Here is a 106,729-nt window from a genome sequence, read left to right as displayed (position 1 = left end):
CAAAACGGGTCGGGTTTACATTAAGAATACAAGTATAAAATAACCCGAAATTGACAAAAGTCACAATAAACTTAAAACCCGAATCATGTTTAAAATTATAACTTTCATATTTTTGACATTTTAAAGTCAACACGTTGAACTCGTAACAAATTTAACGATAAATCTATTTTGCATTCTTAAACTTTTAAAAATACTCAAAATTTTCATTTTTGACCCGTAACAAATTTTGACCCAAATGTAGTTAACTTGTACCAAACAATGTATTTACCAACTTTTGACCTATAAAATCAAATTTAACTTTCACAAAAAACCCGAAACAATTTTCATTTTAAAAACATGATTTGTTGTTGATTTTTGGAATTCACCAAGTATTTTGAAATATATAATAAAATAATATGTTAATATTTATATTTATAAAAATATATAGATACTATATAAATATAGTGTAAAAGAAAAGTGAATAATTATTGATTTATTACATATATTAGGGTATATTAGTTTTGAAGGGAAAAAATTTGTGAGAATTAACCAAAATATGACAAGTGTCCCAATTTATTTTACTTTATTAGAATAGATAGATTTTTTCTGGTTTTAGTACCGGTTTTTGAATATTGCAAATACCCTGTAAAATCTACCATATGCTATTTTTGAATATTGCATATGGTATGTAGAGATAAAGAAGAAGAAAAGGGTCAAATGGCAGACAGATTATGATTTTTGACCAAAGAGGCAAAGACCTTAAGTCCGTGTTCAGAATATACTTAAACCTTTATTTTTTCCTTTTGTAATGATTGTTTACAAATTTCTTCAAAGGTATTGGCAGGTGAGAAATTGAAGTTTGGGAAGAATAAAAGACGTGTCAATTTTGGTACATGTCTTTTGTTTTTTTGTTTTTGAACGGCCAACGAAAAGCATTTTATTAAACAACAAAACAGAGTCTAGTAAGATACTAGACAACAACACAAACTGCAACAAACCCGACCCATAAAAGTCCCAAACATACCTTAGTTGACAATAAATCTAACCCAATCCTCCCACACTAAACTTAGCCCACTCGATCTATTTTTTACCCAAAAAAAACTAAGTGTTTTAACATCTTCCATCATACTTCTAACCGAAATCATCAACCCACCAAACACCATGTCGTTCCTCGCCTTCCATAAACACTATATGGTAACTAAACATACCACGTGAAATGCCTTTGCCTTTCTGTTCGGAAAATTAGTAAATTTATATAATTCAAGGAGATCTCGGACACTAAATGCAAACATTTGAGGTACGTTACACCAAACGGAAATAGATTGCCAAACCGATTGTGCCAAACCACATGAAACGAAAATATGTTTGGTCGTCTCATCCAATTCACCACAAGCCGGACAATCCAACGATCCCACCCCAACATTCCGTCTAGCTAATAAAGTTAACACCGGAATCTTATCCAACTCCGCTCTCCATGAATGCAAACCCACCTTACAAGGAACCCAATTATTCCACCTCATGTTATAAAAGGGAGAACTAAGACTTACTACTTCTATCTTTTCTTTCAAGCTCGCGACTGAAAAATCACCAGATTCATCCAACACCCACTTGACCGAGTCATCACCATCAACTAAAACCACATCCTGACATAACCTTAGCAACCCTCTAAGCTCCTCTACCTCCCTAACAGATCTTGGATCCCTAACCCAATTCCAAGTGCTACAAATGACATCATCCATCATCACTAATCGACTAGCCACTGTACAACCTTTATTCCTTTCCAAAGCAAAGAGTAATGGAATTTTTTACATAAAATATCCTCACCAATCCAATAGTCTAGCCAAAATAAGGATCTGTTACCACGTTTAACCACTTGCCTCAGCAACAACTCCAATCTAATACCCATCAAATTCAGATCCGACGTGTTACGCCGAACTTGTTTCCATGGACCTGGAACCGATACCTTAGCCGGAATGCTTTGCCAATCTCTTGACGTGTGATGTATTGCCCATATTACCCTTCTCCATAGTCTATCCCTTTCCCCTTTAAAACGCCACCACCATTTTGCCAAAAGCGCACAATTTTTATCCCACAACGAACTCAAACCAAGTCCACCATACTTTTTGGGGGCAATCACACGTTGCCAAGCCACCCAATTTATTTTTGTCTTGTGACGTGCTAAAAGTAATTTAATATTATTAACTAAAATTACGCTAATCTAGACACTAAGTAATACTCTAGACTCTCTAAAACTCGACTAAACTACTAACCGGCAAGTGAACCGATCGACTTTAGTAAAGCTAAAGTCCGGATATCGAACCCACGAGACTCTTTTAATTACGTAAACTAGCTAAATTAGACTCAACTACGACACGACTATTTATTTGTTATTTGTTAAACCGGGGGGGGGGGGGGTTACTAATAAACTAATTAAAACTAATTAAGAAAACTAAAGACGACTTAAACTTAGAACTTGGACTTAATTCAAATAATGATGAGATAACTACCTATGCTAGAATCCCCTAAATTTCAGTTATTAATTAATCGGGAAAATATTTAGTTATGGACTGGGATCGTAAAATAGACACCTAAGAGAAAACCCGAACAGGACCCCTGACCCTTCTCAAGAGACACCTATGGGTTTCTAATAAGTTTTAACGCACACCAGTATTAAAAATCAAGTTTCCTTACGGTCACCTAATTATTTATGACTTAGTTCCTTTATACGAAATCCTACCTTACAGCGCGGAAATCAAAGGCAGTTTAATATATTTAATTGATTCAATAGACAATAATTAAATAATCAAACCTAGACGGACTCCTTATGAAGAACTAAATCTAGCAAGATCAAATAATAAAGATCTATCAATAACCTAGAACTTTACAGATTTAGGTTAGCAGTACACTTAGGTTTATTTAATTGATTATTATTCCTATGATCTAATCGCGAATCAATCATAAAATAGTCAAAAACACAAAGTAGATGACCTAATAGCAACCTATCATAATGACAAACAATAATCAAGGCAACTATGGAATAATAACAATTAATCAAACAATCCTAAATATCCATACGCATCAATTTAATATAATTAAACCTTTTACTAAACCATAAAACCATAACGATAAATAAATCCCAAATCAAAACACAACGTCAAAATAGGTTCATCATAAACCTAGGCAGTCTATAATGTTTAGTCTAACATCTTAGGTTTAAACAAAATAATCAAATAAGAATTCGTGGCGGATATAAAAGAAAACAGAAGATAAAACCCGTGTTCTTCGTCTTCAACCAATACGCGCACCACCGGATGATTCTTCAACTCCAAAGCCTTCAAAAGTTGCAATCCTAAGCCTTGGAACTCCCAAAATTTGTATGGCTCTTCAGGTTATTCAGGTTATGTTTATAGGTGTTTATATAGACTTTCAAGGCCCATAAACTTAAAATTAGAAAATATTCTGGAAATCTAAACCCATAAAATTAATATTTCTAGAAGATTCTAGAAAACTGAGGCCATAGACTTAATATTTGTAGAAGATTCTATAAAATTGAGCCCAAAGTGCCGCGCGACGGGCCTTCTCCCATTTTGCTTGTTTTCGCCCTCTTTTCGACATGATTGAAACCCGGAATCTAAAATATTCAAATAAATTAGTAATACACAAATTCTAATAAAAACCGAACAAAAACTAATAAAATATTATATTAAATATAAAAGAGATTTATATATATTTAGCATTATATTATCTTGGTACATGTCTTGTTACTTTATAAATGTGAAAGATAGGTATTTGAAATGTTTATGATAAGGAAATTCAAGCAACAATTCTTTTACTCCTTTCAATTCATTCATTTAAAGCTTCTATTTTGTTCTACATTAGAGTCAGCACAAGCAGCCGCCACCTAGGATTCCGAAATAGAACCCGAAAATAATAATGAAACACTTAACATATGGCCTCTTCGATTTTGGCAAGTGCATACCCCTACCGCCACCACCATGCCAACGCGGCCAATAATTCCCAAATAAAAAAAACCCCACAAAGATAAATGCATCCATCAAACCACATCACTGTCACCTAGGGTTCCGAACTGGAACCTAGCAACAGTAAAGCAGTAGACAAGCGACTAGCATATGATCTCTCAGAGAAAGGAGAGAGAAAGGGAGACGGTCAAGATATGGGAGAGAAAGGCGAAAGGGTGTCTGATTAATTACTGACACCCGACGTATAATAGGCCGAGGCCATGTAAATCACTAAGCAGTGTAAACCTTTAGGGTATATGTTATTGTTTTAGTTAATATGTTAATCTGGTTAAACCCTGATCTAAGGTATAGTTAAACCTAAACCGAAACAATACGGTTTTTTATGAGGTTTTGACAAACATTTACTTTTCTTCATCATGAAGAAATGTCTTTTTCAGAAAAAGACAAAGTTTTCTGATAATGTTTCTTAAAGTTTGAAGACACGTTTTTATAAAACAAAAGCAAAAATTTCATAAAATAGTTTCAAACAATAAAGCAAATTAATATTTTATCAAAGGTTTGAAACTATATAACCATGCCAAGGAGGGTATGCAGCTAGATTAAAAGAATATCTAGATATCTATGCGTACTTATTAACGATAGGTGATTGTCAAGTATAAATCATGTATTTTTATGTATTATTTTAGTAGTTTTGATTAGTTTTTAGTGTAAACAATGGTACTTTACACATGTTTATGTGTTTCAGGCTAGTTAAAGATGCATATTTGAAGTATTTAAAAGCATGCTTTTGAGTTTAGGGAAGGATACGTAGTGTTTTGGATTAAAATAATGAAAAGTGTGAGGTAAAAGCTAAAAATGATACGAGTGAACATGAAATTATTTATATGGAATCTTCAAAATGAATAAAGATGATTCAAGTAAATTGAAATTTAGTGGGGATTAGGCGACTAGCTCACTTGATAGAGACGCTTACCTCTTAGATGGGGTGTCTCAAGTTTAAACTTGAACAAAGGCGTAGTTTAGTATTTTTTTATTTTTTTTTTGGAACGACCAACTAAGTAACGCCAGATACTCCTTACGCGGCCCCCATTGGCTAAAGGTAGCCCGAGCCGGCCACTAGTCCGGACGGACGGAGTCCTAGTGGTCCACCTATTGAGGGATTCCCCGGATAAAACCCGACCCCCACGCCCGCTAAACGGCATGACTACGGGGAGCCAGTAAAACCGGGTGAGATCAAGACTCAAACCCTGGCAAGCCAGGGTCATCCTATCTCCCATATAAATTGGTGATAGTGAGGTTTGAACCCCCTATCTCTTACTAGTAAAATGAGTACTCTACCGTTGAGCCACATCCAATTTATACCGGTGTAGTTTAGTATAGTTGATTAAAATAGAGTTGATAGAAAGATTTGTTGTGAAAAAAAAAAGGTAAATTGAAGTTTTTAATATGTTGTTGTAATGTGAGTAGCCTAGAAAAATGAGCAAAAGGGTAAACAGATAAATCTGACATGTACTTCTTATTGGTTGGTGGGCTTAAGCTAAACAATGAATGCAATCAATGCATTGAAATAATGGGAAACCCCAACTCGAACTGGGCTACAACAATTGATAAAACATGGACCCATTAGAATGATTAGATAGTTCATGTGAGCCTTGCAAGTTGCAACTACTGCTCACGTGGCGTAGAAAACAAAAGGGCATAATAGTGGGCCCGTAGGGGTGGTAAATGGGATGTGTAGGGTTGAAAAAGGTCATTGGATGGAAAGGGTCAATTAAGAAATGGATGTTTTGGTTTGGGTTGGAACGGGACCGAGTCATAATAGGTTTCGATTTTTTTTTTCTTTTTAAACGAGGACAACAAAGGATACATTTTAGTTTTATTTACTTTTTTTTGTTTTATATTTATATTTTGAGTTATGATTTTTTTTATTATTTTTATGAAGGGTTTTTTTATTAAGATAAAAAAACTCCTAAAAAATAAAAAAAATAAAAAAATCATAACTCAAAATATAAATAAAAAACAAAAAAAAAAACTAAAATGTTTCCTCTATTGTCCTCGTGTAAAAGAAATCGAGAAATGAATCGAAATCGAAAAAATCGACGAAAACGAAACCAAAACAAAACAAAATACCGAAAACGAATCTAAAATCGACCAAAAAGAAATAAAAGAAACCGAACCCAACCTATCCCGTGCGAAAACTTGTGTTGGCTCGATGCCTAATCCAAGACAAAACTTGAACCAAACCCATTCGAATCTAAAACCCATTTTGTGCCTAAACTTGTCTCGTATGGAAATTTGTGCCACTCCAAACCCCATTCCGACCCGGACCTGCCACATTTTCTTAGGACACTAACCCACATAGATCCATTTCTTTAAAATTGTCGACCCATTTGACCTGAAAATAACAGTTTCAAGTGACTCATTTTAACTTATTTGGTTAAAATATTTAACCCAAACTAACCCATATAATTTTTCAAAACAACCCAAACTGACCCGTTTGAAATGTTTTGGGTCAAGATTGTCACCTCTAGCGGGACAACAATAGGGAGTTACAGACAGAACATGAAGGGGAGCGCAAACCAACAGCAATCGCAGCTGCTGGCACCGGTTGAACCGGAGAAGAAAGCCGCTTTGCTACTGGATATTTTTATAGTCGACTAAGTTCCTTCAGAATTATTACTAGTTGTAGGACTTTAGATCTAGGGTTTAATTTATGTATGTTTAGGTTGAACAATTTTTACTAAGCTTTTTATTCATGTTGTATACATACAGTTATTAGTATTGTTTTGAACACATAACAATCAAGATTTTCTTGCATCATTGACATTGTGAGATGTTAACTGCTATTAGGATTGGTGTGGGCTAGGGTTTGTTAATTTTTCTTAGTTTATGAAGCATACAAATGTCCTTGATTCATAGAGTGAAGGTTTTTTTTTGCACTAGTTACATATGATAGACAATTGTTGATGCATGTGATTAGGAATTCTCGTTAGCAAACCTAGAATATCAATTGTGATTTATTAAAACCAAACCATTCATGTAGGTTAATTCTCATAAATCTGAAACCCGGATGTGATTTGATTCCTATTAATTGTTAAACTCGTTAAAGTAATTGCTTCCAAACAAAACCTACTGGTATGATCAGTACTCGAAAAAACGTCATACTTGTTTCTTTATAATAGTTTTGAAAATAGTTTAAATAAACGAACAAGAGTATGACATTGGCATTGACCACATGCTTCTCTGGATTCGAAACCTGACTTACCCTGTCTACAGTTTAATTAGGTTTTTGCATGATCGGTACGACACAATGGTTATCAAGTTGATTGAAACACATCTGAAAGGTGAATGCGTAAAACCCTGTAACTCTATGTTAAAATAGATTTATACTCAAAACAAAAAGAAATGATTTTTCTTAAAAATTCATAAAAGGCTTACACGGAATAATGAAGTCCCTACAACATTATAACACAAAATAGGGAATAAGCAGATCAGATGTCCTGTTAAGCTATATGGAAAAACTATATTTGTGTTTTAGCAAAAGTTTTATATACTTTTTGAGTCGGCCAACGGTTCACCAACATATAGCTAATGTTTTCTCAAGTATTTTCATGTGACCAGGTATAGAAAGATAAGCAAGGATAAAAGTCATGGAGATTGAGGATAGAATGCACTCGTACTTTGATCGCTTATATATTGATAAATTTATAACATATACCTTTGTATCAAATAAATGTTTTGTAACATAAAATTGGGTATTTAAAACCCATGATTTTATAAATACATATTTGAAATACTTCCGCTAAAGAACGCAATTCTGATATATTTATAAAACCGATACCAAATCTTGGCACATAGCTAAGCCCTCAAGGTTGAGTGTGACATGATGTAACACTGAGATAATATAAAATGATGAAACATAAATGAGAGACATAATACCTTAATTAACACTCAACTCATTGGAAATTTTCCTATAAATAACCAAACACAATTTATGATTTATATTCCATATGAATAGTTTCCCATCATCTCATGGTTAACATATAGTTTAACATGATTATGTTCATAAACTAACTATATAACACACTAAATTACAAATCAAACATATGAAATATAACAAGAAGAAGATGGGACTATACTAAGACAATAATAAAGTTGGGTTAAGTACAGCACTTTTTAGATACATATTTCATAAAAGTAACACTAATCACTAAATATAAAGCTACTACAAATAAAAAGTAATATATCTGAATTATCAAATGTTTTAAAAGTTATTTGAGTCCATGATAACAATAAGATTATCAATGGTCAAGACATATTGATGTATGTTGCGTGATGTAGGTAATTATGTTGATTGGTTTTCACACAAGATCGTGTTTTAAATTTATAAAAATGATTTCTAATAGGACTAAACCACACACAAATAGGCAAGTGTACCTATCGTATATGTAGAATAGTATTGGTAAAAACTAAGAATCGATCCATGGACACGAATAGTTTCTAATAGTGAATCTTTGTTTTAAATTAACCCGAGATAATAATCATTTAAAGATGGTTTTAAACTATTTCTTTTTAAATTAGAGTATATAAAATAGGTGAACAAGGAGATAAGTTTTTAGACGAGAAAATCAATAATTAAAGGTTACCATCTAAATCAAGAATCCACTCTATTCTTTCTAGATGATTATAATGATGAATATGTGATTAACTTGCTTTAATAATATTGATAGAATAAACCCTTATTCCTGAATGACTTACCATATGACAAAGAAGAAAGTAGAATGCATATTTTCATGTCTATCACAAAAAAGTCAATTTAAGTAAGCAAGTAGTTTTAGTGAAGTATAAAGACTATTTCGATTTCTCAAATACCAATTTTAACAACTTCGGGTGGTTATAGTTTATTCACACAACATCCCCTTGGTTGATTTATGTAGATTATCATTACACATTCCTTTAACATATGACTTTTTTAACTAGCATGATAACCTAATCAATCGTGTTAACAATTTTATTTCAAAATTACCAAAACTAGAGAAATCGACCATAGCTTGTATCTCATCATTTCTAAGTGCAACACAAGGATATATGTTTTGGATAAAATATTAAGATATTCTTTTTATCATTTCTAGTTTCCAATAATATTAGTGAATCATGAATGAGTGTAAATCATCAATCTTGAATTAATGAATTATAATGACAAAACATATCTCATCAAAGGATAATTGCAAGATAATCATGCACTTCACAAAAACTAACTCACATATTTAATATAATCATCAATTAGAACAAAGCTTCTTCATAGATTTTAGATGGTAAATGAAGGTTTAGCTCATAATGAGCATAATAATGAACATCAACGGAGATGAAGATAACAAACACATGATTAAACTAAAACAATCTAACCAATATGGATGAATCTTCCTTCTTCAATGGTGATTGATGATGATGATGATGGATGATGATGGATGATGATGATAGCCTTCAAACCTTCTAACTCTCTAATGGATCTTCAACTCTAGTGAAAAGTGAGTATTTTTTAAGTGAGAACCGTCCTAAACCTCTCCAAGCACACTTGAAACAATGCAACAAGTGAGAGTCAGGCATGCCCCCGTGCTTGGTGAGGCACGCCCCCGTGCCCAACTACCCAGGTGCATTAAATGGTCTGGCAGATCGTACATGCTGACTAGGGGTGTTCTTCGGGTTATTTATTCGGGTCTTGGGTTGTTCGGGTTTGAGCTCAAAACAAATTGACCCAAGAACATACCCAAATAAGTTCGGTTTGTTAGGGTTTCGGGTTGAACGGGTCGGGTTAATTCGGGTTGGGTTTCGGGTTTAACAAATTATAAAAATATATCCACCTTTGACAATATCATAAATTAAAAAACTGCATTCCAAGCCATTATAAAACCATAATATACAGCCATATTCAACAATAGCATATATTATTTAGAAAAACATGAAATTTATCATACAAGCATGTATTAGATCGGATGAAGGAGTGTCGTAGCCTGCAGATCAATACTTGTGTAGATTGAAGAAACGTGTTCAATACATATTGGTTTAAATACTATACTATTTAAGTTTTGAACTGAATATACATTCTCAACATGCTTTATCGTAATTAATGCATTGGGATGTGATAAATCCAATATTAATCGGAGTCTTGAGAACAATCGAACAAGAATACATAAAGTTACTGTGTTACTTCACCGCTAAACTACCCTATAAAAATTAGGGATACATGCATCGATGTATTATACTTCGGGTTATTCGGGTCAACCCGAATTTGGGTATTTCAACCCAAATACCGACCCGAATATTTTATCTCGGATTCGGGTTAGGAGCTTAATCGGTTCGGGTGAATTCGGTTTGGGTTATTCGGGTCTCGGGTCGCTTCGATTCGGGTACGGTTAAAAAAAACATCCCTAATGCTGACTCACCACGGGGGCGTGCTTGGTGAAGCACGGCCCCATGTTTTGGGTGCCAGATATATATTTTCTTTGTCTTTTATGTAAGGTGACCACGGGGTGTGCTTCCTGTGGCACAGCCCCGTGTCCGGCTGGTATCAGATTTTTGTCTTTTCTTGCATAGAGAAATATGGGGGTGTATTGCTTGTAACATGGGGGTGTGTTTAGCTGTTTTCTTTGATATTCTTTGTTTTTCTTCGTGTTTCTGATCGATGTCGGAAGGTCAATAAAAAACATTTATAAAATACATTTACTAGAAAGGGCAAGTAAGGTGTCGAATCCACAGGGAATCAGTGGAAAGTGCTAATCAAGTTCAATACTTAGTAATAATTATGTTAAGTGGACAGACGATGTCAAGCAAGTTGAAAATTAATTTGGTTGTAAAACAATTTAAGAAAAAAGTGACTACACTTCAGGTTCAGGTAATGCAATGAACTGATTGATGATAATTTATACCAATTGGGAAATCACATGGACATGATTCGTTTATTAGAATAGATAAATGATTACTAAACACAATAGTTTGGTTATGATGATTCACAGAAATTAATCCGAAGAACTGACACAACTGAACACGGTCTATCTAATTACCAGTTCATTAATACAAAACTAAGCATTTATCAATGATTAATGGTAAACGGTTCAATGACGATAAGAACTTAATCCTAAATGTTTATGAACACAAACCAGATAATTGATGATAAACGAAAGTCCCAAAAACACAAATGTTTAATCAGTTCCAATAAACATATAGATTCAATCAACCAAAAGATTAATCAAACTAAATCCCAATACATGTAATGCTCATAAAAATAATTAGTTCATATGCAAACCCTACACCTGAAGTGGTCACGAGTGGTTTAGCCTTGCCTCTTCATCATGATTAGCTCGATTATGGATTGGAAGGATGAAAACATGGATGATTATGGTGATTGGGAGGTGTTAGAATGGTGAAGAATGGCCCCAAAATCGCGCAAATATGTTAGGGTATGAAGCATAGCCGTCCTAGCGTTGAACCGGGCTTAAATATGGAAGAAAATACCAAAAAAATCATGTTTTTCCGCCCAGGCCACCGTAGCCTACGGTCATCAGTCGCTGCTTTACGGTAATAGCCCCTCTGCACTGTTTTGCCCATAACTTCTTTGTTATAGCTCCGTTTTACGCACCGTTTTCAGCCACGTCTTCGTCTTCAAATTCTCTATCATTCCATGAAATAAAATCTTAATTTAAACTCCATCTCATCTGCTCCAATTTAGCTCCTTTAAGCTCCGCACACCTGTAATCGCAAACGCACCCAAAGTAATCGTGTTTCTGGCATATAAACTCATAAAACATATGATATGACCCATTTATTACACGATATTTCACCAACACATCAGTTTCTCACTGGTTTCTTCGTTTGAGGCTGGAATATACTTGAAAATAGAAATTAACCAAATAAGTAGTTATTTGAACTAAATAATATAGTAAAAGATTCAGTTTTGTGAGATTATTTGGTGCTTAAAAGATGTATATTTTTATATACATCACATTAAAATCAGCTAAATCAAACATATGAAACATAACAACAACTTATATTTTGAAGATTTATTTGGAATAGGACTATCTCGGTTTTTTTTCAGCTTCTTAATTTAACAAACCCAAGTACATAAAAGAGGGCATTGATTCTTTTTTTTTCATATGTAATGTGGTCCATAAAGGTTTGTGTATTACGACTAGTTGTTTACATGTATATTGACTGCTAAACTTTGTGGTCTGAACATGCTAGCGATCTTCCACTTGTTTATTCTGAAAACACCTAACCACGAAAAGAAATTCTGAAATTCAACTTTCTAACCTAATAAAATTGCACAAATCATTCAATTTCATCAAAATCGATAATTGAAACTAAACAATGTGTTTAATTTCACACAATAAGCACATATAGGGTTTGAAATTAGGGTAAACTGAAGAAACGTGGATCTACTCACTGGTAGCAGATCTACTTCCCTCGGGTGTGATTATACTATTTCACCGATGGTTCTTCTGGATCCGTGTTCTTCCACATACAAAATGAACAGCGCCGTTACTTACCCCTCAGAAAGGGACAGAGGGGTCCTCTTTGGGGTAACCCTCCGGCGTGAGAATCAGTATATGGTGGAGAAGATAATAATGTGTGAGTAAGTGAATCTCAAGAGTATTGCTTAATAGCTGAATACCCTCTGATTGTGAGACTGTGTGTTTGTATGTAACTGACTGTGAGTGAATGTAATTCAATATGATTGAATGTGATATCACTGCCTGTAACTGTCAATGATTGAGTATGAATCTGTCATCAAAGTGGAGTTGATGCTGTATTTATAATGCTAGGGTTTCCACTGATTGGGCTCAACCTCGTTGGCCTCCTCCAATCGCACTGCGCCACGTGTCCTCTGGGACACCTGGCGCTTTCTCGTTGGTTGTAATCACGTGGTAACACATGTGTCATGCTGAGTTGTCGACCTTTCATTTGGCAGCTGTCAACATCAGCATATTCTTACTCCTTAAAAAGATGCCTTCTGGAAGGTTGTCTGACGTGCACAATCAAGGTTGCCCTAATCCTGATTTGGATAAGGACGAGGTTGATTATGTGCACGTGTGATATGCGCCCATCCTGAGGATGCGCGAGGTCTTCTCTTTATTCTCACGCGCAGATATTTCATGCGCAGATGTGATATGCACGAGCATGTGATATGCGCCGCGCGCTGATGCGCTGCGCGCATATGTGATGCGCGAGCATATGTGTGCCTGGGCAGATGTGATATGCACGAGCATGTGATATGCGCCGCGCGCTGATGCGCCGCGCGCATATGTGATGCGCGAGCATATGTGTGCCTGGGCATATGATGCCTGAGCATGTTTTGTATGCGCCATGCGCATAGGTTTTGGCTTTGTGCCTTCATAATGTCTTTATCTTGTGGGTTGACCCGCCTTGCTCGGTGTTGAGGCGGGTACATACCTCTTCAAGCCCCCCCAGTCTAATGTGTGTCTTATCTCGCGCGAGCGCGGTAAGATAGATATTAGACTTACTGATTTTGGTCTTTTAATGGGGTTTTGTCGTTTTCCTGGTTTTTTCCATGGTTGCGCGAAGTTCTATCCATTTGGTTGAAACGAAGGGTCCAAACACGTGGTTGGTTGGTGGTGACGTGCGCCGTAAACGTGTCAGACGTTTCGTGTGCTCGAGGTGCTACAGTTGCCTTTCATGTCCCCTCGCACAGCTGTCTGGAACACGTGTCTCGCTCGCATTGGTTTGCACCTGCGAGTGGGGGCGCGTTTCTGCTCCGTGGCAGGTCGGTTACATTTTTATGTCCCCTCAACAGTGTTAGGGACACGTGCCGCGCCCTCGTTGGCTTGCACCTGCGAGTGGGGGCGCGTGAAATCCGATCAGTTGCCACATTTCTCTCTCCTGGGCCTATAAAAGCAGGCCCTTAGGAAATTTTTTATCTTCATCTTCATTGTTGCTAATTTTCGAGTTTCTGCCTTTCATATTCTGAATTGAGTGTTTTCATCGTTTCAAAACTTCTATTATTTGCTGCTGCAGTTGTATGTCTGATAGTTCAGACTCGTCTAGCCCCTCAATCACCTCTATTGCCTCTCGAAGACGCCGTGTGAAATCTGTGGTGATGTCGACATTGAAGCAAAAGGGGAAGGGGAAGAGGGTTGTTGAGACCACATCGGAGGAAGTAGGGAGGACCAAGGCCACCAAAAGGTGGAATGAAATCCCCTGCAAATTGAGGCAGGCCGATCTCGACAGCCTCATCGCCTCTCAGGGTTTTCCCACCCTGTTTGGCTGCATGTTGCCTGGGGCCGGGCAAACGGCGGCGGACCCGCCTGCCGGCTATATTTCATTGTAGACCCATTTTTTCACCCACTGCAACCTTCGTCTTCCGATGACAAGGTTTGTAGGCGCAGTGTTACGTTTTTTCGGGATTCATATATCCCAAGTCCATCCGTTTGGACTTGTGCGCATGACTCATTTCGAGTTCATGTGCAAATCACAGCGCGAGGAGCCCACCCCTCGGCGCTTTCAATTTTTTTACAAGCCCAAGATCCAAGATTCTTGGATCTCCTTTATTCCTCGCAGTCAGAAGGTTAAGTGCAGCACCGTGTCATTCAAGAGCCTTCATGACTGGTCTGAGAGGTTCTTCAACATCAGGGCTGGTGTAATCCCCATCCGCATGACGATGCGCGCGATCGATTCTGTGCCCGCGGATACGGATGTTATTAAGAACCCAACCGGCGCCTGGGTTAAGAAACTGACCGCCGAACCATCCCCCGCGAAGAAAATTCGCGAGGAGGCGCTGGTGGGGGTCGGCATGAGTAAGCTATGGGCCGACAGCGCGCTTGAGCCCGTTATCCAAGTCGACGGGTTGTGTAAGTTTATTTCATTGCTTTATTTCTTTTTCTGCGCGAACATAATTCTTTTGCTGATATCACTTGACTTGTTTTTGCGCAGTCACCAAGGATTATATCCACGCCGCTTATGATGATCAAGTGGAGGGTGGCTCCGTCGCGCTTGGCGCTGGGGAGGTTGGTTTCCCAGATCGCTTCGATGACATGTTCATCCCAGTGGATCTGGAATTTGACTTTGATAGTGACGCGCCTGGTAAGCCTTCGCACTTATGCTTATTCCTTTAGAATACCAAAGTTTATTAACAGTTGTGTAGCTTGTATTTGCAGATGCGCTCGAAAACTACGAGCTGGAGCTCGCGGAGGAGGAGGAGGAGGAGGAGGAGGAAGAGGAGGCGCCCCTACTAAAACGCAAAGCTAAGGGGAAATCTGGCGCAGGGGCCAGTAAGAAACAGAAGAAAGATGACACCCCTGTCGCTCATCCCCATGTTCAAACGAAGGGACCTAAGGAAACCCAGGTGTTTACCACCAAGGTTTCTTTAGCTTCCCTGCCTGTGAGAGTGGGCAGACCTCCTGTCCACTTGAGGTATGGTGGCGTCACCTCCTCCGTTCGCGCGGCTGAAGAGAGAAGCAGTGTCGCGCCTGCAACAGGTATACTTTGCTTATCTTCATCTGATTGAATTGTTATTAAACCTTTGCTCCTTTGAATGTTTGCAGGACCGGCGACAGTCGCAGATCAGCCGCAGGCGCCACAAGGTGCTGAGGCTGCGCCGGGGGCTGCTTCGGAGTCCCCTGTTCTACCCTCTGAAAAGGGTAGAATGAACTTCATGGCGATGTTCGCCGCGCGAACAGAATTGCGCCAAGGTATGTTTTGCACATTTGTCTTCTGAATTTTTCTTTTGGATTCAGTCATAAACCATTTTTCCTTGTTGATTTGTTCATAGGAGTTGTAGCTGGCGCACAAGTTGCTGGTGACACTCCTGGCGCCGTTGTCGGCGCCGCTGGTTCTGCTCCTGCTTCTGCTAGTGCTGAGTCTCCCCTTATTGGGATTACCAAGGAGCAGGAAACCGTATTGCGCGCCGAATTGGCGGCGTCGAGACCTCCCTCGCCTCCTCCTACACGCAGCCCTCCCCGCGAGACTGGTTTGGAGCCCTCCAGGTCGCAGGAGAAGAGGCCTATTGAAGAAGATGAGGAGGATGAGGGGGCTCAAGCTGAAGACTCCTTGGGAGACCGCGCCAGCCCTGCGATGCCACAAGAGTTCGCAGCGCAGACTTCTGGTGGGGCTGGCGCTGACTTTTCTGCTTCATCCCCGCAGGTATGTTTTAATTTGTTGCTCCGCTGCGCGTACCTCCATATAAGTATGTTTTATGACTTAGAACATTTCTTGTGTTTTGCAGGAAGGTGACCACGTTTACCGCCCGAGATGGAATATTAATGAAGACAGTTCCTTCCAATCCATGGGCGTATGCGAGGACTTCTGGGCTCATGCCGTGCCTCCTACTGAAAGGAGGTATCAGGAGGAGCGCACCCGCGCGGACTTGCTGAATAACCATATTTTCGCTGGGTCGGCTTTCTTTGCTGCCTCCCAGGAGCTTCGTCGTGATTATATTAAAGTACGCGATGCTCTTGTGGAAGCCCAGCGAGAGGCTAAGGTGGCCGCCTGGAACCTTTCTGATGCTCGCGCGCGAGCTGAGAAACTCCAGGCAGAGCTCAGCGAAAACCGAGCAAGTGCCAACACCGCCTTTATTAAGCGCGGGCATGAGCTCCAAGCTGCGCGGGAGAAGCAGCAGGCGGCGGAAGCCGAAGTTGCCAAGTACGCGCGGAGAGTGCGTGTCTTGGAACAGCAGGCTGAGGCGCGTGACCAAGCTATCGTCCAGAGTATCACTGAGAAATCATCACTGGAGAGCGAGGTTGCGCGCCTGAAGAAGGAGTTGGCGGCCGCGCAGGCCGATAGAGATGAGGCCTTGGCGACGGCAGCGTCCAGCCAGGAAGCACTTGATGCTGCGCAGGCGGAGAAAGAAAAAATTTTGGCGGCAGCAGCGTCTGATAAAGAGGAGCTAAAAAAGACCAAGGAAACTGTTGAGTTATTAAACTCCCAGGTTCCTGCCCTCGAGACGTCTGTTGCTGGCCTCGCGCAGGATCGCCAATGGCTGGTGTCACAGGGCATGACTCGTTGCGCTTTGGCGATGAAATATTCCGCCGAGTTTCAGGCCCTTGTGATGGACTGCAATGCTGCCGCGCGCTTGGTGGGTCGAGCTGAAGGGTTTACGGATGGGTATGAATACGGCATGTTGAAGAAGAACCCATCCGAGTACCCTTACAAGAGCGACGCGGCCTGCGCGGACATGGCCGCGGTGGGGGAGAAGTATATGAATACTCCCATCCCCATCCTTATGCAGGTACCTTGACCTTAATGAGTTTTACTTGACTAATTTTCCAAGTGTTTTGTACTCAATATTTTCCTAATGATTTGCAGATAGCTGCGCTTGCTGACCAGCCCGACCTCGGCGCGCTAAAGAAGTTGCTCGATGAATGCGAGAGGGCTGGTAGCGATGATGGTGGCGCGGGGGATGTTGCCCCTGCCAGCGGCTCTGGCGCTGCGAAAGAATCTGCTCCTGACACCGTCGTGATAGAAGACTCCAATGAGGAGGAAGAACTTGACTATGGTCAGTTCGGATATGAGGAGCAGGCCGCGCCAGATGCTGAGGGAGATGATGAGGGTGATGAAGCGGCTGACGTCGACGTGGAGACTTGAGAAGCCCTTCATCAAATTTTATATTTTTTTATTTATACTTGTAATTTGTAACTCATCATACTTGTAAATTTCAATGCTATGGAATGAAACTTGTTTTCCCTTTTTTCACATCTTGCGCATTTCCATTCATCTCTTCATGTTTGCTTGTATAGATATAAGATATGCTTGCACGTTAAAATAAGAACAAGGTTGTAAGGAAATTATTCACTTAACCTTTGTTCTATTTTGTAAGTGGTTTCGCAGTATCTTGTTTATGCTGACATGCGCGATAACTTTTCACAATTCCTTTTTCGCGCGTCGTTGTCGCGCGGTTTTTACATGGAAGTATGAGTTTTAGCCATTACATGTCAGCAAGTGTTACTCAGATATCGACTATGATTCCGCGCGCGACCTCGACCTGAGACCTTAACAACTATGATCTGGCATGTACTTTGCCCTAGTTGTGTTTAAGGATTTTTATGGTCAGGCTGCGCGGGATGTAAGATGGATGTTTGTGAGTGTTTTGAGCTAAGGCTCTTTGTTTTGGGCTAAGGCCCTGACGTTTTTAGAGTTAAGACTCATTAACGTGTTTGAGCTAAGGCTCGTAGGTTTGGGCTAAGGCCCTGACGTTTTAGAGTTAAGACTCGTTAACGCGTTTGAGCTAAGGCTCGCGCATGTATGTTTTACTTCGTTTTATTTTGTTTTGAAGTCAATATAGTGTTGTCATATTGCTCCAAATTAATAAGGGAAGTGTGAAACATGTATGCAAAGGTAATAGAACAAATATTGAAAGATAGCGCGAATCATCATTCATGATGGCTTAAAAGCCTTGATTACATATTTGAACTTTTACATGAAGCATTTTCTAAGCTGTGCCGCGTTCCACGCGCGCGGTATCTTTTTTTCATTCAAATCTTTTAAAGTGTACGCGCCTTTACCCAAATCTTCTGAAATTTGATAATGTCCCTCCCAATTGGGGGACATTTTTCCTGGGGCTATCGCGCGGCTAGCTTCATTGTTTCGAAGGACAAAATCATTTTTCTTGAAGTGGCATTTTTTAACGCGATGATTATAATATTTTTCCAGCTTTTTCTTGTATTTGGCTTCATTGATGATAGCCGCTTCTCTGCGTCCTTCAAGCAAGTTGAGGTCCAATCTTCTTTCGCGCTCGTTATCAGTCTTGCTCATCATGAGTACCCTATGGGATGGGCATCCAATTTCTGCTGGGATCATAGCCTCTGTCCCATAGGTTAGGCTGAACGGGGATTCGCCATTGCTAGTTTTGCTTAATGTCCTGTGCGCCCACAGGACATTAGGTAACTCCTCGACCCAAGAATTGGATTCTCCCTCCAACCTTTTCTTCAGCCCATTTAACAAACTTTGATTCGCGCGCTCCACTTGGCCATTCCCTTGAGGGTGGTAGACCGAAGTGAAGATTTGGTTGATGTGCAATTCTTTGAGCCAGCTGGATATCTTCCTGTCAGTGAATTGTTTACCATTGTCGCTCACAATTTCCATAGGAAGGCCAAAACGGCAAATGATGTGGCTCCAGATAAATTGCTTCATCGCCTCAGCTGTGATTTTTGCTAGTGGCTTGGCCTCAACCCATTTTGTGAAATAGTCTATCGCCACTACCAAAAATTTCACTCGCCCTTGCGCTTGTGGCAGGGGCCCCACAATATCAATGGCCCATTTGTGGAAAGGCCATGCGGAGGTCACTGGAATCAAGTTGTTCTTTGGCCGCATGGTGTTTGGCGCGTGGCTCTGACATGCCTTGCATTTTTGGATTTCTTTTAGCGCATCCAAGTACATGCCTGGCCAATAGTAGCCTGCGCTCATTGCCTTGGCAACCACCATGCGTGGGCCAGCGTGTATTCCGCAGATTCCTTCGTGAATCTCCCTAATCACATAGCTTGCTTCTTCAGCATCCAGGCATTTCATGAGCGGTCCAAGATAAGAGCGTCGATATAATGTACCCTTAAGTAGTTCATAGTTCTGCGCCTTGTGTCTTATCTTCCTCGCCTGCGCGCGATCGTCCGGTAACTTCCCCTCCTTCAGGAATTCCATTATTGGAGTTATCCAGGATGAAGGGGTTGTATGAATTACAAGGACCGATTGCGTTTGCACTGACGGGCTGCTCATTACTTCCACCCTGACATCTTTGCCAAAGTGATCAAAATTAGTTGATGCCATCTTACTCAACGCGTCAGCGGACTTGTTTTCGCTGCGCGAGATGTGTATGATTTTGAAGAAGTCAAACTGCTCAACGAGCTTTTTTGCCTGCTCTAGATATAGAGGCATTGTGTTCTCCTTGGCGTCGTAAAGGCCGTTGACTTGAGCAGCTACCAAGTAAGAATCAACATGGGCCTCTAGCCTTTTAACTCCAAACTTGCGCGCAATGCGCAGACCAGCCAGCAGGGCTTCATACTCAGCCTCATTGTTGGTACTCTTGAAGTCCAACCTAATAGCATAAGTATATTCATGATTATCAGGGTCCACCAGTTTGAGGCCTGCGCCGGACCCTTCGCTGTTGGAGGCTCCATCAGTGAATAGCCTCCAAACATCTTCTTCATCATTTGCTCGCGGAGGGTCTACCTCGCGCTGAGCTTCTTCGATCTTTCCCTCTGGGATTTCCGTGATGAAATCCGCTAAAACTTGACCCTTTATTGCTGGACGGGGCTTATAGGTGATCGTGTGTTCACCTAATTCCAGCGCCCACTTTGTCAGCCTTCCGGAGAGCGCGGGTCGTCGCAAGACTTGCTGGATGTTGTAACCAGTCAGAACTTCAATAGGATGACCATTGAAGTATCTATTGAGCTTGCGCGACGCGTGTGTTAGTGACAAAACTAACTTTTCCATGATGGAATAGCGCGTCTCAGGGTCTGTCAGCACCCGACTCACATAGTATATTGGCATTTGGATCCCCTTGCGATCCACCAATAATACTGCGCCGATGGCGCGGTATCCAGCTGACAGGTACAATGTAAGGGTTTCGCCAGGAAGTGGAGCTGTTAGCGCGGGCAGCTTTATGAGACATTCTTTTATCTCACTGAAAGCTTGCTCAGCCTCAGGCGTCCACTTGAATTGGCTCTTCTTCAAGCAGTTCCTTAAAGTGTTAACGAATGGAGTAGATTTGCTGGCGTGGTTCGCTAGGAACCTGTTGATTGACACCAATCTACCATTCAGCTTCTGCACCTCTTTCATGGTGGATGGTGAAGGCATGTCAAGGATGGCTTCCACCTTTTCAGGGTTCACCTTGAAACCATCCTTAGTGACCATTACACCAAGAAATTTCCCCTCTTCCGCGCCGAAAGTACATTTGCTCGGGTTGAGCTTCATGTTAACTTCCGTTAGGCGCTGAAGAGTTTCCTCGATGTCTGTGAGCATTTGTCTCTCCTCCCTGCTCTTGATCACCAAATCATCAACGTAGACTTCTAGATTTCTTCCGATTTGTTCACTGAAAACCGAATCCATAAGTCTCTGATAGGTGGCGCCCGCATTCTTTAAACCAAAGGGCATTTTTGTGTAACAAAAAACACCCTTGTCGGTTCTGAAGGCAGTCTTGTCTTCGTCCTGTGGTGCCATTTGAATCTGGTGATAGCCTTTGTAGGCATCCAGGAAACATTTGAGCTTGAATGGCGCCACGGAGTCCACCTTTGCGTCGATGTTTGGGAGGGGGTAACAGTCTTTCGGACATGCTTTGTTGAGGTCCTTGAAGTCAATACACATCCTCCATGACCCGTTGCTTTTCTTTACCATCACAGGATTGGCTACCCACGTCTGGTATCGGATCGGGCGGATGATGTTTGCGCGCAACAGGTCCTCCACTTGCTCATTCATGGCCTTCGCCTTTTCATCCCCCATGATTCTCTTTTTCTGAGCAATTGGCTCCACCGACTTGAACGTGTTAAGAGAATGTTGCGCCAAGTCTCGCGGGACCCCCGTCATATCGGAGTGTTGCCACGCGAAAACCGACGTGTATTTTGTGAGCAACCTTTTCATTCTCAATCTCGTTTCGTCTGAAATGGTAGCGCCAATTGTGACCGTTTGCTCTGGGAATTTTGGATTTAAAATCCACTTCTCTGGCGCATTGTCCGCCATTGGAAGTTTCATTCTCCCTTCCCGCGGCGTACTTGTCACTGCGCACAAATGATCGCGGTAAACAAATGTTACGCCTGTTGGTGTAGGGAACCCCAATGCGCCGTGCGCTGGCGACGGTACAGCATTAAATTGGGCAATCGTTCCCCTACCCAGGATCATATTGTGGCATGACGTGGTGGGCAAGACCAAGAAGTTGACAACTTCGGCTCGCTTGTGCTCATCATCCCCCATAGTTAGTTCAAACTGAATCTGGCCTAGGGGATGGATGATTTCATTTGAAACACCACAGATTGGTGCGTTCACAATTTCGAGCCGCGCTTGGTCTGCCGGGTCTAACTTTCTGAAACATTGCTCATACATAATGTCAGATTCGCTTCCAGTGTCCACCAGGACCTTTGACACTTCGTAATGAGCAATGTGTGTGGTGATGACGAGAGGACTGCTTATTGAAGGGCCTCCCCTGATTCTTGGGAAGATGACTTGCTGCTCGCGCCAATCTCCGTGGATTTGCGCGCTTCTCTTTTTTAACGTCTGCCCTTGTCGTCCCCCCTCAGCCACACAGATTCTTTTGTATTTCTTGCTGGCAGAGGCTCCTTCCGGTTGCTCATCTTCTATTCTTTGGTTTTTCACCAAGTGAGCCAGCCTGCCTGATTTTACATCCTTCTCGATCGCATCCTTTAAATGATGGCATGCGTCGGTGTTGTGGCCCGGGGACCTGTGAAATTCACAATATTTGCCACTGTTTTGCGGTCCCTTGTAGTGTAGTTGCTTGGGGGGCTTGAATTGAACATTCTCAGTACTTAACACCTGTGAAGGTGTTTTAGTGAGGGGAGTCCATATTCTTGGCAGAGGTCTGCTGGGACCTCTGCCGCCCTCCCTCTTGTCACCCTCCCCGCGATTACGAACATCTTTTTGGGGCTGGGGTGAGCTTGGTTGCGCTTGCTTTTCTGCGCAAGAAAAACTTGTTGGCTGCAACCTGGACCATACAGAGTTCTGTTTGGCCCTCTTCTCTTTGCTGCGCGGTGATTCAGCCTGATGCGCTCTTTCTCTTGCCCTATCTTGGGCAATCTGTTTTTCATTTCTCGCGAAAACTCGCGATGCCTCCATTAACTTGGCCCACGTGGTGGGCATGCCATCTTTGCTTACGAGAGCTCGTCGCAATTGATCACTGCGCGCGCCTTGTATAAAGGCCACGCGCAGGAGTTGCTCGGTTATACCTCCGATTGCCAGAGACTCCTGATTGAACCGAGTGATGTAATCTTCAATCGTCTCATCATTCCTGCGTACGCAGTGCATGATGTCATCAGGATCGCGCGTGTGCCTGCGCTGCTGTACGAAGTGGGCTTGGAACTTTTCTAATAGTTCCTCGAACCCATCAATTTGCCCAGTCGGCAAGCTCTCGAACCATACTCGCGCCGCGCCCGTTAGGCAGCGAGCAAACATATGACACCATGTTGGCATCGTCCAGCTCTCCAGGTTTCCCGTGTTGTAAAAACCTTGCAAGAAATCGTCTGGATCTGTCGTGCCATCATACTTACCCAAACCACTTGGCATCTTGGTCTTGTGCTGGATGGGAGCCTGCGCGATGCGCGCAGTGAACTTTGAGTGTTTTACCAAGATGGCTGGTCTGTAGGGTGTGGTTACGTCCACTTGCCCTCTGACTGGTGGGCTGTACGGCATGTGCAGATCCAGATCGGCTCTGGCTCCAGGCGGCATGTTCACAGGCGCGCGGAGCTGTGAGCCTCCTGCATGAGTATCCCGCGTCTTCCTCATGCTATGCACTTCTTCATCACTGAACTCAGTGTGTGCAGTGTGAATAGAATGTCCTTCTTCCGGCGCGCGCGGCCGTTTTGTAGTCTGCTTATCAAACGCTTGCCTTTGTGTTTGGTCGGCTAGCTTCTTCTGTTTGACCATTTCATTGTACTTTTCCATCAGACGCCGCTGCTCGTTTATGAGCCATTCATTCGGATCATTTGTTTCTTCTTCTGGACCCATTGGTCCTTTCAGTTTCGCGCCGGCCATATTTTGTAACATGAGATCGTCTGGAGGAGTTTCAGTCTGGCCGTGAGGGGTTGTGACGAAGGGACGGTTGCTGGTGGTACGCGTAGAATCACGCGGAACCCTCAGAACCTGCTGTCCGTCGTTAACACCCTCACGTTCAATATCCTCCAGAGCTTGATCAACGTTACGAACGCCAGAAACCAATGAAGAAACGTGGATCTACTCACTGGTAGCAGATCTACTTTCCTCGGGTGTGATTATACTATTTCACCGATGGTTCTTCTGGATCCGTGTTCTTCCACCTACAAAATGAACAGCGCCGTTACTTACCCCTCAGAAAGGGACAGAGGGGTCCTCTTTGGGGTAACCCTCCGGCGTGAGAATCAGTATATGGTGGAGAAGATAATAATGTGTGAGTAAGTGAATCTCAAGAGTATTGCTTAATAGCTGAATACCCTCTGATTGTGAGACTGTGTGTTTGTATGTAACTGACTGTGAGTGAATGTAATTCAATATGATTGAATGTGATATCACTGCCTGTAACTGTCAATGATTGAGTATGAATCTGTCATCAAAGTGGAGTTGATGCTGTGTTTATAATGCTAGGGTTTCCACTGATTGGGCTCAACCTCGTTGGCCTCCTCCAATCGCACTGCGCCACGTGTCCTCTGGGACACCTGGCGCTTTCTCGTTGGTTGTAATCACGTGGTAACACATGTGTCATGCTGAGTTGTCGACCTTTCATTTGGCAGCTGTCAACATCAGCATATTCTTACTCCTTAAAAAGATGCCTTCTGGAAGGTTGTCTGACGTGCACAATCAAGGTTGCCCTAATCCTGATTTGGATAAGGACGAGGTTGATTATGTGCACGTGTGATATGCGCCCATCCTGAGGATGCGCGAGGTCTTCTCTTTATTCTCACGCGCAGATATTTCATGCGCAGATGTGATATGCACGAGCATGTGATATGCGCCGCGCGCTAATGCGCTGCGCGCATATGTGATGCGCGAGCATATGTGTGCCTGGGCAGATGTGATATGCACGAGCATGTGATATGCGCCGCGCGCTGATGCGCCGCGCGCATATGTGATGCGCGAGCATATGTGTGCCTGGGCATATGATGCCTGAGCATGTTTTGTATGCGCCATGCGCATAGGTTTTGGCTTTGTGCCTTCATAATGTCTTTATCTTGTGGGTTGACCCGCCTTGCTCGGTGTTGAGGCGGGTACATACCTCTTCATAAACGAAACGTTACTTTGAATGAAGGCCTTTCGATTTTCAACCTTCCAACATGCATTTGAATTTTTATGTTGAATATGAGCCTACCGAAACAGAGGCATACCATTTCGCCAAACCCTATGACATTCATAAACCTGATCAGTATCATAGCAACAAACACATATTAGAGTGTTGGAAATTGGCTTACTAATTCAAACAACAATGTTTGAGATACAATTCAAATCAACTGTTATAGTACAAGTTTGTCTAATTAACAATCAATCAAACATGTTAAACTGATAAAAGAATATTGGTCATGGGTTCTAATGCTTCCTCAAAAACAAACAAAACATTTAAACTTACAAATGGATTAATGTTGTCCTTTTTTCATTCAGTCAACCAATAGCAGCTCGAATGGACTTATGTTCTTCAGCCGATTAACGGTTACCTTTGTTAAACGCAGACAGTGGGGGGTTTGTTTATAGAAGTGAAATCCCATCAGCAACCATACATACATAACTGAAAAACCTCAAAATCAAAACCCTAGAGACCATATAGGAAGACAAAGTGAACTATCGTTACAAATGAAGAGATCAATTAGTTGCGTTAAGAAGAAAAATGAAAGTGAAGACGAGTCTATGACGAACAATCTACTGCATACACTGGAGCTCCTTCGTCCCTAGCCGTATTGTATCAATCGATCACTACGAACGTGACTCAAGAAGACGGAAGGCGAGTGAAGCTGTATGTGACGCTGAACAAAAAAGACACTTGACAAAAGAAGTAGGTGGAGTGTGGTTGATAGTCATGGGTTGATGAATGATTAATAATAATATGTGTGGCTATTATCAGAAGCTGATGAATAATAATTTTGCCTCAGAGCAAATTGTTAGTTTTTAATATTGGGATTTTACATATAAGAAATATTAATTAGATGAATATTCTTGTTAAAATTATAATTATTAGTTATATTTATGTCTTAATTACTACCATATTTAACATTTCTATTGTCCCTCCTAAATCTTTCATCCATTGATGATTACTAAATAAAATTTTTCTAATTCCCTCTAAAATTACTATTTCATCTCTTCTTCCCACCATTTTTTATAAGTATTCACTATTAAACAACACTTTTATTACTTTTTTATAAGATCAGATAATATAAAACATTACTATTATTCTGTAAATGGATGGACCTGTTCTTTTGGATTTGAATGAGCTTCCTGTTAAAGAAGATGTTATTGAAGAACAAAGTGAAAACAAGAAAAAAAGTTTTAAGGAACCATTCGTCAGTCAATGTTTTCTAAGTGAAGAAGAGGCTATTGGTTTTTTTTTTTATCAAAATTCTACAAGAATGAATGGATTTTCCATTCAAAAGGGAGATTTGTGAACAAGAAAGTAGATAGGAAAAGACATGATATTTTTGTCATCGTGAAGAAAAACTGGAGTCCAAAAAAGACTACACAAAAAAAAGCATGAAACAGAGGCTATGCAAGATGTGAATGCAAAGCCCACATGCGAATGAAAAGTGGAAAGGAATTAGTGAGACAAGTAAAACATTGCAGACTTTGTAGATCTTCGAGTCACAATTTCAGCACATGTCCAGAGCGGCATGCTTATGATGATGCTAATAATGCTTAACAATTGGCCAAAAAAAAACTTGATATGCACGATGAATTAGATTGCAACCCCATATTTAATTATAAATGTGGAAAATGCATTTTCTTTTATTATCGTATAATAGTGGAATTATTTATTCTTTTGGTTTTTAGACTTTTATATTTTAATATTAAAAAAGTCAATGTTAACTTGAATGTAAAAAAGTCACTTTCATATTTAAATATTCGTTACATATAAATGAATTAAAAAATGATGGGAGATGAAAAAGTAATTTTAGAGCACCTTCATCGGATGGTTTTTGTTGGTTCAAACCAACTTAACCATTGGAGGATGTGTTTTATACCAAAAACCAAGAAGCCAAGTTTGAATTTCCAAACCAACAAAAACCAATCAATTGGGGGCCCCAACATCTCTTTCACCCTATATATATATATATATATTTACATTTATAAAATATATTAAAATATTATACATATATACATATTTTTTATATTTATTTCAAAAATTATGTATTTTTTTTGTTTGTCTATTTTTTACGTTACGACAAGTTTAACGATTAAATTTTTTAACGGCTAGTTTTTTAATGACTAGTTTTTTAACGATTTTATTATCTATTTTACGAATTCGAATAAAAAAATATTACAAGAAGTCCTAGAAAAAAAAAACGTTACAAAAGTCCTAGAAAAAGGTTACAAGAAGTCATAGGCATTACAAATATTCCTAGAAGAAAAAAAACGTTACAAGAAGTCCTAAAAAAAGTTACAAGAAGTCCTAGGCATTACAAAGATTCCTAGAAAAAAAAAACGTTACAAGAAGTCTTAAAAAAAAGTTACAAGAAGTCCTAGGCATTACAAAGATTCCTAGATAAAAAAAACGTTACAAGAAGTCCTAGAAAAAAACTTCAAATTATCTCTCTTTCATTTCGTTAGCGTAATTGTCATTTTAAATTATGTCATTTTTTTTGTTTATTTATTTGTTATATTTTTGTTAATCTATTTTTTACTAAATTTTTATTATATTGCTATTTATTTAAATAAAAATTAAATATTTTATAGTATTGTGAAATTCTTATTTAAAATAATTGTAAAAGTAAGTGATGATGTGGAAATGTAAAGATGGTTTGAGAAGATGTATTGTTGGAGTAAAAATGTGGTTTTTAAGAAAGCTGATGTGACAGTGATGTGGCTGGTTTGAACAAAAAACTGTTGGAGATGATCTTAGAGGAAATTAGAAAAATTTTATGTAGTAGTCCTCAATGTATGGAAGATTTTAAAGGAAACAATATAATGTTAAATAAGGTAGTTATTAAGAAATGAATGTAATTAATATAAAATTATAGTTTCAAGAAAAATATTCACCTACTTAATATTTCTCATATGTGTCTTTAGGGCACAGTTAGAAAATCACTTTAATATTATTTAATGATGCATACCTAAAATAAGTAGAAACCTAACCTAAAATAATGAAGATGTATTTACCAAAATATCCTTTTGAATTTTGAATTCAAATTTTAAATCTTTTGATTAAATAAAACATAGATAAATATGTTAATGATTATGATATAATCATAAGAGTATATATTTATTATTTAAATTTAACATTGTATTTAATTGGGACTAAAATAGTTTCATTATAAATATGAAAATAAAGTTTCTTTTAAACATACAATTTGTTAGCGAACAATTTAACCCTAAACACATACTTACACCATATGGCCATCGACCTCAACCCTATTGTAGCGTCATTGAGAAAATAAACCGATTGAAGCCGATTTTGCGCTTCGATTATCGAATATGATCAAGGGAAACGCATGAGGCTCGTGTTTGTCTTACAAGGTATTTTTAGTGTACCAAATCTAACGATCAAGTTTTCGTTTCGTCGTATTTCGATTTGGTGTAGCTTCTGCAACATAAATAAAAGATAAATATATCAATCTTAATTATGGTTGTGTTCTATGTTCACTATATTTGAATATGTACCTATGGAGGACAATTTTGTTTGATCAAGAATGGTTTCGTATACAAAGTCCTTCACTGCTTAATTTTTAAACATGTGTATGAAACTCAACACATCGGAAGTTGCAACATCACCACCACGAAATACAAAGATTTTTTTCAATAAGGAAAGATGTTAGCAACGCATTAGTCAACGTTTTTCCAAAACTAAACCATCAAGAAGATGGGTTTTCAAGAAGATGGTTTTTCTAAATGACTTATTATAAAATAAAAATAGACACAAACTAATAAAACAACTAATTAACATTTTTTCTAACACCATATAAACACTTTTTTCATCAACGAACTTTTACCATATACTAAATCATTCCAAAACAAATTATTAAGGGTCCTGTTAGGGACACCCAAACACCCCCTCAATACGTCCCTTATAGGGCTTTATACGTCCCGTATAGGACTATACGGGGCTTATAAAGAACCCTATACGCACCGGTATAGCCCTATATGAGGCGGGTTGATGGGTTTTTTAGGAAAATTGGGTGGTGTCTCTAGAATTCCCCATTATTAATTCTCACCATGAGTGAGCATAAATAAGGAAAAATCCGAATTCATGAGACCTGAACCGACCAGACCTGATTATATTACAAGAGGGTCAGTTTTTGGTTTCTATGAATACCATTAATCAGGTCCAGATCAGATATGACAGGTAAGACCCGTAAACACGCAACACTAGAACCGATTATTATTACAATATGGTCGGTTACCAAGTCTTGAAAATACCATTAATTGGGTAAGACCCGTTTAGTGACCGTAATTCCCCGTTCCCACCAACCAAAATTTATTTAACTTATTCCAAATCAATTTATTGCTTTTTTTTCTTTTTCCAATTAAACTTATTATTATTATTATTATTATTATTATTATTATTTTACTAGTAGTATCTGAGTATTTCTCTGCAAAACAAAAACTGTACGAATTCTCAGCATTTTGATCCTTTTATTCTTTGCCCTATTATTATTATTATTATTATTATTATTATTATTATTATTATTCCACAAACATGAAATCAAATCACATTAACTCAATTCCGTATTCTCATCTCTGATTTTTTCACAGTTTCAGTCGACGGTGACTTCTCATTTCACTCGCCACAGCTGAAAACAACTGCAGGTTTCTACGATCGATCCATATGCTTTGTATTTATCAATTCAGTTTCTTGATTAGATACATATTCGTCATTTTTGGTGCGTATTTGAATAATTTAGGTCATTTTTGGTGGTTTTATAGTGGAATTCGGTGTGCTAGGGTTTTAATTAGGCATGTAATGTTGATGCTCATCGTGTGTTTGGACCTAGGGTTTGAAATTTAAACCTAGATGTTGTGACAGAACCCGGAAAACCAAAGATTTGTTTTATTATTGAAATAATAATAAGATAGTTGGCCCGATTCGAGAGGGGCTAATCTACGATTTAACCAATTTGAGATGGTAAGTATTCGGTTACAAGATAAACTTGATCATGTTGTGATGTATGATAGAATCTGCATTTTGTTTATGTTTTGTTAATACGCATCTCGTGTAAGCTACTTCAGGATTTAAACCTGCATTTTCATTTGAGATTCGCCCTTCTCAAATAGGGCCAACTATCTTATTATTTCAATAAAAGAAATCTTTCGTTTTCTGGGTTCGGGTTCTATCATTGTCTCATTGAAATAATGCATGCCACTTTAGGGTTTAAATTATGAGACTACATTTTGTTTATGCTTGTTAACACACATCTCATGTAAGTCACTTTAGGGTTTGAACCTGCATTTTCATTTTCTAACCGTTAATCTTTTCATTAGCATGTCTCTTTTTTTTTGTTTTCTTTTTGCTGAATTTTATAAGATTATGGTTGATATTAGTTCATTTTGGTTAATATATTGATAAATTTGTTTATGTTTAATATTAGTTGCGGTATCTGCTGTTTCCTTAATGATGGCAAAGAAGAAAGATGCATCCACAGGATCAGCTGATGCATCTGTTTTAAGAAGATCAGGTAGAGAAACATCATCTAGGAAGGCTGAAAGATTAGAAAAACACGCATCACCAAATCCTTTACCTGTTAAAAACACACCTGAGAAAGTTGAGAAACCGATGGGGGCCGGTCCATTAAGGAGGTCGGATAGAGGGAAGAAAGTGGTCGAGACTATCGAGTTACCAAATACCAAGTCAACAACAAAAGAGAAAACTTCAAATAATGTAAAAAAGAGTTCAGAAGAAGTTAATGAAGATACTGAAACTGAAAAGCAGGATGCGGATGCAGATGTTGGTAGTAGGAAAAGAAAGAAATGGGATGCAATTAGTTATAAGGCTATGTTCAAATCTCAAAAAACAAAAGTTGAAACAGGTGCTTATGCTTATTTTGCTTTTACTAATTTCCATTATGCTAGTTTATATTTATAGGATAATCTGTTTTATAATAAATGGTGTTACAGTATGGATCGCAATGTTTGACTCAAGGTGGATTTGCGTGCTAGTTTTTATTGATAGCAATTTGTTAAATAGGCAATCTTTTCTATTATGTACTTGTTAAAGTAAGTAATTGATTGCCAAATTTACCTCTTCTGGCGACAGTTGGCAAACAGACTAGGATCATTTGAATGTTATATTTGTTTTGCATTTCATGTGTTTTTGCTCTGTGTAAACTGATATGTGCACACACACACACACACACACACATATATATAGATATATAGGGGTGGGATATGGTACAAATAAAATTAACATACAAATAACTAGAGTAATTACAGTTTTGAACTAGAGTAATTATGCTATAAAAATAATATAGTGTAATAATAATTACTCTTGTTTTAACATAATTACTCTAGTTATTTGTACACTTGTCACGATAAAATTCATTCGTATTTGATTCAAAACCCTATATATATGTGTATATATATATATATTATCATTATAAAATCAAAGTTCTTATTCTCTTTTGGCTTGTTAGATGTAGATAAGGAGCCGAAAAGCCAAAGTAGCATAAGAGTTCAAGGAACTCCTGATAAAGCGTTGTTTGGGGGAAGAGTGATTGATTTAGACGAAATAGAACATGACGATCGTCCTCAAACAAAATCACTAGATGGCAAATCTATTGAAAGTGGTGACGTGGAGAAAAACAATGGTGTCTATGTTTCACCATCTAACGGAAATATTGCAAATAGCGATAACCACATGTGCCAAACATCACCACACAGGTGAGTTTTTTGTTTTTATAATAATCACTCTGTTTTTGGTACATAACTACATTTTACTTCAGGTAACTTGTGAGTGTTTTAGTCTTGCTTTTGGGATTTCATAGAGCTATTCTGTATACCATTGGTTATCACTATGAATTGAATTTATTCTTTTTTATGATTAAAAAGAGGGGATACACAATAACCTTTGACCTTGTAAATGAAAGAAGCAACAATAGTATTTCCACAATGAAAATAGGCATTGATGATATTTTCATAACTAAAATAGGTAACGATGTTATTTTTACATTGACAAATAGTGACTGGGATAAGTCAAGTATTATGCATTTAGGCTTGATTTGATTATTGATCTTAGGTTAAGTTAAGCATCATTGTACAGAACCTACGTCTTAATAGTAGGTGATTTTGTACCTAGTTTGTATATCATTATTTTCACTAAAAAATTATTAAGTTCCTTATTTTTTAGGTTTGTTTTGTCGATGGATGCCATTAGAGTATAAACCATGCTTTAAGCCTCCATATTAGGCATGAATCTTATTGTATTTGAGTTTGCTAAATTTCTTTCATCATTCCTTTATGTATATAAAGAAATTCCTTTCATATAATCGGAGTTTCTTTTCATAGCAGAAACTAAACAAGATAACAGCCTTAATTTATCATTCTGTTATACATAGTTGCTCTTGTCCTGCAGGATTGCACACGATTTAGAGAATCAACAGGAACTTGACACGTGTCGCAAGGAGAATGCAGAGAACAATGATGTCTCAAGAAGCACACATAATTCCAAATTTGTAGAATTTTGGGTTCCCGTTCATATTTCAAACGTGCAGCTTGAACAGTATTGTGCTACTCTACTTACTAATGATACTCTTCGTTCAATCTCAAAAAATGATAAACTTGGGGCTCTCGATATAGCTTTAAAAACCAACCGAGCGGTTTGTTCCAGCATTATTTGTTTTCATCAATTTAATATTATCTCATTATTAGATTTATTTATTTATTTTCTATCTGAAGATCTGTAACCACCCCTACACCGTGAATCGCAATCTTGAAGATTCACTTGCTAAGGACAAAAGTATGATAGTAAAAGTTGGCAAAGAAATAAGTGGCAAATTTTGGTTACTTGACCACATATTACCCGAAATACAAAAGCACCAACTAAGAGTGCTTATCCTTTTTCAGGTAAGTTGTAATTTAACTAATTTTAATCTGCAATAAGGTATTAAGGTTGTCTAACTCATTTCTTGAGTTTTGTTTCAATATAGCCTCCAATTGCTGGGTTAGATGTTCCACTCGGGCACATATTAGTTGAATTCATCCATCAAAGATTCGGTGATGATTCTTATGTACATGTGGATGGCGTTCCAAATACACCATCGAAAAAGCAAGCTGCTAACAATCTCAATAAAGATAAGACTCGATTTATTTTCTTAATAGACTCGCGCTCGTGTCATCATAGTATTAAGTTATCGTCAGTGGATGCTATTATCATATTCGACAGCGAGTTAAATCCATCAGTTGATTTAAAGTCATTGCAGAAGCTAACCATTGACACACCGTTGGATCAAATCATGATATTCAGATTATACTGTTCATCCACTTTAGAAGAGAAAATTCTTAAACTCGCAGAGAACAATGTGGCAGTCGATTTCAGATCACCTAGTTTAAGGAGTAATTATGATCCTTTACTCATGTGGGGTGCCTCTGACCTGTTTGACCGGTTGACCAAGTTTCATAGGCAAACTGGTTTAAACATTTCATCTGAAGATGCTTTTCTAAAGGATGTTGTCAATGAGTTTTTATATATACTTTCTCACAAATGTAAAAGCAATGATACATCATTGAAATTGATCAGCACACGAATTCTAAACTGTGGAATTTATGGTAAAAGTGCCTCGTTACACAGTGAGGTAAAAACACATTTACACGATGGAGACCCACCTTATGTATTTTGGAAAAAGTTATTGGACGGACGGTCGCCGGTTTGGAAGTTTGTATCGGAATCGAACCCACGTCAAAGAAAACGCCCGAGACTTATTTTGGATTCACCACCTGTTGCTGATGTTGGTGGTGTGAAGACACGAAGAAAGACTCTAAATATTAATCCTACGGTTGAACCAGCTCAATTGAAAACCGGAGGAGTGAATGACGGTAAAAGGGCAATATTGTCTTTTTTATAAATATATTTGTTTGTGACTACTGACTAGTAGTTTAAGATATAGATATGTGGGTTTTCAGGGATTGCTACAGAAAATGACGAATCTCAGTCATCATCCGCTGATACATATTGGTCCAAGGTCAGTGATGAAACAAATGTACTTGATCAATTGAAGCTTACTGCGTCCGAGCTCTGCAACACACTCAAGTTTTCGGTATGTTATTGGATATTTTCAATGCTTGATTACAAATATATTTTTACAATATATTCTAGTTTTAGAATAATAACGATTTGGAAGGCTATATAGTGACTTTCAACTTGTTTTACCTGTTTTGTCCATTTTAACATTTTCTGATTTTACCCGTTGAGATAAAGCACAATCCAATATATTCTAAACATGTTATATCTTTTTATCCTAAAGATAAAATATTTAATTTGAATTGGTCAACTCTATATGCAGGAAGACGTGAAGAGCACAGTGGTAAATTTTCTGGAATTTGTTTATTATAATTTTCGACTCAGCAAGGAACATACAACTAATACAAGTTTATTACATGGTTTCATGTTGTCACTGGTATCATCTTTTAACAAACTGCATATTCTTTTTTGACAATATTTAATGTATCTATTTACATAATTCTATTCATATTATAGTGTTGGATCTGCTCATCAATTGGCGAAAGTAAAACTGATAGGAGTGAATCCTTAGCTCTTGCAAAGAAACACTTAAATTTCATCTGTGAAGAAGCAGAAGCAGAAAAGGTGTACGAAAAACTGAAGCTACCAAAGCAAAGATTCTTAGAACGCACAAAATCTCTTCCTGGTTTAAAAGATCCAGTTCCTGCACCTGAAGGGGTCAAAGTTGGGACTGAAAATAGTCAACACGTCACAAATGTTGACCCAGCTAATGAAATTGTAGAAGCGTTTGAGAGGACTAATAGAGAATGGGATGAAAAGAGGGCGAGTATAGAGACTGATTACAAAGTGGACAAAAGTATAATCATTGCGCTTTACAACAGCAATCTCTTGATGAGATCTGGAAAACTTATAATAAAAGAGAGAGAATTTGCCAACAAGCTGGAAGAACATGAAAGAATGAAGGAGATTCGACATAAAGAACTAAATGATATTTCTTTGCAGCGTTCCCATGATGAGACTGGAAACACTGAGGTGCCCCCCACAGTTGAAGTGGAAAGTGATGGTGAGCCGGTGTGTGAAGGTGTTAATTTTACAGAATCTACTGGTTCTCATGCAGCAATATCAAGTGAGCAGATTGGTGAGGTTCAAGCCCAGCAGGTTGGTGATGAGATGGAGATTGATGTGGTGCAGAAAGTTGACTTCGGTCTTGGAAGTTCTAAAGGGGGTTTTAGCAGTCCTGATGCGTCATCTGCTGGTGAAGATTATAGTGAGACTGGTGCGAATGATGTGGCGCCACGTGCCAACTGTGGTGACCTGGAAACGTCGGTTGGAAATTATAATAAAGAAAGTGATGTAGATGGCACTGCAGGCCTTGATGAAAATGGTCGTAATGAGACTGATAAGAATGATATGGCGCCACATGTTGACACTGGTGTTGTGGAAATGCCAGCTGGTAATTATAACAAAGAAAATGACGAAGATGATCATATTGAGACTGGTGTGAATGACATGGCGCCACATGTCAGCTCTGGCGGCATGGAAATGCCAGCTGGTAACTATAACAAAGAAACTGATGAAGATGATCATAAAGAGACTGGCGCGAATGACATGGCACCACATGTCAGCTCTGGTGATGTGGAAATGCCAGCCGGAAATGACCATAAAGAAAATGATAAAGGCCATGATGAAAATGACCCCAATGAGACTGGTGAGAATGACATGGTGCCACATGTTTCTGGTGACGTTGAATTGCCGGTTGGAACTTTTAACAAGGAAAATGATGAAGATGACACTGTAGGCATTGATGCATTTCATGCTGCCAAAGACCGTCATGAAACTGTTGATGATGTGCCACCAGAAGTTGAATCTGCTGAAATGGAAACGCCAGCTGTTCATGATGTGGCACCAGAAGTTGAATATTCTGAGATGGAAACACCAGCTGGCGCATGTGACAATGAGGACGCTGAAGAGGGTGAGATTTTACCTGACACACCAGATGTTGGTGACAACATTAATGAAAGCAGCCCACGCGATGTGCTACCGTGCGTTAAACCTGCTGAGATGGCAACACCAGCTGACAATGAAGACTATAGTGCTTCTTGTGGTTCGAGTAGTAATAATCATGTTTTTTCTCCAGCTTCAGAACATGTAGGTTATCAGAACCTTTTGTTTTATTCATTATTTGCATCATAACTATATTTAATAGGTTTTTGTTGGTCTTTTCAGGAAATCCAAAATGACCCCCTTCAAGTTGAACAAATTCCGGACACTGGAGTTCAAGATGAAGAAATTAATATAGCTAATCAACATGATCAGATCATTCCGGAAGTTGAACCTGATATGCTTTCTCCAATCAGTGTGGTTCAAGATAAAGAAGTTAACACCATTAATCTGCAACCGTCAAGTGCCGATAAAGTTGATCAGATCATTCTAGATAATGAACTGGATGTAACGGTTGCTGAGAACCCGTCTGACACGGTTCAACATGATCAGATCATTTCAGATGTTGAACCTGATATGCAACTGTCAGGTGCTGGTCAAGTTGATCAGACGATTATGGATGATGAACCGGATCTAACGGTTGCTGAAAATCCGTCTGATACGGCTCAACACACGGGGCCTTTACTTGAACCTGTTTGTGAAGAGCCAAACCTAACCGTGACACAATCTGGTGAAAATATGGAAGAAAATCTTGTTTCTGTTTCGGCTACTGAGACAGAACAGCAGCCTAGTTTGGTGGCTACATCTGTGGCACCCACACTGTTGGCTAACACATTCAACATGTTTGATAACCTAGCTAACCGACTTAACCCACAAATAACAAATCAAACCGACCCACTTCAAGCTGAAGTAGATCGGTTATACTTCATCAGAGAGACTATATCCAAGTCATATCAGGAAGTGGTCAGTCATTATTTATCTCATAAGTTGAGTCAGTTCATATTGATTAACTTTCGATTCTTTATCGTGCAGGAACAAAAGCTGAATTCTGAGTGTGAGAAGGAAATAGCAGAAGTTGTGGCTCAAATACGCCTAAAGTATGAAGCTAAACAACAACGCACAGATTCAGATTACAAGTTAAAAAACATGGAGCTTGAAACAAATATTAAACGGGTAAACATGAATAAGATCCTGGCCGAGGCTTTCAAGTCCAAGTGTCAAGATCTTACTCCTGGCCATCCAGGAATACAAGGTATTTTTATTATATTAAATAATATAAGTTAAATTGATTTTAACGGAATTTGATTTTTATTATTTGCAGCTTCTCAGGCTGAAACATTACTGCGCCGGTTTTCTGGTACATCTTCTATGATGCATTACCAGGGTGCTTCTTCGTCTTCAGCTGGCCAATCTTTAGGAAATCACCAGTCGCCGTCGCCGCCGCTGCCACTACAGCAATCACAACCGCTACCACAGCAAGCACAACCGCTACTACAGCAACCACAACCGCTACCAGAGCAACCACAACCACAACCACCACTACAGCAGTTACAATCCCGATCACAACTGCCACTACAGATAGTCCAACAGCCGTCAGCTCTCTTCTATAGCACGGTGAGCAGGCCTGCCTCCACTACACCAAGTAGACCACCGTCACCGGTGGTCAACCAGTTGACCTCTTCAAGACTACAACCTATAAGACTACCATCTATAGTTAGCCAGGCTACCAATTCAACCACAACCACCACTACCAGAATGCCCACCCCTACCAGACCGCCACCTGGCTTGAACATGAATGGTCCTTCATCCTTCCATAACAGACCACTTGGTTCCACTGTAATGGACATGTCGGCTGCCAATTTAAGAATAAACACAGAAACTCGTGGCCAATCGCCACATGTCCGGTTTCTTGTTAGCAATGAGACCCGTGCACCGACCGTAACTCCACATACACGACCTCTGGTTTTAGAAACTCGTGCACCGGGCCTACATATACGGCCTCCGGTTATTAGCAAATTCCGTGCGCCGGCTCCACATCTGCGACCTGTGGAAGCCCGTGCTCCGGCTCCACATCTTAGATCTCGGGCCAGCACAGAAATCCGTGCACGGGCTCCACATATGCAGCCATTCAGACCTACACACTCCGTATCGCCTGATGCTGAAAGTCACAGGAGGGTGTCGCCAACTCAGAATGTCACAGGTGGCCCGCCACCGCCACCACCACAACCATCATTGTTGCCATCTGAAAATGGCGCGGTGCAGATAGCTGATTTAATTGGAGAGGGTATTACTGCACACACTTTATCTGCTGCTCCTGATCTTGTTTGTTTGTCTGATGATGACTAAGTAGTTAGCTGATTAGCATATGTTAATATATATTTTGAAGGAATTTACATGGCAGTGTTAAGCTAGAATGTTGTAAGTTGTAAGTGGACCCTTGTCTACTTATTTTTGTAGAGATGCAAGCATAGGTATTTGTATTTGTCCAGCTTCAGTCAGTTTGTTATACTTGTCAGAACTGTTACCCTCCTGTTAGTGTTATTCCAATGATTTTTGGAAAAATTTTAATATTCATTAACGTTGCTATAGTTTCAGTGCTACATATATGTTCCTTACTAGGCTACAAATATATATCTTAGAGAGATAAATATATGTATTGTAGATAGACTGACACATAAATAACTGATCTAAAAAAAGATGGAAAAAAAGTAATACTTTACTTTTAATTGGGTACATATAACTAAGATACGTTTAACCACATATTTTTGGAATACGTATATGTATCCTACGGTGTTCATTATCATCCTCTTTCATCTACTTTATTGCATGCTAGGTTATATATCCGTTTGATACACGGGTTAAATAAATAATATTTAATTTTGATTAATTAATATAAAAATGTATCATAAAGTCAAAAAACTATAATTATATAAAATGAAAAAAAATATGAAGTTATCATAAATCTACAATATTTTCTTTATATACAACATTTAAAGTATTTTTGAAACAAATAAAAATAATTGTAATTAATCCAACTTTTTTTAATCATATTAATAAATTTGTAAAAATAAAAATAGTAACATGTTTACCAGATAATTAATTTATGTGTGGATGAAGAACACCACTAAAGAAACATGGCCTCATTCGATCGATCACAAAGGTGTATCATCATCATATGATAGTAAAATCACATTATTTTATGTGTGGCTTATGTTAAAAATATATATTTATTTTGATATTGTAAAGTTATATTATTAACTTAAAATAAGTCAAATCTTTACAAGTAAAACATTGATAAAAAGCATGACTTATTGTATAATGATGAAGGTAGTATGTTAATGGGTAAAGTTAAAATACAAAGGATAATAAAAATGAGAAGGATGAGAAGAAATCTAATCCATTTATTTTAAATTTTAATGGTGGAGATTAATTTAAGAAAATAAAATGATGAGAAGGGCGTAAAGGTAATAACTCACTTTTGTTGACTCTATCTTTCCACATGCAAGGCACTTGTAAATTCCCTTATCATTTTAAAACGTCCATAACTTTTTCATGCAACATTATTTTTTTTTAAAAAATTCACCATAATAACAAGCGTTTTTTTTTATCTTTAATATGAGTATCATATTGTTATATAAAAATAAAAAAAATTAGTGGGTTTTTTATATTGTGTTATTGGTTGTTCATTATAAATTTTAATTGAGTTTTTCTATGCATTGTGTTATAGATTTTGGTCATTGTGTTATCAATTGATACTCATATTAAAGATAACAATTAAAGCAAAGATTACGTCATTGTGTCTTTATACTCATCATTTGTCTTTCTACTTATCATTGTGTTTTAGTCATTGTGTATTACGTTCATGTCATTGCGTAATATGTAGTTTCCATTGTGTTTTACATTTCAGGTCATTGTGTTATATGTATTCACCATTATGTTTTACGTTTCAGGTCATTGTGTTATATGCATTTATCATTGTGTTTTACGTTTCATGTAATTGTGTAATATGTATTCATCATTGTGTTTTATGTATTTTTAATAATTTATTGTTATTTTATCATTATATTTACGTATTATTATTACACAACCGTATTATTAGCATTTAAAGAACACAATGATGATTTGAAAAACAATTAAAAAAAAAACACAATGACAAACAGAAAGACACAATGACGAAAAGACACAAAGACACAATGACGTAAATTTTTTTTTAATTTTTATATAACAAAGTCATACTCATATTAAAGATAAAAAACGCTTGTTATTATGGTGAAATTTTTTAAAAAAATAATGTTGCATGAAAAAGTTATAGACGTTTTAAAATAATGGGGGAATTGACATGTGACTTGTATACGGAGAGAGAAAATATGTACTATTACTTTTTTACCCTTTTACCTTTGGTCCTCACTTGACACATGTTAATCAACTATAACTTCTCACACTTCTCATTTTTGTTGGCCTTATAGAATAACTCAACCCACCCTCATAAGAGAATATAGTTATTAGGAAAAGTTAAAATGCAAAACAAGACAAAAATAAGAAGTGTGAGATTGATTTGTGACCACGCAAAAACCCTCAAAAAAATAAATAATAAAAAAAAATCATAACTCAAAATATAAATAAAAAATTTATAAAATTTTAAAAACTAAAATGTTCCCCCCGTCTTTTGAGTTAAGAAAAGCCCCGAAAAAGACACAATGTCGAGACTAAAAGACACAATGACGAAAACAAACAAAAAAAAACAATGATGGATAAAGGACACAATAGATCGCAAATTACAACACACCGCTAAGTAATATAACACAATATTAAGTAAAAAAAGACGCAATGTCATAAAAAGACACAATCAATGACGAAAATAACAAAAAACACAATGATAAATAAAAAGACACGATGATCTTTTTTTCCTTAATATTGTGTCTTTTTTTTAGAATGTGGAGGACGGGGAAAACATTCTTGTTTTTTATACTTTTTTTTGTATTTTTGAGTTATGATTTTTTATTATTTTTAGGGGGGGTTTTGGTACTACAAATCCTTATCATCCTTTACATTTTTATTCCCCATTGTAAAATAACCGGACCATATATTTATTATTTACATATAACTTTATATTTAATCCGGACTAAAAAAGTTGACTATAAATATGGGAATAGGGTTTCTCTTAAACACACAAGTTGTTAGAGAACAATTTAACCCTAAACACATACTTACACCAGACAGCCGCCGACCTCTACCCTACTATCGTGCCATCGTTGAGGTTTGAGTTACTAAATCTAACGATCAAGTTTTCATTTCGTGGTGTTTCGATTTGGTGTAGTTTCTGCAACATAAAAGGTAAATATATCAATCTTAATTATGGTTGTGTTATTTTTTTTCGTTGTATTTGGACATTTTTGCTTGATCAAGAATGGTTTTATATACAAAGTCTTCTGCTGCTTAGTTTATAAACATGTGTATGAAACTCAACACGTCGAAAGTTGCAACATCACCACCACGAAATGTAGAGTTTTTTGCCAATCAGGGAAGATGATAGCAACACATCAATCAACGGTTTTCCAAAACTAAACCATCAAGAAGATGGTTTTTCTAAGTGACTTATCATAAAAAACACAAACACAAACTAATAAAAAAATGGTTTATTGGATTTTTATAATCCGTATTGAATGGTATTGGCCGATAATATTTCCGTCCCAAATTTAAAAAAGTTGGCCCCCAATGACCCCCGTTAAAAAGGACTTAACGATATTATACTTTTTTCCGAATATAAAACTAATGTTTTATGGCTTTTGATCGAGAGGAGGATATGAGTTGATTGATGTAAGATTTCGTTCGAAACGGTGCTCCAAAATTATGAAACGATGATTTAATTTGGGTGTTTGAACTTACAATTAACACAAATAAAGCCATTTAGATTACCGTTTCGAGCTAAGTTTTACATTAATTGACTCGTATATTTCTTCCAATCAAAAGTCCTAAAATATTAGTTTTGTAATTCGGAAAAAAGTATAATGCCGTTAATTCCCTTTTAACGTGTGACCATTGAGGGCAACTTTTCTTTATTTGGGACCGCCTGTGACGATAAAATGAATAGGGATTATAATCGGCCGATAACATTCAATAGATATTATTAAAATCCAATAAACCAAAAACAAACACCAATTTAATTAATCGTTTTCTAACACCATTTTCATAAACATATTTTTTCCAAAACAAATCATTAATTCTCACTATGAGTAAGCATAAATCAGAAAAAAAATCGTGAGACCTGAATCGTTCAGGTCTTAATTACATTACAACTAGCTGGGTGCCTACGCGATGCGGCAAGGTATGTACGCAAACATGACATTGAATGTGTAACCGGTGTTATCGTTTCAGTATGTGTGTGAATTTACAACAGTGCGTGCGCAATCCGACGATAGTATGCTCGTAATGTGGCATTTGAAGCTTAACTGGTATTAGTAAGCATGTCACACAATGACTGTAGGCGCGCAATAGTTGTCGGTGTGCACGTAAAGCTAAATTGATCGCGTCTTGACCCGCATCCCGTTCCGCCTGACGCTGTTTTAACCCGAAATCTGTTCTGACTTGACCCTTTCGAGCCGAACCCGTCCTAACCCGACCCAAACCAAATTAACCTTTTTTGTATCGATCCATTCCAACCTTTACCTTTTCGACCCATAACCCAAACGTTCGAATTCGCCCAACCGTTTTGACGGCCCCTAATGGTAATCACGTAACACATTAAGTTTCTAAAATGAGAAAAGTATAGCAATACCATACTCAAACTAAACAGAATAAAATACACTTTTTTTTATGATATAATGTTTTTTAAAAAATATTAACGTGTGAAAAAGTTATAAACGCTTAAACTTCATGGGGGTAGTTGGTTTAAAATAAGGGGTATATATGTAACTATTCAATAAATTAACAAAATATGATTAAAATTAAATGACCAAACTTGTAATTATTTTTTAATAACTTAAATTCGGTGTACATGATCTTGCTAAAAGGCAAACTTGTTAAAAGACAATATTGCCCCTAAAATGTCTTAATTTTATGCATTATTGTTTGTACTCAAAGCAATAAGTTTGGTACCTCTTAAAATTTAAGAGTTCACTTACATGCTTTATATATACTTATATAGTATTGATAGGGTAAGAGCATGTTGGACTTAATTGGATCGAGCAACACGAACAACACCGATATTTTGTGAGAACTCCTCACGACTCTTTTAATATTATTAAGAACGAAAACCACATAAATACAATAACCCTAAGCCATTTATTTATACTAAAACCTTAACTTGATCACTAAGAAACCTAATTAGACTCAAACTAGGAAACCAAATAAATAAATAAAAATAACCAATCTTATTCCTAATTAATAAACTAAACCGACTCAAACAAAAACTCTTTAAACTTTAAACCTTTATCAAGATTAATCCTTCATTCACCTCCTTAATCTTGATATGGACTTGTTACTTTTCAAAATAATGTTGGATCTAAATCTTCACAAACCAAATTAGTAGCTTCTTTTTTCAATTTTGGTCCGGGACACTCATATGCAAAATGACCATATTCAAGACAATTATAGCATCTGATGTGAGCTTTACCTCGACCCATACCTTTCTCCTTATGATTTTCATTAGGTTGGAACCGACCACCTCTTCCTCGCTCAACACCAGTCCTCTACCTCGGCCACGTCCATGGTCACTTTTCCCTCGTCCACCATTCACAAACATCCTCTTATCTTTTCGAACGTTCCTATCCATCAATTTTAGTAAGCAACAACTTACTTTGTCCGCTATCACCCGCCTCATCTTGCTCTCTGATTCGTTCCTCATAGGCCTTCAACCTGCCTATTGCTTCTTCGAATGGCATGGTGCCCAGATCTGGATATTGCTCAATAGAAGCAGCAATCTGAAGATACTTCTTTGGCACCGAATCTAACAGCTTTCGCACTAACACTTCATCTTCGAGAGTTGAACCAAGACTATTAAATCTTGAAACACATCCGCCTAACTTTCCAGCAAACTCTTCAATCGTATTTGTCTCCTTCATTCGTAGTTGCTCAAATTCTCTTCTTAAACTTGCTAAACGTGCCCTTTGAACCCTGTTGGCACCAAGAAACCTTACATGTAAAGCTTCCCATATGTCTTTCGCACTTCGGTTCCTAGCAACTTGAAGGAGTATATCCTCTGGTAAAGCTTGATAGATAATCGCCCTTGCAATCTTGTTCTTCTTTTCATCAATGGCTCCATCGATTACTAGCTTAATTGTCTGCCACAACCCTTGTGCATCCAAAACTGACTCCATTAGAATTGTCCAAGTGTTGTAGTTCGTTGTTGTCAACCTTGGTACTTGAAACGAGGTGGTGCTGTTTTCTTGAACCGGGCCATTCCCTGCATTGTTTGGATTATTAGCCATTCTTTCTTCGAATCTTCTTAACGTCACACAGATCGTCCTCTTTGATCGCTCACACAGATACAATCACAGCGAATCACACAGATTAACACTGCTTCTTCTTTCAACGAATCACACATATTAACGTTGTCTCTTCTTTCAACGAATCACACAGATTAGCGTTGATTCTTCTTCTCGATCGTTCACACAGATACGACCGTCTTCGTCTTCTCCTTGATCGTTCACACAGATACGATCGTCTTCTTCACTGTTTGATTGCTACACTATTGCAATCCATCTTCTCAGGTGGGTTCGATCTTCTTCTTTTGCTCTCGTCTTCGATTCAGTTGCTTAACTCTTCTCCTTGATCGATCACTTGTTATTTTTCTTCTTTACGATTAACCGTGAATTACTCTTCAACTCCTTCAATTCACACATCAAAATATAGAAAATAAACCTCCTGTTATGCTTCGTGCGTGCTTGCTCTCTTTTTTCTTTTTCTTTTTTGAGAATTGAGCTATGCAGTAGCTTGCTTCAAAACTTTAATTACTTGCTTGTGGTTTAGAATTAATTTCACCGTCTTGTAAATTATTAGAGGTGCAATTCTGCCTCTTAATTTTCTTTGACAAATCAGTCTTGACTTCTTTCACTCTTTATTTTTAGTCTTCTTTTCTTTAGATGAACTAGACCTCCCAAATATTAATTCGATCCACCTTCAAATTGCATTGATACGAGCCTACGCTCTGATACCAATTGTTGGACTTAATTGGATCGAACAACACCGACATTTTGTGAGAATTCCTCACGACTCTTTTAATATTATTAAGAACGAAAACCACACAAAATAGAATAACCCTAAACCATCTATTTATACTAAAACCTTAACTTGTTCACCAAGAAACCTAATTAGACTCAAACTAGGAAACCAAATAAATAAATAAAAATAACCAATCTTATTCCTAATTAATAAACTAAACCGACTCAAACTAAAACTCTTTAAACTTTAAACCTTTATCAAGATTAATCCTTCAGAGCATTCTCATCCAACCTTCTGTCACTAAACAAAAAATTACACTAAAACTCACTATATTTTCTCTCTCCATTTTAATTAAATAATACATTTTTATACCTTTATCATTAGCTTTTCTCTTTCTCTCACTCACAATCATTTTCAAAAAATATTAAAAAATTATAGGGGGTGAACAGTAATTTTTCAAATATACAGAAAAATCACTGTATTTTCTAAAATATAAAAACTCTTCACTCACAACATCTAGAATGCTCTAGACCCGAACCCGATTATTTACGACATGTTTGGGTACTAGAATACCATTAATTCGCTGTTCCCACCCGCCCGCCAAATATATATTTAACTTGAACTTGTTTCTAATCAATTTATTATTATCGTTCTCTCTCTCAAACTAACTCTACGAATTCTCAATTATTATTCACTCCACAAACATGAAATCTCATGTATGCTCATTTCCAATTAAACATGTTAATATCGTTACACCTAAAAGCAACTGCAAATTTGTACGATCGATCCATATGCTTTGTATTTATCAGTTTACTTTCTTAATTAGATACATATTAGGTCATTTTTGGTGGTTTTGAAGTTGAATTCGGTGTGCTTAGGGCTGTTCACGAGCTGAGCCCGAGTCGAGCCAGAGTGTTTTCGAGCTCGGGCTCGAAATTAAACGAGGTAACTTAGTTAGACGAGCTTAAGCTCGAGCCAATGAGCCGAGCCAGAGTCGATTTTGGCTTGGTTACAAAAATGATCAAAATCAGCTCAGGATGTTTCAAATCAACTTTTTATAGCTAGTTTTAATCGAGCTTTTTTCGAGCGAGCCACGAGCCCAAGCCTCGAGCTTTTTGAACAGCCCTAGGTGTGCTAGGGTTTTAGTCATCGATTAAATGCTTGTAATATTGATGTTTGCCAGATGCTGTGATGTATAAACCTACATTTGTTAACAAACATATCATGTAACTCACTTCAGGGCTTGATTGAACCTGCATTGTTCATTTTTTTAACTGTTTGTTCTATTCTTTTGGTCTGCAAAGGCACTAATCTTTTCATTAGCTTGTTTCTGTGTTTTTTTTTATTTTTTTCTATTAGTTCATTCTGGTTAATGTATTGATCATTTGTTTATGCTTGATATTAGTTACGGTATCTGCAGTTTCCTAAATGATGGCGAAGAAGAAAGATGCAACTACAGGATCAGCTGATGCATCTGTTTTTAGAACACCAGGTAGAGAAACATCATCACCAAATCCTTTACCTGTTAAAAACGCACCTGAGAAAGTTGAGAAACCGATGGGGGCTGGTCCATTAAGGAGGTCCGATAGAGGGAAGAAAGTGGTCGAGACTATCGAGTTACCAAATACCAAGTCAACAACAAAAGAGAAAACTTCAAATAGCATAACAAAGAGTTCAGAAGAAGTTAATGAAGATACTGAAACTGAAAAGCAGGATGCGGATGTTGGTAGTAGGAAAGGGAAAAAATGGAGTGCAATTAAGTTTAAGGCTATGTTCATACCTCGAAAAACAAGAGTTAAAACAGGTGCTTATGTTTATTTTGGTTTACTAATTTCCATCATGCTAGTTTATATTTATAGGATAATCTGTTTTACAATAAATGGTATTACAGTATGGACCACAATGTTTGACGCATGGTGGGTTTAAGTGTTTAGTTTTTATTGATAGCTGACAGCAATTTGTTAAGTTGTTAAATAGGTATCTTTTCTATTGTGTACTTGTTAAAAGTAAATACTTGATTGCCAATTTTTCCTCTGCTGGCGACGATTGGCAAACATACTAGGATCATTTGACTGTTATATTTGTTTTGCATTTCATGTATTTTTGTTCTGTGTATACTGGTTATATATATATAGGGTTTGGATCAATCAAATACAAATTAAATTAATGTACTAATTGTGAGAATCAAGTAGTGTAATTACAGCATAGTATAATTTCACTATGATGTAATTACATAATTACATTACTTAATTCTCACAGTTAGCACGTTAATTTTATTTGTATGTTAACTTTCCCATATATATATATATATATATATATATATTATAATTACAAAGTCAAAGTTCTATTTATTCTCTTTTGGCTTGTTAGATGTAGGTAAGGAGCCGAAAAGCCAAAGTAGCATAAGAGTTCAAGGAACTCTTGATAAAGCGTTGTTGGGGGGAAGAGTGATTGATTTAGACGAAATAGAACATGACGATTGTCCTCAAACAAAATCACTAGATGGCAAATCTATTGAAAGTGGTGACGTTGAGAAAAACAATGGTGTCTATGTTTCACCATCTAACAGAAATATTGCAAGTAGTGATAACCACATGTTCCAAACATCACCACACAGGTGAGTTTTTTGTTTTTATAATAATCACTCTGTTTTTGGTACATAACTACATTTTACTTCAGAAAACGCCTGAGACTTATTTTGGATCACCACCTGTTGCGGATGTTGGTGGTGTAAAGATACGAAGAAAAACTGTAAGTATTAATAGTACGGTTGAACACGCTCAGTTGAAAACTGGAGGAGTGAATACAGGTAAAAGGGCAATATTGTTCTTTTTATAAATATATTTGTATGTTTTTTGTTTGTGAGTGACTAGTAGTTTAAGATAGATATGTTGGTTTCAGAGTTTGTATCAGCAAATGACGAATATCAGCCATCATCTGGTGTACTTGATCACATGAAGCATACTGTGTCTAAGCTCTGCAACATTCTCAAGTTTTCGGTGCGTGCTTGGGTATTATCAATGCTTGATTACAAATATTTTTACAATATATTCTAGTTTTAGAATAATAACGATTTGGAAGGCTATATAGTGACTTTCAACTTGTTTTACCTGTTTTGTCCATTTTAACATTTTCTGATTTTACCCGTTGAGATAAAGCACAATCCAATATATTCTAAACATGTTATATCTTTTTATCCTAAAGATAAAATATTTAATTTGAATTGGTCAACTGTATATGCAGGAAGACGTGAAGAGCACAGTGGCAAATTTTCTGGAATTTGTTTATTATAATTTTTGACTCAGCAAGGAACATACAACTAATACAAGTTTATTACATGGTTTCATGTTGTCACTGGTATCATCTTTTAACAAGCTGCATGTTCTTTTTGACAATATTTAATGTATCTATTTACATAATTCTATTCATATTATAGTGTTGGATCTGCTCATCAATTGGTGAAAGTAAAACTGATAGGAGTGAATCCTTAGCTCTTGCAAAGAAACACTTGAATTTCATATGTGAAGAAGCAGAAGCAGAAGCAGAAGCAGAAGCAGAAAAGGTGTACGAAAAGCTGAAGCTACCAAAGCAAAAATTCTTAGAACGCACAAAATCTCTTTCTGGTTTAAAAGATCCAGTTCCTGCACCTGAAGGGGTCGAAGTTGGGATTAAAAATAGTCAACACGTCACAAATGTTGACCCAGCTAATGAAATTGTACAAGCGTTTGAGAAGACTAATAGAGAATGGGATGAAAAGAGGGTGAGTATAGAGACTGATTACAAAGTGGACAAAAGTATAATCATGGCACTTTACGACAGCAATCTCTCAATGAGATCTGGAAAACTTAAAATAAAAGAGAGAGAATTTGCCAACAATCTGGAAGAACATGAAAGAATGAAGGAGATTCGACATAAAGAACTAAATGATATTTCTTTGCAGCGTTCCCATGATGAGACTGGAAACACTGAAGTGCCCCACACAGTTGAAGTGGAAAGTGATGGTGAGCTGGTGTGTGAAGGTGTTAATTTTACAGAATCTACTGGTTCTCATGCAGCAATATCAAGTGAGCAGATTGGTGAGGGTCAAGCTCTGCAGGTTGGTGATGAGATGGAGATTGAGATGGAAACACCAGCTGGCGCATGTGACAATGAGGACGGTGAAGAGGGTGAGATTTTACCTGACTCACCAGATGTTGGTGACGATCATAATGAAAGCAGCCCAAGCGATGCGTTACCATGTCTTGAGCCTGCTGAGATGGATACATCAGCTGGCGCATGTGACAATGAGGACGCTGAAGAGGGTGAGATTTTACCTGACACACCAGATGTTGGTGATGACAATAATGAAAGCAGCCCACGTGATGTGCTACCGTGTATTGAGCCTGCTGAGATGACAACACCAGCTGACAATGAAGACCATAGTGTTTCTTGTGGTTCCAGTAGTAATAATCTTGTTTTTTCTCCAGCTTCAGATCATGTAGGTTATCAGAACCTTTTGGTTTTTTCATTATTTGCATCATAACTATAATAATTAAAAGGTTTTTGTTGGTCTTTTCAGGAAATCCAAAATGACCCCCTTCAAGTTGAACAAATTCCGGACACTGGAGTTCAAGATGAAGAAATTAATATAGCTAATCAACATGATCATTTCATTCCAGAAGTTGAACCTGATATGCTTTCACCAATCAGTGTGGTTCAAGATAAAGAAGTTAACACCATTAATCTGCAACCGTCAAGTGCCGATAAAGTTGATCAGATCATTCTAGATAATGAACTGGGTGTAACGGTTGCTGAAAACCCGTCTGATATGGTTCAACATGATCAGATCATTTCAGATGTTGTGGAACCTGATATGCAACCGCCGGGTTCTGGTCAAGTTGATCAGACGATTACAGATGATGAACCGGATCTAACGATTGCTGAAAATCCATCTGATATGGCTCAACAAAGGGGGCCTTTACTTGAACCTGTTTGTGAAGAGCCAAACCTAACCATGACCCAGCCTGGTGAAAATATGGAAGGAAATCTTGTTTCTGTTCCGGCTACTGAGACAGAACAGCAGCCTAGTTTGGTGGCTACATCTGTGGCACCCACACCGTGGCTAACGCATTCAACATGTTTGATAACCTAGCTAACCGAGTTAACCCACAAATAACAAATCAAACCGACCCACTTCAAGCTGAAGTAGATCGGTTATACTTCATCAGAGAGACTGTATCCAAGTCATATCAAGACGAGGTCAGTCATTTATTATCTAGTTGAGTCAGTTCATATTGATTGACTTTTAATTCTTTTTCGTGCAGAAACAAAAGCTGAATTCTGAGTGTGAGAAGGAAATAGCAGAAGTTGTGGCTCAAATACGCCTCAAGTATGAAGCTAAACAACAACGCACAGATTCAGATTACAAGTTAAAAAACATGGAACTTGAAACAAGTATTAAATGGACGAAAAGGTTTAAGATACTGGCTGAGGCTCTCAGGTCCATGTGTGAAGAAGATCTTACTCTTGGCCATCCAGGAGTACAAGGTATTTTTAGTATATTAAATAATATAAGTTAAATTGATTTTAACAGAATTTATTTATTTTTTATTATTTGCAGCCTCTCCGGCTGAAATAATACTGCGCCAGTTTTCTGGTACGTCTTCTATGATGCATTACCATGGTGCTTCTTCATCTTCGGCTGGCCAATCTTTGGAAAATCACCAGTCGTCACCGTTGCCACCGCCACTACAGCAATCACAAACCCGACCACAACCACCACTACAGATAGGCTACCAGCCATCAGCTCTCTTCTCGAGCACGGTGAGCAGGCCCGCCTCCACTACACCAAGCAGACCACCGTCACCTTCACCGGTGGTTAACCAGTTGACCTCTTCAAGACTACCAGCTCTAGTCAATCAGGTTACCTCTGCAACCACAACCACCACTACCAGACCGCCACCTGGCTTGAACATGAATGGTCCTTCATCCTTCCATAACAGACCACTTGGTTCCACTGTGATGGACATGTCGGCTGCCAATTTAAGAATAAGCACAGAAACTCGTGGCCAATCGCCACATGTTCGGCTTCTTGCTAGCAGTGAGACCCGTGCACCGACCGTAATCCCACATGCACGACCTCTGGTTTTAGAAACCCATGCATCGGGCCTACATAGACGGCCTCCGGTTATTAGCGAATTCCGTGCACCGGCTCCACATCTGCGACCTGTGGAAGCCCGTGCTTCCGCTCCACATCTTAGATCTCGGACCAGCACCGAAATCCGTGCACGGGCTCCACATATGCAGCCTTTCAGGCCTACACACTCTGTATCTCCTGATGTTGAAACTCACCGGAGGGTGTTGCCAACTCAGAATGTCACATGTGGCCCACCACCGCCACCACCACCGTCTTCTGAATCTTAAACAGTGCCGCCATAACCATCATTGATGCCACCTGAAAATGGCGCGGTGCAGGTGATGGATTTAACTGGAGAGGGTACTACTCTACTGCACACCCCTCATCTGCTCCTGATCTTGTTTGTTAATTTTCGTAGAGATTCAAGCATAGACATTTGTCCAGCTTTAGTTGTTTGTTTATTATACTCATACTTGTTATTCAAATGATTTTTGGAAAATAATTCCAAAAATTATTGCTTGCATTATCATACATACATGAGATACATCAGTTAATGCCTGAAAATAAAATCATTTTTAAGGGTTGGGTTGCACTTACTGATGTACATGGGATAACCGTTATCAGTGTGTGAAGCATTTCTTTGCTAATCTGTTGTTTATGTTATACTTCTAAGAGATGCTCTTCATGTTCCAAACATCTCATAGGTATACTTACTATGTATGTTAGTAGATTCTTGAACACGATATTTCAGACACACATAATGTCAGATTTTGGTGTGTATGGAGTTTAGGAGGGTCATGGCACACGCAGTTGATGGCTTGTGCGTTGGTCTATGTTATCGTTCAATACAATTAGCTTGCCTTCTTAGGGGTTTGGGCATTGTCACCATTATGTTCTTGGTGTTAGCGTTCACGTATCCTCATCAGATGCTATGTGAAGAAGTGAAGAACGTTTACACGTCGTTCAGAACTCTATAAGCCGCATTGGTGACCAGTTTTAACAATAAATACACCGTGGCAGCCTATATATTTGATTGTACTACATGTTTTCCTTATAAGTGTTTAAAAAGATAGAAAACAATCACTTCACTAAAAATGTGTACCTTGTAACGATAGCCTGGTAAAATGCGTATTTATTTCTCGGAAAAATATGCAATTCGTAACCAGTCACTATTATGATGTCAAAGTTGCATTATGTTCTTAAAAGTAGTCACTAACTTATTAAAGTTCATGTCAAAGTCACTTATTAATTTTTAACATAACGTATAAATAAACTATTTACATATATGTAAATACTAGGATAATAACCCGTGTTACACACGGGTGGAAAACATATCAAGAAACAATACAAAATATGTAAAACATATTCAATTAACACAAATATTTGACATAAGTTTTTTACCATAAAATATTACAAAATATGTTAAACTATGTATATAACATAAAAAGAAAATACTTTATAAATAAATAATTCAATAAATAAGGTTGATGACATGGAAGCCTGTGTGGACATCCTAGGTGAAGAACATGTGAACAAAATTGTGTTGCTTTAATATATTAGTTGGATGTTGTTCTTTACAAAAATCGATTAAACACTAAAATATAAATCATACCTAACAATTGCAAATGATGAACATATTTGATGTTGTTTGGATTATGAAACCGACAAATCATGAAGAATCGGTTATAGATGAGGCGAAGAATCTGGTTACAAACGATGGGGAGCGTTATGATTTTTGAACGAAGCATGCGTCTTTTAAAAAAGAAACAATGAACAATTTAAACCTAGTAAATTTAATAAGTTTTTTAATTCTAACAATAATTAGAATAATTAATATCATAATTACATTAATAAGTTACAAAAATATAAAAGTCAATATCATTTATTAAAATTTTATTATGAATATGTGGAAAATAGGTTTATGAAAGGTTGATGACATGGAAGCCTATATAGACAACCTAGGTGAAGAACATGTGGACAAAATTGTGTTGCTTTAATATATTAGTTAGATACATAATCTTAAATGTTCTATCATTGGACCAAAATTTAATATTGTTCCGATCAATGAAGATGACTTTTACGATCAATAAAAACTCCTTTCTTGAATCAAAATAACACATTTCAATCAATAAAATAAAGTGTGGCTCATTGCTGATAATACCCATGTATCATTTATTTAATCTCCATTATTTTTTATTTATTTACAAAAATGCCATTATGTTTTTTGAGTTGTTCAAATCATCAAAATATCTAATAGTTAAGATGTGTTCTCAAAGTTTTCACAAAATAAGGCTAAAGTCTGAAGGCCAATGTGTGTATAAAAGAAACGACAAAAGCGTATCAAAGAGAGGCAGTTAGAGGTCATTATCATAATAGGGTCCACTATCATACCGAAGAAAATATCTCAGACTGGGAAAGGAAATGGTTCTCCCAGGGGACCACCTTTGATATAATGTACTGGCAGATGCAATTTGTGTAAATATAAATATGTAAAGTATGATCATACAAAGTTAATGCAAGAGATCATTTACACCATTACTGTGTGTTTTTACTCTCTTATCATACACTCATAATAAATGTATATTCTCGATAAGCCATGTATCATCCTAGATATATAATGGTTGATATTTTCTTCAACATGTTTTATTTAGAAAACATTTGGGGTGGGGGGGTGCGGGGGCGGAAAGGTTATTACAATAATGGACTTTTGTTCGATGAAACGCTTTAATATAAACGTCGTTATATTAAACACCGAATATAAGCTTTCCTAGCAACAATTCACACTTCTCATCATAACCATCTCCTTATCCACAACCAAAGCTCGCATCATCTGCAATGTCGTCGCCAATGCAATCTCTACGGCTCCAATTCTCTCCGTACAAGAAGGTAGTTTATTTATTTAAACAATTCTATTGTATTCGATCGCGCAAAGACAATCGGAGACTCGTGCACCGCGGCCCTGCCGGCGGACAACATCATCCTCGTCGTCAGATGTTGCATTTTATTACATCACCAGCAACTTCATTCCATACTCCAGCGGTTGGTTCGCCGTCTGATTTTATGTCGTCACCCGAGCCCTCTCCCCCCACACCCGCTTAACCCCACCTACTCTCGACCACGCTCTGCGATCATACTTGAATTGCCCGGTCTGCTCCTAGTTATGGGTTTATCCTATATATCAGGTTTGTTTTTAAAATTTAAATGCAGTGTGTAATTTGAATGATTATTATTATTATTCGAAATCTGTTTGGTTTGATCATAGTTATTGTTTAATGCAGTGCAGGTATGGGCATTCGGTTTGCCACACATGTTGTGGCTGGGCTAACAACCATTGTCCGTGGTGTGACATGCCGATTGGGGTGGGCATAAAGGCCTACCGAAACACGCATTTAGAGAATATGCTGGACTCTGTTAACAAACATCTTGGCCGTCGCCGCCTTTAGAAGACATGAATCATTGATGGGTTGAGTGTTTTTTTTGTGTGTCGTGGACATTCTATACGTATTAATTTATTGTCCTTAGTATATTATTTTAATGTCGTTTGTATGTTCATCTCACGGTGGCGATGGACTCTCGGGAGGAGACGTCGGTTTCCATGGCATAAGGATAACTCTAGCACTCTGAGAACGCGACTCATCAACATCCATCAATGATAGCAACGGCGAGTGAACGGCGTGTCGCCGGAGGCTGATAGGTGGCAATGATGGCGGCGTACGGAGACTCGGCAGCCATGACGAGAGCGTTGCACGAAATGACGCCAGTGTCCAAGAACGCCTTCTGTCGTCAACACGCCGGCGGAGACTCCGTAGCCACGACGGGGTACGAAGAACCCTATTACTCTGACTCCTTCGGTCACGTTGGAGCAGCATTGCACGAAAGGGCGGCGATGTCCAAGAACGTCTTCTTTCGTCTACATACCACGGTGGTGGCGGTGGCGTGTTTATGGCGTGTCGCCGGAGCACAACAGGTGGCGGCGGCGTACGGAAGCTCGACAGCCATGACGGAAGCGTTGAACCAAACGACGATAGTGTCCAAGAATGCCTTCTCTCGTCAACATACTGCCGTGATGGCGGTGGCGTACGGAAACTCGGCTTCTGGATGAGGTGCAGGTATTTTGGACCAATAGTTTGTTTTTGTCTTAGCTTCGCAACCGACATTGAGCTTTCTCATGATCCAGTTGATTCCATCGTATCAAGTCAAATTACCAAATCAACAAATGACTTGAAACTGGATTATCATGTAATCATCTTTTATTGCCAAAATTGAAATATAATTGAGATTGAAAGGGCTGCTTAACCATTGTAACTATTTTTAGTTATAGGAAATCAAAACTATTAATTATTGAATGGAACCGTTACTAATGGTTTACTTTAGGTGCATAAGAGTTTTGTAATTATTAATGAAAAGATGCACAAGTCGGTTCCTGATGTTAATTTATATTCTTTTTAAGATTTAAAAGTGTTTATCTTGTATGGTTGAACAATAAAAATTTTAAATTTGCATGCAATAATGAAAAGTATTTTGGCGAGCACTTCGAATTTAGCTAAACCTGTCAAATTTTTGCTTATACGGTTGTTTCAATTAGTGAGGTAAATTACTTACAACTTTATTTTGTTTAGATGTAGTTATTTACTTACAAAATAACTCTTTAATTAGATCCCTAAATATAACTAAAACTTAGAATTCTCATTCTATAGTTTACTACCGCAAGCATTGAATGGCCACAAAATGTATTTCTAACGTAAAAGCACTAAGGAGTTGAAAACCTTTTGCACATGCTCGAGACATATGTTACGTGCTTGTAGACATTCATGTAGTTTAACTTATGCAGGTTTTTATTTTTATCTTTTTTGTAATTATTGGACCTTTGACTTTGTGAATCATTATGTTGTATCTTATATTTTGTGAAGGCCTTGCTGGATTTCAATTTTTCAATTTTTTTTTGTTATCAATCTTGGGGTATGGAAATAAGTCAATAACTACTCAGGCATGAGCTTAGTTACAAAGATATATAAAATCGGCTTTTTGTATAACCCAAAGCATGATGGATTGTTACTCACTAGGTTCTTGGTTGTTTTGGATCTTAGCGGGTATTCTTTTTATATAATTTTGAGATTTAAAAAAGTTATACGGGACAAACCCCATTTTACTTTCATAAGGGCCTTATTCAAATTGTTCAGAGTAGTTTCATTGTTTTTTTGGCTCTTTGGGAAAATGTCCTAATATCTTAGAATGCATTTGTTTTGTAAGTTTCTTCATTAATTACTGAATTATCGTCACATTCCAGCGTTAATGTTTCCAGCCACCGAACGGATAAAGCACTGGTTACAGGACAGTAATAATAATAATAATAATAATAATAATATGATTGTCGGTCGGTTTAGTTTAGTAAAATCAAGAATAAGAGCGCAAGTAAATCAAGAAGTAATGTTATGAGAATAAGAATATATGTGAATGATTTTCGATAGGCTACCAAATTTAGTTTAGCAAGTAAAATCAAGAATATATCATCTATATATATGAATGATTTTCGATGTGGGATGGAACCAACTTTGAAAAAGAAGCATGTAATTTATATGGAGGGAAGAAGCTGGTTAAACTATCTTCTAGCTAATACGAGATAAACAAATAACGTAAATCATAGAGACAAAATTTTAAATGGCAGGTTGTTTATCCATCAAGATTCAAGACTTCTACCAAACACAAAAACAATATTCTCTTCTTAAGTAGACATAATTACATAAATGGTTCTTTTTGTTTGTATCAAGTTTTACTTATTGTTCTTTATATTTAAAGCTGATTTGTTTTATCTTATACATTTACAGATCCAATACAGTTTGTCCTTTGATGATACCCTAGTTAGTTTTTTTCGTTAAATTAGGCATGTGCCTTGCATATAAGAGCAAATTGGTCATTTTACTTATTCAAATAAAAAACCCTAATTCCCAAATCAAAACACAAAACACAAGATCTAAATTCTATTCTAACCACAAAACTTCATCTTTGTACGTATTGTTATTAGCTCATCAAAACTAACCATCAAACTTCAACTCTATATTATTGTAGGAATATAAGGCATTTAGGAGTGGATTTTCGATCAAGAAGTATATTCAAAACAAGGGTGTGTGTCGAGAGTTAAGGACTCAGGTTGGTCATGGTTTTGTTCAACTATAACATGTGAAGGAAATTTAATGTTTAAAAAATTGTTAAAAGGGAATTTTATAAGACACACCGACACATAAAATACGTTAGTTCTTTTATGTGTAATAAAATGTTGAAGGACTTTTACGAGAAAAATAAAAATATATTTTTTTTTGGAACGGCCAACTAAGTAACGCTGGGTACTCCGTACGCGGCCCCATTGGCAAAAGGTAGACCGAGCCGGCCACGAGTCCGGACGGACGGAGCCCCTAGCGATCCACCAATTGAAGGATTCCTCGGATAAAACCCGACCCCCACGCCCGCCAAACAGCACGACAGCGAGGAGCCGGTAAAACCAGATGAGATCAGGACTTGAACCCTGACAAGCCACGGTCATCCCTCGTATCTCTTATATAAATTGGTGATATTGAGATTTAAACCCCCTATCTCTCACTAGTAAAGCTCACGAGTAAAGTGAGGGCTCCCCCATTGTGTATTGAGTGGTCATCCAATTTATAAAATTAAAAATATATTATTAGCTCATCAAAACCTAGGTACCAATCAACAACCATAACTACAAAGGACCACCGTGTAAGCAATACCAATTCCACCCAACAGCTCACCTACAAAAACTAAACCGATTGAACCAAAGGAGTTGTTTGATCACACCGACGGGAAGAAATTGACCGGGCTTCGGTTGAGAAAGTGGGGGAAATGGGGGTCCGAGATCCGTGACCCGTTTATCAGGAAAAGAATATATCAATTCGTCACGGGCGGTGGGGTCTTTAAACCAAATGAGATGAAGGTAAACAACAATGGCGGCAGCATCTCGAGGAAAACTAAATAAGTAATAATTATTCTTTTTTAATGCTTTTTTTAAATAAATACGTAAAAGGACTAATTTACCCTCCTCATATGTAAAACTTAACGGGAAAAACTAAGGACAAACGCTATTGTATTCGTAAACAGGATAAACATATTAACTTTGAAGATTTGAGTAACATAATGGATAATCTCGGTAAAGTATCTTTAACTTTAGAGTAAAATTACCTTCTTGCCTAGTGCCCACACGAATTTACTCATAAGGTAAATTTATAAGGTGTAAAAATGATAAAAGCAAAAGTACATGGGTGAAGTTGTTAACTCAAAAGTCAACCACAAAATAAATATAAATAGTCAAATTGTATAAATCTTAAAATCCGGTATGAGTATCTTTGGCGACATATTATTTTTCCGGAGATCGCTTTAATATTTGATCGGTTCGCTGTTACAACTGACTGGAAGAGTAACGGAATCTAGCAAAAATGTTTAAATTATGGTAATACTTAGTTTGTACTTGTACTTATTATTATTATTATTATTATTATTATTATAGTCAGTAATTTTCTTAAATTTATATGATAAAATTATTATTAAAAAATATCAAAAACCTTTAATGAACAAACAAAATGGACACATTATTGAATGCTCATGAATACAATTGCCTGAAGATGTGCCTCTGCTCGTGTTTGTTCATTTAGCTAATCTAATGAAATAATTTCGTGTTCATGTTTGCTCATTTGTAAAACGAACGGAAATAAATGAACTTCCCGATGAATAGTTTGCCAAACGTTTAGTTCGTTTACAGGCCTAGGTGGGATCGTACTTGAAGAAACACTAATCGACCCCGGGCAGATTACGGATAATCTGGGGGTTAAATAGATGTTTCCCACGAGGGTTAGGTCCTGCAAAGATGGTTGTTCTTCTGATGACCTGCAAAACAGACACCGTGAGCTCGTCACTGAGAAGGGGGGGTACCTCCTTGTGACCACCCTCCGGCGTGAGAATCAGACTAGATTGCTCTTGAATATAAGTGTATATTAAGAGAAGTGACTAGAGCAGATATCAGATAATATATGAAGATATAAGATGATGATACCGTTCCAAGGTGTTGGAGTATTTATAGCCGAAGGTAGGTTTCCAAGCAGGTACAGCCGGCTGAATAGTATTCCTGTTCTACCAACTGTGGGCTACGCACGTGCCATGCTGATGGTTGGTGGGTAGGCAACGGCTGATAGTGACCAGGCCGGCTGTGTACTATTCCTTTTCCACCAACTGCAGGCTATGGACGTGCCCCGACAGGGGTTGGTGAGTAGGCAGCGGCTGATAGTGACTTTAAGTACTAGAGCGTGCTGCCCGTCGTACTGTTGTCAGTGAGCTGTCGCAGCTTTGGTCAGATCTTTTGTCCATACCTTGGCAGGTACAGTACAAAAGATCCTCCAGTATCGTACGGACCGGCTCATTTGGGCGGGAGTGTTCCCGGCTTTGGGCGGGAGTGTTCCCGGCTTGCTCATTCCTTCTTCAGGTGACATTACTGAATTATTTTGAGAGTTAGTGCCTTGTGCGTGTAGCCTTGCTGTGCGGGTAGCCTTCCCTGATGGCTAGTATCCGTAGCTGCGGGAACAGGCGGAGTACGTCGACCATTGGGAGGCGTTTCCTGCGGGAGCAGCTTGCGTACTGCGCGTAAGGACGTCGCGTCTCTGAGCATGGTGGGTCCTGCAGATCCAGTTGGTCTTTGCGCAGACGTCCCTCTAAGGTGAGTCTTGCGGGTCCAACCGCGCAGACGTCCCTCTGAGGTGAGTCTTGCGGGTCCGACTGCGCAGACGTCTCTGAGGTGAGTCTTGCGGGTCCAACTGGGCTCTGCTGGGACCTACCTATTCAAGTCCCCCCAGTCCAATGTTCTTCTCATGAATTGTTAATAAGTGAGGTGAACTTTTGGACTTAAGCAAAGGGGTTTTGAAAAGGGTTTAGTTTTAAGGTTCTCCGCGGGGATTCTTCCCGCGGGTTTCCTAATGTCACGTACAGAATTTCCCACTGTTCTGCTTGATCTTTGGGTATGATGCGGGTAGGTGTGTAACCTACTCGCAAGTCGGGAGCGTTGAGTTTCACTTGTGTGGATTCTCCACGGGGTTTTGGTAGTTTTAAACATAGTGATCAATTATGTTAAACAACCAATTCCATCTTGGAGCTTCCAACAATCTGGTTCTCAACGTTCCCGCTATGCGGGGATGTTATATCCCTTTCCAGTGGGGATGTTATATCGCAAGTCGGGAGCGTTGAGTTTCACTTGTGTGGATTCTCCACGAGTTTTCGGGCGCGTGGCCGCGAAGTTTACGGTTCGCGTCCTGTCGACAGTTGTTGCCAGCTTGCTTTTTCCACGTGTCATAGTTTCATTGCACCTGCGTTTTCCTCTCTCTTCCGCATTAAATTCATCGCATTCATTGCGATGAGTATATAAAGGGAGGAGAGGATGCATCTCAACTCACAGTTTCACTTCTCTCTTCTTCTGCTAAACGATTTCCGGCGAATACTCTAACTTTTTTGTCGAGCATTCTCCTGAAATCGTTCTTCTTTACATCCAAAACATGTCTTCTACTCATGATCCTGAGGTTACTGTCGAGGAGTCCGATGTATACCTCGAGAATCCTTCGTCCACGTCGGACAAGGATGACAAGAGTACTGCTGGTGAGTGCCAGTGTGCTCTTTCCGTCGACGCTTATCAGTACATGGTCAGGAAGTTCATGCTCGAGCCTTTCGAGCCTGAGTTTCCTGGGCCTCATCAGACGGTGTACGATGCCCCCAAAGGCAAGATAGGGGTATATGCTGCGTTCTTCGTCAATGGGAATCTCAGGTTCCCATTGACGAAGTTTGTATACCGTGTTTTGGAAAGACACTGTGTGCACCTGACGGAGGTACATCCAATGGCGATCGCCAAGATCCGTCATTTTGAATGGGTGTGCCTCATTCTTGGTGTGGAGCCCCACGTCGACCGCCTGATGACCTTCTACTCCTGGAGGTGCATCCAAGGCTGGTACACCTTGGTCACCCGGATTAAGGGTTTGAAGATCCGTGCTACCGAGCGCAGTCTTCGGTCTTGGAAGCGGGAGTTCTTCTACATCTCTGCCCATGTCGTCCCTATTGCGATGACATTCAAGAACGGGAGAGCACTCCCCAGCCTTCACGCCTCCAACTACCAGGAGGCGGAATGGTTTGCCAAGATCTCCCGGATCCAGACTCCGGTTTACCGCTTCGCGGAGTCTGGGATAGTGATGCTCGGTATGAGCCGGGTGTGGAAAGATGCTGGGGCGGAGGCGCCACAGATTCCCATCGTCCTCGAATACGGTTTGAACTCTATCCCTTACGGTATGCTCCGTCTTCTTTGCTGATTTAGGGTTTTTCTTCTAACTGTTTTTTTTTTTTATTTCAGAGGGGAATGACTTACAATCGCTCCTGCATCCGCGGGAGGCTGGTGGTCCCGCTCGGCTGGGTACTCGTGCTCTTGATGAGAACGAGTTGCCCATCCTTGAGCAGACGGCAGATCGGTTTGTGGAGGCCTACCCGCCAGGCCACGAGATACTGAGCGCCACGCGGCCAGGTAAAAGATTATTTAACCCTTGCCCTCTCAATGCTCAAACCTCTGCTGGAATTCCTCTAATTTTGTCATCTTCTGATGAGGAATCCACAGATGGTCCTTTCTTCGTGAGGAAGAAGAAGGCGGCTGGCGCGAAGGGGAAGGCAAAGGTTGCCTCCGCCGATCAGGGGAACCGGTCTGACTCAGAGACCGAGAGCGAGGAGGCGGCGGGGAACCCTGGTGGTGGTGAGACCACTGTTCCGGAGGTTGAGACAGCTGTCACCTCCGGGCAGCCCAGTACGACGGTGACCGGCTCGAAGAGGCCGGCTCCATCGGGTTCGTCCCCGCCTGTTCGCACATTCAAGCTCAAGAGGACTCGTAAGTATAAACTTCATTTGATTTAACTGTATATCTTTCCGCCATTATACTTATATATCTTGTCTTCATGCAGGCGTGGATGCTACCGCATTCCAGAGTAGAGCGGGAGGGAGCGTCTCTGGACCCATGACGGTAGGTTTGGTCGACCTACCCGAGACGATGACCCAGGCGGCTGCGCCTGTGTGCAGCATTGGTTCAGTTGCTCATCCCGTTGAGGCAACTGTTCCAATTGTAACATCATCTCCGCCGGCTGTCAGTTCCATTTTCACGGAATCCTTTACTGAGCCGGCGGTGGTGTTTTCTGCGGATTCTCCCGCAGCGGCGGCCACGGTTGTGAGTTCACCTCTAGTGAGTTCACCACCGATGGTCTCTACCGCGGCGGCTTCAACCGTGCCTCCGGCACCGGCGACTACCTCGTCCCCGGCCGGTTCAGTAGGTATGTTTGGGGTTGGGGCGTCTAGCCAATCTCTGCCTCCTTCCCATCTGCCTGACCTCTTGGATGGATATCCGTTAAGTTCAGGTGATGGGTTTGGTGGCTATCGGCCTGTTGTCGACCCTACAGGTGCGTAGGGTTATTTTGGCCTCTTTTTTTTTTTTTTTTATATCATCTTTTCCTAACTGTTTTTTTTTTTTACAGTGTCGGATTCCAATGAAGTGTATGTTCCACGTTGGAATATCCGCCGAGGAACAACCCTTCGGACGGCTGTGGACTGCGTCGAGTGGGCACGCCACGCCGCCCCAAGTGGGGCGCTGGGGGAAGCTATGTCAAGCTACCAGGAGGGTAGGCTGACAAACGAGCTCCGGATTCTCCTTGCCCGGATGCAGCCGCGCGTCGAGTTGCTTTGTCGTGAAAACGACAAGTTAAAGGCGGCTCGTATCCAAGAAGTAGCTCAAGCGCGGGCTATCCGGGAGGAGAACAGGAGACTCTCCGCCGTTGCTGCGGAGAAGAAGAAGGCCTTCAAGGCCCTCGAGGTTGAAGTTCAGGCCCGTCTCGAAGCCCGTTCCAAGACTACCCAAGCTGTTAATGAACAGCTTCGGTTGGCTAAGGAAACTGCACGGAACGCAACTGAGAGGGCCACCAAGGCTGAAGCTGTTGCTGAGCCTCTACGCACTGAGAATGAGGAGCTCAAAGCCAAATTAGAGAGGCTTCAGCAGGCTCATGATGCTTTGGCTATGGAAGAGTACAAGAAGCTCCAAGAGATCTTGGATCAGAGGGGTATGCTTGACCATACTGAGCGTAAGCTGAAGGGCGTTGAAGAGGCTGCTGCTAAGGAGGTGTTGCTTGCCAACCTTAACAAAAATGAAGCCGAACGCGCCCGTAACCAAGCTCAAGCTGCCCTCCAAGAAGCTCTGATTACCAAGGAGTGGCTTCTACGAGAAGCGTTGTCGCAGGTATGTGTAGCTTCATAATGTCTTTACGCTTTTCTTTATACTTAGAAAAGGTTTTGATACTTGTATTTTTGTTTTGTAGGTTGTGCATCGGGTCTTCACGGACACATCATATGACGATGCTATGAGCGCAGCCCTCAACGCTTCTCATGAGGATGGGGAAAAGGCTGGCTTCCTGCTTGGTCTAGGGTTTGTTGAACAAGGCATCCCGCCTTCCAACTTCCCTCTTTACGATGTAGATACTGAAGCTGCTTATGACCAAGCAGTGAACCAGTATGCTGCCTTCCCGCATCCAGTGGTGGAGAAGGTGAACGAAGTTGCTGCCGCTGATGATGGGCTAACTATCCTCAAGACTTTCCTTGAACCGCCACAGCCAACTGATGGTGCGGGTACAAGTGGGTTTGGAGGGAGTGGTCCTGAAGTTTGAACCTTGAGATCCCTTCCCACTGTTAGGATAGATTTATATTTCTGTAGGCGGGTAGATACCCGGCCATTCTTGTAATGTTTGAATTTTTTATGAAATATAAATGTTTGTGCGGGTAGTACCGCCACTTTCACTGGATGACTTGCTTCATAACCGTTATATGACTTGCTTATGCATATTATAGGTTAATTTGGCACTTGTTTTGCCGCATAAACAATATATGATTCGCTCGTGCATACTTTAGTTTAACGTAGCAATTTTCCAAGTGTTTTGAATAAGTTAACCGTTCGACGCGCGGTAGTCAATAGGTTAGTGTTCAGTTTCCTCTATTATGATTGTGCGGGTAGGACCGTCACTTTCATTTAGTGGGATGACCAATCTTCACCTATGACTTACCTGCGTGAAGGTTTGCCGTTTTTTTGTGTTTATGGGGGTTTTGCCGCCGTCCACACGCAACGACGTCTCCACTTATTTATGCGGTGAATACCGGCATCAGTGTTGAATAAGTTAACCGTTCGACGCGCGGTTGTCAATAGGTTAGTGTTCAGTTTCCTCTATCATGATTGTGCGGATAGGACCGGCACTTTCGTTTAGTGGGATGACCAAACTTTACCTATAACTGACCTGCGTGAAGGTTGTCCTCATCTGTTAGAAATTTTTGCCGTTTTTTGTGTTTATGCGGGTTTTGCCGCCGTCCACACGCAACGACTTACTTCCCCACTTATTTATGCGGTGAATACCGGCACATCAGTGTGAAAAGTTTATAAGTATAAATGTTAGATCATCAGCGTCAATGTGATAAGGAGAATCATTTCCATTAGAAGTGGCTCTGGGCCTTTTCTTTACAAGTTTGGAATTGATCTACATGCAGCCTGTGTAATTGAGCTCCCTTCCATGTTCTTGAGATGGGAGTGTCATCGAGCCTTTTGAGCCGATATGCACTTGGTTCGGAATCTCGTTGTTTACGCAGTATGTAGTCTCCAACATTGAAGCTGCAGTTTCATTCGTGTTTTTCCCAACTGGGGTTCAACACGCATTAGCCTGCTCAGCGTTCATTACGCCACGAGGTGCGTGAGCGTCTCATCTCTGACAAATGCTTCGACGATGTCCTTCAAGTCTAAGCATTCCTCGGTGGTGTGGCCTCTTGTCCTGTGGAAGTCACAGAATTTGCTTTGATCAGCGTTTGGACGCTGTCGGATAATTGGAGCCTCTGGCCATGGGAGCCTCTCAGTGGCGAATATCTCGATGACGCTTTTGGTGAGTGGCGTCCATCTGGAGTTCCGGTTCGAAGACTGCATGTTGTCCTTTCCGCCTAACCGAGGGTGCGAGCCGGATGAGGTGTCGAAGTTTACCCTTGACTGCCAAATACCTAGCTTCCTCTTTTTGTTTAGTCGGGTGGTAAGGACGTTGTTTTCTCTTGTTTTCTGGGTGTAGAGGTTTGTGCTTTGGGGAAGATCTCTACCCAGTTGCTTTTCCGTTTCCGCGAAGCGTTTAGCTGCTGTCATGATGGCATCCCATGTGGATGGCATGCCGTCTTTACCCGTTAAGGTGCGGATGAGCTCTGGATCTTTCGCGCCCTGGATGAAAGCAGCGCGAACAAGATCTTCGCTAATAGCGCCCAGACTCAGCTTCTTTGAGTTGAAGCGAGTGATGAAGTCTAGCAAAGATTCATCTTCCTCTAGGATGCAGTTGAGGATCGTCCATTGCTCTTCAGTGTACTTTCTTTGTTGACTGAAGTGTTGGCTGAACTTCTGTTGGAAGTCTGCCCAATCGTAGATGTGGTGGACAGGTAGACGGTCAAACCACGCTCTGGCTGCTCCAACCAGCGTCATCTGGAACATATAACACCACGTGGGTTCCGTCCAGTTGCTGACGGTTGCCCCCACTATGAATCTGTTCAAATGATCGTCTGGGTCAGATATACCATCATAAGTGCCGATGTTGGACATCTGTTTGGCACTTCTCGGGGCGATTGTTTCCGCAATGTCCCTTGCAAACTTGGATGTTCCCGCATTTGCAGCAGTTGGTCTAAAGGTTTTGGAGAAGTCGCGTGGGTTTCCCCCCGCGTTCCTTGGTTTGAAGGTGTCTCCGAAATTCCTTCTCGGTTGGAAGTCCGTTTCCTTACGCTTCCCTTTTGCCCTATGGCGAGGGTTTGCGTCGGTGTCGGATTCCTCCCGATCATCGTCCGAGTACTCGCACTCATTACTCATGTTGAGCTGTTGAGTGCTTCCGAATTCGTCAGCCTGTTGGAGTGAACGCAAGCGTTCATCCAACTCAGCTAGGAATTCCTTCTGACGTGCTTCGGCCCACGCTTTAACTTGATCGAGTGTTTGGCGGGGGAGCCTCGTCTGTTGTCTCTTCAACTGGGCATTGGTGAATCCCAGTGAAGGATTGTTTACTGCACTTGCCCCGGCTTGGGTAACCGGGGTAGTGTTCGTAAAATTTACTGCACTTGCTCCGGCTTGAGTAACCGGGGTAGTGTTCGTAAAATTTTTGTTCTCGCCGGTGTTCCTCCCAGTAGCTGGGGTTGTGATTACCTGGATTTCTTGGTCACTCGCTGGCTTTGGCAACGGAGTAACCTTAACCATCTTTCCAGAAGTTTGAAAAAACTGAAAATTAGTTCTAGCTTTTATGCACGGATGGCGCCAATGAAGAAACACTAATCGACCCCGGGCAGATTACGGATAATCTGGGGGTTAAATAGATGTTTCCCACGAGGGTTAGGTCCGGCAAAGATGGTTGTTCTTCTGATGACCTGCAAAACAGACACCGTGAGCTCGTCACTGAGAAGGGGGGGTACCTCCTTGTGACCACCCTCCGGCGTGAGAATCAGACTAGATTGCTCTTGAATATAAGTGTATATTAAGAGAAGTGACTAGAGCAGATATCAGATAATATATGAAGATATAAGATGATGATACTGTTCCAAGGTGTTGGAGTATTTATAGCCGAAGGTAGGTTTCCAAGCAGGTACAGCCGGCTGAATAGTATTCCTGTTCTACCAACTGTGGGCTACGCACGTGCCTTGCTGATGGTTGGTGGGTAGGCAGCGGCTGATAGTGACCAGGCCGGCTGTGTACTATTCCTTTTCCACCAACTGCAGGCTATGGACGTGCCCCGACAGGGGTTGGTGAGTAGGCAGCGGCTGATAGTGACTTTAAGTACTAGAGCGTGCTGCCCGTCGTACTGTTGTCAGTGAGCTGTCGCAGCTTTGGTCAGATCTTTTGTCCATACCTTGGCAGGTACAGTACAAAAGATCCTCCAGTATCGTACGGACCGGCTCATTTGGGCGGGAGTGTTCCCGGCTTTGGGCGGGAGTGTTCCCGACTTGCTCATTCCTTCTTCAGGTGACATTACTGAATTATTTTGAGAGTTAGTGCCTTGTGCGTGTAGCCTTGCTGTGCGGGTAGCCTTCCCTGATGGCTAGTATCCGTAGCTGCGGGAACAGGCGGAGTACGTCGACCATTGGGAGGCGTTTCCTGCGGGAGCAGCTTGCGTACTGCGCGTAAGGACGTCGCGTCTCTGAGCATGGTGGGTCCTGCGGATCCAATTGGTCTTTGCGCAGACGTCCCTCTAAGGTGAGTCTTGCGGGTCCAACCGCGCAGACGTCCCTCTGAGGTGAGTCTTGCGGGTCCGACTGCGCAGACGTCTCTGAGGTGAGTCTTGCGGGTCTAACTGGGCTCTGCTGGGAGCTACCTCTTCGTTACTCATGTTTACCTGTAAGGTTTACCAGTAGCTTTTGATTGATTGGTTAACATCAATTAGAAATTTGGAGATTTGTAGCTGAACATCGATTATTTTGATAGACTCCTGCTTAGGTTAGATAATATTTGCTTTTGTGTTGATAGTTGCTTCCTAAGTTGAATCTGAATGATAATAACTGTTTTTAACTTTTATTAACTTAATTGTACTTTCATTCATGAAGCGTTAAGAGTATAATCACTGCTAATTTTCAGGGGTTCACAAGATCAAGGTGATCAAAGGCCACAAGAAATTACTACAAACTCGTGGTATCCTCCGTCTGTCAGCTCACCGAGGTCATCCCACCCTGCTACTCTTAATAGCGTCAACTCTTCCCACAAAGGGTTGGAGATCGACCTCATGTTTCTCCTGCAGAGGCTGCTGGCATTATTGTATATCTACAAGATAAAAGGTACACTTTCTTTTATTCATGTTATAAACTTATAATCATCATTGATTAGCTGTTAAACTGTTATTTATTAGATTATATCTTGAATTAGGTTAGGTGTTAAATTGACTTGTTACTCTTTAATTGTATAGTTTGTCAACATTTTCTTGTTGAATTATTAATATTTAAATCAGTTGCTTCCTGTCATTTATTTATTATTTCACAAAATATGATAAAATCTTCGCAACATCCATGGATTAGGCACATTGTTACCAAAGAAACATATTAGTCAGCATCTGTTGGATTTTTTATTTCAAATATTGTTTATTATATAGATCCTAACTCTGTATATGATGAATCTATTTTTTCAAATTTTGTTATTTATTGTTAATTTGTTGTTGATTGGTTTATTATTATTTATCGTGTCTTGCATTATTTAATTGATGTAGTGTTGATGAGTTACGGAAGCTTTTATCAGACCCAGAAGCCTATCAACGGTTCTTGCTTTCGATTGATCCCGTGAGAACTCAGAACAATGTAAGCATTTATTCAGACATCATTTTAGCTTTTTTACAGTCTTCAACATTTTGCTTTTACATTTTAGTTGTTTTCTTAGTATTTTGTTCTCTTTGTAAACCAGGTAAGAGATGAGCTCTGAAAAGAAACTGTGCAGCTTGCAAGTAAGTTTTTAGTTGATGTGTAAGTTTTGTTTATAGTTATACCCCTTCTCATTTACTTGTGAATGGGTCGATTTGGGTTGTGTCTTACCTCAAAAGGGTCAAATATAAAAATTAGTTAAATGGGTACAGTTCAAAGTTGAAAGTCCCCAAAGTCTATTTTTATTGTATAGTATTAGAATAAATCATCCTTCTCTTTTCATTAACAATTCCCATGGGTATAAATAATACAAAGTATCCCGTATAAATGGCAATAATAATCAACTAATAATTACAAGAATAATCAACTATATATAAATATTCTATTACACCCCCGCAGTCGAAGCGGGAGGCGACCGGATGCTGAGACTGGATCTGAAGTCTTCAAACAGAATGCGCGGTAACCCTTTTGTGAAAATGTCAGCAACTTGATAACGAGACGGAACGTGGAGAATTCGAACTTGACCACGCTGGACTTGTTCACGGACAAAGTGGATGTCAAGTTCAATGTGTTTAGTGCGCTGGTGTTGAACCGGGTTACCGGAGAGATAGATTGCACTCACATTGTCACAGTAAACGATGGTGGCTTTAGAGAGTGGACGATGAAGTTCCAGAAGTAGATTGCGAAGCCAACAGATTTCAGCAACTACGTTTGCAACCCCTCTATATTCAGCCTCGGCACTAGAACGAGAGATGGTAGGCTGCCTCTTGGAAGACCAGGAAATGATGTTGTCGCCTAAGTACACACAGTAACCACTTGTGGATCGACGAGTGTCTGGACAACCAGCCCAGTCGGCATCGGTGTAAGCAAGAAGTGTGGGATCACGGTGAGAAGTTAGGGTGAGGCCGTATGAGACTGTGCCTTGGACATATCGAATAATGCGCTTTAGAGCATTCCAGTGATCAGTTTTGGGCGCGTGCATATGCATGCAGACTTGCTGTACAGCATAACAAAGTCGGGCCGTGTGAAGGTGAGATATTGTAGCGCCCCAGCCAAGCTCCGGTAGAGTGTTGGGTTGTCAAAGGAGGTACCCGAGGTTGCACTGAGTTTGGAGTTCGTGTCGACCGGAGTGACAGCTGGCTTACAAGACGACATGCCGGCACGTTCAATAATTTCAGTCGCATAGGTTTGTTGAGATAGAAACATGGTGTCTTGGCGTCGGGTGACCGAAATCCCGAGAAAAAAAATTTAAGTCACCGAGATCCTTCATGGCGAATTCAGTGGAGAGATACTGCATAAGATGCTGGCGGAGAGAGGTAGAAGAAGTAACCAAGAGAATATCATCAACATAAAGGAGAAGATATGCAGTGTCACCATTTTGATGCAGGATGAACAAGGACGCATCGCAGCCACTTTGAGTGAATCCCAAGGTAAGAACATAGTCTGTGAACCGTTGATACCAGGCTCGAGGTGCTTGTTTTAAACCATATAAAGACTTTTTCAATCGACAAACATGATCCGGGAACTGCTTATCCCGAAAACCCATGGGCTGGTGCATGTACACAGTTTCATGGAGATGGCCGTGAAGGAAGGCATTGGTGACGTCGAGTTGATGAACCGGCCAAGATTTTGATAGAGCAATGGTTAGGACGGTGCGAATAGTAGCAGGTTTAACCACCGGACTAAAGGTTTCGCCACAATCAATACCCACCTGTTGAGATCGACCGTCACAAACTAATCGGGCTTTATACCGTTCAAGGGTACCATCAGACCTGAATTTGTGTTTAAGTAACCACATGCTTCTAATAATGTTCATATGTGGTTCACGTGGCACCAAGTCCCAAGTATCATTATTAATAAGGGCGTGAAACTCATTGGTCATGGCAGTGTGCCATTCCGGTATGGACAAGGCTAGAGATGGGTTTTTGGGTACAGGGATGATGTTTGTGGAGTGAAAGGTGAACGGTTGTTTGGGTTTAATGATGCCATCCATAGCCCGTGTACACATTGTGCGTGTGGTGGTTGGCTGCATAGGTGGGGGGGAAGATGGGGTAGTGTGGTATGCAGGTTGAGTGGCGGGTGCCGGGGGTGGGGCCAGGCGGCGCCTGGAGTAGGTGAGTATAGGTCGGGTGGAGGGTGGGGAATGGGAGGTAGTGGGTTGGGCCGACGGTGAGGGCGGGGAAGGAGATCGAGCTGGTGTATGAGGGGGTGAAGAGGGTGAGGAGGTGGGGTTATGAGGAAAGGAATATGAGTCCCATAGGAACGAGGAAGGAGGATCAGTGAGAAACTGGTATGATTTTTGTGGAGAGGTTTGAATAAGGTTGGCAAAGGGAAAAGTGGATTCGTCAAAGAGGACATGGCGGGAAATAGTAATGTGATGGGTTTGTAGGTTGTAACATTTATAACCGCGGTGGGAAGGAGGATAGCCAAGAAAAACGCATGGGTAGGACCGCGGTTCGAGCTTGTTAATGGTGGTGGAGGGTTTAAGTGGGTAGCAAAGGCAACCGAATACGCGTAAGTGGTCGTATGTTGGTATTTGGGAGTAAAGCAGTTGGGTAGGTGTGCGGAAGTGATGGGTTTTAGAGGGGGTTATGTTGATGAGGTGGGTGGAAGTTTCAAGGGCATGATGCCAGAAGTTTGTGGGTAAGGAAGATTGGGCAAGTAAGGTGCGGAGGATGTTATTAATGGAGCGGATTTTGCGTTCCGCCTTGCCATTTTGTGGCGAAGTATATGGGCATGATAGACGGTAGAGGATACCATGTTTATCAAATAAGTGTTTGAATGACGTGTTAACATATTCTTTACCGTTATCACATTGAAAAGTTTTAATGGTGCGGTTGAATTGGGTGCGAACAAGGTTGGTGAAAATTTCAAATACGGTAAAAACGTGTGATTTGTTTGAGATTGGATATGTCCACAAGTAATTTGTATAATCATCTAAAAATAACACATAATAGCGGTGCCCGGCGGAGCTTATGACCGGTGAGGTCCAAACATCACTATGCACAATATCAAATGGTTGCAATGTATTATTATTAGACAAATGAAAGGGGAGTCTAGTACTCTTGCCAAACACACAAGGTTCACAAACAGCTTTATTGAAATTTGAAAAGACAATGGAATTAGAATTCTTCAAAGACTGTAGAAGAGCCGGGCCAGGGTGACCAAGGCGTTGATGCCATAGACTGGAGGACTGAGCAGCAGTGGTGGAGGTGGAGAAACAGTGGGCATCCTTGGAGAAGGTGTAGAGATCACCGCTGCTGTCGCACCGGATTATAGGTTTCCGGGTCTTGAAGTCCTTCACAAGAAAACCAAAGGGATCAAATTCCACATAAACAGAATTATCTCTAGTGAATTGACGAACAGAGATGAGTTTTCTAATAAGGTTGGGTGCATAGAGGACACGGTTTAAGACAAATGGTGGGTAGGGTTTTGGGAAGGTTTGTGGTCCATGTCCATATACCGGAATGGAGGTGCCATTACCAACAATAATATTTTCATTCACACGATTATTAAGAATGGTACGAAAGTTACCTGAGTTAGGGTCCATGCTGATGGTTGCACCGGTGTCCATGACGCCATGCTGATAGTCCGGTGGGTTGAGAGACATGGTGTAAAGTGCCTGTTGAATGTCAGTGGGAGTATAGGTTGCTTGGTGGCCTTGGTGAGGTCGTGGGCCGAGGATCCCTTGGCTGTGGGAGGTGTTCTGTGGTGGGGGGACAGTGGGGTACGGGCATGGGGGTGGTGGAGGAGACCAAGGGAGCCAAGGTGGTGGGGAGGAGGAGGTGGGGTGGGGGGTCGGCATGGTCCAAGTGTAGGTTGTGGGTGAGGTCCAATGACCGTATGGTTGTCCACGCCCAAGGTTGGGATTGCCCCGCGACCAGGAGTATCTACCGCGACCACGGCCCCGGGTGCGTCCGCGACCGCGGGCTGAAGGTGGATTCGGGTCAGGTTGGGCGGCCGAGGGGGGGGGTGTGTTGGTTTGTGATTTTAGAGGTGGTAGTGTGTAAGGCCTGACCGGCTATGGTGGCTGCATACTGGGCTTTCTCGGCTTTTTGACTTTCGATCATACAAAGTTGGGAGCGGGCTTCATGAAAGGATGGGATGGGGTCTTTGTGTTGTAGGATGGTTGAGATGCCTTCATATGCATCGGTGAGGCCAGCAAGTAGGTGTAAGACTAGGAGTTTATTATCAAGGGGAGCACCTACGTTGGCAAGTTGATCGGCGATGGATTTGATGGCTTGACAATAAGCAGACATGTTGGGAAAACCATCAAGCCGAGTGGTTGCAAATTTCTGAAGAAGGTATGTAGCTCGAGTGTTCTTGTTGTCTTGGAAAAGGCCTTCAAGAGCCGACCAAGCATCATAGGCCGACATCTTGGGTTTGACAATAGTATTAAGAAGATCATTAGAGATAGTCCCATAGATCCATTGTTTGACAATGGCATCTAGACGAGACCATTGATCATCCAGGGACTGCTGAGTTGTATCTTTTGCAGCATCCGATGAGGAGGATGTTGCGGTTGTGATACGAGGAGAAAGGTGATCACTTACCTGATAAGCATGGCAGTGATTTTGGAAGAGCTCTGCCCACAGTCCATATTGACTGGATTCGGATTCAAGGAGGACTGGAATGGCGTGTCGGATGTTGTTGACTCGGATTCAAGGAGGACTGGAATGGCGTGTCGGATGTTGTTGACAGTAATGGCAGGGTGGAGTTTCTCGGCCATGGTGGTTTCGGCAGATGAGACTGCGGCAGAAGGAGGGGGCGGCAGGGAAGGGGTGGGGAGATTAGGGTTAGACTCTTGATACCATATTAGAATAAATCATCCTCCTCTTTTCATTAACAATTCCCATGGGTATAAATAATACAAAGTATCCCGTATAAATGGCAATAATAATCAACTAATAATTACAAGAATAATCAACTATATATAAATATTCTATTATATAGTTGCACACAACCTCCTAAATCGATCTCTTAAAAGTTTTAGATTAATATTGTTTTTGCATTCATAGCTAACACTTTTATTGTCCTTAGAAATGGACAAAAAGTTTCTTTGGTCTACCTAATTGGACCTCACCTGACCTGTTTAACCTAACTCTGTTTTGTAGGCTTGTATACTAACCAAACGAACACGAACAGAGCATGTTCATGTTCGCTCATTTAACTTTAACTGAACAAATGATCGAGCACGAACAATTAAATGAACGGGGTTTTCTTGTTCATGTTCAGTTATTAAGTTAAAAAAAAAGGAACATGTTCGTGTTCTTTTATGCTCGTTAGTTAACAGTATAGGCGAATGGTTCACAAAAGTAAACGAACGAACACAACTGAACATAGATGGACAAGCATAACCGAACTAAAACCAGTTAAAAGTAATGTAAACAATAAAAATGAACGAACATGAAAGAACAAACGTAAACTAGCTAGCATAAATGAACGAGCATCAACAAACATTCATGAACGTAAATGACCAAATTTTTATGTTCATGTTCGTTCGTATGAACGTAAGAGAACTTGCCGCCGAATGGTTCATGAACTTCACTGAATTTTCGGGTCATTTGCAAGCCTATTGCCTTGTCATGTTATATGATCCACCAACTTGCCACCTCTAGTAATAATGTACTCCGTCGTAAACATTTGATCAAACATGCATATAAGTATTTTTCAGTAATGACAAAATAGAAGAATATTATTGACCCAAATTAATAATATCATCTGTATGACAAAGAGTGGTCAAATTTGTATTTGGTTAAATTACCCAAAAACGATAGGTTGCAGTTTTAAACGAGACTACGACTTTAGAGATTCAGTTGTTTATTAGAAAAGGACTACAAATGCCCACGACATAGTCAAGAACATATATTATTCTATTACACCTATTCGCTAAAAATTTCTGATTTTTTGTTATATTTTCATTGTGAAGGAGCAAACTTGGAAAAAGAACCCCAGATAACCGAATTGAGGAACCAGGTGAGTTTTTTCATGACTCGTCAATATGTAGAAAAATATTTGATTTAAAAACATTTTTAAAAAGGTGGTTATGATTAAATGGTGATTGCTATAAGAAAAGCTAAATGTTTTCTTGTGGTGCAGTGCATGATCATAAGAACAAGTGAGTTAGCATCTGCTCAAGAAAAACTAAATGTTCTCACTAAGCGAAAGGCCGAAATTCTTAAATCTTACTTGCCTGGTTCCTTGCTACACAAACGACAAGGTAAATAAGCTCTTTCTTTGTGGTCCCACAATTTCACATTCTAGAAATATGCTTTTGCCATATGCTCGTTAAGATCGCACCGTTAAGGTGGCAAAACAAGCTGGTTGGTTGATAGGTCTGAACAGATAACTTATAGAACTAACAGTGTGTCAGGTTGGGCTCGACCTTGAAAACACTTTTTTGTCTTTTCTTGATTTTTTTAAACTTAATGTTTTAGACTGGACTTGTAAACGAACCGGTCAAACACGAACAAGTCGTGTTCATGTTTGTTCGTTTAACTTTAACATAACAAATGAACGGGGTTTTCTTTTTTCGTGTTTGTTTGTAAAGAAAATTTATGTGTTCGTGTCTGTTTATGTTCATTCTTAATAGTGCATATAAACGGTGCACAAAGGAACATAATTGATCGAACACCAATTATAAGTAAACATGAACGTTGATCTAATGAGCATAAAAAATTAACAAAATCAGACTAAATTGTAATGGGTGATATCTTAATTGTATAAAACTAGAATGAATTGTAATGGTCCTTACAAAACTAAATGAATATATAAACAGTCGAACTTAAATTTGAATGAGAATAAACTAAGATACATAAATGAACGCCCATGAACATGAACGGGACATGGGTTTATATTCATTCATTTATACTAAATGAACGAAAAGTTTTCTCCATGTTCGTCCATCTGATAAATAAACAAACAAACATAAGTGAACTTCCCGCCTAAAGGTTTGTTGAACATTTGGTTCGTGTGCATGCATATTTTAGATCACATTAAAGAAATGACATTATTGACATTTGTCAGTTTACCACACAATTTGAAATACAACGATTTAGGAGGTTGTATGCATACTGCTTCTAGTTTTTTCGAACATATTCATTTGACATTTTGACGCCAAGTAGAACTTAAATGAGTTAGTCATTTTTTTGGTGAAACTAAGGTTTTGCATGATATTTTTATTGGTTTCAGAGTCGATGAATAAAATAGAAGAGGAATCTGAAATGTTTCACCAACAACTTCTCGAGAAAGAGGTCGATCTTGCAACGTTTATTCAGCAGTACAAGAAGCTACGTGTCAGTTACCATAAACGAGCCCTCAGTCATCTTGCGGCAAACACATCTTTGGTTGGTTGACTTTTTATCAGTCAAGTTTCTGAATTGGACTTTGTGAATGGATTTATCTACATTGTACACTCAACATATAATTGTAACATGAAAACTTGAAATTAAAGTAATGTTTTTGTTCATTCTCTTCCTATAATTGTAACATATAATGTTCATGCTTCAATTTGTGATTGCAAGGTTTTGTAATCTGTTCTTTGGTTCATCACTTTATTAACAATTCAAGTCTACCTGCGACATTGTGGAGGCGTCGAGACAACATCAACGATCTTCAAACATGTTGCAATGTGGCATGCATCGGAACCATTGCAACATGTTTGAAGATCGTTGATGTTGCCTCCAAGCTTAAAAATCATCATCGGCATGATTTTAGCCTAAAAGTTTAAAAATTACATAGCACTGACAACTTAATCCATGCTTTTATCATCTATCCATCGGCTTGTGTAGATTAAAATATTTTCTAATGTTATTATTTTCTTATGCTCTAAGTCATAGAATTTATCAACTTTTCTTACTGAAACTCTCAATATAGTTTTTCTCTTCACATGAGATTTAACAACCCCCAATTTTAATTATTATTATTGATATTTATTTATATATTTATTTCCGAAAATATAGAGCTTGGGGTGGGACTGAATAGTTGCGTTGCATTTGTGTGTGTAAGAGAGAGAGAGAGAGAGAGAGAGAGAGAGAGAGAGAGAGGAGTGAAGCTTATACTCGGTAATAGTTTCACTCGTTTTGGTATTCAATATTTTTTGGCACGATAAATTGAAGCTAAAAGTACTACCTTCTTGTGTGTAGAGAATTAGAGCCTCAGAGATTAAAATATTAAGAATATACGATTATTATGAGTGAAAGATGAGTGTAAGATCTAGGATGATACAGGCCTTATCAAGAATATACAATTCTTATGAGTGTAGGATAAGAGAGTAAACATACACAATAATGGTGTAAGTTATTTCTTGCATTAGCTTTGTTATGATCGTACTTTACATATTTATATTTACACAGATTGTATCTGCCAATACATTATATCAGAGGCGGTCCCCGAATGGAAGCGTTTCCTTTCCCAGTCTGGGAGATTTTCTTTGGTACGATAGCGGACCCAGTTATGATAATGATCTCTAACTGCCTCTCTATGATATGCATTTGTCTTTTCTTCCATAGACGCGCTTGCATTCAGACTCGGATTGTTATGGGGTGATTTACCCCTACAAGACCATGGTATAAAATATTCATTTATAGAGTGTAATTTCAAAAATTACAAAAATATATTTCCAGCGGTTATATTAAAATCTTTTTATCAAAATATATTTTTTAAAATCTCGCCTAGTTAGCCGGTGAGATTCTTTAATACGATAATTATATAAAAAATTGTCACGAGTTTGGCAATGCATTTAAGACAATGAGTTTCCTGATACCATATGAAAGTTGTCAAACACGTGCGAAAGAACCGCACCAGTTAGGTTCCTTCATAATCAACAACAATTATTTTCTTGTCCGAGTACAGACTACAAAAAAATGACTTTTAATCGTAATTATTTAGTCTGATAGTTTTTTAACTATAAATATAGTTTGGTTCATTACAAACATATATATGAGTCAAAATAACAAGAAATGATTTATTTCTGCATTTTATATACAAATTGCATTTCTTCTAAAAAAACCCTCTATTACTTCTAAATCGTAAGGATAAACTTTAGAAGAAATGTAATTTGTATATAAAATAGCGATGAGTAAAAATCGGTATGGTACCGATTGGTACCGGTATCAGTACCGATTCGGTATCGTCGGTACCGAATCGGTACCAAGGTTTTGAGTTTTCGGGAACAGTACGGTACCGGTATTTCCCGAATTTTACCTTAAATACCGGTACCGAACCGAACATTTCGATACCGGTACCAAAAATTTGCAATTTTCAGAATCAGTATTTTCGGTATCGGTCGGTACCGATACGGTATCAAGATCATCCCTAATATAAAATGTAGAAATAAATCATTTTTTGTTGTTTTGACTCATATATATGTGTTTGTAATGAACCAAACTTTAATATTTATAGTTAAAAAGCTATCAGACTTAAATAATTCCTATTAAAGTCAATTTCTTTTGTAGTGCATACTTGGACAAGAAAAGAATTGCTGCTGATTATGAAGGAACCTAACTGACGCGCACGCGTTTGAAAACTTTCATATGATATTAGGAAACTAGTTGTCTTAAATGCCTTGCCAAACTCACCACAATTTTTTTATATTCTTTTCGTATTAAAGACTTGAATCTCAGTGACTAACTAGGCGAGATTTTTAAAAATATTTTGATATAAAGATTTTAATTAAACATTAGTGTGCTGAAAAATTAATTTTGAAATTAGTGAAATTACACTCTTTAATATGAATTCTTTTTATACTATGGTTTTGTAGGGGTATTATCACCCCATAATAAACTAAGGCTAAAGTCTGAAAGCCAATGTGTCTAGAGAGAAAACACAAAAACTTATCAGAGATAGGCGGTTAGAGGTCATTATTATAATAGGGTCCACTATTGTACCGAAGAAAATATCTTAGATTGGGAAAGGAAACGGTTCCCCTAGGGGACCACCTCTGAAATAATGTACTGGCAGATGCGATTTGTGTAAATATAAATATATAACGTATGATCATACAAAGCTAATTCAAGAAATCATTTACACAATTACTATGTGTTTTTACTCTCTTATCTTACACTCATAATAACTGTATATTCTCAATAAGCCATTTATCATCCTAGACATATAATGGTTGATATTTTCTTCAACATGTTTTATTTAGAAAACATTTGGGGTGGGGGGGTGCGGGGGCGGAAAGGTTATTACAATAATGGACTTTTGTTCGATGAAACGCTTTAATATAAACGTCGTTATATTAAACACCGAATATAAGCTTTCCTAGCAACAATTCACACTTCTCATCATAACCATCTCCTTATCCACAACCAAAGCTCGCATCATCTGCAATGTCGTCGCCAATGCAATCTCTACGGCTCCAATTCTCTCCGTACAAGAAGGTAGTTTATTTATTTAAACAATTCTATTGTATTCGATCGCGCAAAGACAATCGGAGACTCGTGCACCGCGGCCCTGCCAACGGACAACATAATCCTCGTCGTCAGATGCTACATTTTATTACATCACTGGCAACTTCATTCCATACTTCAGCGGTTGGTTCGCCGTCTGATTTTCTGTCGTCACCCCGGACCCTCTCCCCCCACACTCGCTTAACCCCACCTACTCTTGTTGATACATGGTTCGAGTGTCTCGGTCTTTATATTATTATTATATTAGTTTAACATGTAAAGGGCATTTTGGTAATTATGCTAAAGCCCATTCGCCTTAATTGTAAGGCTCATTCGTTACCTTGTAACGAATGAGTCACATTCGCTTAATGTAAGTGTCATTCGTTATCCTAGTATAACGAATGAGACAGCGAATGAAGGCACATTCGCATAATGTATGTTTAGCGAATGACTCTAGGTCATTCGTCTAGTTTAATGTAACGAATGACTCGTTCATTAAGGTATGTCTTAACGAATGAGGTCCTCGTCTATAAATACTTGTAAAGTATTCTAATGAAAGAACAGTTTTTGGCTTAATCGTATTCATCCCGTTATTCTGTCAAAATCAGTCCAGAACACACACACTACACACAACAAAGTAATCCTAATCGTAATCCTAAACGTAATCTAATCGTAATGATGAATCCGAACAACACGTTGTCATCATAAGATCTAGATCCAGGCTCATACGTTCTCTTAACTCTCGACCACACTCTGTGATCATACTTGAAGACGGTTGGTTGAATTGCCCGGCCTGCTCCTAGTTATGGGTTTATCCTGTATATCAGGTTTGTTTTTAAAATTTAAATGCTGTATGTAATTTGAATGATTATTATTATTATTATTATTATTATTATTATTATTAATATTCAAAATCTGTTTGGTTTGATCATAGTTATCGTTTAATGCAGTGCCTGTATGGGCATTCGGTTTGCCACACCTGTTGTGGCTGGGCTAACAACCATTGTCTGTGGTGTGGCATGCCAATTGGGAGGCCTACCAAAACACGCATTTAGAGAATATGCTGGACACTGTTGACAAAGATCATGGCCGTCGCCGCCTTTAGAAGACATGGATCATCGATGGATTGAGTTTTTTTTTGTTTTTGTCGTGCACATTCTATACGTATTCATTTAGTGTCCTTAGTATATTGTTTTAATGTCGTTTGTATGTTCATTTTTTACTAGTTGATATTGTAGTACTTTGGACTTGGTGAGTATTTTGCATTTTTTTGTCTTTCTATAAAGTGTAAGTGTCAAGGTAGTAGGTATAACTCTTATAGTCATAGGTAAAAGTCAGCATAGTCTATGACACGCGATAAAAAAAAGTCAATGCAATGGATTTAGCCTTTATCAGTATTATTTTTTTATTTGGGGTTAAAAGATAGTTTTGGTATCAAGCTCGAAAGATACGCACCTACAGAAATAGCCAGCACTAGTTATTTGAAGGCCTCTAAAAACATAATCTCAAACATGATCCAATTATCCCCGAAGATGGTAATCACATCATGACCAAAACCAATACAACACTGGATCTGTGATCTATTCCCGGGCTTATAAACTAAAAAAGCTTCAATTTTTTTGAAATGCCAAAGTTGTTCTTTAGAAAAAACTCTTGTTTTGGTTCTCATGGTTTATTGATTTCATAAACTAAAAAATCATGAAATTTCATATATTTTATTAAGGCAGATTAGATTATAATGATCCAAACCAAATGCTATTGGCTGATAATAATTTCAATCGAGTTTATTTCCATTGTCATCGGTGGTCCAAAATTTACTAAAATTGGCTCTCAGCGGTCCCTGTTATAAAAAATTTAACGGCGTCAAGCTTTTTTCCAAATTTCAAAATGAATTTTTACGGCTTCTGATCGGAAGGATGACACGAGCCGATTAATATAAAACTTAGCTCAAAACAATGCTCCAAACAACTTAGTTTTTTGTTAAATGGAAGTTCAAATACCCGATTTGAAGTGCAAGTTAAGCTGTTTGAAACATCATTTCAAGCTAAGTTTTACATCAATCAACTCGTATTCTCTCACCGACCAAAATCCTTAAAAAAATCAGTTTGAAATTCGATAAAAACTTAACGGCATTAGGTTTTTTTTAACGGGGGACCACTAAGAGCCATTTTTTTAAATTTGGAACCACCAGTAGAAACAAACTCGGTTGAGATTATTATCGGCCAATAACATTTAGTTGGGATTATTAAGATCCAATTTACCTTTTACTAATCATCTTTTATCTTCCACCATTCTATTTTACCAGTGAAAGTTAACGTACAAATGAAATTAGAGTGCTAAACATGAGAATCAAGTAGAGTAATTATATATACAAGTAGAGTAATTATATAATTACATCATAGAGTAATTGATGTAATTACATAATTACTCTACTTGATTCTTACGTTTAGCACGTTAATTTCATTTGTATTTAATCCAAACCCCTAATTTACCAATGTATGCTATCTAATAAACAATTACTAGCTCAAGAACAACGTAAAAGAGGAAGAGAAAAACTCATAATTTGGAATTTTTTTCTAGCTACAATTCGTTTCGTTTTTTTTTATTTACACATCGTTCTCTATTTAGGTTGGCGTGTCAAGCTAAAACCATGTCAATTCATCATTTAAGATTTATTTTTTCTTTTTTTTCCTTTTTCTTTTTGCTCAAAACCATATCAATTTCTCTTTTTAGGTTGACGTGCCATGCCAAAACTATGTCAAATTATCGTTTGGGATTTTCCTCATGAGATTGGCATGCCAATCTCTTTCTAGGTTGGTGTATAATGCTAAAACTATGACGATGATCATATTAAAGCTCGCATGTCATTCGCTTTTTAGGTTGGTTTGTCGTATGCTAAAATTGTGACAATGGGACTATCCAAGGCTAAAACCGCACGAATGACAATATATATATATATATATATATATATATATCAAACTTTAGTTATACTTTCATGCGTCATTCCCATTTTGGTGGGGGTGGCAAGGTGGTTTGAGTTTGAATTTGATAGTCAAGTGTTTAATCCTCATAGTGTACAATAATATTTAGCTGTTTTGAAAAAAGTGGTAAGGGTTAAAAAAAAATAAAAAGTTTCCTAAGAATAGTAAGGACATAAAATTTGAAGTTAGGGAACTGTATGAGACTATTTAGAAAATTATGTAACATAAATTTTAGATCAGAAACTATTTGATATTTTGAAAACTACTAATCTTAACCACTAGATCATATGACATATATCTAAGTGTCGAGATCTATTTTTACTCTTTTAGAAAGATGCCTCTTTTTAACCCATCAAAAAGTGGTAAATCACAACTGGGACAAATGGCTTTCATTGAATGGACTAGAATTCGGGTTCTTTTTTTAACCAAACTTTGATAGAGTTATCATACGTCTCTTAGAGTTTAACAATTTCTTTTTAGACAATATATGTTGCTGGTTTTCACCCAAGTTCAAACCCTAGCCCTGTTTTTTTATTATTTTTTTAATTTCTTTTTGTGATTTTTTTCCCATATTTTACAATGGGTTTAGAGGTATAAATGAGTCAAGCCAATCCGGACCCGAACTTGACTAGGCTCGAGCTCAGATTGTTTGACTTAGGAGAGCTCGAGTCCTCGATTCAAACTCTTTTTTCCTAAAGCTTGAGCTGGACCCATGAACCGATTCTTCAAGTCCAGGCTTAGCTCATTTATTATTTATTAATTGATTATATACGTGTTAATTATTTTTATGTATTTTGAGAAAAACCCTTACACCAGCCTTAGCTCGACTCGAGCTCTGTTGTACAGTGTAAAACCAATAAATAAAAGTCCAAAAATGAAAAGAGTAAAAATAAAAAATGCACATCTCGGCGAGCCTAAAATATCATCTCTTACGAGCTTGAGTTTGATAACTAAACAAGTTTATTTGAGACCCCTGTAGCTTTATCGAATCGAGCTCAAGTACAAGTTTAATACGTCATATAGGCAGACCATTTTATTTTAGGTTTCCCACCGGTCTTGTCTTCTGTGTCCACCGGCGTCAATAATAATAGTTGAGCCGCCGTGCGACAGCCGGAGAGATAATATTATTAATTATTAATCCTTCACCATAACATAACATTCTTCCGACAATACAAACAATCGAGGTTGGTTAATTATTAATTGGATTACATACATACAGGACAGGACCCACCATGATCTCGAGTAACATAAATCAAGAGAATTTATTTATAAACCCTAGATCCCTTTATTCTATGCACAGGTCCCTCATTTTCCCCAAATTCCAATAAACCCTGCATTCATCTATTCTTTCTAATTACCGTTTGTTTAATTGAAGACTGAGATTCATTCTGTTGATGGACAATGGGCTGTTTACTCAGATTTGCTCTGCTGCTGATACTGTTGGCTGCAGGTATGTATGTATTTTGTTGTTAATTTGTAATTACTTCTGTTGTTACATGATAAAATGTAGTTTTTTAGCGAATTCAAATTTGGGCAAAAGTACAAACTATAAGTTGAATGTTGAAGGTGCAACTCTAAATAGACTCTTAAATTATGTTAATCAATGATTTATGCCTTTTTCGGAGTTGGTAATTGGAACCCTAATTGATGGCATTTGGCCCTCTCCTGACATGTTTGATCTTTCCCATTGTCCGAAATCTAAATAGCCAAATTTTAATCCAGTTTGAAAAAATAATGTATAAAGAACTACAGTTGTTTCGTAGCGCTCATAGCGAGCACTATTGCGAACACCGTAGCGAAGCGATGCCCAGCACTATCTCATGTATAGTGCCTCAATAGCAACAATTTGGGCTTTTTTTAATATTAAAAATCGAATATTTAGGCATTTTAATCATCTAAACATCACTAGTCTTCCAGTTGAATCGTAAAAATTTAAACTCATGAATGAAAACCTCAACCTTAAAAAAAATAAAATTCTAATACGTTATTGCTAAACATCAAATAGCGCCTGGTATTTTGCCGCTATCGCTACGTAGCGTATGCCGTATAGGTAGGTTGTTGCTATTGACTGCTATTCGCTATCAACAACTATGCAAAGAACACTTCCCACCCTGTGGTTATTATAATGTTAATCATAACTACTTCATTGATCCTCTGATCTCCGGTCTCCCCACAGTTTATCCATCTTCTGGTGCGCTTGACTTCGAGCACTGCAAAAACTCTATCAAACAATGGTCTTCATCTTCACTTCACTCAAACACCAATAACGGACACATTCTCAAAGACTTATTATTCTTCCTTCATATCCCAAGAACCGGAGGTCGAACATATTTTCATTGTTTTCTGAAGAAACTGTATTCTGGTGAACTAGAATGCCCGCGGTCGTATGATAAATTACGATTTGATCCTCGGTATGGTTTACAATTCTAGAAAGTTAATATCTTTATTGATTATTTGGTTCATATATTCTTGATAGTTTGTTTTGTTATGCAGGAAACCTGATTGCAGGCTTTTGGCAACTCATGATGATTACAGCATGATGTCAAAGCTTCCAGCTGATCAAACATCAGTGGTCACAATTCTTCGTGATCCAGTTGAACGCGTGTTTAGTACTTACGAGTTTTCAATAGAGGTAGCGGCTCGGTTTTTGGTGCACTCTAATTTGACTTCGGTTATGAAAATGTCAAAACGTGTGCGGTCAAAGAGTGGTGGTGTGAGCACACTTGAGATTTGGCCTTGGAAGTATTTGGTTCCATGGATGCAGAAGGATTTGTTCTCTCGGGTATGATTTATTTTTTTGAATGCATATCTGGAATTAATATATATGTAAATACTTTAGATTTTTGAATATGTTTACTTTGATTTGATGAATAGAGAGATGCGCGAAAGAGACGAGGTCGGCCTTATTTTTATGGGAATGATTCGTATGATATGCAAGAAGTTGTTATGCCGTTACATGATTACATTAATCATCCTGTCGCTCGTGATATTATTCACAATGGTGCCACTTTTCAGGTATAATTGTTGTACGTAAATGAATATGTTGACAAGAAAAATATCTGATTGAAAATAGGCCTGTAATTGAAGCGAACTTTCAGTGAATCGTTTGATGGAAAGTTTGTTTATGTTCGTTTGTTTAATAAACAAACAAACATGAACACGTCTCGTCTGTTCATTTATGTTCTTGAGCTTTCGTTTATGTTGGTTCATTGTAATTTATTTATGTTTGTTTGTTTAAGTTTATTTAGGTTTGTTACTTTACGTTTGTTTTAAATTTGTTTGTTAATATATTCATTAAAATTTTATAGGCACATTACAATTTTGTCTAGTTTTAATAACTTTTTAGACCTCACACGTTCATGTTTAGTTTCAGTTGGTTTTAGCTCAGTTTATGCTAGATATGTTCGTTTGTTTACGTTTGTGAACCATTTGTTTATACTTTTAACAAGCGAACATAAACGAAGCCGAAAACAAACAAGAAAACCTCACCCGTTTAGTACTTTAGTTGTCTATGTTCGATCGTTTGTTCATTTAGAGTTAAACGAACGTACTTTACATATTTATTGCATTAGCTTTGTTATGATCGTACTTTACATATTTATATTTACACAGATTGTATCTGCCAATACATTATATCAGAGGCGGTCCCCGAATGGAAGCGTTTCCTTTCCCAGTCTGAGAGATTTTCTTTGGTACGATACCGGACCCAGTTATGATAATGATCTCTAACTGCCTCTCTATGATATGCATTTGTCTTTTCTTCCATAGACGCGCTTGCATTCAGACTCGGATTGTTATGGGGTGATTTACCCCTACAAGACCATGGTATAAAATATTCATTTATAGAGTGTAATTTCAAAAATTACAAAAATATATTTCCAGCGGTTATATTAAAATCTTTTTATCAAAATATATTTTTTAAAATCTCGCCTAGTTAGCCGGTGAGATTCTTTAATACGATAATTATATAAAAAATTGTCACGAGTTTGGCAATGCATTTAAGACAATGAGTTTCCTGATACCATATGAAAGTTGTCAAACACGTGCGAAAGAACCGCACCAGTTAGGTTCCTTCATAATCAACAACAATTATTTTCTTGTCCGAGTACAGACTACAAAAAAATGACTTTTAATCGTAATTATTTAGTCAGATAGTTTTTTTAACTATAAATATAGTTTGGTTCATTACTAACATATATATGAGTCAAAATAACAAGAAATGATTTATTTCTGCATTTTATATACAAATTGCATTTCTTCTAAAAAAACCCTCTATTACTTCTAAATCGTAAGGATAAACTTTAGAAGAAATGTAATTTGTATATAAAATAGCGATGAGTAAAAATCGGTATGGTACCGATTGGTACCGGTATCAGTACCGATTTGGTATCGTCGGTACCGAATCGGTACCAAGGTTTTGAGTTTTCGGGACCAGTACGGTACCGGTATTTCCCGAATTTTACCTTAAATACCGGTACCGAACCGAACATTTCGATACCGGTACCAAAAATTTGCAATTTTCAGAATCAGTATTTTCGGTATCGGTCGGTACCGATACGGTATCAAGATCATCCCTAATATAAAATGTAGAAATAAATCATTTTTTGTTGTTTTGACTCATATATATGTGTTTGTAATGAACCAAACTTTAATATTTATAGTTAAAAAGCTATCAGACTTAAATAATTCCGATTAAAGTCAATTTGTTTTGTAGTGCATACTTGGACAAGAAAAGAATTGCTGCTGATTATGAAGGAACCTAACTGACGCGCACGCGTTTGAAAACTTTCATATGATATTAGGAAACTAGTTGTCTTAAATGCCTTGCCAAACTCACCACAATTTTTTTATATTCTTTTCGTATTAAAGACTTGAATCTCACTGACTAACTAGGCGAGATTTTTAAAAATATTTTGATATAAAAGATTTTAATTAAACATTAGTGTGCTGAAAAGTTAATTTTGAAATTAGTGAAATTACACTCTTTAATATGAATTCTTTTTATACTATGGTTTTGTAGGGGTATTATCACCCCATAATAAACTAAGGCTAAAGTCTGAAAGCCAATGTGTCTAGAGAGAAAACACAAAAACTTATCAGAGATAGGCGGTTAGAGGTCATTATTATAATAGGGTCCACTATTGTACCGAAGAAAATATCTTAGATTGGGAAAGGAAACGGTTCCCCTAGGGGACCACCTCTGAAATAATGTACTGGCAGATGCGATTTGTGTAAATATAAATATATAACGTATGATCATACAAAGCTAATGCAAGAAATCATTTATACAATTACTATGTGTTTTTACTCTCTTATCTTACACTCATAATAACTGTATATTCTCAATAAGCCATTTATCATCCTAGACATATAATGGTTGATATTTTCTTCAACATGTTTTATTTAGAAAACATTTGGGGTGGGGGGGGGGGTGCGGGGGCGGAAAGGTTATTACAATAATGGACTTTTGTTCGATGAAACGCTTTAATATAAACGTCGTTATATTAAACACCGAATATAAGCTTTCCTAGCAACAATTCACACTTCTCATCATAACCATCTCCTTATCCACAACCAAAGCTCGCATCATCTGCAATGTCGTCGCCAATGCAATCTCTACGGCTTTAATTCTCTCCGTACAAGAAGGTAGTTTATTTATTTAAACAATTCTATTGTATTCGATCGCGCAAAGAGACTCGTGCACCGCGGCCCTGCCAACGGACAACATAATCCTCGTCGTCAGATGCTACATTTTATTACATCACTGGCAACTTCATTCCATACTTCAGCGGTTGGTTCGCCGTCTGATTTTCTGTCGTCACCCGGACCCTCTCCCCCCACACTCGCTTAACCCCACCTACTCTTGTTGATACATGGTTCGAGTGTCTCGGTCTTTATATTATTATTATATTAGTTTAACATGTAAAGGGCATTTTGGTAATTATGCTAAAGCCCATTCGCCTTAATTGTAAGGCTCATTCGTTACCTTGTAACGAATGAGTCACATTCGCTTAATGTAAGTGTCATTCGTTATCCTAGTATAACGAATGAGACAGCGAATGAAGGCACATTCGCATAATGTATGTTTAGCGAATGACTCTAGGTCATTCGTCTAGTTTAATGTAACGAATGACTCGTTCATTAAGGTATGTCTTAACGAATGAGGTCCTCGTCTATATATACTTGTAAAGTATTCTAATGTAAGAACAGTTTTTGGCTTAATCGTATTCATCCCGTTATTCTGTCAAAATCAGTCCAGAACACACACACTACACACAACAAAGTAATCCTAATCGTAATCCTAAACGTAATCTAATCGTAATGATGAATCCGAACAACACGTTGTCATCATAAGATCTAGATCCAGGCTCATACGTTCTCTTAACTCTCGACCACACTCTGTGATCATACTTGAAGACGGTTGGTTGAATTGCCCGGCCTGCTCCTAGTTATGGGTTTATCCTGTATATCAGGTTTGTTTTTAAAATTTAAATGCTGTATGTAATTTGAATGATTATTATTATTATTATTATTATTATTATTATTATTATTATTATTCAAAATCTGTTTGGTTTGATCATAGTTATCGTTTAATGCAGTGCCTGTATGGGCATTCGGTTTGCCACACCTGTTGTGGCTGGGCTAACAACCATTGTCTGTGGTGTGGCATGCCAATTGGGAGGCCCACCGAAACACGCATTTAGAGAATATGCTGGACACTGTTGACAAAGATCATGGCCGTCGCCGCCTTTAGAAGACATGGATCATCGATGGATTGAGTTTTTTTTTGTTTTTTTTGTTTTTGTCGTGCACATTCTATACGTATTCATTTAGTGTCCTTAGTATATTGTTTTAATGTCGTTTGTATGTTCATTTTTTACTAGTTGATATTGTAGTACTTTGGACTTGGTGATTATTTTGCATTTTTTTGTCTTTCTATAAAGTGTAAGTGTCAAGGTAGTAGGTATAACTCTTGTAGTCATAGGTAAAAAGTCAGCATAGTCTATGACACACGCGATAAAAAAAGTCAATGCAATGGATTTAGCCTTTATCAGTATTATTTTTTTATTTGGGGTTAAAAGATAGTTTTGGTATCAAGCTCGAAAGATACGCACCTACAGAAATAGCCAGCACTAGTTATTTGAAGGCCTCTAAAAACATAATCTCAAACATGATCCAATTATCCCCGAAGATGGTAATCACATCATGACCAAAACCAATACAACACTGGATCTGTGATCTATTCCCGGGCTTATAAACTAAAAAAGCTTCAATTTTTTTGAAATGCCAAAGTTGTTCTTTAGAAAAAACTCTTGTTTTGGTTCTCATGGTTTATTGATTTCATAAACTAAAAAATCATGAAATTTCATATATTTTATTAAGGCAGATTAGATTATAATGATCCAAACCAAATGCTATTGGCTGATAATAATTTCAATCGAGTTTATTTCCACTGTCATCGGTGGTCCAAAATTTACTAAAATTGGCTCTCAGCGGTCCCTGTTATAAAAAATTTAACGGCGTCAAGCTTTTTTCCAAATTTCAAAATGAATTTTTACGGCTTCTGATCGGAAGGATGACACGAGCCGATTAATATAAAACTTAGCTCAAAACAATGCTCCAAACAACTTAGTTTTTTGTTAAATGGAAGTTCAAATACCCGATTTGAAGTGCAAGTTAAGCTGTTTGAAACATCATTTCAAGCTAAGTTTTACATCAATCAACTCGTATTCTCCCACCGACCAAAATCCTTAAAAAAATCAGTTTGAAATTCGATAAAAACTTAACGGCGTTAGGTTTTTTTTAACGGGGGACCACTAAGAGCCATTTTTTTAAATTTGGAACCACCAGTAGAAACAAACTCGGTTGAGATTATTATCGGCCAATAACATTTAGTTGGGATTATTAAGATCCAATTTACCTTTTACTAATCATCTTTTATCTTCCACCATTCTATTTTACCAGGGAAAGTTAACGTACAAATGAAATTAGAGTGCTAAACATGAGAATCAAGTAGAGTAATTATATATACAAGTAGAGTAATTATATGATTACATCATAGAGTAATTGATGTAATTACATAATTACTCTACTTGATTCTTACGTTTAGCACGTTAATTTCATTTGTATTTAATTCAAACCCCTAATTTACCAATGTATGCTATCTAATAAACAATTACTAGCTCAAGAACAACGTAAAAGAGGAAGAGAAAAACTCATAATTTGGAATTTTTTTCTAGCTACAATTCGTTTCGTTTTTTTTTATTTACACATCGTTCTCTATTTAGGTTGGCGTGTCAAGCTAAAACCATGTCAATTCATCATTTAAGATTTATTTTTTCTTTTTTTCCTTTTTCTTTTTGCTCAAAACCATATCAATTTCTCTTTTTAGGTTGACGTGCCATGCCAAAACTATGTCAAATTATCGTTTGGGATTTTCCTCATGAGATTGGCATGCCAATCTCTTTCTAGGTTGGTGTATAATGCTAAAACTATGACGATGATCATATTAAAGCTCGCATGTCATTCGCTTTTTAGGTTGGTTTGTCGTATGCTAAAATTGTGACAATGGGACTATCCAAGGCTAAAACCGCACGAATGACAATATATATATATATATATATATATATATATATATATATATATATATATTATCAAACTTTAGTTATACTTTCATGCGTCATTCCCATTTTGGTGGGGGTGGCAAGGTGGTTTGAGTTTGAATTTGATAGTCAAGTGTTTAATCCTCATAGTGTACAATAATATTTAGCTGTTTTGAAAAAAGTGGTAAGAGTTAAAAAAAATAAAAAGTTTCCTAAGAATAGTAAGGACATAAAATTTGAAGTTAGGGAACTGTATGAGACTATTTAGAAAATTATGTAACATAAATTTTAGATCAGAAACTATTTGATATTTTGAAAACTACTAATCTTAACCACTAGATCATATGACATATATCTAAGTGTCGAGATCTATTTTTACTCTTTTAGAAAGATGCCTCTTTTTAACCCATCAAAAAGTGGTAAATCACAACTGGGACAAGTGGCTTTCATTGAATGGACTAGAATTCGGGTTCTTTTTTTTAACCAAACTTTGATAGAGTTATCATACGTCTCTTAGAGTTTAACAGTTTCTTTTTAGACAATATATGTTGCTGGTTTTCACCCAAGTTCAAACCCTAGCCCTGTTTTTTTATTATTTTTTTAATTTCTTTTTGTGATTTTTTTCCCATATTTTACAATGGGTTTAGAGGTATAAATGAGTCAAGCCAATCCGGACCCGAACTTGACTAGGCTCGAGCTCAGATTGTTTGACTTAGGAGAGCTCGAGTCCTCGATTCAAACTCTTTTTTCCTAAAGCTTGAGCTGGACCCATGAACCGATTCTTCAAGTCCAGGCTTAGCTCATTTATTATTTATTAATTGATTATATACGTGTTAATTATTTTTATGTATTTTGAGAAAAACCCTTACACCAGCCTTAGCTCGACTCGAGCTCTGTTGTACAGTGTAAAACCAATAAATAAAAGTCCAAAAATGAAAAGAGTAAAAATAAAAAATGCACATCTCGGCGAGCCTAAAATATCATCTCTTACGAGCTTGAGTTTGATAACTAAACAAGTTTATTTGAGACCCCTGTAGCTTTATCGAATCGAGCTCAAGTACAAGTTTAATACGTCATATAGGCAGACCATTTTATTTTAGGTTTCCCACCGGTCTTGTCTTCTGTGTCCACCGGCGTCAATAATAATAGTTGAGCCGCCGTGCGACAGCCGGAGAGATAATATTATTAATTATTAATCCTTCACCATAACATAACATTCTTCCGACAATACAAACAATCGAGGTTGGTTAATTATTAATTGGATTACATACATACAGGACAGGACCCACCATGATCTCGAGTAACATAAATCAAGAGAATTTATTTATAAACCCTAGATCCCTTTATTCTATGCACAGGTCCCTCATTTTCCCCAAATTCCAATAAACCCTGCATTCATCTATTCTTTCTAATTACCGTTTGTTTAATTGAAGACTGAGATTCATTCTGTTGATGGACAATGGGCTGTTTACTCAGATTTGCTCTGCTGCTGATACTGTTGGCTGCAGGTATGTATGTATTTTGTTGTTAATTTGTAATTACTTCTGTTGTTACATGATAAAATGTAGTTTTTTAGCGAATTCAAATTTGGGCAAAAGTACAAACTATAAGTTGAATGTTGAAGGTGCAACTCTAAATAGACTCTTAAATTATGTTAATCAATGATTTATGCCTTTTTCGGAGTTGGTAATTGGAACCCTAATTGATGGCATTTGGCCCTCTCCTGACATGTTTGATCTTTCCCCTTGTCCGAAATCTAAATAGCCAAATTTTAATCCAGTTTGAAAAAATAATGTATAAAGAACTACAGTTGTTTCGTAGCGCTCATAGCGAGCACTATTGCGAACACCGTAGCGAAGCGATGCCCAGCACTATCTCATGTATAGTGCCTCAATAGCAACAATTTGGGCTTTTTTTAATATTAAAAATCGAATATTTAGGCATTTTAATCATCTAAACATCACTAGTCTTCCAGTTGAATCGTAAAAATTTAAACTCATGAATGAAAACCTCAACCTTAAAAAAAATAAAATTCTAATACGTTATTGCTAAACATCAAATAGCGCCTGGTATTTTGCCGCTATCGCTACGTAGCGTATGCCGTATAGGTAGGTTGTTGCTATTGACTGCTATTCGCTATCAACAACTATGCAAAGAACACTTCCCACCCTGTGGTTATTATAATGTTAATCATAACTACTTCATTGATCCTCTGATCTCCGGTCTCCCCACAGTTTATCCATCTTCTGGTGCGCTTGACTTCGAGCACTGCAAAAACTCTATCAAACAATGGTCTTCATCTTCACTTCACTCAAACACCAATAACGGACACATTCTCAAAGACTTATTATTCTTCCTTCATATCCCAAGAACCGGAGGTCGAACATATTTTCATTGTTTTCTGAAGAAACTGTATTCTGGTGAACTAGAATGCCCGCGGTCGTATGATAAATTACGATTTGATCCTCGGTATGGTTTACAATTCTAGAAAGTTAATATCTTTATTGATTATTTGGTTCATATATTCTTGATAGTTTGTTTTGTTATGCAGGAAACCTGATTGCAGGCTTTTGGCAACTCATGATGATTACAGCATGATGTCAAAGCTTCCAGCTGATCAAACATCAGTGGTCACAATTCTTCGTGACCCAGTTGAACGCGTGTTTAGTACTTACGAGTTTTCAATAGAGGTAGCGGCTCGGTTTTTGGTGCACTCTAATTTGACTTCGGTTATGAAAATGTCAAAACGTGTGCGGTCAAAGAGTGGTGGTGTGAGCACACTTGAGATTTGGCCTTGGAAGTATTTGGTTCCATGGATGCAGAAGGATTTGTTCTCTCGGGTATGATTTATTTTTTTGAATGCATATCTGGAATTAATATATATGTAAATACTTTAGATTTTTGAATATGTTTACTTTGATTTGATGAATAGAGAGATGCGCGAAAGAGACGAGGTCGGCCTTATTTTTATGGGAATGATTCGTATGATATGCAAGAAGTTGTTATGCCGTTACATGATTACATTAATCATCCTGTCGCTCGTGATATTATTCACAATGGTGCCACTTTTCAGGTATAATTGTTGTACGTAAATGAATATGTTGACAAGAAAAATATCTGATTGAAAATAGGCCTGTAATTGAAGCGAACTTTCAGTGAATCGTTTGATGGAAAGTTTGTTTATGTTCGTTTGTTTAATAAACAAACAAACATGAACACGTCTCGTCTGTTCATTTATGTTCTTGAGCTTTCGTTTATGTTGGTTCATTGTAATTTATTTATGTTTGTTTGTTTAAGTTTATTTAGGTTTGTTACTTTACGTTTGTTTTAAATTTGTTTGTTAATATATTCATTAAAATTTTATAGGCACATTACAATTTTGTCTAGTTTTAATAACTTTTTAGACCTCACACGTTCATGTTTAGTTTCAGTTGGTTTTAGCTCAGTTTATGCTAGATATGTTCGTTTGTTTACGTTTGTGAACCATTTGTTTATACTTTTAACAAGCGAACATAAACGAAGCCGAAAACAAATAAGAAAACCTCACCCGTTTAGTACTTTAGTTGTCTATGTTCGATCGTTTGTTCATTTAGAGTTAAACGAACGAACCCATACATGATCTGTAGTGTTGGTTCAGTTCATTTACAGGCCTAATTCCAAACAATTTTTTTTAGGTTGCGGGTTTGACGAATAATTCCAATATTCGTGAGGCACATGAACTGCGCCAATGTGTAATAACACATCCGATTCTTGGAAAATATGTGCTTCAAGTTGCAAAGGTGTGTACTTGTATATTGCCCTAATATTAATAAACTCATTTCACTATTTTACAATTTTGCCTTTAATTTGTAAAAATGGTTTCTTGCAGAAACGGTTGGATGGTATGCTATATGTTGGAATCACTGAGGACCATAGAGAATCTGCCACAATGTTTGCAAATGTTGTTGGTGCACAAGTTATTTCTCAGTTAATGGCACAAACTGTAAATAATAGCAATACAATGGGTACATGTTTATATTCTTTTTTGTTTTAGAATTCTTATTGAAATATTAAATGTGTTTGCTTGTGATGCAGAACAGGATAACAGTTCATCAACTATCGAAGCAAAAGGCGAGAATGTATGCCCTTTTTCTTCCATTTCGCCTGTTTCATTTTAAACTAAATTGATACGTTATGTTAAATTACATTTTCACCCTCATTAGATGACTGTTGGGACACTTATGGAAATTTATGAGACTTGCATTACTTCACTACGGTCATCACAATCGCAAAGGCGTATGGCTTCTTTGAAAAAAGTTTCACCAGCAAACTTTACGAAAGAGGTAGTAGTTACATTTTGTGTATTTGAAAAATAATTATATAACTGTAAACGATGTACTCTATATTGTATATTTGACTTAATTTGTTTTCAGGCACGTAGGCGTGTACCTGATAATGCACTCAAAGAAATTATTTCTTTGAACAGTCTTGATGTGGAACTTTACAAATATGCAAAAGAATTATTTCAAAAAAAGCATCAAATTACGGAACAGAAGTTGCAAGATTCTGTCACACCTGTAAGATACCGTTTTTTCTTAAAGAAACTTGAGTAAAGTATTAAAGTTTCTTAATTGGGACTTAAGTTCTTCCAAAAACATCCATACCCATTAGAGATGTGACAAAATGGTGTCATGAGGGTCAAATAACGGGTCAAAATGGTTATTTTCAGGTTCGGATTGAAATGTGTTGGGTTAGGTTGAATTTTGACAATATTTAATTTTTTATAAAAAATAGTATGAAATATAATTATAGAAACTAGATTGTTACATAATAATACAAGTTTTTAAATAAACTTATGCATTAAAAATACACTTTAGGCTGTCAGTTTGTATTAAGCTTGTATACGAACTGAACTTTCAGTAGCCGTTCGTGAATCTTGCTATGGGAAGTCCGTTTATCTTATAAACGAACGAAGTTCGTTTATCTTATAATCGAACGAACATGAACAAAATATTTTTATTCACTTAGTTAAACTAAGTTACTAACGAACATGAACATGCCTCTAGTTCATTCATATATATATTTTCGTGAGCGTTCGTTTATATTCACATGTTTACGTTCATATATGTTCATCAGTTTGCGTTTGTTTAAGTTCGTTCCTTTAGATTCGTTAATATGCATTTAACTTTTTTTCTTAATTGCCTTTACCTTAGTTATGTTTCTTCATCTGTGTTCAGTTAAGCTCATTCGTTTGCGTTTGTGACCCGTTCACTTATATTGTTAAACAACAAACATAACCAAACACAAACAAGAAAACCACATTCATTTAAATTTCCATGTTGGCTGATTTTTCAGTTAAAAGTTTAAACGAGCGTACACGAACAATGCTCTGTTCGTGTTTGTTCGGTTCGTTTACAAGCCTCGTACTGACCATCTAACCCATTTCACCCATTTGACTGGTTTAGAAGATAAAACATGACCGAGATTGGCCTATTCGTATGCATACGTGTCAAAATTGCCACTAAACAAGACACATACAACTAGTCAAAATTCAAACTGTGTAAACTGTAAAGGTTTCAAGATTCAAGGCTGGGTTGACTTTTGACGTTTGATTTTTGACTTGCTTTCTTGGATTAATTGCAGGAGAAGAGGCGCATGATACCCACTAATATTATTTCGGACTCAACAATTGTTTATTTTTTAGGTTTTACGTTCTTGGTTTTCTTCATTTGCTTCTTTAAATCCGCAAAAAGAAGAATATCAAAAATTAAAATATAAAAGTTAGGATGAAAATGAAGTTATCGCGATCCATACATACAATTCTTTTAAGAAATTGAATTCAGAGCTTGGATGTCAAATTTTGTGAGTGATTTTGTATACTTATAAACGATGTTCAAGAGCTCTCTATTTTAGTTAAATACAATATTGATATTTGTTGTAAACTGTATTTGGTTGACTTTGGTTCAAGTTTGTTGAAATTGACTTTTTACTTTGTTTTATAAAATTATAATGGAGGTCATGTGAATTCAGGAAAACCATCTTTGGTTCTTTTCACATGTGAACTATCACAATGTAAATGGTGACACATTTGCTACTGTTCCAATTGAGGCTCCTTTTTTATTTTTAAAAATTATTTGAACATTTTGTTATGATCAGGACCCACTTGTTTACCCTAATGTCTTTGGAGAAAAAGACATTTTATATTATTCACAAAAATTATTTGTTATGGATGAGGGGAAGAAAACAGAGTTGATCTGTTTGTGAATTATGAAATAATAATGGATTCTTTGAGAAGAAAAAAAAAAGGATAAATCAATGCTGAACTAATGTTGCCTTACCAGAAATAAAGATTTCAGATTGTTAAGAACATCCGTAACGGGGCGTTAATTCTTTTGTTTCACAGTAGAACACGCCCACACATCCATTACATATTGGCGTTTACGGGCTTAAATCTTTGCGTTTAAATAACGTCATTGTGAATTTATGACCCTTTAATATTTTGTGGGAAATACAAACAAACGTTTCAAGCATTAATTACATTGATAATTTGATATCTTCTAGAAAATAGCAAATGCAACTTTTTAAGTTTTATGTTTATTTAAAAGCAATTGAATGAAAAGATGATTGATCCTTTTCTTTTAACCAAATGCTCCATCTTAAACCTTTCATGGCATTCCATTTGAAATGAAGTTGTTTATAAATGCTCAATTTAATTTGGAAGGCTCAACAATATGAACGTTGTCAACTGGAAGATTAGTTTGAAATAAAATATTTGAAATATTTTAATTTTATTGGTTATGTTTTTTTTTTTTAATTTTAATGAAATGCTTTATGTTTTATTAAGTTTGTTTTTTTAATGAAGTAGTTTAAGTTTTTTATTAATAATTTTTATGTTTCATTTTAATTTTGAAAATAATTGAATAAAAAGATTGTAAAAGTTTCTAATTATTTGATAATGATTGAAAGTGCATGCCACATGCTTGAACCACTACACCTTTTTTTTAACTAAAAATTCTCCAGCTGACATGGCGTTCACATGACAGGAAATGCTCCTAAAGGGCTTGAACCACTAAACATGGTCTAAATAGGTTAGAAAATCAGTTAAAATGGTTATGGCCAATGAATTGGATCATATCAGTGAAGGGAGTAGGGGACTATAAATGTTTATATGATTCCTATTGATACTTTTAAGGCTACTGAAACACATGAAAATGAGGCTTTAAATCAATAAGACTATGCACTATGGGCGTCTTCAAGGGGGAGAAAGGGCGTCGTTGGAGTTGGAACACCGTTGGGGGGCGCGGAGGGGGGGCGGGCATGAGGACGACCGGCACTCACCGGCGCCATTGAGAGAGCTCTCTCTCTCCTCTCTCACATACACACATACATATATATGCATATATATATATATATTGGGGCACCCAAGGGACATTAAACCATAGCAGGACTGGCTTCAATGCCCCGGCCTTTTACGAGGCGATGATGTGGCGCTGTGGAGGGATTCGATGCCTCTCACCATAGCATACAGCCTAAGGGTAGTGCCTTTGGTTCTTTATGATACTGACAAGAATGAGTATGGTGGTGATTACCATTGTGATATGTCCAATGGATTTTTCAAACAGTTTGGGAATTGCAAATCATAGTCCATTCAACCTAGTACTTAGTCAAAAAAGCAATTTGGAGTGTTTTATCAAGTGAATCACATCGGTTTCATTGACCAAAGAACGAAATCCGGCAAGGGATGCAATCTGATAGATTCACGGGCGTCTTGCATCGGGTTTCAACAGGGCATTGAAGATCGAGAGTCAGTAGGCAAAGACATAATTAAAAGTGGTAATCATATGTTATGAATCTAATTCTCGTTTGTATTATTGATGATGGTGATTAATTTGCTTACAAATAACCCCTTTAATCCTTGATGGCTTAACTACTACAAATCATTTTAGGTTTGAAAGTACGGCATTTAACCCCAAACTTATATAATATTACTCTAGCAATCACCCCCACAGCAAATCCCTTCACGTGTTTGTCCAACGTACGGTTAGATTTTGATTTTACATTATTGTTTTGTTTTATAAGATTATATCTTTTACGTTCATAATACTCAACGGATGTTGACGTAACTATCAAACCTGCCCATATGAATTTATTAAATATATACATATATTAAAATAACTAACAAAAACAAATACATAGTTTTTATATATTTTGTGCTAATGTCAATAGATGTGACCATGAAGGCGTGAATATTGCTATGTCTCACGCATAAACTTAGATACAAAACTTGTCGTTATTTTATTTTGTTATAATGTTTCTCTTATCATGCTTATTCAGTTATTCTGTTGTGTAATTCAGTAATTGTGAGTATACTAATTTAAATTAATGATACTACGTTGTAATAGATTATGCTGGAGCAAAATTAGAAATTATAGTTTTTAGATATGCAATTAAAAATACATAATTTTATTATATATTAACTAAAACTATATAGTTTTTAAAGATAAAATGTGGCATATAACAATAGATTCATGAAAACAAACTTTTTCCTACTTGTACTATCAGGAGGACAAATGAATCCGAATGATAAACCCGAAACCCAAAATATTTGGAGCGGGTATTCATATATAATACTTGTTTTATAAAATTTTACGGGTATGGATGAATATGATATTTGCTAATTACTTAATTTGGTGATACCCAACTGATTGCATAATATATACATGTCCGTAAACAATTTTATTTTATTTGTATTGTTTCTTGTCTTGGGTAACACAATATTCTAGTGATCAAAATACCTTTTTTTTTAGTTTTATGTTTCTAAATTTCTTGGATAATAAAACTAGAATGGCAAAAAAATGTATATGGAATCCCAATAAATATGGTTTTAACGAATTAGTTGATAAGTATGCCACGTAATGCCCATGAATATCATAGGTATTTTACGAGTAATTAGTAATCGGGTACCTGATAAATCCGAATATATGCAATTTTATATACGGCCATCACATGTAAGACTAATATTATAAATGCTCGTGTATGTCACATCCCCTGTACTATGCATTTTACTTTTGGTACAGCACGAGACAGTAATTAGTAATTATTCTCTCAACTTTCTGATTTACCACGAGTAAGAATTTCCACATTTGCCCTCGAGCGATGAACCATACAGAATGATGAAAGTGAAGGGCATATGTAGTTGCAAGTCACATGGGACCCGCACCATGAATTTAGGACTCGCATGTGGTGGTGGGGCCCTACACAAACCTACTTCCGTTTTACATAATAAAAGTAGCATAGATGCAATTGTTTAGAAAACTAGAAAAGATAATAACGTGTAATAATTTGTATTTATGGTTGTAACTTTTATTTTTAAAACAACTTTTTTATCTAAAATCTCTTAAATATCGTGTTTATAATAATTTGAACTTATCATTTTACTATTGACCAATAGGTTATGGACGGTTATATTATATGACGAGCTGATAATCAATATATGACATGTCATTGAATATATAAATGAGTTATATTTATGGGCGAGTTGCAAGTTATAACTTATAGTTAGGTTTTGTTTAGGTAAACCATTGGTATTACAAAGTTTCAGTCGTTATATAATTTTATTGAGGAATAAGTCGATGGGTATATAAAATCAAAATAGTTAAATATAACTATGTTTTAAACGGGTCAAACTATATAATGATGATTTGAGTAAATTATAACTCATTTTGTAATCCCTATAAGTTACATGTAATGATATGTCATCCAAATAAGATTTGATTGACGTGTAATATAAGGGAGTCGGGTCGTGGGGATACAACCCGAAAACCTTAAATTAATTAAATCTTTCAACCAGTCATATAGAGATAATTCAAAATTGCCCACATGAAACCGAATTGGTGGAAGTGGTGTTCCATTGACACCAATGACCAAACTACATAAATATGCTCAAACCAATCACATAAGGTTCCATCACATGAACAATCATTTGTCAATCTCAAGTTGTATAACCCGTTCCAACTACCCGAATTTAAAAAAACAAGGGGCGGTGTGGCGGTGATGTTCCCGAATTATTCAGGGTACCTGCATGGGTTTACCATAGACCGACCCCACCTCCGTAAGAACGTTGTAATAACAAATGTTTTTTTTATTAAAATAGGTTATTATGTTTTTCAACATAGGATCTTGAAAATAAGCATTTTCTTCATGTACACTACGTCACTATCTTAAAAAGTATGTTATCTTTTTCTAAAGCAGAAAAGGATATATATTAAGGGGAGGTTAGAGCATTCTCAGCCCATTCCCTACCCTATATCTATATATATTATATAATTAAACTAAAAATTACTGTTTTTTTCTTTTCTGTTTAATTAAATAATATTTTTTATACCTTTATCATTATAATTTCTCTTTCCTTCACTCACAATCACTTTTAGGAAATATTAAAAACTTATACGGTATGCACAGTGAAACCCCAAATTTAACTTTCCCCTATAACATTTTCTCTCTCATCAACTCACAACCATTCATAACCATATCACATAATTTACTTATTCTCCACACATTATTTTAGGGAACGGGCTGAGAATGCTCTTAAGAGCATTCTCGTTTTATCCCCTAAATTTTTGTGAGAGAAATTTGTAAATTATAGGGTGTGGTTTTGAGTGGTTGTGAGTGGTGAAGAAAGAAAAGGTAGTGATTTTTTTGTAAATTTGGAGAAAAGGTAGTGATTTTTTGTAGATTATAGAGTGAAGAGAGAAAACTGTAATAATAAAAGTATATAAAAATATTATTTAATTACACAAAAGAGAGAAATGTAGTGTTTGTTAATGTAATTATAGAGATAAGGATGAGGGATAGGTTAAGAATGCTCTAAGTGATAGAAAAACTTTCTTAGTGTACTAAAAGGAACGGACGTGGTGGCAGTGGTGATGACAACAGTGGTGTTTCTAACAATCGAGATTTCGTAAATCATTTTCTCCTATACTTTTATACATAATTAAACAACTTTAGTTGAAAACGGTCTCACTTGAAAGGCTTAAAGCTACTATGATCCATGGTAAGCTTAACTTCAAACTTTTCTTAGTTAAAGTAAATCCTAGTTATCAAGCAATGTGTTTTCTTTTCATTTTAGTTTTAGAAATTACACGGTGTAATCATTATACACTATATAATTTGACAAGTAAAGGCTATATTAGAGTTTGTTGTTTGTCAATTTGTATATTTCTTATGTTTCAATTTTTGGCTTGTCCTATTTTTCACCTATGATCTGAAATTTGTTATTTGCCAATTTGCATCCCTTTAATTTCCTTTTATTTTTTCCAATTTGAGCACAAAACCGACCCAAATTAAACCATGCACACCCTATAACCTACTAATTCAACATTGTGACTTACTACCAATACATGACCATTGTGATTCACTAGTCTTAAAGTAGAATTTCAACAAAACATCAAAAATCATGGATTTCAACTTATAATATATTACACATCATTCAATATGCATCGGTAGTAAGTCACAATGTTGACTTAGTAGGTTATAGGGGTGTGCAACTTATATACAACACACATCATTCATACTTAATATACAACTTATATACAACACAACCACACGAATTATCAAATCTATTCACACCTCGTAAAATCACATTCGCCAATAAGATTCTTATTTCCTTAATTCTTTGCTAACTCATTCACTTCCTGAAGTCAAAACATACTTCATGGCTATATGCAAATTATTTAGCATAAAACATACTTCACCAAGATTCTTTCATTTTTTAAGAATATAGCACAATCTCATTAGATTACCCAAAGCTCGAAACACGCGCACATGGGTGGATAACGGATTGACTTCTTAGGCCCCCACTTAACTTGTGAATGCCTATCTATTTTCTTTTAAAAATAGATCCAAGTTTAACTAAAAGTAGTATCAACTATCAAGTTTATCGTATCTCATTCACTTTTTTCGTAAGCCCCAAGTGTCATTCTTTTCTTTCAACCCAACTTAAAGGCCTTATTACCAAAAAACACTGACAAATTTTGGCTTGATTAGTCTTTTTTTAGAATACATTTTATATTCTAGTTGCAAAATCATTGATTATTGTTTTTTTTAATATAAAAGATACAATATTTAATTGTATGGTAAGAATTCTCAACCGATCCCCTATCACCATTTCTATAATTACACTAAAAAACACTACATTCCTCTCTTCTGTTTAATTAAATAATATTATTTTATACTTTAATCATTACAGTTTTCTGACTTTCTATCTCCACCATATAATTTACAAAAAAAATCATTACCTTTTCCCCAAATTTACAAAAAATCACTACATTTTCTCTCTTTACCCTATAATTTACACTCACAACCACACAAAACTCCACCCTATAATTTACAAACTCCTCTCATAATATTTTAGGGAACCGGATGAGAATGCTCATGTAATGGTTTGTGAAAAAGAATAACATCATCTTCCATAAAGATTTGGCTTGCATTTTCAACAGGAAGTTTAGGGTGTGTTTGGGATCGCTTATTTTGACCTTTATAAGTAACTTTTTCTGAATTTGGGATTTTAAATGTATAGTATCTGTGTATATTATTATTTCTTTATCATAAATATGTGTAATAATATATATTATGTAAATATATTATGCTATATAAATATTATTTAGTTTATACAAGTAAACCACTCATTTATGTTCGCTAAAAAGTTTTGTGTATGAAGTTTGAGCCCATGCTTGTTTATTAAACGAACCCTAGTTTTGGTTTGAGTTTGGCTGAAAATCATTAAAGCACAGTTCGACTGGATATTTTAGCGAGTTAATCTCGACTAGCCAACTTAAGTAGCTGATGTTATTGATTTCAGTGTTAATTTTGTGTAGTTGAATTTACATAATACCAAAGGAGACATTTAAATAAATATTGGTACAAATAAAAAACTGTATAGTATACGTACGCTAAAAACTATTACAATTTCGAACACTTAACCTTTAAGTTTCTAGGGGCGAAGCCGTGTATCATGAGAGACACCGCCCCTTTGGTGGGGTCCAGGACAACACTCAGATGAGATTAAAGACTTGAACTTGTAGCTAGTAATTACATGTTGCATGAAAATATATCATACATGGTAATTGAAATCCATCAAACGAAAGTGGGATCAATAGCAAATAGATCTTGAGTGGTAAGATACCACCAAACAGTAGTACATGTCGACCAATATAATCGTCAAATGATATACTCTTTCACAAAGAGTTGTAAAGTTTCAATGTTAATGTTGTAATTGTTCTCTATCTATAAAAAAGAGATCTTTGTTCAAAACCAAGTGTTATAAACAAAGAAGTCTACTTATACCTTAATGATAAAGGCATGAAATTTGTTCAAGATATTCCCTCGTGACAAACTTTTGCAAGATTTCTTGAAGCCAAATACTTGATTCTTCCGAGTCTAGTTTGATAAAAGGTCTTATCTTGTGTCAAATATCAACCATGATGCAACATAGTTTGTGGTAAGAGGTAAAATACATCCTAATAACCGTGGGTCTTTATCTTCTTGAAATATGATAAAAGTAAAAATCGTGTCATCGTTAAAACAAGTTAATCGAATCCAGTTTCAAAGATGTGGCCGAGGGATAAAGTTTTAAATTCTTCAAACGAAGTCCCAAATATTATGATGCTTGAGACCACCGTTCTATCCTAAGACTGTGTGTTGTGGGTTCGCCTTTGACGCCCCCAACCTTCATCCCGGCTCCATCTAAATGGGTGTTGTGGATGGTCCCCCCCCCCCCTCCCCCTGCTGTCGTTACTCCGATGACACTCCAAGGAGCTATTGCCCTTGGCGCCAATGAAACTAGTTGAGCTAGCATGGGGTGGCAATCCCCTACACAACTAGAACACTCGGCCAATCCCGCCATCACAATAGAGGATTTGTTGTTATCCTCGTGCCACTAATACGTTCTTTTATATCGAAATTTGCATATATGATTGCCACCAAAAAGATTGATATAAAAGTTTTCATGTGTCATATTTTTACTAAAGACGGTTTTGTATTATTTAAACGATCTATTGAAAAAAATACTCGTTTTTCATAGTTGTTTATAGGGGTTAATAGCTTGGGTGTAATAAAGTGTCTTCAATATATTTTAATGCTTGGTTAATACCACCAATGTGTTGGTAGTTGGTAACGTGGTATGATTATAGAGTGGACTAGTAAACTCGGTAAATCTTTTTGCATTGTTATATTTGTGAAGATATGAAAGTTTAACATGCATGTTAAATGGCTGGTTAAGGTGTGAAATAAAAGGTTAATGGTTTATATTCTTTACTGTGTAATATTTTTTCGTTCTAAAAAAAAACATGTATGTTAAATGCGGTGAGTAAGCCATTCTTTTACTTAACAACAATCATATCATATTTATCAACGTGCCAATAAATACCAATTTGTAAAACACGTTTAATAATGAGTATTTGTCTAGCGGTATTCATGTGTATAAAATTTAGTGTAGAATTATGAGTAGCTTACTTTGATTTAAAACAAGTTTAGATATAACGTAGTAGTAATAAGAATATAAATAGTTATGTCCAATTGTGTTCATAAACCATTGAAATCGATTGAACTGGCTAAACCGAATCAAGTTAGCCGATTGCAAATAGAAATGGTCTGATTGATGGTTTGCTAGTACGCTAGTTTGGTTCTTTTGTAACTTGGAATAAGTCGCTTGTATACCTTTTTTTTGTTTATTTGGAATATCTGGTTTATATATCTATCTATACTAATAAAAGAATACCACTTTATGTCACTTGTCACTCTCTCATCTCTCCTCACAATTTTAAACTCATTTTCAATATATGGTTTCATTTTCGGATCCCCGTGGATCTTACCCGACTCAACTATTCATTTCTGGATCTATATATTGTTATAACCTTATTTGTTTTTATTCAACACAATCGTAACCCTCCCCGATTAGAAACCCTAGGTCCGTCTTTCTTTCCAAAATGTCTTCTTCGTATGATAAATTTTAGGGTTTCTTACATACTAATTAAACACAAAGAATCTCGATGTACGAATTTGTTTAAGGATCCTTCATTTGATAAAGTTAGGGCTTCTTACATAATTCAATGCTACATGAAGTTAGGCCTTCAAGTGTATTCTTCGTATCTCGCTACAAGAATTTGGGGCTTGAGGTGTGTTCCTCAACAACGCTGGACTTGTTAAGATTTTTGGTATATACTTTATAAAATTCAGTGATCGATAGTTGTTTAGAATATTTAGTATCTGATTTCATTTTTTATTAGTCTAATTCATTGATGGAGTTACACTGTTTTGGTTATAATCCATTTTACTCTATTATGTTGCTGGATCACATGCAGGGATAAACACATTTTACTCTATTAGCCTATTTGATGGAGTTCCTAATCTTATGTTTTTGGATTATATGCTCAAATAGTTATAGAATTATTGTTCTTTAAATTGGTATATATAGCATGAATGATATGTTTTAATAGCTTCACTTTATAAGTATTGCTTACTTAAGAATGTGTCACAAGTTATAAACTTATGCTTTGCATTGAAGAAACATGTAGTACTTGGATGTTGAATATTAACCTTTTACTTCCATTGATACGATTTTGGGTATTGTTTATTAATTTAAATTTATGTTGATTAATATGGATTTGGTGGCAGTCTTAGAACCAAAACCCGAGGTGGTTTTCCTCCAAGAATATGGAAAATCTGAAGATTGATTTAACTCAGCCAGATGCAAACCCACCCTAGCTCCACCTCTACAGTCGGAAGCTCTGTTGATTTCAAAGGTAAAACTCATGAATAACATACTTTCGATTGTTTTTGTTTGGCGATTCGCTTGATTTACAAACATTTTAGTACGAACGAACAATAAATTTCGAAATATTAGGGTTTTTGAATGGTTCGTTTTGATTTACGTAACATATCGATTTAGTACCTTATGTTTTTTTACTTCAATGGTAGGTAGTAAATTGATTTGATTTTGTCTTTCTTTCAAGAAACGTAAACCCTAAATATATTTGTTTGTTGTTTCCTTCAGTGATTGATGTGGTTGCATTGGATCCATGTGAGGATGTTTTTGGCATTTCGCTTAAAAGGTTCTTATTGGCCTATGTTATGTAAACCCACAATCTTGAATTT

General features: G+C 37.7%; 3 protein-coding genes and 2 pseudogenes across 5 annotated transcripts; all 5 read left to right on the top strand.

Moving 5' to 3' along the window:
- The first annotated feature begins 26,038 nt into the window (after window positions 1-26,038).
- LOC143558402 (uncharacterized) lies at window positions 26,039-38,385 on the top strand. The gene is made up of 12 exons (XM_077047248.1): window positions 26,039-26,177; window positions 30,377-30,814; window positions 31,418-31,664; window positions 32,356-32,599; window positions 32,679-32,846; window positions 32,930-33,815; window positions 33,903-34,036; window positions 34,283-34,396; window positions 34,477-36,108; window positions 36,187-36,864; window positions 36,934-37,153; window positions 37,223-38,385. Exons 1-12 carry the CDS (start codon window positions 26,039-26,041, stop codon window positions 38,245-38,247), a joined length of 5,925 nt encoding a protein of 1,974 aa, XP_076903363.1. The 3' UTR covers window positions 38,248-38,385.
- Window positions 38,386-46,491: 8,106 nt separating this feature from the next.
- On the top strand, window positions 46,492-51,477 carry LOC143558401 (uncharacterized; annotated as a pseudogene). The gene is made up of 10 exons (XR_013139734.1): window positions 46,492-46,864; window positions 47,437-47,636; window positions 47,740-47,869; window positions 47,962-48,059; window positions 48,304-48,417; window positions 48,497-49,537; window positions 49,619-50,029; window positions 50,128-50,298; window positions 50,364-50,586; window positions 50,660-51,477. The product of XR_013139734.1 is annotated as an uncharacterized LOC143558401 (transcript).
- Window positions 51,478-58,605: 7,128 nt separating this feature from the next.
- LOC143558389 (vacuolar protein-sorting-associated protein 37 homolog 1-like) lies at window positions 58,606-76,039 on the top strand (annotated as a pseudogene). Its single transcript, XR_013139733.1, has 7 exons — window positions 58,606-58,634; window positions 67,854-68,050; window positions 68,476-68,563; window positions 68,667-68,706; window positions 74,553-74,599; window positions 74,723-74,843; window positions 75,815-76,039. The product of XR_013139733.1 is annotated as a vacuolar protein-sorting-associated protein 37 homolog 1-like (transcript).
- A 7,350-nt stretch (window positions 76,040-83,389) lies between these two features.
- LOC143558400 (protein-tyrosine sulfotransferase-like) lies at window positions 83,390-85,016 on the top strand. The gene is made up of 5 exons (XM_077047247.1): window positions 83,390-83,445; window positions 83,506-83,561; window positions 84,001-84,406; window positions 84,489-84,777; window positions 84,870-85,016. Exons 1-5 carry the CDS (start codon window positions 83,390-83,392, stop codon window positions 85,014-85,016), a joined length of 954 nt encoding a protein of 317 aa, XP_076903362.1.
- Window positions 85,017-92,050: 7,034 nt separating this feature from the next.
- Window positions 92,051-96,359, top strand: LOC143558399 (protein-tyrosine sulfotransferase-like). Its single transcript, XM_077047246.1, has 11 exons — window positions 92,051-92,106; window positions 92,167-92,222; window positions 92,662-93,067; window positions 93,150-93,438; window positions 93,531-93,671; window positions 94,273-94,377; window positions 94,467-94,602; window positions 94,673-94,716; window positions 94,801-94,920; window positions 95,011-95,154; window positions 96,221-96,359. The coding sequence occupies exons 1-11, from the start codon at window positions 92,051-92,053 to the stop codon at window positions 96,353-96,355; spliced, it is 1,632 nt and encodes a 543-aa protein (XP_076903361.1). The 3' UTR covers window positions 96,356-96,359.
- Window positions 96,360-106,729: the final 10,370 nt, after the last annotated feature.

Source organism: Bidens hawaiensis, unplaced genomic scaffold (assembly GCF_021521415.1).
Source record: "Bidens hawaiensis isolate Kalapana, Puna unplaced genomic scaffold, B.hawaiensis_p1.1 tig00019448_1, whole genome shotgun sequence".
NCBI lineage: Eukaryota > Viridiplantae > Streptophyta > Magnoliopsida > Asterales > Asteraceae > Bidens > Bidens hawaiensis.
This window is presented reverse-complemented; position numbering and strand designations above follow the sequence as displayed.

Excerpts from the sequence above, each read along its gene's own strand:
- LOC143558400 (XM_077047247.1), top strand. The coding sequence starts at position 83,390 with ATGGACAATGGGCTGTTTACTCAGATTTGCTCTGCTGCTGATACTGTT. Across the intron at positions 84,407-84,488 it reads AAATTACGATTTGATCCTCG|GAAACCTGATTGCAGGCTTT; the intron begins GTATGGTTTACA and ends TTTGTTATGCAG. Across the intron at positions 84,778-84,869 it reads AGAAGGATTTGTTCTCTCGG|AGAGATGCGCGAAAGAGACG; the intron begins GTATGATTTATT and ends TTTGATGAATAG.
- LOC143558399 (XM_077047246.1), top strand. The coding sequence starts at position 92,051 with ATGGACAATGGGCTGTTTACTCAGATTTGCTCTGCTGCTGATACTGTT. Across the intron at positions 92,223-92,661 it reads CTATAAGTTGAATGTTGAAG|CGCCTGGTATTTTGCCGCTA; the intron begins GTGCAACTCTAA and ends AACATCAAATAG. Across the intron at positions 93,068-93,149 it reads AAATTACGATTTGATCCTCG|GAAACCTGATTGCAGGCTTT; the intron begins GTATGGTTTACA and ends TTTGTTATGCAG.
- LOC143558402 (XM_077047248.1), top strand. The coding sequence starts at position 26,039 with ATGGATGGACCTGTTCTTTTGGATTTGAATGAGCTTCCTGTTAAAGAA. Across the intron at positions 34,397-34,476 it reads ATGGTTTCATGTTGTCACTG|TGTTGGATCTGCTCATCAAT; the intron begins GTATCATCTTTT and ends TTCATATTATAG. Across the intron at positions 36,865-36,933 it reads CCAAGTCATATCAGGAAGTG|GAACAAAAGCTGAATTCTGA; the intron begins GTCAGTCATTAT and ends TTTATCGTGCAG.